Source organism: Euphorbia lathyris, chromosome 3 (genome assembly GCF_963576675.1).
Source record: "Euphorbia lathyris chromosome 3, ddEupLath1.1, whole genome shotgun sequence".
In the NCBI taxonomy this organism is placed as follows: domain Eukaryota; kingdom Viridiplantae; phylum Streptophyta; class Magnoliopsida; order Malpighiales; family Euphorbiaceae; genus Euphorbia; species Euphorbia lathyris.
The window spans coordinates 93189120-93333298 of record NC_088912.1 but is presented as its reverse complement, the minus strand read 5'-3'; the positions used below and the strand labels follow the sequence as shown (position 1 = coordinate 93333298).

At 37.1% G+C, this 144179-nt stretch overlaps 9 protein-coding genes and 1 pseudogene across 22 annotated transcripts in view; all 10 read right to left on the bottom strand.

Annotated features, from left to right (window-relative positions):
- The window catches only part of LOC136222786 (galactoside 2-alpha-L-fucosyltransferase-like), a 4419-nt gene extending 1061 nt beyond the window's left edge, over positions 1-3358 (bottom strand). Inside the window, exons 1-2 of the mRNA XM_066010509.1 lie at positions 3208-3358; positions 1-1324 (exon numbers count right to left, since the gene is read on the bottom strand). The exon at positions 1-1324 is cut by the window's left edge and continues 167 nt beyond it. Coding sequence (XP_065866581.1) covers positions 1-1324; positions 3208-3358 — 1475 coding nt within the window. The remainder of the gene's footprint in view (positions 1325-3207) is intronic.
- A 7797-nt stretch (positions 3359-11155) lies between these two features.
- On the bottom strand, positions 11156-13125 carry LOC136222785 (galactoside 2-alpha-L-fucosyltransferase-like). The gene is made up of 2 exons (XM_066010508.1): positions 12921-13125; positions 11156-12657 (listed from the first exon to the last, which is right to left on the bottom strand). Exons 1-2 carry the CDS (start codon positions 13123-13125, stop codon positions 11156-11158), a joined length of 1707 nt encoding a protein of 568 aa, XP_065866580.1.
- A 26695-nt stretch (positions 13126-39820) lies between these two features.
- On the bottom strand, positions 39821-43938 carry LOC136224003 (galactoside 2-alpha-L-fucosyltransferase-like). Its single transcript, XM_066012204.1, has 5 exons — positions 43846-43938; positions 43389-43605; positions 42225-42317; positions 42028-42117; positions 39821-41916 (listed from the first exon to the last, which is right to left on the bottom strand). The coding sequence occupies exons 2-5, from the start codon at positions 43585-43587 to the stop codon at positions 40406-40408; spliced, it is 1893 nt and encodes a 630-aa protein (XP_065868276.1). The 5' UTR covers positions 43588-43605; positions 43846-43938; the 3' UTR covers positions 39821-40405.
- Positions 43939-60151: 16213 nt separating this feature from the next.
- Positions 60152-80147, bottom strand: LOC136223371 (serine/threonine-protein kinase AtPK1/AtPK6-like). 12 transcript variants are annotated; one of them, XR_010685927.1, is made up of 9 exons: positions 79925-80147; positions 72260-73076; positions 66360-67788; positions 65220-65799; positions 62735-62817; positions 62574-62645; positions 62353-62490; positions 60576-60865; positions 60152-60485 (listed from the first exon to the last, which is right to left on the bottom strand). XR_010685927.1 is itself a non-coding variant. In XM_066011322.1 (9 exons), the coding sequence occupies exon 3, from the start codon at positions 66854-66856 to the stop codon at positions 65249-65251; it is 1608 nt and encodes a 535-aa protein (XP_065867394.1). In that variant the 5' UTR covers positions 66857-67788; positions 72260-73076; positions 79925-80147; the 3' UTR covers positions 60152-60305; positions 60413-60485; positions 60576-60865; positions 62353-62490; positions 62574-62645; positions 62735-62817; positions 65220-65248. The 12 variants fall into 12 exon arrangements, 7 of the variants coding, with proteins under 7 accessions (XP_065867394.1, XP_065867395.1, XP_065867390.1 ...); XR_010685928.1 differs by having other exon boundaries at positions 66401-67788; XM_066011322.1 differs by having other exon boundaries at positions 60152-60305; positions 60413-60485; positions 65220-67788.
- Positions 80148-81899: 1752 nt separating this feature from the next.
- Positions 81900-86484, bottom strand: LOC136223367 (galactoside 2-alpha-L-fucosyltransferase-like). Of its 3 annotated transcripts, XR_010685925.1 has the most exons (6): positions 86202-86484; positions 85355-85558; positions 84796-84852; positions 83075-84650; positions 82428-82502; positions 81900-82243 (listed from the first exon to the last, which is right to left on the bottom strand). XR_010685925.1 is itself a non-coding variant. In XM_066011316.1 (4 exons), exons 2-4 carry the CDS (start codon positions 85542-85544, stop codon positions 83125-83127), a joined length of 1773 nt encoding a protein of 590 aa, XP_065867388.1. In that variant the 5' UTR covers positions 85545-85558; positions 86202-86484; the 3' UTR covers positions 82254-83124. The 3 variants fall into 3 exon arrangements, 1 of the variants encoding a protein (XP_065867388.1); XR_010685924.1 differs by lacking the exon at positions 81900-82243 and having other exon boundaries at positions 82252-82502; XM_066011316.1 differs by lacking the exon at positions 81900-82243 and having other exon boundaries at positions 82254-84650.
- Positions 86485-95923: 9439 nt separating this feature from the next.
- Positions 95924-97488, bottom strand: LOC136221829 (galactoside 2-alpha-L-fucosyltransferase-like; annotated as a pseudogene).
- Positions 97489-102175: 4687 nt separating this feature from the next.
- Positions 102176-106431, bottom strand: LOC136224367 (galactoside 2-alpha-L-fucosyltransferase-like). The gene is made up of 3 exons (XM_066012691.1): positions 106345-106431; positions 103843-104074; positions 102176-103764 (listed from the first exon to the last, which is right to left on the bottom strand). Exons 2-3 carry the CDS (start codon positions 103997-103999, stop codon positions 102278-102280), a joined length of 1644 nt encoding a protein of 547 aa, XP_065868763.1. The 5' UTR covers positions 104000-104074; positions 106345-106431; the 3' UTR covers positions 102176-102277.
- A 1250-nt stretch (positions 106432-107681) lies between these two features.
- LOC136222784 (galactoside 2-alpha-L-fucosyltransferase-like) lies at positions 107682-109542 on the bottom strand. The gene is made up of 3 exons (XM_066010507.1): positions 109395-109542; positions 108267-109314; positions 107682-108093 (listed from the first exon to the last, which is right to left on the bottom strand). The coding sequence occupies exons 1-3, from the start codon at positions 109540-109542 to the stop codon at positions 107682-107684; spliced, it is 1608 nt and encodes a 535-aa protein (XP_065866579.1).
- Positions 109543-110420: 878 nt separating this feature from the next.
- Positions 110421-112146, bottom strand: LOC136222783 (galactoside 2-alpha-L-fucosyltransferase-like). The gene is made up of 2 exons (XM_066010506.1): positions 111945-112146; positions 110421-111877 (listed from the first exon to the last, which is right to left on the bottom strand). The coding sequence occupies exons 1-2, from the start codon at positions 112144-112146 to the stop codon at positions 110421-110423; spliced, it is 1659 nt and encodes a 552-aa protein (XP_065866578.1).
- Positions 112147-112628: 482 nt separating this feature from the next.
- LOC136222782 (galactoside 2-alpha-L-fucosyltransferase-like) lies at positions 112629-114321 on the bottom strand. Its single transcript, XM_066010505.1, has 2 exons — positions 114150-114321; positions 112629-114064 (listed from the first exon to the last, which is right to left on the bottom strand). Exons 1-2 carry the CDS (start codon positions 114319-114321, stop codon positions 112629-112631), a joined length of 1608 nt encoding a protein of 535 aa, XP_065866577.1.
- Between the last annotated feature and the right edge of the window lie 29858 nt (positions 114322-144179).

Below are 144179 nucleotides of genomic sequence, written 5' to 3'. Positions count from 1 at the left end.
CGGATATTCTTCCCATTCGTCTTCATCAAAATCCACGGCTTCAAACCTCCTAAACCTTGAGCAACATACCCAAAAGTAGACCTAGAACTAGTCACCAAAACATCTGTCAAACTTAGCAGATAGATTTCAGACCAAGCCTTCATATTATGCACATTGTTCCCAAATTGTTGGAACTCCTCATGACTTGGCTGATACACTCCAACTACTTCACTTCTTGTCCAATTCATATTACTCAATTTCTCATAGACCTCATATTGAAGTGATGTTACTAGAATTGCCTTTGATGTCTTGTTTTCGGATTGGTTGGATTCGCGTCTCCCGGGTTCCGGGAGGAGTTTTTCGATGAAGGTACAATTTAGTAACTGATCTAGTACTGTCTGAAAGGGGTTTTTTACAGGGTTAAAGATTCTAACCTGAAGACCAACTCTTTGATCTGCTTTTGCCAGGTATGCATCATAGAATCTTGTGATCATATTCCATACCCGATTCGTCGGATTGAAAAGATATGAACTCAATTGGTGAAAAATAGAATCTTTGTCAGGAAACATTTTGGTTACCTCGTCCCCGTAAAATCGGGTCACGAAGAAATAGGGCGCAAAGTATTGATCAGACAGGAACATTAGCCAAGTTACATTTTGAAGCAAAGTTTCGGTTTTTTCGCAGTAAAATAGATTCTTGTCGAGATCATACTTGCTATGATCGAGATTTGCGTATAAATACGATGGCGATGATGAGGTTGATGTGTTTATGATGCCATGTTTTACAATTGTTCCGAAACTTTGTGCATACCGCGCTTTCAGGTGATTCTTAAGGGGGAAATCGCGGGGCAATAACCATGATGTATCAGGAAATGGCTCACAGAATAGATCAGACATGTCTGTTCCGTGATCGACTAGAAGCACCCGGTTTGTGAGGAGAGCGTAGAGGAATGTTGAAGCCATGCTTATCATTCTGTTCCCTAACCCGTTCGCAGGTAACCAGACTACGTATTTACATGTCGCGGAGCTGGTTTTGTGCCTGGTTTTGAGTCTTCTTATGCTTTGGTTGTATGATCTTGTATTCGGGGCGCAACGTTTGTGATGATGCTCGTATTTTCGCAGTTTCGAGAGGAAATAAGGAGAGGGTTTATGAGGTGAAGTTTTTCTGTATAGGATAGATTCATACCTGCTTAAGCAGGATCTTTGATTGGAAATATTTTCTGAACCTGATGTTTTGTCAATCCTGGAATGTACATCTTCGTTTCTTGAATCCAGTCCGGGATCAATCCTGGAATCCTGAGCTCCATTAGGAGAGATTACAAGTCCTGAGAAGTTGTTGCTTAAACCTGTTCATTTCGATTTTCGTTAGGAAATAACAAATCAGCTCGAATTAGGGGTGTTAAAAAACCGAACTGGACCAAAATAACTGACAGAACCGATGGATTTTGTTTTTTTTGGTTCGGTTTATGGTCTAATAGGTTCAGTTTCGGTTTGTAATATTGAAACATATTGGTAATATTGGTCGTTCGGGTTTTTTTTTTTTGACAAAATAACCAAACCGAAATAGGGATTAATTAAATTTATTATGGGATAATTACTAATCTGACCCAATCAAGGACCCCATAGCCCACCTTGCCTCAAAGTTACCAAATTAGACATTTTCACCCATTTTGGACAAAACTAACCTTAGTTCTATTCGATCAATCGATCGATCTTCTTCTTCTTCTTGTTGTTGTTCTTCTTCTTCTTCTTCTTCTTCTTCTTCTTCTCCATTTCAACTTCTTCTTCGGTTCATCTTCTTCAATTTTTGATACCAATCGTTAGCGATTTTTGAGATTTTTGACATATTATGTTCAATTTCCCGTACAAATGGTATATTTTTAGCTTATACGCTTGTTTTTCTCGTTGGTTTTGCCTCTTTCTTCATCTGTAATGGTATCGTTTCAATTTCCTCAATTTTCCATAATTTTTTTTCCATTTTTCTCCATTATTATCGCATTTGTGACGAAATTGTCGCATTTCGTCACAAATGCGACAAGAGTTGTCGCATTTCGTAGCAAATGCGACAACTCTTATCGCATTCGTCGCAAATGCGACAAGAGTTGTCGCATTTGCGACGAAATGCGACAATTCTTGTCGCATTTGTGACGAAATGCGATAATTTCGTCACAAATGCGACAACAATGGAGGAAAATGGAAAAAAATTATGGAAAATTGAGGAAATTGAAACGATACCATTGCAGATGAAGAAAGAGGCAAAACCAACGAGAAAAGCAAGCGTATAAACTAAAAATATACCATTTGTACGGGAAATTGAACATAATATGTCAAAAATCTCAAAAATCGCTATCGATTGGTATCAGAAAATGAAAAAGATGAACCGAAGAAGAAGTTGAAACGGAGAAGAAGAAGCGTATGAAGCGGAAGAAGAAGAAGAAGAAGAAAAGAAGGAGTAGATCGATCGATTGATCGAATAGAACTAAGGTTAGTTTTGTCCAAAATGGGTGAAAGTGTCTAATTTGGTAACTTTGAGGCAAGGTGGGTTAGATATGTAAATTGGGGTCCTTGATTGAGTCAGATTAGTAATTATCCCATTTATTATATATTGGTTCTCTCTTAAAATTAAAACCATAACTATTATTATTAGGATAAAAAACTTATTTTTAATTTGATATACATATTTTGGGTAAATTAGACCTATGGCCACTGAATTTTACCCATTTTAACATTGTAGCCACTGAACTTTACACTTTTTAACATCAGTGGCCACTCAACTTTAACTAACTCCTCAAAATGACTGTTAACGACCTCAAAATAAAAATATTCAAGAATTAAAGTTGTTCAAAACAACATTTACCATGAAACCACATTTTTTATTTTCCAAAATCACATTTTTTGGAGCGCTCTCTCTAAAAATTCACACTCCCTCCTAACCAAACAACACCTAAATGACCTCAAAACGAAAATTTTCAAGAATTAAAGTTTCTTAGAATATCATTAACTCTTCAAATTTTTCATTTTGAGACCGCCAACGGTCGTTTTGAGGCGTTTTGTAATATTATTCAGTTAGGTTCGGTTTTAATTTTAGGTCTTATCCGGTATTTCGGTTATTTCGGTTCGGTTCAGTTTTTAGTTATATCGTTCCGATTGATAAAAACCCTCTAGTTCGAATTCTGCAAGTGTTTATTACAAAGAAAAAGATGAACATTAGCTGACAGGATTTGCATACCTGAAGATGTAAAAGCTGAAGCATTTTGAGCATTCCGGGTTAGATCAAACGTCGAATTTCGATATAGAACCGAAACTGTGATTGAGACAGGCAGAAATATGAAACACAAAACCAATCCTGTTGTGAATCTGTTGTCCTGAAAGATTCTCATTGTCTGAATCTGAGTTTCTGTAAAAAAAAAAGTCTTTGTTAACATTTGAATTCTTCAGACATTTATCAATTTGTAAAAACATGATGAATGGTGGTAGGTTTTATTAGGCATATATGGTAATAACATCTATACTTTTAATTAATTTCTATAACTTAATGTAGCAAAAATATCTTCATGTTGGGGCAATTTAAGCTTTTTCCATTTTGGCTTAATACCATCTTTAGCTACTTGTTAAAAAAAATTCAGTTGCTCCCTATATTTTTAAAATGTTCAAATTTACCTCTGAATTTGTTTAAAGTGACCTATTAACCTCTTAAAGTTTACATGATGGAGTAAGGAGAAATTTTAAAAAAGTTGAAAATATGTTCACTTTAAGTAAGTTCATGGTTAATAGATCACCTTAAGAAAGTATAGTTACTTTTCAGAGAGTCAATTTATCACTTTAAACAAGTTTAGGGGTTAAATTGTACAAGTATAAAAGTCTAAAAATATCTTAAAAGAGGAAGTGAATCATATTCATATGATATCAAAATAGCTAAATGTTGTTGTTATCATTGTAGAAAATTTAAGGCTTAAGTTGTTATCGAGTCCTTGACCTTTTTAAAATTTTGTCATTTGATTTTTATTTATTATTTAGTCACATTTGACTCATGAACTATCCCAATTGGTGAAATTTCAACCAATTTAGATGGAGACTTGATAAAATCGTTATCCCCCTCATATGTAATAATATTTTGACATATGAGTTTGACGTGAAGTTTATTTGTCAAATAAACTCTTTTATGTCAAAATAATTAATTAGAAAAATAAAAAAATATCTACACTAACTTTTATCAAATTTAAGTGTTAAAATATAGTCACGTGTTAATAGAATAACAATTATATCAAATTTCCATTTAAATTGGATGAAATTGTACTAATTGAATAGATCAAGCGTCAAATATGACCAAATAATAGGTCCGACGTAAAATAACAAAATCATGGATCAAGCCAAAATTTAATTCAATTTACCGTTTCTAGAAGAATTTTAAGTAATTGAATTTTTTTGGTTATTTCAGATTAACCAAAAAAGTTCGATTGAACACATCTGTACTGGACTTTTATTATTTTGTTTAAAATAATATTGTAAGAAACGTTATTAGTCGGGTACAGAGATTAATGGGATTTATATTTTTGTTACATTAATGTTTTAAAAATAAAAATGTGTTAAAAATAACATATAGTAGTTCAGGTTATCTAATATTTTATTTAAAATTGAAAAAATTGATATAAAGGGCCAATTTGTTTAAAAAGTTCGATGTTCAAAAATCGGTAAATTAATTTACACTGTCAATTTGAGGAAATCAGGACGATGTAAAAATTCCTACCTAGGCAACCGCCTGGACTGCTTTTTAGAACATTGATTGAAAGTATAATAAAGGCTTTCGGATCCAGGATTCATTAACAAACTTGTTTGTGTTGTTGGAAATAAAGAACAAAATAGTAAAAACTTATCGAAAAATTGTTGCGTTGTAGATGGACTATTGCCTTAAAAACGTTTTTATTCGGTAGATATAGGTGCGATCTCAACAACGGTCGCTCTCTAAGGTTAATACAATGAGCCCTACTCAAGGTTAGGATCCTGGACTAACAATTTGAAAATGGCCCAGAGTTTTTAGGAAGAAATCAATCGAAAAGAAAAGTTTTTCTTCTCTCACGAAAATGAAAAATTAGAAAACTTATTTATAGGTAGGAAATTAAATGTATCCTTTAAACCTGATATAAATACAAAACTGTTACTCCATCCATTCCATTATATAAGTCATTCTAGGATATTTCACACAAATTAAGAAATATATTGGTTAATTAAAAAAATTCTCTCTCATGTCATTATTGGGCAATAAGCGTTGAAATATTAAAAAACACATGTACCAATACAAAAAATAATTCTCTCTCATGTCAATGTTGAACAATAAGCATTGGAATCCTAGAATGACTTATATTTAGGGAAAAACCTAATTTGCTAGAATGACCTATATAATGGAATGGAGGGAGTACTATAATAGCTAATCGGTTACACAATTTAAAAATTTGAATGTTTAGTTACCGAAATTAATATATTCAATACTCATTTAAAAATATCCGATGTATGGTAGAATAAAAGGCTTCCAACAAGCCATTAATCCAACAAACCCCCCATAAATGCTTTGTTATGAAAATTGAGTAAAACAAAAAACTTAATGGGAAACATAAAAGAAAGATTTAAACATTTAAATGTCAATATGTTTTGATTTGAATTGATACTTTAATTTAATGAAATGAGACAACAAATTCAGTTAAGAAAGGAATTACTTTTGAACTTCTATAACTTAATTTTGAGATCCTCGTAACATATAAAACCTTTTAAAAAAAGTCAAATTGTTGTTTCACAATCTAATTTTATTTTTTGCGCTACTAAAGTTCTGCGCACACCTTAAGTCTCATGAGTGTTCTAGAAAGAAAATCTAAAGTCTTTCATAGAAAGTGACCAACATATAGAAATTAATAAACCACAAGCAGTATAACGATTATAAAATATAATTATCTATTTAGAGAATTAAACTGGATATGGAAAACACAACAACAAAATAAATAAAGGAAATAGAAATGAAACCAAACCGTAAAGCGAAGGTTAACCCGAGGCTTGAACTACCAATTCCCTTAAGACAGATGACACCGATTTGGTCACCGTCTCCCAGGGTACAACGGATTACTGAGGCGAACTCTGACCGCGTGCGAAGGTATCACCGGAAGCAAAAGAACATCAACAACAAAAATGGATTGCTTAGAAGTAAATTTTCAGAGAAGTCTATTTGTCCGGTGTTATGGACAAAAGAACACAAGGTCATTATATATAGGGTTGTTGGATTCCACAAATTGAATGCAATTCAATTTGAATTCGTAACCACTGCATTAATTATATTAATTCTAATTTGAATGCAATTCAATTTCAATTCGTAACCACTGAATTAATTATATTAATTCTAATTTGAATACAATTCAATTTGAATTCGTAACCACTGAATTAATTATATTAATTCCAATTCAATATAGAATTAATTTGGTAATTAATTTATATTTGACTGTTGCAATTCAATTAGATGTACAAATTATATGAATAAAAATAACGGGCCAAATTAAAAAAAAATGGGGCAACCCAAATGTACATCTCAAGTGGTCACATTTGAACATGAATATCTCATTCAATACTCAATCGTTTTGAGCGTGTAATATACAGTTAAAAAGCTCGCATGTAATAGAATATGTTTATGGAAAAACATCATTCAAATTACCATTTTAACCTTATATATATATAAGCCTCAAAAGTGATAAAGATTAACATGTAAAATGTTATTTTCCCTTAAAATTTCGAACATTTACACCCAAGTAGGTGATTTCTATATGAAATCATTAAAGTTTCTCTTAAAAACCCAACCTCCGAGAAAAATATATTATCCATCAAGTTTATTATAAATGAACCACCAATATTATGAATAAACACACACAATCATAATTCATAGGACTAAAAAATATAATGCTTAAAGAGGAGAATATGACTTCGTTTGACCAAATAATGATATCCACCATATTACCTAAATCGATTGTTTTAATCTTATTCCTCTTGATGTTTTAAACAAATTTTCTTCCTAATCATTTAGGTAGAGAATCTCTTAGATTCTTCTCGTATCCAAGATAATTTAAGGCAATTACTTATTTCTTAGGAATTTATTTTATCTCATTATTTCTACGAATACGTGTCTTTTCTTATAGACATTGGAATAAATTTGTAAATTCAATTGCTAATTTATGAGTCACAGAAGATCTGCCCCACAATAGAAGAACTTATAACAACCTCTCATAAAATTTGAAATATAATTATTACAAACTGTTGGCCCAAAATAAATAAATTTTATTTTATATATATATAATGCTTGTTTGTCAATTTTAGGATATAGTTTTCATTGTATCTAGAAAATAATAATGATAAAATAAAAATAATAAATACATTCGTAAATTCATCCCAAATACGCGAGGCGTACATCTTCATACGCGGGGCGTACTCCACACATCCAAAGGCATTTCAGGATCAGGAGCACGTTTACGCGGGGCGTGCATTTCCATACGCAGGGCGTATACCGCACATCCGAAGACGTTCCACTTCAGAGACTCGTTTACGCGGGACGTACCCTTCCATACGCCACGCGTAAACGTCATCGACAGAACGCGCAAGCTTTAGAAGCCCTGATACGCAGGGCGTAACCGACATTACGCGGGGCGTATCCTCTCTTCCGACAGCAGTTGGAAGCAGTCAACAGCAGTTAGTGGGAGTTGAAGAAGTTAAGTTAGTTGGTGATGTGGCAAATTAGTGGGAGATAATTTCAAGGGGTAGTTGGTGAATAATTACCAAAATGCCACTAAATAATTACCAAAATGCCACTCCAAAATACTATAAATAGACCCCCTCCCCTTCATAAAAAATCACTCAATCCAACACAACAAAACCCCTTCCTAAGGCCCCTTCCAATGCTCTCTAGTTCTTAGTTCTTAAATCCCTTTGTTCTTAGTTCTTCAAGTTCTTTCTTTCGTTCTTCGTTTTTTCGTAGCTTCGATTCCTCTTTTAGCTCTTCTTTAGCTCCAATTAAAGTTCCAATAGCCTCTTTCCAAGTTTTTCTAATTCAATTTAGTATTCCAAGTCTTTAATTTGCTCAATTCCTAGCTAGAGCTCTGTTTTCAAATCGATTTTCCAGATTCATCCAATTACTTTCAAAGCCCGATTGAGTCTATTTAAAGTCATTTTTTGCTTTCAATCCCTTCGACAAAGTTGTTCCTGACGTCTTGAAGTTCAATCTAGTATATTTATTTGCCCAATTCCGTGCCCAAAAACTCTATTTACAAGCCGATCTGTCCAGCCCAAATCCTTTTAGACATTCTGTTTCCAGAATTTTCCAGATTCGTCTAGTTATTTTCAACTCCCAATTTCGTCTACTTAGCATCTGTTTTAGCCTTCGATCCCTTATAGAAGTTTGTTCCTGACCTCCTGAAGTTAAATTTAGCCTATTTACTCGTCCAATTTCGTATTCTTAAGCATCCAAACGAGCCTCCCGAAGTTGAGGGTTAAATCTGCCCCATTTGCCTACCAACGTTTTGCCATTGCCAAGATCACATACCGTACGGACCCGACCGGTTGCAGCTCTCCAAGGACCTCGCACCGACACCAAAATTCAACATCAATCCGAGATAGCTATTGTGGCTCCAAGTTTGTTGAATTCCAATTTATTTTAATTGCATTTCAATTCCTTGTATTTGATTTGTTCTTCCAGTTCAATTGAATTAGCTATATGTTTAGTATAGAAGTTCTTCAATTGTAATTCATTTTCAATTTCATGCTTACCTCAAACACATGTATTCAAACCTTGATTTACATCAATAAAATACCGATTTTTCACCAAATCTCGTGTTAATTTCGCACCTTCAATTTCTTTACTTTTCCCGTCTTCAATCTATACGCTTAGCTTAAATAAAAATAATTTATCTCGCAAAGTTTCTATAACGGCGCGAGAGACCCAAGAGGGACTTTTTCAAGCGTCCCTCGCCAATCGTTTCGTTTAGAATTCAAGTTTTGGCGTGCAAATTCCATAAACTTAACCATTTTAATTGAAAGGTAATCTTCTCTGGCACGCCCGCACCCTAACCACACGTGACAAGGTTGAAAATTAGCATATTCGCAAAATATCGCTAACACAAACATATATAATCATATACCCCACGATAATATGATTTGTTAATATAATACTTTTAAATTATTGACGTCTTATGTATGCCAATTTAGGTATAGAATGATTGATCATTCGCCCTAGTTGATATCTCACAATCATATTAGTTCAAAATTATTAAATAAATTATTCACGTCTTATATATGCCAATTTAGGTATAAATGCACAGATATTAATTTTGTTCAGCTAAAATCGTTTTTAAATTGTTGGAAATAAAGAACAAAATAATAAAACTTATCAAAAAAAATATTGCGTCATGGACGGGCCACTGCCTTAAAACCGAATTTTCCGAATCTCAACGACCGACCGCTTCGTAAGGTTAACACAACACGAGCCCGAAACTCGTGCATTTAAGGTTAAGACCCTGGAACAACAACTTGAAAATGCCCAGTAAAAATACATAGAGTTTTTAGGAAGAAAGGAATCAGAAAGAAAGGTTTTTCCTCTCTTCACGAAAATGAAAACTTAGAAAACTTATTTATAGGCAGGAAATTAAATGCATCATTTAAACCTGCTATAAATACAAAACTGTTAATATAATAAACAGTCAGTTACACAATTTAAAATTTGTTTTGAATATAAAATTGTTAACATAATAAATGGTCGGTTACCAAAATTAATATATTTAATACTCATTTAAAAATAGCATGATAAAAATAAAAAACTTACAAGCCATTATTCCAACAGTTTGGAGTGCTCTTTGTTGATAAATTGGTGCTCAATTGATATTTTTTGGTATTTTATTTTTGAAGCAAAAATTAAAGCTCCGTAATACAACTTCATAGAGTTTTTCAACGACTCAAACCCCTCTGGTTCCCCTTAGACTTGTCCATGAGTCGGACCAACCAACTTTCACTTAAAAATGCTTAGTCCAATCGCCTAGCCTATTGTCAATTTAGGTGGACTCAATCTGAGGTAGGTTCGGGCTTAAAAATAAGGGTAAAGTGCAAAAAAAATACCCATGGTGTATCCTATTTGCAAACACAATCATGTGTTTAAAAACTTACAAATAGGGTATGTTGTTTGTGAAGTTTGCAGTTAAATGATATTTGAGTCAATTTTTCCATCAAATAATACTTGTGGTTTAGTTAATTTACAAAGTCAGACTATATATATATATATATATATATATATATATATATATGAAGTAATTTGCAAAATCATTCTTTTTAATTACTTCAAATTACTACTTTTTGGAAAAATAGTCACGACAACGATTTTTGACGGAATGTATAAAACCTTGTTTACAAACATTTAAACCACATATTATCTTTAAAAATCGGTCAAATCACATGATTTATTTTATACTTTTCTCTAAAAATAAATTCCAAACCCAACCAAAAAAACCTCATCTAAAAAACATATATATATATATTTTAATAAAAAAACTAAAATGTATACTTAAAATTAATTATTTAATATGTAAAAAATATAAATATAATAATTAATATTTAGGGCTGCCTATTCTATTTCTATATGTCCGAAGTCCACCCTATAAATAGTCGGGTTTTAGCAGATTTGGGCATGATAATAATTTTCCTTATCCAAGACCAATCTATTGGACACGAGCCTAGACAAGCTGTAAGGGTATCCGAACCCGTGAACAAGTCAAGACTTTCCATTAGATCCGTCCTTGAAGGCTTAATACATGAAGACACCTGTACTTGGCCAAAGAATCTTATTAGTCCCTGAACTTTGAAGAAGTCGCATTAGCTTCTAACTTGCTTAAAATGTTACGGGTTTCAACTTGTCGAAATCTCCTCATTACTATTGCTATATACAATTTAAAAGACTAATTATATCACTTTAAAAAAATCACGAGGCTAATAAAGCATCTCCAAAATATGCATTTTAGAGTAAAACGACTAAACAACTTCAACTCCTGATTACCGGTACTTACATTTCCTCACTCTCTAGAATAATTAACTTTGCATAGAGTTACAATTACAAATAAACATTTGGTTGTATGATTCATAACAACCGAAACCCGTATCTGTTGCCATCCCTAATCATCACGAACCAACTTCACTCCCCAATTAAGATCCACACAATGTCTCAAATAAGGAAGAACATCACCAACATCAATCTTACCTTCTCCATCACAATCATAAGTAGGAGGAAAATGAAAACAAGGTTCGGTAGACAAGTCCCGTGTACAAGGCGGATTCGGGACGTTCTCGTTATCCGTCTTGAACAGTATCCACGGCTTTAAACCTCCTAAACCTTGACCAACATACCCAAAAGTCGACCAAGCACTCGTCACCAACACATCTGTCAAGCTCAGGAGGTACATTTCCGCCCACGCCTTCATGTTATGCGTATTAGTCCCCCCGAATTGTTGAAACCCTTCGTGACTTGGTTGATAAACCCCGATAACTTCGCCTGTCGCGGTCGGTCCTGTCCAATACATGTTGCTCAAGTTCACATAGAACTCATTGTACAATGATGTTACAAGAATCGCTTTCGATGTCTTGGTTTTCAATTGGGGAGCTTCAGGTTTTCGTTGTCCTGTTTCGGGAAGGATATTTTCGTTGAGTGTACAATTCAGTAACTGATTTAGTACTGTCTGAAATGGAGTTGTTGCAGGATTGAATACTCTAACTTGGAGGCCAACTCGTTGATCCGCCTTTGACAGGTACGCGTCGTAGAATCTTGTGATCAAACCCCACACCTGATTCGTCGGATTGAAAAGATATGAACTCAAGAGATTGAAAACACAATCCTTGTCAGGAAACATTTTGGTTACCTCTTGCTTGTAAGTTCGGCTCAGGAAGAAATACGGGGCGAAATATTGATCCGACAGGATCATTATCCACGGGACATTTCGAAGAAAAGGTTCACTTTTACCGCAGTAAAACAACTTCTTGTCAAGTAAATAATCACTATGATCAAGGTTAAGATATAAATGTGACGGCGAAACGGTACTAGTTTTTACTATGCTTGCAAAACTTTGTGTATACCTGTTTTTCCAGTGATTCCTGACAGGAAAAATGTTTGGCAATCTCCATGATGTATCAGGAAACGGCTCGCAGAATAGATCATCCATGTCTTTTCCGTGATCGAGGAGTAATACGCGGTTCGTGAGGAGAGCGTAAAGGAATGTTGAAGCAATGCTTATGATCCTATTCCCCAATCCATTTGCAGGTATCCAGATTACGTATTTACATGAGGCGGAAATGTTCCTGGTGCCGGATTTGATTCCTGATAAGCTTCTGTTGTAAGATTCTGAATTCGGACCGCAATTTTTATGAAGGTCTTCGTATTTTCGGAGCTTCGAAAGGAGATAAGGAGAGGGCTTGTGTGGTGAATGTCTTCTGTATTGGATAGATTCATACCTGCTTAAGCAGGATTTTTCGTCTAATCCTGGAGAAAAAATCCTGTCAAGTAAAATGTTATCAGAAGAAACAACTCCGGAATCTGATGCTTCAACGATCCTGGAATCGGATGTTCGATTAAGTACTTTTACATCAGGAGAGATTGCAGGTTCACAGGAATTGGTTCTTGAATCTGTTCAATGCAAAAAGGTGAAATTAGGTGAAACTCAGGTTTCGTATCAGAATCCGAGCTATAAAATGCAGGCAACAAGATTGCTTTCCGTATCTTTCTTTTTATATAAAAATTCTATATATCATTCCATTAGATTAAACAGTACAAATACAGCACGAAAATTAACAGGAATAAAACCTCTAATGGGTACAGGCTACAACCTGTACAAGATCCACGAAAAGATACTACAGAGAGCAATAAAACGATTACAAAGGATAGCTTACCGTATCTTAAAGCTGAAGCATTTTGAGCATTTCCACGGAAGACTCCGATTTGATCGAAATTCGAGTTTTGATAGAGTGCAAGAACTAAGACTGATGCAGGCAAGAGTAGCAAGCAGAATACCAAGGCTGTTTTGAATCTGTTGGAATCGGAATCGGAACCGGAACCGGAACCGGACTTTTGTTTGCTAAGCTGAAAGGTTTCCATTGAATATCTGTGTTTCTGGTCTCTATGCAAGCATTTAGAAGCTCAGAAATTACCATCAAAAGCTTCAACTAACTTGTAAAATATGTATCTGAAGCATTCTGCATAGAATGTTAAATTTTAGTATATTTCTATCATTTATAATTCGTATGAAATATAATGGAATAAAATAAAATTTAAATGTTATTGATCGATATTCTTAGGATCTGTTTGGTTCATTTGTTACTGTTTGCTATTTGCTGTTTGTTACAGAGATTACTCAACGATTCTCTTATATAAATCATTCTAGCAAATTAGTTTTTTTCCTAAATATAAGTCATTATTATAGTTTTACAAGAATTTTTAGTTTAGTTTTTCGGCCAAACATTCAATTTTTTTATCTTGGTTCATGTAAATTCATTAAGTAACTCTATACCAATTGTATTTCTTAATTTATGCGAAATATCCTAGAATAACTTATATAAGAAAATTGAGGGAGTAATTGATTTTTCTGCTAAAAGCAACTATTTTTTTTATCTCCTGTTTAGAATTAAAAGCGAAACGTAGTCCTGAAAAAAATGAAAAATATGGATCTGTCTTGAACTTAACCAATAATATTTAGGAGTGGACACGATTTTATCTCTGACAGTATTGTTTGTTTTTTTTTTTTTTTGTATAAAAAAAACGAAAGAAATCTTAAGAAGAAGAAATGGATTTTAATTCCCTAATTTGCTAAAATATTAACTGAGAAATTATAATTCATCAAATATATGAGATATTATGTGATATATATATGGATTCTAAGACTTAACACATTTATTCCATGCAAATAATTAATTCAGGAAAATATTTCGTAGAAAAATAGAATATTTTTCATTATTGATCAACCCACAAAATATATATATATATACATTCTTCAAAACCAGGGCACTGGACTGTTTAGACGTTTGAAATCGAAAATCCGTTTCGATTTATCTAGGCGTTTTTTGGGTCCCTGATCGATTTTTTGCCGCATCGGCGCCGCCTAAGCGAAGATGAACAAACACATTTCTTTATTGTGAATTTATTTTTTGCTTTATTATAATTCAATTTTAAGCTGTTTTAATGATATTGTTGTTGAAATGTTGATGTTTGCGCTTTTTTAAAGATATATGTTACAAAGATATGTGTTTTTCTATACTCCTTCCATTTAGGGGTGTGCATCGGTTCGGTTTAAACCACATACCGAACCGAACCGAGTGAATTCGGTTTTTCGGTTCGGTGTTTTTAACAATTCGGTTCGGCATCGGTTTTCATTTTTAGTGTAGTTCGGTTCGGTTCGGTTTGACAGAAAATGTAAAAAAACCGAACCGCACCGAATTACACATATTTTACATTTTTATATATACATACATACATATATTTGATTATACAAGTTTAATTTTTTTTATTATTGTTGAGATATTGGCAGGGGAAGGTTTGCCCCAGTACACCCTTGTGGTGGGACCCCTCCCCGGACCCTCGCTTAAGCGGGGACGCGTAATGCATCGGGCCGCCCTTTTATTGTTGAGATAATAACCCAATATAGATATATTTTGAAAATATTTCAATTTTTGTTCTTGTTAAGGTAAATTTAATGAGAGAATATAGTGATTTTTATTTGTTATTTGTTATTTTTAACTTAACTCGGTTTGTTCGGTTTAAACTGAACCGAACTGCATATTTCGGTTCGGTTTTAATTCGGTTTTACCTATTATTCGGTTCGGTGTTGGTGTGAATTATTTTGATCATTTCGGTATTCGATTTTTTCGGTTCGGTTTTGTACCGATGCACACCCCTACTTCCATTTCCTTATATAGATTATTCTAACAAATTAATTTTTTTCCCAAATATAAGTCATTCTAGGATTCCAATAACTTTTAGTTTAGTTTTTGGTCAAAATATTGAATTTTTTGTAGGGAAAATTACAAAACTAGGTCAAATGGAAGACCCATTTACATATTAAACCCATTTACTCAACCTACTACATATCTAGACTGATTTTGTGTGACTTTCCCATAATACCCCTAACCTTCCCACTTCCTCCCTTACGCGAACGTTCTCTCCCCTCTTCTCCTTGGTTGCGCGAAACGGCGGCAGCTCCTCCATTAATGATTCCAAGGCTTTTGATCTTCCTATCTTCCTTTAAATTCCACGAAATCTGGTTCATTTCTCCAAATCACAATGAATTTCTCTTCTTCCTCTCTTCATCTCTTGATTCTGCAACTTCCTAATCCTAGAAAACGAAGTCATGGTTCTTCATCTTCCATTTCCTGCTCGTTCGAAAAAATGGTGAATCTACGTTATTTTCATCGTTTTTCCCAGTTTATCATATTGGGTTCATAAAAAAATGTAAGTATATGCTGTTTTTTCTGCGTTTTCCCCCATAAATCCACTTAGCATATGCGGTTATCGCGAGGTCTTCGGGGAGAAATTTATCGATTTCACTTCGCGAAACGCTGATTACGCGAAGTTTGCGAGGTAATTCGATAAATTTCTCTCGCAGACTCCGCGAATTCAGCGTTTTGCGAAGCCAGAACGTCACATTTCTCCTCGCAGACTCCGCAAAATCATTGTTTCGCGAAGTCAGAGCGTCACATTCCTTGCACATTTATGTTCGCATACTTAGCGAATCGTCGTTTCGCGAAGCCAAATCTTCCTTTTTTTCTGACTAACACGATTAAATTTTTCTGAAGGTGGTTGAATACGTAATATTCATTCCTGGAAGCCGGTGTGTTAGGGTGCCATGAGAGACATCCATTCGAAAACGCCTGGACTTCCAACCGTCAGTTGTGAATAAGAGTCTACACCGTGGGACATGTCCATCCCTCTGTGGTTAATAATAACCTATGTATAATGAAGTGATTTGTTAGGAGTTTATTATGGCAATCTTAGTGAATAGTAGCCTATGTATTATGAGATGATTTGTTAAGAGTTTATTGTGGCAATCTTATTGTAAATTTTGATAATGTTATGATTTTAATGTTAGAATCCTTTGTTGTTTGCAATTTTTTGTTATATACCACTTCGCGAATTAGCTACAAAACATATACAGGCTTCGCATATGCGAATTAAATTCATCAAATAAATCAAACTCTAGCTTCGCAGACTTTGCATATGCGAACTAAATTCATCAATTATTATGAACATTAGCTTCGCAGGCTTCGCATAATATGGAATTTGCGAAGTCAGACTGGAGGGGACGAGACGCGCGTAAATCATAAGGGTATTATGGGAAAGTCACACAAAATCAGTCTAGATATGTAGTAGGTTGAGTAAATGGGTTTAATATGTAAATGGGTCTTCCATTTGACCTAGTTTTGTAATTTTCCCTTTTTTGTATTGGAATATGTGTTTTTTAATATTCCAATGCTTGATATGAGAGATAATTTATTTTATAGTTAACCAATATTAATTCATTAATTTACCTCTATATTAATTGATTTCTTAATTTGTGTGAAATACCCTAAAATGACTTATATAATGGAATGAAAAGAGTATTAAATATTTTATTATTATTATTTTTAGATAGTATAACAAATATTTTAATTGAATTTATATAATAATTTGTTTATTACACCGTCCAATTAGCACCTGTCGTTTTTTACAAACTTTTATATATGTATATATAAAATGAGAAATAAAAATGTTAAGTCTTTCTAAAATTGGTTCTTTTTCTAAAAATGAAAAAAAATAATATTGTGAATTAATTCTGATAGTGAAAATTTCTGCAATGGGTCGGGACTAATACTAGTCATGTCCAGGCAAATGTCACGTCATTTCAATTGCTGATACGATATTATTTGGATGGAGGGACCAGTACCGGTCTCGGTCCATAGTAAAACTTCTCTATATGAATTGTAACTTATCATAATATTAACATTAACATTGCTAACTTGTTAAAATAAGAAAATGGCAAGTAAAATGCATGTTCATATATAAACCTCGACTCGATAGATAAACAGTAAGAGTCGGCTTAGTTGTAGCTGTTATTTTGTTAACTATTTGTAGTTGCTCGTAACCGATAGATGCTAATCAATAGCTATAATAATTGTTTTTTAATTATAACTAAACGCTTTTATTCTACTTTTTAAAGTAAAAATAATTACGAAAAGAAAAACTAAACGGACTAAAGAAAAAATTAGAGAAAGGAAGAGTTGAAGAAGGAAAGACATTACCTGGAATATCTATGAGAGCAAGAACCATTGATAGACCTTAGTTTCTTTCTTGAACAAAAGTGGAATATTGATCTGGAAACCTTAATTTATAAAATGAGTATTGAAGTTGTGAATTTTTATTTATTTTCAGATTATTATATGAATTTATATTCATTAATTAAATTCTAATATCCATAAATATAGTCAAAACGTAACAACTGCGTGCATGGGGTTACCGAATTTCTCAAATCCCCATATATTTATTTAGTTATTTTTAATTAATGGCAATGAATCATATAACTTCAAGAGGAAGATATTGCAGGAGTAAAGTCAAAATGGTTGCCCCAATTTCAATTATTTGGGTTAAGGTGTAAAAATACCCCTAACGTTTTTTGTCAGGAGCAATTTTACTCCTAACGTCTAAAATGGTGCAATTTTACCCCCTAACGTTTGTAGCCAAGAGCAATTTCACCCCTAACGTTGATAATTTGGGTCAATTTTACCCCTATTATAAAACACATATATTTTTGTTTCTTATTTTGCACTAATTGCATATCAATTCGTTCTAAAACAAATGATTTCATGTTTTTTTTGTAATTTAATAATAGAATTGGAGATTAATATTTATAAATTTGATGAATTTTTTGATTTTTTTTTGTCTAATTCGTACAAAAGACATATAACTTTTTTTATTTTATTTGTTATATTTTTTCACATCCCTATATGTTTGTGATTTGTTACTGATAAAATGACGCACTTGTAAAGTGTAGATACAAGATTCATGATCGAGAAGACAGTTTGATGAATTATTTTTCAAATTAATCCAATTTATCAACGTTAGGGGTAAAATTGTTCTTGGCTTCTAACGTTAAGGGTAAAATTGCACCATTTTAGACGTTAGGGGTAAAATTGCTCCTGAACCAAAACGTTAGGGGTATTTTTGCACCTTAACCCCAATTATTTTGAAGGAAAAAAAATATTTTTCATCCGAAAAAGTTTTTTTAAATTTTTTTTATATACGTGTTATACAACCTTTGTCCGTACAACTTTCAATTTTGCATATAAAATATATATAAACTTTTAGTGATTTCTCACTAAAATGTACATCGGTAATTGTGATCAGTCAATGCAAAATCAATGTACCATATTAGCAAATTGACCAATTTAAAAGTCAAAAGTTGACTAGTCAACCCACACTCAACACACTACATCAAGAATTTTGACTTTTATGAATGTCAAATTGCTGACGTGGCACGTTAACTGGTCATAATTACTAGCTATAAATTTTAGTGGGAGATCACCAAAATGTTGTAAAAGTGTATAAAATTGAAGGTTATATATCATAGTACGAAAAAGGAGAAAGGTTATACACCATACATATAATTTACCTTTTTTCATAATTGATTAATATCATTAAATTATTATTATTATATTCTAGTTTTATCTAATCTCACCATTAAGTGAAAGTTATTTACATTAATCAGAATAGTACATACAAATTAGTACCTTTGTTTTCATGACATCCTAAAAATTTAGAGAAAAGTAAAAAAAATAAATATTATGGTTTGACCTTCGTGGTTTAAAGTTAAAAAAAATTATCTCATGTTCGGTATCAGATTAAAGACACAGTATATATAAGAGATTTTTTTTAAATTTTTTTTTCATGTGTTGATCCGTAGGAAATAAAGATTGACACGTGGAGTGATGAGAGCCTTCGGATCAGTAGACTATGTGGAACATTACGGGCCTTCGGATTCATCAAACTTCTAGAAACCATTTTCCATAAAAAAAAAAGCCCTCTTGTTAACTAGTTGAGGTAATCCACGAGACGTCTTCTAGTAAAAGATGTTGAAACACCTTTCCACAAGATTTTGATTTGACAAAATCATCCATGATTAAGAGACAATTAAATTTAAGTGCTTTATTTTAATTGTACTAATCCGTTTGTTCAATGTTGAGTATGAATATAAATAAAGATAAATATAAAAAGTAAGACAGGAAGAAGTCAGCATAAAATGAACAAAACAAGCTAAGGTCAGCATAGAAGCCTAAAGTATCAAGCTGAGTGGAATTAAACCTAGCATCAAAAGACTAAGGCATAAAAGTCCAACAAAGAGAAGCAATGCAACTCAGCATAAGAAACAGCAACAACAACTGTCTTACGAAGCTGAGCTGACCAAAAATATACTTAGCCTAGAAACTGCCAAAGACAATGATTTACGTAGTAGAAGCTGAGTGATCCTTCAGGACAGTATGAAAAAGTCGTTTGCTAAAAGACAATGATTACCGCCCCTCTGAACCAATAATTGAATCCTTGGAAATACGCAGAAGACACATTCCGAGATGTATGGGTCAATGGATTATTGGTAAAGGACAACTCGCACAAAAAGACAAGCCAGACGCAAGAAGACAAGCCTGACGTCTGAAGGAAAACAGAGGAAGGGAATGGCCGGAACAGTCTGAAGCTGACCAGAAACTGTCCCCTAAAAGAGCCGTTTTAACATTAACGGCTAAATCATTTCAAAATGATCCAACATAGATTTTTCCTATATAAGGACAATCAAACTTCTTGGATCATTGCAGAATTACAAAAAGAAAAATACAAGAGAGAAAAGATACAAAAGCACTTAGATACAAAAAGAGATCTTACACCCATCTTCTATTCCTTGTGTAAATGCTAGAGTGATTACTTGTAATCTTCTAAAGTGTTCTTTATTTGAAAAGGAACAAGTGTTTATCAATTGTAACATTGAGAGTGTTGTGCTGAGTGTTTGGTTGTAAACATTCAGTGGTAGAGAAATCTAGGTGCTGGGTTGTAGCACTTAGTAGGAGTTGAGTAGACGAATAGAGAAAGGTACTCTTGCATATTCAACTGCCTTGTAATTGGTTTGTTCTCTACCTTTAAAGAGCTCAGTATTGGATTCTAAAAGCCCAGAGGACTCTGGGGACTGGACGTAGGCGGAGAGGCCGAACCAGGATAAGTGATACTGAGTAATCTCTAAACTCTCTCTCAATATATATATTTGCATGTGTTGTGTGTAAAGGTTACTCAGCATATAAAATTGTTTAAAGTTGACTCTGAGTAATTTCAAGTGCTGAGTTAGAAGCTGACCTCCGAGAGTGTCAATATCTAACTTACAAATAGTACAACCTTAGTCAATATCCGGCCAAAGCTGTCTTGTAACACATCTGGCCAAGTTGACTAAAAGCTGAGCTGACAAACTCACCAAATAACTAGTCAGTATATTAATTAAACAACGAAAAAGTTATATTAGTTCTTAACCCCCCCCCTTGGAACTAATCACACGGGACCAACAAGTGGTATCAGAGCCTAAACTTACTACTCAAAGATATAACTATCTTGAGCGGATCCCATAAATGGGTGAGAACAGCACTCGTTTCCTTCCAGGGAACCAAACAACCCAGATACTCCCTGAGGGATTATCAATCACTAGACCTCCCCTATTCTTTGGATCTAATTATACATTCTGGAAGAATAGGATGAAAAACTTTATTCAAGCCACAAACATGAGTGCATGGCTTGCAATTGTTCAAGGTCCACATGTGCCCTATAAAACTGTTAACAATGAGAAAATTGTTAAAAGCGAAGCTGAGTGGACAGAGGATGACCTCAGAAAATTACAAAATAATGCTTCGGCTATAAATATGCTTCACTGTGCTTTAGATGCTGCAGAATACAATAAGATTTCAGGTTGTGAGTCAGCACAGGAGATTTGGAAAAAGCTTGAAGTAACCTATGAAGGCACTAGTAAAGTTAAAGAGTCAAAAGTCAATCAGCATATGAGACTCTTCGAGCTGTTCGAGATGAACGAGAACGAAGACATCTCTGAAATGAACTCAAGGTTCACAGATATTATAAATGAGCTTAAAAGGCTTGGAAAGAACTTCACTGAAGAAGAACAAGTGAAAAAGATCTTGAGAAGTTTACCTAAGCATTGGCAAGCAAAGAAAACAGCTGTAGAAGAAGCTCAGGACTTGACTACTTACAAACATGATGAGCTAATCGGATCCCTGCTGACCCACGAGATCTCTATGAAAAACTTTGAGGCAAAAGAAAAATCTGAAGATAAGAAACAAAAATCTCTAGTGATGAAAGCTGACTCCACAGAAGCTGAGTCAACCGATGATGAGGAAATAGCCATGTTCACTAGAAAGATGAAGAAGCTGTTCAGAAGAAATGACAGGAACAGCAAAAGGCCATACAAAAGAGGTGATAGGTATAAAGCTGAGCCAAGTGACAACAGATATAAGAAAGATAGCTCCAAGTCTGTCACTTGCTTCGAGTGTCACCAAACTGGGCATATCAAGTCAAGCTGTCCTAATTTAAATAAAGAAAAGAAAGGAAGCAAAAAGGCAATGATGGCAACATGGAGTGATAGTGATGAGTCAACCTCATCAGAGGCTGAGCAAAATGAAACTGCCAATATATGTTTCATGGCAGATGATGGAGCTGACCAATCTCAATCTGAGCAAGCTGACCTCTCTGATGAAACTGACCAGGAGGAACACAACAATGAGGTAACATCCCTACTTTTGCTTAGAAATGAAATGGTAAATGCTTTGAGTGATTTATATGCACTAACTAAAAGGTGCAACAAGAAAATCAAATCACTCAGCAGGCGGTGTGACGAGATTGAAGAGGTCAAGCTAAGTGACCTCCGATATCTTCTCCAGGACAACTCAGATTTACATACCAACATACAAATAATGCATAAGCTTGTCACGGAGGTTCAATCTGAGTCAAAGAAACTTAGAAAGGATGTTACAATCTTACAGAGTCAAACAAAATGCTCAAAAAGAAATAAACCCCATGCTGAGTACGCTAGTACTAGTCAGCATATGCAGTTCACCCAGTGTGAATGTTGTGGAAAAAGGGGGCACACAAAAGAGGTGTGTTGGTTCAACAAGCGGATTGTCCAATGTGACTTCTGCGGAAGAAAAGGACATTCCACAAAGGTATGCTGGCATGCCCATCACAACAATGCTGACCGCACTCAATACAACCCCCAAAGGGTAATATTTTATGACTTTTGTGGTAAGCCAGGCCACACTATAAAAGTATGTCGTCACAAATTAAAGTATGATTTTGCACCTGTCTACACTAACAAGAAAGGACCCAAAAAGAATTGGGTACCTAAAAATGAATAGTTTAAAATGCAGGTTAGCTTGACATGCGTAGAGAAGTCAAAGCTGTGGTATATAGACAGCGCATGCTCAAGGCACATGACAGGTGATGAAACACAATTCATCACACTAGAGCTTAAACGAGGTGGAAGTGTAAGCTTCGGAGACAATAAGAAGGGTAAGATAGTCGGCTCAGGTACTATCGGAGGTAACCCAACTATTGAGTCAGTCTCCTTAGTTAAAGGTCTCAAATACAATATGCTAAGTGTAGCTCAACTTTGCAAGAGCGGCAGAAAGGTTGTATTCGATGATACTAAGTGTCAAATACTCGAGGGGAACACAAATGAATTGATTTTAACTGCCCCTCGCGTAGATAATGTATACATGCTAAATTTAGAAAAACAGTTTTCCAAAAATATATGCTTAGTGTCTAAAGAGGATAACTCCTGGCTATGACATAGAAGACTTGGACATGTCAGCATGGACCTTCTTGCCAAATTAGCTAGAAAGCAATTAGTTGAGGGATTACCCAAATTGAAATTTGAGAAAGATCAATTATGTAAAGCTTGTCAGCAAGGGAAACAAAACAAAAGGTCATTTCAAAGTAAAAATATTGTCTCAACCAAGAGACCATTGGAATTACTACACTTGGATCTTTTCGGACCTATCCAGCCACTCAGCTTGGGAGGTAAGAAATTTTCCTTGGTCATTGTAGATGATTTCTCTCGGTACACTTGGATCATCTTGCTGAGTAGCAAGGATGAAACTTTTGAGATGTTCACTACACTTATTAGAAAGCTTGAAATTGACAAAGACCTAAAAGTAGCTCATATTAGAAGCGACAACGGTGGAGAATTAAAAAACCAACAGTTTGATGAATTCTGTGAAACCAGTGGTATTGACCACAATTTCTCTGCTCCTAGAACACCTCAACAGAATGGGGTTGTTGAAAGGAAGAACAGAACAATTGTCGAAATTGCTAGAACCATGCTGAGTGAAAATAGGCTTCCAAAGTACTTCTGGGGTGAAGCTGTCCACACAGCATGCTATATACTGAATAGGACTCTAGTAAGACCTATACTTAAGAAAACCCCATATGAACTTTGGAAAGGACGAAAGCCCAACATTGGTTACTTTCGTGCTTTTGGGTGTAAATGTTTCATACTCAATACAAAGGACAATCTTACAAAATTTGATGCTAAAGCTGACGAAGCGATCTTCTTAGGGTACTCAACAAACAGTAAAACATATAGAGTCTATAATAAACGAACTCAGATTGTAGAAGAGTCTGTTCATGTTGAGTTCGATGAAGCTGACCCTGCAGGAAAGACAACTCAGCTCACTAAAGATGAACCAAGCTCAGCTTCCGCTGATCAAAATGGAGCCTCTGAATCATCAATACAAGGGCTGACCAAAGGTAAGCAAGAAGTTGAAATTATATTTGCTGACCAGTCCATTCCTGTAGAGATTGTAGAAACACCTCCTTCAAACAACTCAACATTGCCCAAAGAAATAAAAATCCCAAGAGGACATTCAGAAAAGTCCATTCTTGATACTGCTGACAACAAGCTGATGACCAGAGATCAGCTTAGGAAATACCTCAGCAATGTTGCATTCGTCTCAATACATGAACCAAAGAACTTTGCTGATGCTGAGCACGATGAATATTGGATCAATGCCATGCAAGAAGAGCTTGACCAATTCACCAGAAATGAGGTATGGGATTTAGTGCCTAAACCTAGGAATCAAAAGCCTATAGGAACTAAGTGGGTTTTTAGAAACAAACTGGATGAGCATGGAAATGTAATAAGAAACAAAGCTCGACTTGTAGCCCAAGGGTATAGTCAGTAAGAGGGTATTGACTATGGGGAAACATGTGCACCTGTTGCTAGGTTAGAAGCAATACGTATATTATGTGCCTATGCCAGTTTCATGAACTTTAAGTTATACCAAATGGATGTCAAAAGTGCATTTCTTAATGGTTTCATAAACGAAGAGGTATATGTTAATCAACCTCCTGGGTTTGAAGATCCAAAATTTCCAAACCACGTTTATAAACTTAAAAAGGCCCTGTACGGCCTAAAATAAGCTCCAAGAGCTTGGTATGAGAGGTTGACCAACTTCCTGCTAACCAGGAACTATGTCAGGGGAAAAGCTGACACAACCTTGTTCATTAAGAAAAAGGGAAAACATACCCTACTTGCAAAAATATATGTAGATTATATAATATTTGGTGCTACTGACGAATCTTTGTGCAAAGAATTTAGCAAACAGATGCAAACTGAGTTCGAGATGTCCATGATGGGGGAACTCAACTTCTTCCTTGGACTACAAATCAAGCAAGGTAAGAATGGCATCTTCATAAGTCAGTCCAAGTACACCAAGGAAATGTTAAAGAAATTCAATATGATAGATTGCAAACCCATATCAACCCATATGGGTACTGATACTGTCCTATGCAAAGATGAGAAAAGTAAGTCAATAGACACTAAACTTTATCGAGGTATGATAGGTTCGTTACTTTATCTCACAGCTAGTAGACCGGATATACAGTACTCAGTATGTTATTGTGCGAGATATCAAGCTGACCCCAGAGAATCTCATCTAACGGTTGTAAAAAGAATTTTTAGATATTTGCAGAGTTCAGTTGATGCAGGTCTATGGTATCCAACTTCAAATGACTTCACACTCATTGGATAAACTGATGCTGACTATGGACGAGATAAGCTAGAACGTAAGAGCACTTCAGGAGGATGTCATTTCCTTGGAAGCTGTCTAGTATCTTGGTTCGGCAAGAAGCAATCATCTGTGGCCCTGTCTACAACTGAAGCTGAGTACGTGGCTGATGGAAGCTGTGTTGCTCAAGTCCTCTGGATAAAGCAATAGCTTGAGGATTATGGAGTGAAGACCAAAACAATAGAGATCAAATGTGACAACAAAAGTGCCATTGATCTATCTAAGAATCCAATTCAACACAGCAGGATGAAGCATGTCAGCATAAGGCACCACTTCATTAGAGATCACGTACTAAAAGATGAGATCAAGCTGACCTACGTGCCAACAAATGAACAGCTTGCAGATATCTTCACCAAGCCCTTGGCACGTGAACAATTCAACATACTAAGGGAAGCTATCGGTATGTCTAATCCCTTCAATAATTCTCTAGTGAATGTTGAGTGATTGCCATGTTGAGTAAAAATGAGAACGCTGTGCAAATGCCATGTTGAGTAAAATAAACTACTACTGAGCTCAAAATGTAGAAAAATCACCCCATACTGAGTTGACATACATGTTGTGTGATTATCCTGAGTAGGTACATATACTGAGCAACTATCATATACTGAGTTAGGAATTCACCTCGATAAGAACTAGGCTCTCAGTATCACAAACGGTTCATTTTCTAGGAAAACTGCGCTAAAACCCACTTGCACCATTAAATGCCAACACGTGTAATAAATAACACCTGGAAAAGGCAAACAATTATAAAGACAACCCATGCGCTGAAAATGTCATTAAATGACAGAATCTCTGTCGGTTGAACGCCCCAAGGAAAAACGGCTAGTTCAATAAATAGGACCGCTTTAGGTATATATAAATAATGGATGAATTACTCCTCAAAACCTCTTCACACCTAAATCCTTTGGTATTCAGAATCTCTCTCTCTCAAATCTTCCACAAAAATCTCTGAAAATGACCAACACTCAGAAAATCTCCGGTGAAAATTCTGGTAAATTGATCACCGATGAAAGCCCCAAATCTACTCCTCAGTCTAACCTAACTCCGAGCAAACGCCATCAAACGGACCCAACAAGCTCCTCAAAACAGAAGAAACCCAAGGCTAGAACCATGGTAAAGGTCCACATGAAAGTCCACAACCTGGAAGTCCTAAAATACCGCCGGTTCTCTCCCAGCTTCGTTACCGCCGAAAAGCCATTCTGTGAATGGATTGAGAAGAACGAGTGGACATGCCTCTTCTCTCTCCCCGGAACCACCTATCCTCGGTTGGTTAGGGAATTCTACTCCGGTCTCCATGTTGATAAGGACGATGCTGACTATCTGGAGACGCACGTTAAGAGTCACAAGATTGTAATCACTCCGTCCTATTTGGCAACCTTACTCAACTTGCCTAACAAAGGAATCGAGTTTAGAACAACAAAAGAAAAGGTATCAACGGAAAAGCTTGACCAGATGAAGGGATTTTGCAAACCCAAAAATCACAAAGGTGAAATACCTAGCACCAGTATAGGGCAAAACCAGAAGATGGCGCAACTACATATTCACCAACTTCATCTTCCCTAAACTCAACTCAGCCTCGTCTGCCTCCAACTTTGAGCAGTGCTTTATATGGCACATGCTAACCTATTACCCACTCAATATGCCTGTGTTTTTGGTGGGAGCACTTCAACGAGGGGGTAAGAAACTTCGACTAGGTTCTCTAATCACCAAGATCCTTGAAGATCACAAGATTGAGACCATCACTGAGACTAAAAGCTTGGGAACAGAAATAACCGCGGCTCTGCTATTTGGGTTATTGTTCAACCAACCTCTTAAGGGAGGTGCAGATGTAGAGGAAGATGAGGAAGAAAACGATGCTGAACAAGAAATTGAAACTGAGCTAGCAGCAGATGATGCTGAGCCAGAAGTTGAACCAGAGGAAGTTACTGCCGAGTCCCCTAAGGCAAAGAAGAAGAGAAAAACACTTGCCACTTGTGCAAAAGATATTGAAACTGTGCCCAGGAAGAAGAGGGCTATGACCAGAGGAAAGAATGTTGATGCTGACCTACCTCAGATTACACCTAAGTCAGCAGAGAAAAGGAAAGGGCAAGCTGAGCCCGAAGAAGAAAATGAAGAATCCCCAGAACAACCTCTAAAGAAGAAAAGTAGAAATTCTGGGTTGAAAATAGTTGAAGCTGATCCCATTGATTGGGTTGTGACACCCAAATCTCATTGCACTCAAAACATTGGGATTGATCTTGAGAAAACTCCAGTTGAGCAAGCTGATGAAGGAGAAGAACAAAGACAGGTTGATACTCAGCTTAATGCTGAAGAAAAAGATCATGCTGAGCCGGATAATGTTGAGCAACATCAGGAGGCACATGTTGAACAAGAAGAAGAAGATCATCAAAGAGAGGATCTGAATGTTGAAGCCGAGGTTGAGGATGTAAATGTTCAAACTGACCCTTCACCTCTAAAAACTAAGTCCCTCAAAAGACTGAAAAAGAAAGCTGTCAAGACTCCTCTTATTGATCTCTTGGCTGAGTCTCCATCTTTGGAGCAAATTACGGATCCCTCCAATATCCAGTTCGAGTATTTTTCCCACCATGTTGAGTCTCCTCCTAAGGAACCTGAGCAAAATCAAGCCTTTGTTACTCGCACTGAGGAACATGCCAAGACTCCACCAAATCCAAATCCTGCCGAGCAAGAGCTCTAAGATCAAGCCACTCAACATGGGGAGAAAACTATGGATCCACCTGTTCAAACTCATGAAGAACCAAATACTCAAGCAACTAAGAAGCAAACTCCACCACCATCCAGCTCCACCTCCATTCCTGCGTCTGAGCCAACTTCCACTGAGCAACATGCATATCTTAGTGCAACTTAGTCTGGCCGACGAATCATAGAAACGGCTCAATCTATTCTCCAGGAGTTCACCACTTCTGATGCTGCTAGGTCTGCTCATCCTGAGTCAACAAATATCTCTGCCCTCACTCAACTTCTTACTAAAATTAAGGGACTCAAGGATCTTATCAGTGTTGTAACCACCGTCCAATCACAGCAACCTAAGCAAGATCATATTGCCAAACTGACTGAGCTATTCCTTCTGATGATAAATCACATGAAATCCCTTGAAGGTAAAATCAACAATCTCTCTGCACCTACTCCAGGATATGCAACTTCGGCTGAGTTAGATCACCACTTTGCCAAGCTGAGAACAGAACTGCCCAACCTTGGGACAACGGCCAATCCTGAGTATGTCACATCTGCTGAGTTGCAGGGATGCTTTGCCAAGCTGACTGCTGATCTCACTTGTACACGTGAGCTCGTTTCCTCCACTTCTCAATGTACAATTGATCAACTCAGTGAAGCCGTGAGTCTTCTCAATGTCAACAAAGCTCAGATGGACGTTGATCCTAGCACCAATGATAAACGTTCACAAGGTATTCTGTAGGCCATTCGCTATGACAATGCTCAACGCATCTTCTATGACTCTGCCCTATTGAAGATGTATCATCAATCCTTTGCTCAGATTACCAGCTCCCTTACTTGGCTTAGCAAGTCCCATGAGTGTATTATCAACCTGATCACTGGGTCCATCCCAGTTCCTCGAAATGTTCGGGATGATTGTGTTCCTGTGATAGATGGCTTGAGTGAAAGCACAAAAAGATTACAACGCTATTCCAATGTTCTATCCTCTGCCGCGAGAAATGACACCTTTGTCTATAAACCCGATGCTGGGAAAACGGGGGAGAGAACTCAAGCTGGAACTCAACAAAAGACAGGTGCATCAGGAAGCAAAGTGAAAGGAAAGGGTAAGGCTGTAGAGTGAGAAAGGAAAGGGTAAGGCTTAAGAAGAGAGACTACTGAAACTTTTTTATGATTCTATTTTGTGTGGGCACAAGTATTTTGAATTTGTATGTTTTATTCTGAGCTCCAATGAACTGTGTTTTTTATTCTGTCCAAATGCCATGCTTATCAATGCACATTAACATAAGCAAATTGAACAAACAAATACTCAGTATATATAATAACGAGTAAATCAAACTGAGTATTCAAGTATTTCTGAAAGCTGACCTAGACTCAAAATAAATTAGAACTGAATCTAGTCAGTACACACATTCTTAGTTTGTCTCAAAATAAATCTTGGAAGGTTTAAGAGGTAAATTAACAGATGCAACCCTTACGGGGGAGAAATTTCAGAAATATGAAAAATAAATCAATCATGGGGAATTTCAAAACTGAGTTTCATAATTATGCATTTTGCCAACATCAAAATGAGGGAGTTTGTTGAAACACCTTTCCACAAGATTTTGATTTGACAAAATCATCCATGATTAAGAGACAATTAAATTTAAGTGCTTTATTTTAATTGTACTAATCCGTTTGTTCAATGTTGAGTATGAATATAAATAAAGATAAATATAAAAAGTAAGACATGAAGAAGTCAGCATGAAATGAACAAAACAAGCTAAGGTCAGCATAGAAGCCTAAAGTATCAAGCTGAGTGGAATTAAACCTAGCATCAAAAGACTAAGGCATAAAAGTCCAACAAAGAGAAGCAATGCAACTCAGCATAAGAAACAGCAACAACAACTGTCTTACGAAGCTGAGCTGACCAAAAATATACTTAGCCTAGAAACTGCCAAAGACAATGATTTACGCAGTAGAAGCTGAGTGATCCTTCAGGACAGCATGAAAAAGTCGTTTGCTAAAAGACAATGATTACCGCCCCTCTGAACCAATAATTGAATCCTTGGAAATACGCAGAAGACACATTCCGAGATGTATGGGTCAATGGATTATTGGTAAAGGACAACTCGCACAAAAAGACAAGCCAGACGCAAGAAGACAAGCCTGACGTCTGAAGGAAAACAGAGAAAGGGAATGGCCGGAACGGTCTGAAGCTGACCAGAAACTGTCCCCTAAAAGAGCCGTTTTAACATTAACGACTAAATCATTTCAAAATGATCCAACACAGATTTTCCCTATATAAGGACAATCAAACTTCTTGGATCATTGCCGAATTACAAAAAGAAAAATACAAGAGAGAAAAGATACAAAAGCACTTAGATACAAAAAGAGATCTTACACCCATCTTCTATTCCTTGTGTAAATGCTAGAGTGATTACTTGTAATCTTCTAAAGTGTTCTTTATTTGAAAAGGAACAAGTGTTTATCAATTGTAACATTGAGAGTGTTGTGCTGAGTGTTTGGTTGTAAACATTCAGTGGTAGAGAAATCTAGGTGCTGGGTTGTAGCACTTAGTAGGAGTTGAGTAGACGAATAGAGGAAGGTACTCTTGCATATTCAACTGCCTTGTAATTGGTTTGTGCTCTACCTTTAAAGAGCTCAGTATTGGATTCTAAAAGCCCGGAGGACTCTGGGGACTGGACGTAGGCGGAGAGGCCGAACCAGGATAAGTGATACTGAGTAATCTCTAAACTCTCTCTCAATATATATATTTGCATGTGTTGTGTGTAAAGGTTACTTAGCATATAAAATTGTTTAAAGTTGACTCTGAGTAATTTCAAGTGCTGAGTTAGAAGCTGACCTCCGAGAGTGTCAATATCTAACTTACAAATAGTACAGCCTTAGTCAATATCCGGCCAAAGCTGTCTTGTAACACATCTGGCCAAGTTGACTAAAAGCTGAGCTGACAAACTCACCAAATAACTAAGTCAGTATATTAATTAAACAACGAAAAAGTTATATTAGTTTCTAACACCCCCTTGGAACTAATCACATGGGACCAACAAAAGACTCCTCCTAAAGGAGGACTTCTCTTAATAGGTATGTTAGTGGAAGTGCACATTCAGCCCTAATAATCGAAATGGTGCAAATTTAATCATAACATTTTTTTTTAGTAGTATCAATTTTAGTCCAACGTTATTGAAAATTTAAAAAGGCTGGTTTGGCGGTTATATAAATGTCACTTCAAACCTTCCAAACATCAATTATATTAGTGTGTTCATAACACAATTACAAAAATCTGATAAAATCCTGAAAACTAAGACCGCCAGATATAAGTTAATTACAATTTTTTTTTATCAAAAGTGTCTAAAATATTAAATGCATTACTAAATATGATTATAAATAAATACCAATAAAAGATATACAAAACTATTTCAATTTATCGACAAACTTATTTGCAAGGTCTAATGTGACCGTTAAATACAGTAAAAATTTGAAACCAGGTTTTCAAATGTTCAATAACGTAGGACTAAAATTGATATTGTTTGGAAACATTAAAGTTGTACCATTTCATATGTTGGTATCTGCAATTCTCGGGTAAATTACATATGTGGTATACAACCTGTATTTTTCACACTTTAGTGTATATCTTTCAATTTTGCATACAAAACTGTATAACCTTTTGGTGACCTCCCAATAAAGTGTATAGCTGGTATTTATGACCGGTCAATATGAAGTCAACGTACCACATCAGCAATTTGACCTCCATAAAAGTCAAAATTACCGACGTGGCGTGTTAACCGGTCAACTTTTGAAATTTAAAAAGTCAAATTGTTACTGTTCGAAACGAAGGCCGTCCGCACCGCCTAGACGCTCAAAATTGTGAATCCGCCGTGATTTTCTCCAATTAGTCCCTCTAGGCGTTTTATTGACTCCTAGGTGATTTTTAGCCGTCTTGCCTCCGCCTAGACCGCCTCGACGCCGCCTCGACTGCATAGGTACCACCTAAGCGACAATGAACAAAAGCATTTTTTATTATAAATTTATTTTTTTTGGTTTATTATAATTTAATTTTAAGTTGTTTCAATGATATTGTTGTTGAAATGTTGATGTTTGCACATTTTTAAAGATATATGTTACAAATATACATATTTTTCTATATTAAATAATTTTATATTATTATTTTTAGATAGTATAATATGGTGCAGGCTACTATTACTTTGTCCCAAAACAAAGTAAGCTTACTTCGTATGTCACACCGTTAATTTAAAAAATTTAAAATCTCAACCATTTATGGATTTCACGAAATTTAAACCGGCTACTTACTTAATCTACCTATTAGATGGTTTTCTAATTAACAATTACAATATTATTTTTTTTTTGAAAAAGCTGCAATACTTTTCTTCTTTCTATTTGGAATTCTTTCCACGTTCCTCTGCTCCAATTTTTTTTTTCTAATTGCCAATATTATTTTTTTTTTCTTAATCTGCTAACATTTTACATAAAATTTAATTTTATTTACATAAAGACTTTTGCAAACAAAAAATCAGTAATTTCGTGAAAAATCGAATTTCACGTAAAACATTTAAACTTTACGTAAATCATCTATTTCTAGACATAATCAACGTAAAAATTGACTTAATTTACATAAAATTATTAATTTTTCTAAAACATTACCTTTGCAGTAAAATCGAGTTTTACGTAAAACTTTTGATTTTTACGTAAATCCTTTATTTTTAGATATAATTTACGTAAATTTTAAATTAATTTACGTAAAGTTTTATTTTATACAAAAACCATTAGCTTTGCAAAAGTTTTAAGTAAAACCTTTTAAATTTATGTAAATCTTCTTTTTTTTAGACATAATTTACGTAAAATTTGACTTAATTTACGTAAAGTTGTATATTACGAAAAAAATTATTAACTTTGGAAAAAATAGAGTTTTGCATAAAACCTTTAAACTTTACGTAAATCATTTAATTTTAGACATAATTTATGTGAAATTGGACTAAATTTACGTAAATTTTTATTTTTTTAAAAAAATCAACAACTTTGCAAAACAAAAAAACGAGTTTTACGTTAAACATTTGAACTTTACATAAACTCTTTAGAGATAATTTACGTAAAGTTGGACTAAGTTTATGTAAAGTTAGATTAAATTTACATAAAGTTAGATTAAATTTATATAAAGTTTGACTAAATTTTCGTAAAGTTATATTTTTACAATAAAAAAATCAATAACTTCAAAAAAAAATTAGTGTTACGTAAAACCTATTAACTTTACGTAAATATTTTTTTAGATATAGTTTTTGCAAAGTTTGACTAAATTTATATAAACTTTTTATTTTATAAGAATCAATCCACAATCTTTGTGAAAAATGGAGTTTTACGTAAAACCTATGAAGTTTACGTGAATCTTTTTAGACATAATTTACGTAAAGTTAGACTAAATTTGTATAAACTTATTATTTTATAAGAAAAAATTCACAAACTTTGTGAAAAAATAAATTTTACGTAAAACCTTTAAACTTTATGTAAATCTTTTATTTTTGGGATAAGAGACAAAAATACTCATAACATTTACAACTAGGAGCAATTTTACCCCTAACGTCTAAAATGGTGCAGTTTCACCCATAACGTTGGCAGTCAAGAGTAATTTTACCCTTAACATTCTCAAGTTGGGTCAATCCCAGACATTATTATAAAACACATATAAGTTTGTTCTAGAAAAACATTTTTCATATTTTTTGTGATTTAATAATAGCATTAGATATTAATATTTATAAATTTTGTGAAATTTCTTTGTTCAACTCGTACAAAAGATAGTTGATGACTGGTGGTGAATTCTTGATCGGTGTCCTTCCCTGCGGGGGGCGCCGTTTGGATCGGCGGGGGAAGCTCCGATGCCAAAGTCAGTATAAAGTAGTAAAATAAACTGTAAGCACAAAGTAGGGTTAAGGAGAGCGTGAATGTGTACCTCAATAGTTTGGGATGCAAGCTATTTATAGTTATGTAGTTGTAACTCTTGGTAACTAGAAAGTCTCTATTAATACCTCATTAATAGCGGTTACTGATCTCATTTAAGTATAACCGTTAGCTCATTAATAGGTTATTAGTTGCCTTTATCGGGAATCGGCTCAGCCGTTCAACGGGCGGATCGAGGTGTAATGGCGGGTCTCCCGTAGGTTTGACTACAGATAACGTATGGAGGAATCTATGTGATCCCCCATCCAGGTGACTTGCTTGATACGCCATAGCTTTCCCGATCGTCGTGATACGCGGTCGTTTGGTCAATTTCCCTTTAAGTCCCGTAAATAATATCTGGATGTTATCAGAAGCCCCCCTAAGTGACGCTAAAGTCCTTTAGGGCTTTTGATCTTCCTGGCGTGCTGTCAATTGGCGTCACATTGATGGCTGTTCTGTCCCAGGCCATCCACCGAGTGACAGGTGTCAAGGACACTCCGCTCGAGGTAAGTGGCGTCTATCTTCTAAAACTCCTTCTTTCGCTCTCTTCCGTTTTACTTTGTCATTTGCTACAGCTTTTGATTCTTTCTTACATTTTTCCAGAGCTCTCCCTGTGTCAAGACCTTCGAGTACCTGAAGCTTTCGACTTTTCATGTAAGTTGATCTTTCCATTCCGTTCGTTTTTGCTGTCATCTTGATTTTATGAGTTCTTCCTCCGGCTCTACTACCGAACTCTTCAATTTAACTACTTCCTTTGAGTATTCGCTCAGTTTAACTTCTTCTGAGAGTACAAACTCTTCCGAGAGTACTCCGAGTTGCGATTTATTGGAATTACGTAATACTGTGAGGGAGCGTAGGAATCGTTGTTTTGGATTTACATAAACCCAGAACTCTTCCGCCACGGTAGCCCCTGTTGCTCCGGTGATAAACCTAAGAACTGTTTCTGGGATGGAGGATTCTTCTTCAACCCCAACTAGGAAAAAGGGGCCTCGTGCGGAGATCACTTCATCTCGCATGAGTCCCACGGATCTTGCTAACTTGGCGGATCGTTATCCGTGGATGAAAAACTACGAGATCGTATTGGCGGATGCCCATTAGCGACCCGCCTGTCCCCCTAGAGGATTTCTTTCTGTGTATAGGAGCCATGTCGAAAGGGGCTTATGTCTTCCTTTTCCCCGAGTGATAGGAGATATCCTCGATTTCTTTGGGATCACGGTTAGCCAGCTGCATCCGAACAGTTGGTTAGACGTGGCGTTAGATTGTTTCTTAGCTTCCAACCTTTGGGCAACCCTTGCTCCCCGAGTCTTCCGATCTCTCCATAAGCCCTCAAAACGTAAAACCGAATCTTTCATAACCTTTGTTAAATTTAGAGGCTATTCGCCGTTTAGTGATAAGATGTCAAATGTCCATCTCTGGGACGAAAAGTTCTTCTTCATCAAAGTGAAGGAGGGCTCATCTCTAGGATTCCCAATGAACAGGAACCACAAGCCTCAACATATGGCTGGGGATTTGATTCTATTGACTGATATGGAGGAAAAAGTGACGAATCTTATGAGGAGCATCAAGACAGATGAACTTGGATCCCAACAAATAGTGGCGCCATACTCGCAGATAATGCACGACTGTTAGTAGCTATTTCTCATGTGTGGAATATCGTCGTTCTGCATTTTTGAGCTTCCTGCTTTCAAAAGCTATCGCTCGACCCTCTTGCATTATGACTCCTTCTAAGGCAAAATCTGATGCGTCAGTGTGAACTTCGAATGGCTTGCTCATATCCAGGATGGCTAACACAGGGTCTGCAGTGACATCTTGTTCTAAATTTTCGAAGGATTTTTGACATTGGTCCGTCCACTCCCACTTGTTGTCTTTCTTCAGTAGATCAGTAAGGTCGACAACTGTCTCTGAGTAACTTTTAATGAACTTCCGATAATAGTTAGCCAGTCCCAAGAAGGATCTCAATTATGTTGTACTCATAGGGGTTTTTCAGTCAACTATAGCCCGTACTTTGCCCTTGTCCATGCTTATCCGCCCTTCCTCAATAACGTGGCCAAGGAATTTGATGCTCGTCTGATCAAATGCACATTTGGATAACTTGATGAAAAGTTGATTCTCCCGTAGTTTCTGAAAAACTAGTTGCAAGTGCTCCTGATGCTCATTGAGGGTGGAATTGTATATGACGATGTCATCTAGGTAGACCACCACAAATTTGTCAAGATAGTCCCTGAATACCTGGTTCATTAAAGTACAAAAAGTTGCCGGAGCGTTTGTTAGTCCAAAAGGCATAACAAGATATTCGAAGGACCCATACCGAGTTACACAAGCAGTTTTTGTTACATCCTCATCCTTTACTCTGACTTGGTAATACCCAAAGCATAGATCCAGCTTAGTGAAGTATTTGGCTCCACTGAGCTGATCGAACAAGTCCGATATTACAGGAATTGGATATTTTTTGCGCACAGTAATCTTATTGAGTGCTCGATAATCAACATACAACCGCAGACTTCCATCTGCTTTCTTCTGGAACAGTACTGGGGCGCCATATGGGGCCTTCGATGGCTGGATGAAACCTGCCTCCAATAATTCATCTAATTGTTTCCTCAATTTTGCTAATTCAGGGGGAGCCATTCGATATGGTGCTTTTGCTGGAGCCTTCGTACCTGGCAGTAGGTCTATAACATGATCAACATCTCGTTGTGGAGGTAATGTTTGTGGCAACGTCTCTGGCATGACGTCTCAGAACTCCCTTATCACTCCTTCCAGTATTCGAGGGACGATGACACTACCTTCTGAGTCGTCACCTTTAGGGAAAACTATAGACGATTGTTCCCCCCTCTTTATACCCTTCTTGAACTGTATTGCTGAAATGCACTTCTTCTCTCGGATTGTGCTCATCGTTATCGGTATGACGCACGGATCCTGGTTCCTGAACAAAAGGCAACTTGCTGACGCCCTGGGTACTGCGAAACTTTGTTTCAGAAACTCCAACCCCAATACGACATCAAAGTCATCCATGGGTGCTATTGTGAACCCTATCGTGCCTGTCTAGGGTCCCAATTTGCAAGGTATATGTTGGGCCGTTCTGCTAATCGACTAAGCAAGTGAGTTCACAGCCTTAATCATTCCTATCTCCCTTATATGAGGTTTACGTAAAACCTTTGAACTTTACGTAAATCTTTTATTTTTAGATATAATTTACGTAAAACCTATGAATTTTACGTAAATATTTTATTTTTAGACATAATTTACGTAAGGTTTGACTAAATTTACGTAACCTTGTCATTTTAGGAGAAAAAATCCACAAACATTGTGAAAATTAGAGTTTTATGTAAAACATTTAAACTTTACGTAAATATTTTATTTTTAGATATAATTTATGTATAGTTTGACTAAATTTACGTAACTTTTTATTTTAGGAGAAAAAAATTCACAAACCTTGTGAAAATAGAGTTTTACGTAAAACCTATGAATTTTACGTAAATCTCTTATTTTTAGACATAATTTACGTAAGATTTGACTAAATTTACGTAACCCTTTTACTTTAGAAGAAAAAATCCACAAACATTGTGAAAATTAGAGTTATACGTAACACCTTTGGACTTTACGTAAATATTTTATTTTTAGATATAATTTATGTATAGTTTGACTAAATTTACGTAACCTTTTTTATTTTAGGAGAAAAAAATTCACAAACCTTGTGAAAATAGAGTTTTACGTAAAACCTATGAAGTTTACGCAAATCTTTTATTTTTAGACATAATTTACGTAACCTTGTTATTTTAGGAGAAAAAATCCACAAACATTGTGAAAATTAGAGTTTTACGTAAAACCTTTGAACTTTACGTAAATAATTTATTTTTAGATATAATTTACGTATAGTTTGACTAAATTTACGTAACATTTTTATTTTAGGATAAAAAAATTCACAAACCTTGTGAAAATAGAGTTTTACGTAAAACCTATGAATTTTACGTAAATCTTTTATTTTTAGACATAATTTACGTAAGGTTTGACTAAATTTACGTAACCCTTTTACTTTAGGAGAAAAAATCCACAAACATTGTGAAAATTAGAGTTTTACGTAAAACATTTGAACTTTACGTAAATATTTTATTTTTAGATATAATTTACGTATAGTGTGACTAAATTTACGTAACTTTTTATTTTAGGAGAAAAAAATTCACAAACCTTGTGAAAATAGAGTTTTACATAAAACCTATGAATTTTACGTAAATCTCTTATTTTTAGACATAATTTACGTAAGATTTGACTAAATTTACGTAACCCTTTTACTTTAGAAGAAAAAATCCACAAACATTGTGAAAATTAGAGTTTTAGGTAAAACCTTTGAACTTTACGTAAATATTTTATTTTTAGATATAATTTACGTATAGTTTGACTAAATTTATGTAACCTTTTTTATTTTAGGAGAAAAAAATTCACAAACCTTGTGAAAATAGAGTTTTACGTAAAACCTACGAAGTTTACGCAAATCTTTTATTTTTAGACATAATTTACGCAAGGTTTGACTAAATTTACGTAACCTTGTTATTTTAGGAGAAAAAATCCACAAACATTGTGAAAATTAGAGTTTTATGTAAAACCTTTGAACTTTACGTAAATAATTTATTTTTAGATATAATTTACGTATAGTTTGACTAAATTTACGTAACCTTTTTATTTTAGGATAAAAAAATTCACAAACCTTGTGAAAATAGAGTTTTACGTAAAACCTATGAATTTTACGTAAATCATTTATTTTTAGACATAATTTACGTAATGTTTGACTAAATTTACGTAACCTTGTCATTTTAGGAGAAAAAATCCACAAACATTGTGAAAATTAGAGTTTTACGTAAAACCTTTGAACTTTACGTAAATATTTTATTTTTAGATATAATTTACGTATAGTTTGACTAAATTTACGTAACCTTTTTATTTTAGGAGAAAAAAATTCACAAACCTTGTGAAAATAGAGTTTTACGTAAAACCTATGAATTTTACGTAAATCTTTTATTTTTAGACATAATTTACGTAAGGTTTGACTAAATTTACGTAACCTTGTTATTTTATGAGAAAAAAATCCACAAACCTTGTGAAAATTAGAGTTTTACGTAAAACCTTTGCGTAAATATATTTTTTAGATATAATTTACGTATAGTTTTGCTAAATTTAGGTAACTTTTTTATTTTAGGAGAAACAAATTTACAAACCTTGTGAAAATAGAGTTTTACGTAAATTTTTTATTTTATAAGTCCATATGTTAAATATCTAACATATTGTTGAGTTCTCGTATTTTAATAATATATTGTTTACTTCTTATTTTTTATTTTGATCAACAGTTTTGTCACTTAAATTTTTAAATTATTGAACGGATTAATCCCTCTATAAGGGACTAAACTGTTGAATTGAGTCTTAGGAGCGGCCTCTTGCCAATTGGCAAGGGAAGGCTTGCCCCCAATACACCCTTGTGGTGGGACCCCTCCCCGGACCCTCGCTCAGCGGGGACGCGTAATGCGATCGGGCCGCCCTTTTTTTTTTTAAGGGACTAAACTGTTGAATTGAGCTAAAATTAAGGATTGAATAGTGTATTATTAACATATAATGATTAAATAGTGATTAGATTAAAATATAGGGACTCATATATTATTTACCTTGTAATTAATAATCTTTAAAATTTCCATAATTAAATATTACCTGCTATAGCAGGTTACCTTTTTTATTAATTTTAATTAACCTTATTTTTATTAACACATGTCCAATTACTATTGGATACTAAAACAAAGTATGATTACTTTTTTTTTCAACATAGTAACCATAGAATTTACCGTATAATATATATTTTAATTGAATTTATATAATAAATTGTTGATTAACAAATACAAAAATACAAAAATACAAATCTGATTAATCCCCGATTAATTCCGACTAATCCCGATTAATCCTTGAGGCCCCTGTCTGCCCGACTAGCGCCTAGTGTTTTTTACAACCTTGCCTTGCAATTACTAGATGTACACTTTAATGAGAGATCACCAAAATGTTGTATATTTTTATGTACAAAATTTGAAATGGGACAAAGGTAAACCATGAAGCAGAATCATGCTCAATATACAAGTAATAAAAATCAAATCTTGATATAATACAAACTATAACTTAAATGCAGACTTCAATTTCCTGTTCTTCAATTGGAGAACTTCACTATCTCGGAATTGTTTAAAGCTCGTTAAGAGAGAACTCCACGATCTTCGAATCATTTAGAGCTCGTTAAGAGAGAACTCCACGATCTCAAGGACTCAAACACCAACCTTCTGATCTTGTTATTGAAACAAGGCTCAATGTAGGTCGCTTACAGTATCTGCATCAGCTTAAAATTTGACAACCAACCCGACCCCGACCCCGTAAAATCCATAGTTCCTTCCCATCCTTAAGGACCTCGAGCCACGTGGCGGAAGCTAGGTAGTTCAAGCACTAAACACTCCGTTTATGTTCTCTTTTCAGCTTCAGTTCAGCTAGAGAACCACTTGAATTGTGAAGACTTCAATACTTTTCGGGGCCTAAAGAACGAAAAACATGTACTTTTCGGGGCCTAAAGAACGAAAAACATGTAATGCTTCTCAATGTCGATCAAACAACTTCACTCCGGATTCTCTATCCTCGCATTTCCTTATATACGGAACAACAGCACCAGCATTAATTTTGTTCTCTGACTTGCAATCATAACTGGAAGGATAATGGAAACAAGGCTCCATTGACATGGCTCGTTTACAAGGCTGGTACGTTCCCTTCCCATGCCGATGCAAAATCCATGGTTTCAAACCTCCAAGACCTTGAGCTACATAGCCGAAAGTAGACCAGGAACTAGTCACCAACACATCACACAAACTCAGGAGATACATTTCAGCCCATGCCTTCATATTGTGCACGTTATCTCCCCGGTGTTGATAGCCTTCATGACTCGGTTGGTATACCGAAATGACTTCCCCTGCCGCAGTCAATTTACCCGAATATGTATCACTTAAGTTCTTGTAGAACTCCGAATACAAAGATGTAACTAAAATTGCTTTCGATGATTTTCGAGTCTTCGAAGATGAAGATGTTTTTGTGTCTATTTCTGGTATAAGTTTTGCCTTTGAATTACATGCTAATATCTGATCCATAGTGATGTTGAACATTTTAGCATTAGCATGAAATACTCTTATTTGGAGACCAATCTTTACATCCGCCTTGGCTAAGTATGCATCGTAGAACTTCGTGATTAGCTGCTGCCAAACGTGATTCGAAGGACTGAAAAGATATCTACCCAAGTGATGGAAGACAGTTTCTTTGTTAGGGAACATTCTGCTTACTTCTTTCTCGAAAGACGGCATCACGAAAAAAGAAGGGGCGAAATATTGTTCTGATAAGAGAGCTACCCAAGGGACTTTTCGGATAAGAGCTTGCCCTTGATCACAGAAGAAGTATCTCTTATCTAGAGAATCATGTTTTTGAAGAGTAAGATGTACAAAAGATCGTTTTGACTCCGCGGATTTGCTTATGCTATACTTTTCTGATCTATGGACTTGGTTCTTAAGGGGAAAGTCCATAGGCAGTAACCAGGATGTATTCGGGAATGGTTCGCAGAACAGATTAGCCATGTCCGTCCCCTCGTAAACGAGAAAGACCCGATTTGTGAGGAGTGCATAAAGGAATGATGAAATCATGCTAATCATTCTGTTTCCCAAGCCATTCACAGGCCTCCATATGACATATTTACACACAGAGGGGCTGCTTATATGGTTCTCTACAAGTCCCTTTACGGTTTTCGCATACAATTTGGTATGCGGTCCGCAACGTGCATGAAGCTTTTCATACTTACGTAGTTTCTCAAGGAGAAAGGGGGATGGTTTATGGGGTGAGATTCTGCGGTAACGGACAGATTCATACCTGCTTAAGCAAGATCCTTCATCAAATCCAGAAGTGATTAGTCCATCAAGCAATGTATCATCAGCAATGCTAGTAGATTGAAAGGAGTTATCTCCTGAACCCGATTTTTCACCATTCGAGAGAGGCGGAGGCGGAGGCGGAGCTTCAGTAAGCAGGTCCTCGTTCTGCATGCTCGTTGGCTCAAAGAACTCGTCTTTCGAAGCTGTGAATTCGGGGGAAAACATAAATTAGCTATAAATATAAAGAACAGTATGAATGCCACTTTAGCATCTAACTGAAATGAAAATTCAAAAACATGTTTCAGTTCTTAAACCTGATAGTTTGTCAATTCTAGGAGCTAAAGTTCGGTCAAGCAGTTCCCCGTCTGGCACGCCGGTTGGTTGAGAAGGCTCATATTTTGAATCTGACAATTTGGATAAAAACATGAAGCTCAAGTAAATAAACAAAAGAAGAACAGATTGCCATAACGAATTTCTTCAATATTCGAACAGACGAATTCATTTCTCGAACCTGACGTGTTGCCAAATCTTTCAGGTACAGAGTCATTAAGGACTTGTACATCTGGTAGTATGCTACTAGGCTGGGATGACTCATAACTTGAATCTGACTTTGCAATAGGAAACAAAAAGAAGGACTACATATTAGCAAATGAAGAACAAAACAGCCCTTATAAGTGTCAGACGGAACAAGAAATTAGACGTGCAATTACAAGAACAAGAGATTTACGTGCTTCAGCTAATTTGCCTTCATTAGTGATCACAAGTTGGTGCAACAGTAAGGAAATCATGTCCTTTACCCAAGTCTCTAACTCTCAAATCCATGAGACCCGATTACACCCAAAATGTCGTACAGATGCATATCTCAATAGCATGAACTCCAAAAACTCTCAGCCGAACTAAATAAGTAAACAACTCTACCTTAAGTAGACCTAAAAGTATAATCCTTTTCCTAGTAGAACATACTAAAATTAGTTTGTTCTCCACAATTCTCCACCTCGTTCATAATTTGAAAAAACTCAAAGTTTGGACGAACAAATTGGGTCATCTGAATCGGCTGCACCATAAGGACATGACTGCCTACGTACCTTGTAATCGGGATCAAGCCAACCATAGTTCTATTATCCTTTCACATGGAGACACGTGGACTAATGAGAAGGCTGGACTCCAAAGACACGCTCCCCAACCTCACATGTATTTCGGAACAGAATAATAGGGTCCGAAGCCAATAAGGAGCTGACACGTGTATATAACACAAGCCCACTTGCAAGTAACGTTTCCTATAAAAAGCTCGGAAGTTAGAGACACACGTATGTGACTAAATATTCACTTCTTCTCTCCTACTAAATTACTTTCAAGTTGGTATTCTTTCTAGATACCTCACTGACTTAAGCATCATAGAGGGTTTACCGGACTCCAGCTCCTGTCCGACCGTGTGCTGTGTTCTCAGATCACCAGAAGCAGTTTACAAAGAAGATTCCGATATTCTGATATCACTAAGCAATCAAAGTTGATGGCTATTCATACTTGCATAATGATGAAAAACCAACAAATTTCATGAACTACAACATAATGTTAACCATTTCATCAACTAAAATGCGTAAATTGCAATGAAATTAGACAATGTGAAAACATAATTGGAAATCAATCAAGCTATATGATTAAGCAATAGTCTCACCCAAACCTAATCCAGTAGTAGTAGCATTCTGAAGTTGTTGTAGGCCAAGGATTGCAGTTAGATCAAAATTTGAGGTTCTAGGCATCATTGAGAAAATAAGTAAAACTGGCAAAGCTATGAAAAATGCAACCATGATTGATGTGAATCCTTTGGATGTGAATCTCAATCTTTCTTTGTTCACTTCTTCAATCACTTCCATGGTTCTATAAGTACCTACCTGTAATCACTAAAAGCTCAATAAGTATATGTTTATATACACATTTTCAAAATCATAAGCTACAGATTCAACTAAGAAGCATTTAACATTTAAAACCTGAACAAAAATTCATCGGTTTTCCACTCACAGAACGATTTTGAATTCAATTTCTAAGTTGAAGAATCAAGAGAGATTATGCAAATTGGAAGATGAGAATTAAGTGATTGAAATGGGTTTTTAGAGGATCAAGTGAGAATTTACCTTCCTCGAATCGAAATCGAAGATGGAGCTGCAGAAGAGAAGAGCAACAGTTAGTCAAGTTGCTAAGTTTTGATTCGCCGTCTAAGTTCAGACAAGAATTAGAAATAGTTATGAAAAAAGTCTACCATCATTTCATTGTCTGTCTTTGGAAGTGATTACCTGCGGTCGTGCTTCCTGAGCACAATCTTACAGTCGTCGCTTGAGTGAATCTGCGCCGTCGATTCCTATATGGCCAACGTATGTTTGGGTAAATTACACTCATGGCCACTGAATGTTACTTATTTTCACGTTATCGCTACTAAACTTTAAAATATAACATAAAAATTACTATATTTTATATTTTTTTAACATTATAGCCATTAAATTTTAACTAATGCCTCAGAATGACCAGTAATGATCTCGAATGCAAATGTTCAAGAATTAAAGTTGTTTAGAATAACATTTACCATGAAACCACATTTTTTTTTATTTTTCAAAATCAGTATTTTTGGAGCTTAAATTTTGAAAAATTAAAGTTGCTTAGAATATCATAAATTATTGGAATTTTCATTTTGAGATCGTTAATAATCATTTTGAAGCATTAATCGAAGTGTAGTAGCTATAATATTAAAAAGTGTAAAGTTGATTGTCTTTCATGTTACGTTTTGAAATTTACCATGAAACCACATTTTTTTTATTTTTCAAAATCAGTATTTTTGGAGTTTTCTCTAAGAAAATTTTGAAAAATTAAAGTTGCTTAGAATATCATAAATTATTGGAATTTTCATTTTGAGATCGTTAATAATCATTTTGAAGCATTAATTGAAGTGTAGTAGCTACAATATTAGAAAGTGTAAAGTTGATTGTCTTTCATGTTACGTTTTGAAATTTAGTAGTTATATCGTGAAAATAAGTACAATTTGTCATAGATGTAATTTACACCCACATATATTTTTGTACATTAAAAAAAAACTTAATACATCGGGAGCCCTCGTAAACTTGGCCTAGAAAAGTTGATTGACATCCTGAATTAAATTTATTTTAAGTAACATATTACTATTAGCCACCTTAATTTGTTTAAAGTGGTATATTGGTCCATAAACTTGTTTACAATGGTTTATTGTCCCTCTGAATTTGTTTTAAGTGATATGATTAACTCACTAAATCCACATGATAGAACATGATTGGATTTTTTAATTTACATAATATCTTGTTAGCTGATAAACTTGCTTAAAGTAACTTATATTAACCACTTTAATTTGTTTAAAGTAATTTATTGGTCTATGAATTTGTTTACAAACTATTGACTCTCCTGAACTTGTTTACAAACCATTGGCTCTCCTGAAATTTCCTTAAAATAATATATATTTTAATTTGATAAAATCTAGTCACGTTCTTAGAGAGTTAATCGTGTTACTTTAAACAAATTTAAGAGATTAACAAAATGCATAAGTAAATTAACTTTTTAACTTTTTAGACTAAAGTATGGTTTGCTTGATTTGCAAACCATTATAGTTGAGGATATTATCGGTAAAAATAAAATAAAAATATCACTGCTACTGTTGAATGAATGATTTGATAAAGGGAGAATTATGGAGATAGAGAGATAAATAATGACACAATGAATGGTTTGAATCAACTTGCTGATTCTGGCTCAGAGGCCTTGTATTTATAGTGAGCCAATAATAGTTTGTATAGGAATACAATACATAAGTATAGTCGTATTGAAACTCTACCTAGCTAGGAATATAGACAGATTGAAACTCTAACTAGATAGGAATCTATTTACAGAGATAATTAGAATATTATCTCTAACACCCCCCCTCAAGCCGATGGCGGGCACGAACAAAGAGGCGAGAGCGTAGCATCGTGAAGCGAGCCGTAGCTAGCGGCTTGGTGAGTATGTCTGCAACCTGATCATCGGTTGGAATAAATCTGACACTGAGAAATCCTCTGTGAACTTGTTCACGAACAAAATAATAGTCTAGCTCAATGTGTTTCGTGCGAGCATGAAACACTGGATTTGAGGTGAGATAAATTGCTCCAACATTATCACACCATAACTGAACCTGAGTGGGTAATGGAAATCCAAGATCCGAGAGAAGAGATTTGAGCCATAGTAGTTCTGCAGTGGCATTTGCTACTGCTTTGTATTCACTTTCCGTTGAGGATCTGGCTATTGTGGGTTGCTTGCGGGTCTGCCACGATACAATACTGGATCCAAGATAAACACAGAATGCACTTGTGGATCGTCGATCATCAGGACACCCTCCCCAATCACTATCTGAGTAACAATGGATTTGCTGTATTGGTTTGACGGACATGACGATGCCAAAATCTGATGTACCCTGAATATAGCGTAAAACCCTCTTGACTCCTTTCCAGTGCTCATCAGTTGGACAGTGCAGAAACTGACATAATTTGTTAACTGCAAATGCAATTTCAGGACGAGTGAATGTTAAGTATTGAAGTGCCCCCACAATGCTTCGATATTCATCTCCAGAGGTTAAGCTGGTGCCTAGCTCCTTTGAAAGTGTTGGTGTGGTGGCCATGGGCGTTAGTGTGGGCTTGGAGTCAATCATCTTCACTCTGTCGAGGATGTCAGCCACATACTTGGCTTGACACATGTGAATGCCATCCTTCTCATATCGGATCTCAATTCCAAGAAAGTATTCTGCCTTGCCAAGATTGCGAATGGGAAACTCATGTTCGATGGCTGCAATAGTGTTGGTGATGTGTGCAGGGTGGTTTCCTGTTATGAGTATATCATCAACATAGCACAGAATGTAAGTCTTTTTAGTATCGGTACGTCTAATGAACAAAGAGTTGTCAGCCTGTGACATTTTGTACCCAAGGGAGAGGAGGAATGTTCGAAGGCGAGTGAACCATTCTCGCGGTGCTTGCTTCAATCCATAGAGACTCTTTTTGAGAAGGCAGACATGATCTGGTCGGTCACTGTCCCGAAAGCCCTGCGGTTGTTCCATATATATGGTTTCTGATAAGTTTCCATGAAGAAATGCATTGGAGACATCTAGCTGATTGATGAACCAGTTGTTTGTTGCTGCGATGGCAAATACAGACCTGATGGTTGTAGCTTTGATTACTGGACTGAATGTTTCTTTGTAGTCAATCCCAGCTTTTTGAGTGAATCCCCTTGCTACCAAGCGAGCTTTGTGACGATCAATGGTTCCATCAGACTTCTTCTTTGTACGAAAGAGCCACCTAGAGGTGATGACATGCTGATCATGTGGTCTCGGTACAAGTTTCCATGTGCCATTGTCCAGAAGAGCTTGAATCTCTTCAGACATTGCAGTACGCCATTCTGATTGTTTGTTGGCTTTACTAAAGCATGTAGGATCCACTGTGCCATTTGGATGTGTAGCTAAAAGTCCCTCAAACCTCCCTCTTGACTGAAGAGATGACTGTCGAAGTTGCATATAATGTTGTCGTGGACCAATTAGCGGTGCATTGCGAGGTCTGGGCCTTTCAGTTGGAATAGGAGCAGGTGGTGCAGTTTCAGGAGGAGGATAATCTGTTTGTGGCATGATGTTCTCCTCATGAGGTACTACATTCTGTATTTCTGGTGTGATGACAGCATCAACTGGTGTGTTAGGATCATTTTGAGGAACAGGTTTTGATGCAGCAGTGACCACTGGTGACAGATACTGAGGTGGTGCTAAAGGAGCACTGTTTGTGGCTTCAGAGTCGGGAGGAGTAATTGGGGTTCCAGGATGAGGTCTAGAGTGGACAGGTGTGATAGGTTGAGAGTATGGAACCAAGTTAGAAGAAGATACTATAGGGTTGGGATTAGAGAAAGTACCTGGATACGGGCCGAGTAGAGATGGTAGTTGACACGATGTGCTTACCCCTGAGTTGCTAGATGAAGGTGATGATGCAGTGATTGCTGATGCAGGAAAAACTTCTTCATTGTGCTGCACAAACTTGCAGATGTATATGCGTCCGGTGGTATATTCAAGACAGATATCACCAGAATGATTTTCTGATGGACCAAGGTAGACACATAGCTTGGAGCGAAAGTCAAATTTGTGCTGATTGTATGGGCGAAGAAGGGGATAGATACCACTGCCAAAAATGCGTAAGGCCTTATAGGCAGGCTGTTTCTTGTAGAACAAGAAATAGGGTGACTTGTTGTTTAGGATTTTGGTGGGTAAGTAGTTAATTAGCCTAATGCTGTGTATCATGGCATAGTTCCAAAATTTTAAAGGTAAAGATGCATTGGCTAGCAAAGTGAGGCAAGTATCAACGACATGTCTAATTTTTCTCTCAGCTATACCGTTTTGTGCATGAGTGTGAGGGCATGCAATCTTGTGTATAATGCCATGTCGTTTGAAAAAAGGTTGTAGTTTTTGAAACTCCCCCCCGAGATCAGAGTAAATGTTCTTAACCCTTGCACTATACTGATTAGAGATCATGGCATAAAAATCACAGAAGGTTGAAAAAACATCACTCTTATTCTTTAAACAAAAAACCCATCCAAATCTAGTGAATTCATCAATGATTATTAAAAAGTAACGGTGGCCAAGACAAGAAATAACTGGAGCTGGCCCCCAAACATCCAGATGTAAGTTTTCAAAAGTAAATGTGCTAGAGCGACTAATAGATGGCAAAGAGCTCCTAGCAAGCTTGCCTAATGGACAAAAAGAGCAATTTCTAACTGGTTTTGAAGAGGATAGATTGTTTCCTTTGAGAACTGAGCTGACTGTCTGATTCTGACAATGTCCAAGCCGTGCATGCCATCTTTCAAAAGACACCTTCTCTCCAACTAGCGCCTCCTTCAGGGTGGGTGTAAGCACATAAAGCCCATCTTTACTCGGGCCCCGTAACAGGATTTCCCCAGTTGTTTGGTCCTTCACAAGAAAATGGTTAGGCCAAAATTCAAAGAAACATGAATTGTCACGGGTAAATTTTTGAACAGATAATAAAGATTTGGTAAGCTTGGGAACAAGTAGGGCATCATTAATTTTCAAATTATTGATATTTGAATTTCCAAAGTGAGAAATTTGCAAACCTTGACCATTGCCAAACTGAACAGTATAATATCCTGGATACAGCTGCAATTGATGAAGTTGAGTTGGATTTACCGTCATGTGATTGGTTGCTCCTGTGTCTGGATACCACGGCTGATTAGGACCCATGAATGGATTCGGTGGTTGTTGCCATGCCATGTGCGCTTGTGGTCCAGGATTGTATTGTGCTCTTGAATTGTTCTTTGGTCTTTTGCACTTGTCAGCCCAGTGGCTTGGATCACCACAATTGTAGCACTTGCCACTTCTTCTCTTCTTTGGATTCTGCTTCTTTGCTTGAATTATTTCCATGGTGGATACATTGGCCTCCCGATGTGCTGATACACCTTCGGGTTGAAGCAGAGTTGTCTTTCTGGTCGATTGAATCATTCCCTCAACTATCTTCAAGTTGTGCAAAATTTCTTGATAGTTGATGTTTGTACCGCGCTGAGTTACAAGATTCTGAATAGTGGAGCGATACTCTTTTGCCAAACCTTTGTAAAGAACCGACGGCAGTAGATGTCGAGGATAAGGATTCCCTGAGGCAGCCAGATCATCAAGGATGGATTTCACTTTTTGCATATATGCCGTAACAGACATTCCTCCTTGCTCAAGTTCATGCAGTTCAACTCCCATCTGAAACTGCTTGCTGCCTGTAATGAGCCCGTAGGCATCCTCTAATGCTAGCCAAATATCATGTGAAAATTTGAGATATGCAATCTCAGAAAACACTTCTTCGGTGATTGAATTTAGGAGCAAAGTCCTAACCACATTTTCTACATCATCCCATTGAATAAAAGATGGATTTATGATTAAATCCGCAGCTGATGTCACAAAACCTGTTCTAGGAATGAATTTGGGTGGGGGTGGTGTTGAACTAAGAATGTGAGGAAGAAGATGATAGGTTTGAAGGGTGGATTCCATGGACATTCTCCATGCTTTGTAATTATTCGGGGTTAATTTGATGTTAATATTGATGTTTGTGGGTAGTTGTCTTGGTTGTTCAACATGAGTGGGTATAGGTTCTGGATGGACATGATTGTTTGTATTATGAGGGATGGATGAGGAAATAAAGTTGTGTCTAACATTGGTTGACGGTGCATCAACAGTGTTGTGAAAAGAATTTGAGAAGAAAGATGGTGAGGGATCATGGGATAATTGAGTATTGTAACAAAATGGTGAAGTCTGAGATTCAGAGATAACCTGATTTCTTTTACTGGCTTCAGCGGCCTGATACGCTGCTAGGGCAGTAAGAACTGATGGAGAAAAAAGAGTTGGAGGTGTCACAGATTGTTGCACTTGAATAGATGGTTGCTGAGCCGAAACTTGTTGATTCCGTGTCTGTGGAATAGCCGCCTGATATGCTGCAAGTGCGGCTAGGATTGCCGTGTCGTTGACAGAGGGCGTTGGTGTCACGGTTTGCCCTAAATGTTTTTCAAACGCTGGAGGAGGCGCGGGTTGCGCAAAGGACGCCGGCGGAGGACGCGTCTGGACAGCGGCAGCCGCGGTTAATGGTGCAACTAACGCTGCGGGCGGCGACTGTGCGTTAGGGTTCGGAGGTTGCACCGATATGGTTACCGCGACGGTGGGTGGAGGACGCGACTGGGCTTGTGTCGCCCTTGCGTTAGCCGCCTGATACGCTTCAAGGGCCGCGCGAACCTCCGGTGGGAAGGTGTCGCCGACGGTCTGCAATTGAGGTGCGGCTGTCGCGGGTGTTGGCGCGGCGAAGAACACAGACTCGCCGGTGATAAAAGGCGAGGTAAATCTCCATCCCTCAGTCGCAAACGACCCTCCGTAGGCGTCGCTTGTGTTTCCGGCAGCGGCGGAGTTAGATGCGTCGGCGGGTTCGAGTTGGACTGCGGCGACACCGACAGTAGCGGCGGCGGCAGCGGCGGAGGCGGATGCTAGGGCAGCGGCTTTGAATTGTGAATAAGTGGGTGATTGAGGATGATCAGAGGATTCGGAGGATGCGGAAGTGGATACTACTGATACCATGTTGAATGAATGATTTGATAAAGGGAGAATTATGGAGATAGAGAGATAAATAATGACACAATGAATGGTTTGAATCAACTTGCTGATTCTGGCTCAGAGGCCTTGTATTTATAGTGAGCCAATAATAGTTTGTATAGGAATACAATACATAAGTATAGTCGTATTGAAACTCTACCTGCTAGGAATATAGACAGATTGAAACTCTAACTAGATAGGAATCTATTTACAGAGATAATTAGAATATTATCTCTAACAGCTACTTCACTTGCTTTTTTTTTTCTCTCCCAAACATTCACAAGACTTAAAACAAAAAATAGCACGAACTGTTGGGAATAATGCGGAAAAATTATTCCGTAAAAATATTGACGAGCAAAATAATCATTAAAAATGAGACCGATAATTTTAACAGACTACGTCCACGAACAAGTTTGAGAGTAAATTCTTCCACTATAAAATAGCAAGCGTACAAAGAGGGTGTTCTCTAGAAACTTTCTAGAGTTACAATGAGATAAAACCAAAATAGTAGCACTCAGGTGTTTCCCGAAAATACCCCAAAATAATTAACTTACTATTTTGTCTCTCCCCCGAAATGATTAGACTACCCTCAAATTACTAACTCTCAAAATAAAGCTCTCATCTCAACTTTGGCAAACTTAAATTGAGAAATCTCACCTCACTTCTTCTTGCACTCCCTCACAAATTCTAATATTTTTTCTCCCTCATATCCAAATTATATATATATACTATTATCTTCCCTCTTTGGCATGCCAAAGAGGGGACATTGCCAGCAACTTGCCGGCAATGAATTCAACACTTGTGGGTGGCACCGAATTCGGTGCCACCCTAATTTAATATTTTTGACTTTTCCTTTTTTTTAATATATTTACAAATTACATAAAAGAGTCCCTAATTAATACAAATTATACAAATGATCCCTCATTTAATTGGGACTTTAAACTAACAATTCTTCCCCTCCCGATTACATGAGGGTATCGTAATTCCTGCAGCCATTCAACAGTATTCGAACTTCTCCCTTAGTAAGATCTTCGTTAACATATCTGATCCATTTTCATCTGTATGGATCTTCTCAAGCTGTAATAATTGTATCTCTAAGACATCCCTGATCCAATGATATCTGACATCAATATGCTTTGATCTGGAATGGAAAGAGGAATTCTTTCCAAGGTGAATAGCACTCTGACTGTCACAAAATAACTGATATTTTTCCTAACGGAAGCCAAGTTCGTTAAAGAACTTCTTCATCCATAACAACTCTTTACACGCTTCTGTTGCTGCAATGAATTCTGCTTCAGTTGTGGAAAGTGCAACATACTTCTGTAGTCTTGACTGCCATGACACAGCTCCCCCTGCAAATGTAATCAGGTAACATGATGTAGACTTCCTTGTGTCAGTATCACCAGCCATATCCGCATCTGTGTAGCTAACTAGCACGAGTTCGGTATCTCCAAAACATAAACACATTTTTGAAGTACCGCGAAGATACCTGAATATCCATTTAACAGCTTCCCAATGTTCCTTTCCTGGATTTGAAAGGAATCTAGTCACGACACCAACTGCATGTGCAATATCCGGTCGTGTGCATACCATGGCGTACATTAGACTTCCGACTGCTGAAGCATATGGAACTTTGCTCATTTCTTCCTTCTCTTTCTCAGCAGAAGGGCTCTGCTTGGAACTGAGTTTAAAATGATTAGCAAGAGGACAACTAACCATTTTAGATTTATCCATATTAAACCTTTGAAGTACTTTCTCAATGTACTTCTCCTGCGACAACCATATCTTCTTGGCGCTTCTGTCTCGAATAATTCTCATGCCAAGAATTTGTTTTGCTGGCCCCAAGTCTTTCATAGCAAAAGACTTGCTCAACTGTTTCTTCAGATTGTTAATTCTGGAGATGTTCCTGCCAACAATCAACATATCATCCACATAGAGCAATAAAATAATGAAATCATCATCAGAGAATTTTTGAACGAAGACGCAGTGATCTGAAGTAGTCTTCTTGTAGCCTTGCTCCCTCATAACTGACTCGAACTTCTTGTACCACTGCCTTGGTGCCTGCTTTAAGCCGTAGAGACTCTTCTTTAGCTTGCAAACATAATCCTCTTTTCCTTTCTTCTTAAAACCCTCTGGCTGCTCCATGTATATTTCTTCTTCCAAATCGCCATGTAGGAAGGCAGTCTTCACATCCATTTGCTCAACCTCCAGGTTCTGACTTACTGCTAACCCCAGCACAGTACGAATGGATGTCATCTTCACCACCGGTGAGAAAATCTCGTCAAAGTCGATGCCTTTTCTTTGACTGTATCCCTTCACAACCAGTCTGGCTTTGAATCTTGGCTGTGAGCTAGCTTCTTCGTTCTTGATTCGGAACACCCATCTGTTCTTCAAAGCCTTCTTGCCTTTAGGTAACTTCATCAGCTCAAAAGTTTTATTCTCATGCAAGGATTTCATCTCATCTTGTATGGCCTCGGTCCACTTTTGCTTATGTTCATCATCCATGGCTTCTTCAAAGCTTTCTGGTTCTCCCCCGTCAGTCACTAGGACATAATCATTCAGAGAATATCTGGTAGAACGTTGAACGGCTCTACCGGATCTTGTTCGAACTGGGGAACGTTCTGCAACTGGTGGTTGATGGTGAACTTCTTCATCAGCATCAACTGGTTCATTCTGAATGGGAGCGTCTTAAGCAACTATCTCTGGTTGATCAATTTGAATTTCTTCTCCAACCTGTCTTGGCACGGTTGTTGGAGGCACTAACTGAAGGCTTGGTGAGCTAGTTTCAGGTCCGAAAGCATCTTTTCCAGACTTCTCAATGTCTTCAATTGTCTGGTCTTCCATAAAAACCGCATCACGGCTTCTGATTAACTTCTTCTGGACTGGATCAAAGAACTTATAGCCAAATTCATCTTGGCCATAACCAATAAATATGCACTCTTTGGTTTTGACATCAAGCTTTGATCTTTCATCCATGGGAATGTGGACAAAAGCTTTACAACCGAACACTCGTAGATGTTTGTAGGAACAGTCTTTTCCAGACCACACCTTTTTTGGAACATCATAATCTAGCGGGACACATGGTGAACGATTCAGAATATAAGCTGTTGTGACTAGAGCTTCACCCCAGAACTCCTTTGGCAACTTTGAATGTGAAAGTAAGCATCTGACTCTCTCCATTAAAGTTCTGTTCATCCTTTCAGCCAACCCATTCAACTGCGGTGTTTTTTGAGGGATTTGTTGATGTCGAATACCATGCTCCTTACAGTACACATTAAATGGACCAGTGTACTCTCCATCATTGTCTGTCCGAATGCACTTCAGCTTCTTGCCAGTTTGTCTCTCAACCTGGGCTACAAAATGCTTGAAAACATACAAGACTTGATCTTTTGATTTTAGAGTGTATACCCATGTTTTTCTAGAGTGGTCATCTATGAAAGTCACAAAATAATGAGCACCACCAAGTGACTTTGGAAATGGACCACATAGATCTGAGTGTACCAGATCTAATATATTTTCCACTCTAGAAGGAGAGGAACTCTTGAAAGCAACTCTGTTTTGTTTTCCGGCCAGACAGTTACCACATTTATTTAAATTAACATGATCCAATCCAGTCAGAATATTTTTCTTGGCCAATTTTTTCATGCCTTTCTCGGGCATGTGTACGAGGCGTCTATGCCACAATTCAATTGCGTTTTCATTCTCCACTGCGTTGATCGCTTCTTGGGAGAGCTTTGTCTGTATAAGATACAACCTTGAATATTTTCTGCCTCTTGCAACCACCATCGAACCTTTGGTGAGCTTCCATTGGCCATTGCGGAAGGTATTACAGAAGCCTTCTTCATCAAGCTTGTCTACGGAGATCAGATTCAAGCGCTTCAAGCGCATATCTGGAACATGCCTGACATCTTTCAATACTAACTTCATGCCATTCTCAGCTTCTAGGTGAACGTCACCTTTTCCCACAACTTTGGAGAAGTTGTCATTTCCCATCCTTACAACACCAAAATCTCCTGGTGTGTAAGATGAGAAAAATTCCCTTCGAGGCGTGGCATGAATAGTAGCACCACTATCAATCACCCAACTAGTCTCCTGGGTCACAAGATTGACAATATCAACATCGTAGACAATATTAAACTCGGCAACAACATTTGTTTGTTCATCGTCGGTACTGTCATCTCTCTTCTCTTCCTTGCCTTTGCTTTTCTCTTGCTTGAGCTTCCTGCAGAATCTTCTGATGTGGCCTTTTTTCTTGCAGTGATGGCATTCAACATTGGCATACTTGTTGGATTTTCCCCTGCTCTTGCCTCTATCTTTGGATCCTCTAGCTTCGCTCCTTCCTCTAGAATTTACAACCAGAACATCTGATTGTGGTGTAGAGGCTCCTTGCATCCTGCGCCGCATCTCTTCATTTAAAATTCCACTTTTGACAAACTCCATGGAAATTTTGCCATCTGGTGCTGAATTTGAAAGTGAATTCTTAGAGTCTCCCATGACTCCGGTAAGGAAGCCAGTGTAAGTAAAGCAGTGAGCTCATTTTCAATTTTAAGCCCCATACTGGAAAGTTGATCCACGATCCCTTGGAACTCGTTCAAGTGGTCTGCGAGAGAAGTACCGTCTCGATATTTCAATTGAATCAACTTGGTCAAATAAAATAATTTGTTGTTGCCGGTCTTTGAGGCGTACAAATCTTCGAGCTTATTCCACAACGTTCGTGCATGAGTTTCGCCAGCAATGTGATTATACACATTATCGTCAACAAACTGTCGGATAAATCCGCAGACTTGCTCATGCTCGAAACCCCAGTCTCCATCCGACGTGCTGTCGGGCTTGTCTGTCCCGAACACCGGAAGATGCATCTTCGTCACATATAGGAGATCCTTCATTTTTCTTATCCATATGTGGTAGTTTGAGCCATTTAGACTGACCATTTTGCTTGTCAATTTTGCCTCCATGTTGACTAGGCTCTGATACCAGTTGTTGGGAATAACGCGGAAAAATTATTCCGTAAAAATATTGACGAGCAAAATAATCATTAAAAATGAGACCGATAATTTTAACAGACTACGTCCATGAACAAGTTTGAGAGTAAATTCTTCCACTATAAAATAGTAGGCGTACAAAGAGGGTGTTCTCTAGAAATTTTCTAGAGTTACAATGAGATAAAACCAAAATAGTAGCACTCAGGTGTTTCCTGAAAATACCCCAAAATAATTAGCTTACTATTTTGTCTCTCCCCCGAAATGATTAGACTACCCTCAAATTACTAACTCTCAAAATAAAGCTCTCATCTCAACTTTGGCAAACTTAAATTGAGAAATCTCACCTCACTTCTTCTTGCACTCCCTCACAAATTCTAATATTTTTTCTCCCTCATATCCAAATTATATATATATACTATTATCTTCCCTCTTTGGCATGCCAAAGAGGGGACATTGCCAGCAACTTACTGGCAATGAATTCAACACTTGTGGGTGGCACCGAATTCGATGCCACCCTAATTTAATATTTTTGACTTTTCCTTTTTTTATTTAATATATTTACAAATTACATAAAAGAGTCCCTAATTAATACAAATTACACAAATGATCCCTCATTTAATTGGGACTTTAAACTAACACGAACCGATCTAGCTCGATCCGTCTGTTAATATTGATTATTAATTTATGTATTTATATATGAAACATTTTTTTGGTAGAATATATATATATATGAAACATTTAATTTTAAGTATAAATTTTATTTTTTATAATTAAAAATTATGTATATATTTTTGGATGGGTTTATATAGGTTGGACTTGTGATTTGATTTTTAAACCCGAGCCTAACCCGGCTAACTTAATAGAAAGCTGGATTGGGTTTGGACTGGACATTTTTACATAAAAGTCCGGTAGACTCTGCCCGAGCCCGGTTCAGTCCGGCCCATGGACAGGTCTACTCCTCACTCATATTCTCATTATCTAAAGGGTTAATACACATATTTACCATTGTATTTGTCCGTTTTGACACATTTACCCCTATATCAAATAAACATACAAATATATCCTTATATTTTTCAAATTACAGCAAAAATGCCCTAATCTAAAAGACTGATGATATAGCACTAACGGTGCAACATGTCATCCTCCACATCACCTGCCACGTCAACAAAAAATGTCACATTAGATCTTTAACGACAAAATTTCACGCGGCAAAAGTTTTGCGATAAACATTTACATGACGAAATTTACACATCAAACTCTAAATCTGTCGCCAAATAAGATCATACTTACAAATTAGCGACGAAATTCATCCTCTATAGTAATTCTAAATTTGACGCGTTAGCTGTAGGGACGATTTTAAGTGCTCCTATTAATAATTTATTTATTTTTATATATTTTATAGATAAATTTTATACCTAATAATAATAATTGACCAATTACTCAAATTTAAATCAACAAAACTTTCAAATCATTTTAAAAAGAGCCTATAATATCAAAATTTTCAAATTTTCATAAATTTCGGATCCAAAAAAGGATATATTACAAGTGCTATTTCTAAAATTGTAAAAGTGATAAAATTACAAGATCAATGCATTGTTTGGAATCATTGCTGAACACACTGAACCCTTTGTGCGCCATTAGGCATGTCATCATCATCGTCATATGCCTCCTGATGAGCTTGCTGCTTCCTTCTCATCTCTTCCTCCTTATTAACATCATGGAGAGTAGTTTCCTCACACTCATCCAGCTCCATGTCTGTCAACTGACTCGACGGCCTAGCAGGTAAAATTGCCTCGAGTGCCTTGGTGAGTGCCGAATCCACAAAAAATAATCCCAACTTTTCCTAAACGAATAAATTGTAATAGAGCAAGTAGAGGTCGAACACAAGGGAATAATATTGACTCAAACTCTTACGACCTAACAAAATAATTAAATGGGGGTTTAGAATTGTGAAGCTTAGTAAATTTAAAGGTAACAGGCAAAAGATCATAACAAAACAAAACAAGAATTAATGACGATTTGTGAATAATATTTTGATGAATTCAGTTAAGGGGAATCGCGGGATAATTTATACGTTAACGATCATTGACAGATAAAATTATATTCTCATGTATTGCCGGGTCAGTTTGACGTGTTCTTCCTTAATAGTGAACTAGTTAAGCACGACAAATAACTTGTTCCTAATCAATAAACAACCCTATCTCAGCGCCTAAGGTTTAATTTATTGACAGCTTAAGAAATAGAAGAACCTGATCTTAGTTGATCGTCTCTCAGCGTCGATGATTATAAACTAACTTATCTGTTCATTTGACTCAGATAAACCCATCTTGATTCGTGTTAATGTCACGCGGAATACAAACTCAGGTTTGTCAAACTTGAGTCCGTTCTTCCAAACACGAAACTAGCTTGGTTCAAATAGTCAATAGCTACTTTGTTTGGTTGTCTTAGGTGAAACTCTAATAAACCAAATCAGCCTTATGATTATTCGATTCGACAAACAACCTGCAGTTATCATTCATAGAACAAATAATCAATTGCGAATAATTCTCTAAACACGATGAACAAATAAACGGCTTAATAAGTTGAGAAAAAGGAAATACAATAGTCTCACGATAACGGGGAAAATCTCCCTTGAATTAACCCTTAACTGAAATGAAGAAGTTAGCTCCGAACAGCCATGAAACGTATATGTTTTTCTACTTGAAAAATAAAATGTAAAAACTGATGTTCAAACTTGGAACTCTGGTGTTCTTAAGTCTATCACGATTCCTAAATGTAAGGAACTAAATCCCTTCAAATTAGCTCTAGAATCCTCCTTCCATTTTGAAATTAATTGCATCCTCATTAGTCTCCTACAAATTTGGGCTTTAGTTGAAAATCTTGTTCTCAAATCGTCCAATCCGGATCAGGAAAGTAATCCTATTCGGAGTAGGAAACTGCCAGCCCGTAACTGCCTTAGTCTTGTGCAAGACTAACTCCGACTCAGACCACTTTTTGCCCAATCAGCTCCGGATCACGAACCGACATCAGCTCGACCCAAATTAGGCCCAATTTATCTCCCTTTAGTCACCATTGGCCTGTAGAGACGAAGATACCAAAAACAAGCAATAAAGCCCGCAAAAATGACAAAACATGATAATTATAAAGCAAAAAAGTGGGATTATTTATTGTTGAAGTATGCACTCATCAAACACCTCACACTTGCTCAATGCTTGCCCTCAAGCATACCAGATCATGGTATTAGCTCCGCATACTCTTAGGTTGTCTTATCATTCGTTCCTAACCCCCCCAAGCGTTATAAAGACATTGACTACCAATCATCCAAATGAAGAATCTTTCGAATTTTAGAATACTTCTAACTCCCAAAAAACGTCTCAACAACATCACACGTAATGTGTAAAACAAGAACTAGAAGCAACAACACCCTCACGTGATCACTCTATGCACTCTTGTGTTTAGGCTTATAATTCATTTTATAGGATTCACTCAAGTCACAATCATAGAATGTAGTTACCATAGGCTTGCCAATCAATCGAACCTCCACCACATAGTATGAATTCGAGCAGAAAATCAAAGGGACTTAACAAGGGTGTAACGTAGGTTCGGCTCGTGGGTTGGAAAAGAAAGGGGGAAAAATTTTTAGGGGATCCGAGAGTAGTAAAATAGTACAAACTAGGCCAAAACAAAAGTAAAACTGCATATTTACAAGTACGAGGTTAACACACAAGACGACAAACTCATAATCTCACATGAATATCTAGAAAACAATTCGAGATAATCATGAAAACTAATGAGAACATAAACAAAAGAAACTAAAACAGTAAACGAACAAGGACATGCAAATGTCTGTAACTTATTTATTCTTTTCTCCTTTTTTTTCCTTTTTTTTCTTTTCTCTGCCTCTTTTTTTTTTTGCATAACCACAATTAGTAATTATAGAGCACAACAGTTTGTTCATTAGTACAGAAATGCTTACTTGTGTCGCACTTTTTCAGGTTGTTGTGTCGCACTTTTATGCGACACAAAAACTTTGCATCGCTCTTGAGAGCGACACAAGCTACTCATCTGTTGTGTCGCACTTGTCAAGCGCGCGATACAATAGAGCGATAACTCTTGTGACGCGCTTCTAGAGTGCGCGACACAAGCTCCCCGATTAATCTGGTACACTTTGTATCGCTCCTTCCTCACGCGCGACACAAAATATTGATATTTTAAAAAAAAAATTACAAAATTTTCAAGCATCTAGCATAAAAATTTTTAATCAAAATTGAAAATAATAAAATAAATAAAAATTTGGATTGAAGAGAGCTATGATAGAATAAAAATTCTACACGAGGAAAATTTAAACAAAAATATAAGGAAAAGTTTAAACAGAGGCAATACAAAAAATGACTTGTTAAGTTACCAAGTCCTTTATCATCAATTACACATGAATTCATGTTCAAGCTCTCAAAATTGGTAAAACCTGCTCAAAATAAATAATAAAAACAAGAAAGCACTCTTAGAAATATCTATTGTCAAAAGTCTACACAAACCTACACAAACCATCAAACGCTTGAATTATAAGTATACCAAATGAAGATACATGATATCTGAGAAGAAATGGCCATCTCTTGTCATCAGGTAGCACTAATTCCTCTAATGCCTGTGAATATAGCAACACAAGTTTCATTCTTGTTTCTTCACTAATTTAGATTGACATTAAAGGATATTTATAATAGATATGAGGAATTACCTTAAGGTTCTCCTACTCAGGACCTTCCAAAGCATCGAAGTAGCGGTCTACAGGTAAAGATTCCTTCTGCATTTTATTCTCAACAGAATTCTCCGGTGAAGATTCTTCTTCGTGTGGCTTTCCATGTAGATATGATAGCTGCCTCTCAACTTTTCCAGACATTGTTTTGAAAGAATCAAATCTTTTATCTCTGAACTTAATGAGATGTATCTGATGAGTGATGGAAGAGATTCATGTTGCCTTGGTGATGATTCCATGGTTTCCATTATCAAACAGGTTCTACTAAGAGACTGTCATATGAAGTTTCATAGTTAGCAACAATATCTTTGATCAGGTAAATGAAAAGTTAAAATTAGGTAAATGAAAAGTTAAAATTTGCTTGAAGATTTGATTATTCTATGCCAGAAAGTAGAAAAAGAACTTCTTAATCATCTTTTATTACTGATCACATATACATAATATATGTAACCATCCAGTCCTGAGGAATCAACTTATACATGTTATTGGACCAGACTGATACAGTCTAACTATGCATTCTAGCTATCGAGACTTATCATCCATGGTTAACAAGTTAAAAATTAACCAAAAACAGCTCAAGCTTCAGATTCTTTTTCTTAAATATATAATCTAGCCTCAGATTCATCAAAGCTTTGTTCTGCATATACCTTAACTTATTTACAACTATAATTAAATGGGATAAAGTACCAAAATAGGCTTAAGGTTTTTGGGGAAGTATCAATTTAGGCTCAACGTTCAAAATAACACCAATATAGGCTTAACGTTTACAACATAATATCAATTTAGGCTTAACGTTTACAATATAGCATCAATTTCGGCCTCACGTACAAAATAGCACCAATATAGGTTTAACGTTTACAAAATAATATGAATTTAAGTTTAACTTTTGTAAACGTTAAGCCTGTATTGGTGCTATTTTGTACGTGAGGCTTAAATTGATGCTATATTGTAAACATTAAGCCTAAATTGATATTATATTGTAAACGTTAAGCCTATATTGGTGTTATTTTGAACGTTGAGCCTAAATTGGTACTTCTCCAAAAACCTTAGGCATATTTTGGTACCTTATCCCTAATTAAATCAAATTCCTCATGAACAAGTTGGAATCTTAGGAAAAGATAAAAGAAGAGAACAATATCAGATTGCTGGAATTTCTACCAATTTTCAGATGCAATAAGTGAATCAATCAAGTAACAAAGAGCATCACATTTGAATCACGCAACTCAAACTAAATCAGAAATCAATAAAAAGCCGAAATGCTAATAAAACTTCCAGTGCGAAGCATACTTGCCTCTCTCACACCCACAATACATTAGATAACATTATCTTTTCCAGTTATAAGTGCTCAATCTCACTGGACAAAATAATCATGAAACTACTGATACATACAGAACAACAAAATGCAAAAGAGTGACCAAGTTAACAAATTAAGGATTTTGTCAACAAGTTGAGAAATAGACATGAAATTCCGCTTATCATCTATTCCATTCGAGGGAATGGAAATAACTAAAGAAACAATAAGCACAATTTTGGTGTACAAAAACCAGAGCATTTTGAAGATTCTCAACTGGTGAAATTACCCTAAGAAAATCCTATTCCTCCCAACAACACATTTTTTCAAACACCAGTATCCCAATTTATTATATTTTGCCCAACTCTTGCGAACCCCTGCTACTGGAAATAAATTAAATTAATCAACAAATGTACTTGCAATCCATCAAGCATAGAATGGTAAACAAAATGAAGTGATGAGAAGCACCTCTCCCGCAGCATCAGCATTATCCAGAGCAAAACCCATAGCATCTTTTATCTGACTTCTTTCTAATGTTAATGCACGCAGTATATCCTCAAACTCATCCCTCTGTGCGTCAGTCAAGGTTCGCTCTGGGTCGATATGCTGAAAAAGCTCAATCCAGTAAAAAAAGTTCACTCAATATTGTAAAATAATATTACCACTAGAAATCACAATGGTTAACATACCCTGCTTTTTCTTGCCGTATATGTGAAACAGCAGATACTATCTCAACAGTATAAACCCTTGCCTGATCCTCACTACTCAAGACATGTCAAGAGGCAAAATTAAAACATGTATTATATATCTTCATAAGAAGTCCAAAAAGGTCATATATTATATTGTATACCTGAAGATCCCCTGCCGATAGAGATGAAAGAACAAATGACCTCCGTTTACAAAATCCAGGATCAAATAAAGCTTAGACTTGGTCTGAGAAGAATTCAAGAAGAAAACGATAAATGTTTTTCATAGAAGCACAAAAATACTAATCAAAACACTTATCAGAAACACATTCACGGTGAAAATACATTCATTCCATATGCAAATAAACAAATCAGTAAGAACATATGCTTTGAGCGAGACAATCAAATTGAATTGATGAGACATTGAGAGCATGAAGTACCTGAAAAGAGTAACGAAGCTGAACAATAAAAGGATGAATGACTTTAGAGAGAATATCCCTTTCAGCCTTCATGTAATCATCTCCCAACCTAAATTATGTGTCTAAAAAAATATCAGACAGACACATAAAAGGATCTCAAAATCGCTAGGGCTAATCTAACTCCCAACATGCTCACTCTTCCCTTTGCCATCATCTTCAACAAATTCGCTTTTTCGCTATCGAGATCCTCAACCTGGATTTGGACAGGGAGGGAAGAGGAAAGGGTATAGCGAGGAGAAGGGCCTAAGAAGGAGTGGGACTGATTCTGGATAACAAGCGGTTCTGCGATAAAAGCAGAGGAAGAAGAGGAGGAAGGGGTTGAAGTTGAAGGCGATTGTGATTATGATGGGTTAGGGTGTGGGGTTAATGGGCCAAATACATCAGAGAAATCGAATTCAGGGGGGCGGTGGTGGAGTTTGGTGGTGTGATTGTGAGCTTCTTGAGATGAGCGGATAATACAGAGTGAATGTTTTTCTTTTGCGAATTGGAAACCATTTTAGGATTTGAGCTTCATGATGTGGAAGGATGAAGAGGAAGAAAAGAGTCTATAATGAAAGAGAGGACTGACGGCTGCCAAATGATCCCTAACCTAATTCACAATATATAATAGGCTTTTTATTCTTTTAACCCCTCTTATTTTGTTTATTCAGGTTTAAGTCCCTGCTAATCCAATTTTTGTTCAAATCAACCCCTTCCTGTTTTATAATTTAGTCCCCCATTGATTTATATACTTAGGAATCTGAACCTGTTTACTTTGTCTCCTGTCAATTAGACCCCTCCATGTTTTAATCATGTACCTAATTTTTTGAATTAAGCTTAATTAGGTCGTTCCAAATAGTAGTTTGTATTAGTTGTGTCACACTTTTAAAAATGAGCGACACAAAGATAACATACTTTTTGTGTCGCTTTTATAAAAGCGTGTCACAAAGATAACACACTTCTTGTGTCGCTTTGGTAAAGGCGCGTCACAAGCTTGTTCTTGTGTCACACTGTAAGACAAGCGACACAAGAAGTAACTTGTTTGTGACGCACACACTTCAAGCATGACACAAGTGATAACACAGAATACTTAGTTGTGTCGCATTTACAGAACGCGTGACACTAGTTACTCTGTTGTGTCGCTTTATCTTCAAGCGCGACACAAGAGGTGTGACACAAGTGAGCATTTCTGTACTAGTGGTTGTCTCTTCTTTAAAGAGCTTGTGGTTCAAAATATGACACGAAACACAAAATCAAATGACCCAACACTTTGTACAAACTTCAACTGGACTCTGAAGGCTTAAAACTTATCTTTGGCCAAAGGAATAAACAATGTATCAAGAATGAGGAAAAGGCTCAAATTGGCAGTCTAAATGCTGGTTAAATTTTGGTAATTTTTTCTTTTTCAGGGTTCAAAAGCGTGGAAAGGTTAATAGCAAAAGAAACCTAATGCCCTTATCATTTTAACAGTTCGAATTCATCAATCGGGTCTTGAAACGTATATCATGGCAAGTTCTAGAACTAACATACTATGCGGACGCACTCAGAAAAGAAAATAGAGCAAATGCGTAATGTGTTTGCTCTTTCCATTAGGCTCAAATGCTTATCAGAAATGGGGTGTAAAGTGGTGTTGCTGCTTCTAAGTCAACTGATTAAAACGGGTTTTCATGCAATGTTGGAAACAATTCAGTTTGTCAGCGTGTAGGCAAAACATTTACTTGACTCTAACTGTTCAGAAAGGTACTCGCAAGACTCGATAACACTTAGGGGATTTAGTACTAAAATAACAAGTAACTTTATCAACTATTTGGAAGATAATGAGCTAGCAATGGTAAAATCTCAATGAAACAAAGCAAAGGGCAGCCACCTCACACTAGTTCAAACATATTCCCTTTTTTTTCGAGGCGATTACCTCACACTATTCTAGACTTATACCAATAGTTGCACAGATTTCCAGCCTAAAGAATGTGTGTTAGACATGTACAAAACTACTAACAGAATGGACAGCAAAACATCTATAGAATGCAACAACCATATTCACATGAAAGCACTTCTAATACATCATCCCTCCCCCTCTTTTCTCCTCGCACCGTCCTCGGTGCGGAATTTAATCAATTAGGGGCAAGGGCAGCAACCTCAACAACCAATTAAATGAGAAGACAAAATATAAACAAGTGATTGAGAAGCTTACTGCCCTTTTAAGGGAGGGGACCCCGAGCCTCAATCTTTCCGAGGGAAAGGTGGGTCAAAATTGACCGACTTGAAATATGCTTCTTGGTTAGCACGCATCTCTCGAATTTCTTGTAATATGCGCTCTTGGGTGCATTGAGAGGCTTCCACGGTGGTAGTAGTGTCTTGGACGAGTTCTCCCAAGGTTTGTAGTTGACCTTGTATAATCCGAAGATCCGAAAGGGGCGACTCAGTCGGGGCTTTTCTTGCCGCTGCTGCCTTGGTGAAACAGGGACGTTGGCTTGCTGTTTCAGTTCCATCAGTACCATCATTGGGCAGCAACTCCTTAGGTGTTGCCAATTTCCCTGCATCCACAAAAACAAAATTTTGCCCTTCTCGGCGTAACAACTGCATATTCTGTAAAACTTTCAAACTAAGAGGCGGCGTAGGGCATGAAATGTGTTTATCCGTGTGTGCTACATCAAAATCACATAGGTGCAATGCCAATGACGTTATCAAGTGTCCTAGATAGATGTACTTGGGCTTTTGGACTAGCTTTTGGAACTTGTCGGGTAGCCAATAACTCAGGTTCACTTTTTGACCTGTAACCATACACCACAAGAAAAATATTTCAGCTTTTGAAGTTTTCGTTGAATCTCTATTCCTAGCTGAGTAATTGACTGCTAAATACCTATGCATCACTCTGACAACAGGGTTGCGAAAATAGTGGGCTGGTGTTTTAGAGGGGATAAACTCAGGTGGAGACTCAATTGTGTACTCCTTAAAAATGTGTGCATCATCAAAGTTCGAAAGATAATCACATAGCATGTCAAGATAATCATCAGAGGCAGCAAAAGTAGCATTCATAAGTCCCAATGCAACATTGAACTCAATTATAGACAAGTGATGCTCTTTATCTAGCAACCTAAAGTGAATACATTTAGAGTGTATATCCAGGTTTTTTGTATCACAATGAAACATATAGGTGCTATAGAATTCGTGAACCAAGTCATCAAACACAGGGAATTTCGTGGCAAACAAATCTCTCCAACCAATTCCATCCACTAATCCATAGAAATCAGCATGCATTTTTAAATGTGTTAGAGCATCCTCATCAACACTATAAGCAGGGATAATTTTTCGGGGTTTCAAAGAATTATACCTCGCTGCTTGTTCGGAGTTGGAGAATGTCAGGGCACTTACATATGGAGTGGTGAGTGACCCGTATTTGCTTTTCCCATGTCTGAGCCGAGCACGTTTCTTCGATGGAACTTTCAGTTCTGGACTCGAGCTATGTGAACTTGCCGAGCTAGCTGAACCAATTGAAACTTCAGTGGCTTCGGTGTCTGAACTGGAAGCGGGAGTTGGAGTTTTTGCCCTTGGGGGTTTTAGCTTGTTTGTTGTCGTTTGCTTGCTGGATTGAGACCTAGTGGACCTCCTAGTGGTTGTGGGAGGGATGGGGTTCGGCTTCCGCTTCCGAGACTTTGTTGCAACTCGCGTAGGGGGTGTTCTTTGCTCTCTCGCCATCTCTATTTCAGTTACTAGAGTGGCTGGTGTTGGAGAATCGCCAATGGCCGGAGCAGATTTGCCGGCGACCACTAAACTCAGATTCGCCAGTGACAGGTGTTCCGTCGTTTGAGGTGATGGTGGTTCCGTCATTTGGGGCGACGGCGGTTGTGAGTGAAGGAAGTGAAAAGAAGGTGGCGGTGGTTCTTTGGTGGTGGGAGAGACGAAAATAAGATGGCGGAAGCTTAGGGTAGTGAAAGAGATGGACGATGATGGCGTAAGTGGGAGATGAAGGAAATCAAAGGATTGGAGAGTGGAGGCGGTGATGTTAGACTTTGTAGGATATTAAAGTGGAAAATTAAAGAAATGAAGAGTGGAGGCGGTGATGTTGCTTGAAGATGGTGAGTGGTTAGAGTGAAGAATCAAAAGAAAATAAATTGAAGGGAGTGAGTGATGGTGGTCGAATGGAAGTAGTGAAGGAGATGAAAAGAAATGGAATAAATGGAAGAGGAATTGGAAGTGGCGGTGGTGGGTTCAAAACCCTTGGTTTTATTTTGGTTTTTTTTTCACTTTTTACCCCTCACTTTTTACCGGTGACGGGTGTTCCGTCGTTTGAGGCGACGGTGGTTCCGTCATTTGAGGGAAATGAAAAGAAGGTGGCGGTGGTGCTTTGGTAATAGGAGAGACGAAAGGGAGATGAAAAGGAAGTGGCGGTGAAAGAAGGTAGTGCGAGATCAAAAGGAAGTGGCGGAAGCTTAGGTAGTGGATGTGGGAGATGAAAAAAAAATCAAAGGATTGGTGAGGGTGTTGTTGCTTTGTAGGATATTAAAGTGGAAATTAAAGAAATGGAGAGTGGAGTCGGTGATGTTGGTAGTGAAGGAGAGGAAAAGAAATGGAATAAATGGGAGAGGAATTGGAAGTGGCGATGGTGGGTTCAAAACCCTTGTTTCTAATTTTTTTTTTTTTTTTTACTTTTTACCCCTCATTTCTCTTTTTTTTTCTTCTAAACACTCTTGGGCTTTTATTAACTCCCCAACTCATTCTCTTGGGCCTTTATTCCTCCATTCTTTTCTTTTTCTTCAAACCTGTAAATCAAAACTCAGAACTTCTAACCCTTTGGAGAAGATGATGTTAGTTAAATCAGTTAACCTACATGGAATAAACAAAATAAAAAAAACAAGACTGAATATAAATGATAGATGTTAGTCTTGTGCAAGACTAACTCTAGGCTGCCTCCCAGTAGCGTCTTTAGTTAACGTCTTCGGCTAGACACATCCGAGTACTAAGGCTCATCTCCTGGGTCAAGGTACTGCACTGCTTCAGGGACTCCAACGGCGATGTTCTCATAGAATAATTTGAGTCGTTGACCATTCACCTTCTGCACTTTCCCATTCTCCAAACTCTGAATTTCCACAGCTCCATGTGAATAAACTTGGACGACTATGAAAGACCCTATCCATTTTGATTTTAATTTTTCGGGAAACAGTCTCATTCGAGAATGGTATAGTAATACCTTCTGTCCTACCTGAAATTGTTTTCGGACAATCATGTCATCATGGAACTTTTTAGTTTTCGTCTTGTATATCCTTGAGCTTTCATAAGCATCGTTCCTCAACTCTTCGAGCTCCTGGACCTGAAGTTTCCGGGCCTCCCCCGCTTCATCAAGGTTCATATTACATCGTTTTATCGCCCAGAACGCCCTGTGTTCGAGCTCGACTGGGAGGTGACAAGCACTCCCATATACTAATCGAAATGGAGTGGTTCCGATAGGCGTTTTGTACGCCGTCCGGTAGGCCCATAAAGCTTCTTCTAGCCTGGTGCTCCAATCCTTCCTTGTGAAATTCACTGTCTTTTCCAGGATGGACTTCAATTCTCTGTTTGACACTTCCGCTTGGCCATTTGTTTAGGGATGGTAAGCTGTTGACGTCCTGTGTTGTACGCCATATTTCTTCAAGAGGGCTCTCATAATCCGGTTACAGAAATGAGTTCCTCTATCGCTTATGAGTACTCGAGGCGTACCAAAGCTGCAAAAAATGTTAGCTTGAACAAATTGAATCACCGTTTGAGCATCATCGGCTCTGGTGGCCTTGGCCTTAACCCACTTAGACACGTAGTCTACATCAAGCAATATGTAAAGATTTCCAAATGAAATGGGGAATGGACCCATGAAGTCTATTCCCCAAACGTCAAAAATTTCATAAGAGTAAACCGGTGTAAGTGGCATTTGATCCCGCCGTCCTATATTTCCTGTTTTTTGACAACGAAAACAAGATTTGCAAAATATGTAAGCATCGCGGAATAAATTAGGCCAAAACAAACCACTGTTTAGTACTTTGCGAGTTGTTCTCTTTGGGCCAAAATGTCCTCCGCAAGCCTCTGTATGGCAAAACTTCAACACTGATTCCACCTCGCTTTCAGGTATGCACCGCCTTAACAACTGATCTGAGCAGTGTTTCCATAGGTATGAGTCATCCCAAATGTAATACTTGGCATCAGCTCTAAGTTTATCCTTTGTGTGCCTACTGAGATCGTCCGGAACAACACCTGTGGCCAAATAATTCACTAAATCAGCATACCATGGGGTTATTTCACTTACGCTAAATAAGTTTTCATCCGGAAATTCTTCATTCAACGGTGGTGCTTCTGCATTGTTGGGTAAACGACTTAGGTGGTCTGCCACAAGGTTTTTCGGACCCTTTTTTGTCTCTAATCTCGACGTCGAATTCCTGGAGGAGTAAAATCCACCGTATCAGCCGAGGTTTGGACTCTTTTTTCTGCATTAGGTACACTCTTGTCGATTCGCTGCCCTAGCACGGCTCCTACAGCGTGATTACTTGCGTCGCACATGATCTCAAAAGGACGATTCCAGTCGGGTGGTTGGATAATCGGTGCTGAAACCAACTTGTCTTTCAACAAATCAAAAGAATCCTTACATTCCTGGTTGAAATCGAATGGCACGTCGTTTTGAAGCAACTTACACACCGGCTGAGTAATCTTCGAGAAGTCTTTTATAAATCGCCGGTAAAAACCTGCATGGCCAAGAAAACAACGAACTTCTCGAACACTAACGGGGTAAGGTAAAGTTTGGATAACATCTATCTTTGCTTTATCTACCTCGATTCCTCTTGATGAAACAATATGGCCTAAAATTATTCCCTGATCAACCATAAAATGACATTTCTCATAGTTCAAAACTAGATTAGACTCTAGGCATCTTTTTAAAATTTTAACGAGGTTAAACAAACAGTGATTGAATGAGTCTCCATATACCGTGAAATCATCCATGAACACTTCAATTATTTGTTCAACATACTCAGAGAAAATACTTACCATGCATCGCTGGAACATCCCTGGTGCATTGCAAAGTCCGAACGGCATCCTCCGATATGCGAAAGTGCCAACGGGTCAGGTAAAAGTGGTTTTTTCCTGATCTTCCGGTGCCACTGGAATCTGGTAAAAACTCGAATAACCGTCAAGACAACAATAAAAACATTTTCCAACTAAACGTTCTAACGTCTGATCAATAAATGGAAGAGGAAAATGGTCTTTTCTAGTTGAAGTATTCAACTTCCTGTAATCGATACAAACCCTCCACCCATTCTGAACTCGGGTGGGAACCAATTCTCCTTTTTCATTAGCAACCACAGTGATTCTGGTCTTCCTTGGCACGACATGTATCGGGCTTACCCACTTACTGTCGGATATTGGAAAAATTACACCGGCGTCGTACATCTTCTAAACTTCCTTCTTAACAACTTCCATCATAGGCGGATTCAATCTACTCTGTGCTTCCCGTTTAGGCTTTGCATCGTCTTCGATGTGAATCTTGTGCATACACGTAGCGGGGCTTATTCCTTTAATATCCGCTATGGTCCATCCTATAGCCTCCTTGTACTCTTTCAAAACTTCAATCAGCTGTTCCTCTTAGTCTGACTCTAGTTTGTTGGAGATGATGATGGGAAGAGTGTTCTCGCTGCCCAAGAATGCATATTTGAGATGGCTGGGCATCAACTTTAATTCCAACTTCGGCACCTGCAAAACAAAGGGTAAAGGTTTCTTGTTAAAGGCTGTTAATGTATTAACTTTAGAAATCTTATCATCTTGTTTCAAGGCTGCCAATTCATGCATAACATCGCGTATATCTTCTCCCATCTCAAAGTTGATTTCACCCTCGACTCCGATGCTTTCTTCGACGATCACCTGCAACTCATCTTTACTAAAAAGCTCGAAAGCTCGCTGAGTTATCGGTTCGAGGATATCTATGCCACAAACTGAAGATACTTCATTAGGAAATCTCATGGCATCATAAACATTAAATTGAACAATTTTACCGTCAAATTCCATAGTCAGCGTCCCTTTCTTAACATCAATCTTCGTGTTAGATGTTTGCAGGAATGGTCTTCCCAATAGGATCTCCGACGACTCCGATGAACAGTTGTCGTCTTCCATATCGAGAACAAAGAAGTCCGCTGGAAAAATCAATCTGTTAACCTGCACCAAAACATCTTCCAACAGCCCCTCGGAGTAAACAATAGATCTGTTAGCAAGTTGAATAACGACGCCAGTTTCTTCAAGAGGACCAGCATTTAAAGAGGAATAAACAGACTTAGGCATGACATTTATAGACGCTCCTAAGTCACACATTGCCCATTTAATACTAGTATTCCCAATCTGACATGGAACATCGAACATACCTCCATCCTTACTTTTTTGGGGCATTTTTCTTTGAAGTACAGCCGACACATTGGCACCCATGGTGATCTTTTCATACCCAACTCTCTTAGTTTTATTAATGCACAAATCTTTAAGGAACTTAGCATATCGAGGAACTTGTTTAACAATATCAATTAATGGAATATTTACCTCGACCTTGCGAAATACCTCAAAGATGTCCTTCTCTTCCTTTTCCTTCTTCGATTTGTCGAACCGATTCGGGTAAGATGCTGGAGTAACTAAAGGAGGGAGTTTATCTCGCTTTTGCACTTCTTCTTCAAGAATTTTATCTTCCTCGACTACGTTCTTCTTGCTGGCTGGCTTGCTTAAAACGGGCTGCTCTATTTCTCTTCCGTTACGAAGGGTGATTGCGCTCACGTTTGGCTTTGGATTGTCCACCGGTTGACAGGGCATTTTACCTTGAGATTGAATCTCACTCAAAGCTATAGCTATTTGAGTCACCTGTTTCTGGAGTTCCTGCACATTAGTTGCAAGATTGTGGACAACATCAGTTAAAGGCATACCTGAGTTTTGGGTGGATTAGTGAGGCCGTGATTGATAATTTTGCTGTCTTGGTCCGTAGCTGAGGTTTGGATTATCACGCCACCCTGGGTTGTATGTATTAGAGTATGGATCGTACTTTCTTTGATTTTGCCCTTGGTACCCATTAAGTGCATTGGCTTGTTCAGAATTTTCTTCATACAAAATAGGGCATTCATCAGTGGCGTGTTCAGCGGCAGTACAAATCCCACACTTCTTCACCTGAGCCGCCTTTCCCAGAGCTAAGTTCTGCACAAGACTAGTCAGTTTATTCAATTTCTCTTCAATGTTAGAACTGCTTACCTCATATGCCTTCTTGGGACCTTCCTGAACTTTCCCAAACTGTTGAGAAGTTGCTGCAATTACCCTGATCAACTCCTTAGCCGTGGTTGGTGTTTTGTCAAGGAAACATCCTCCGCTTGCCGCGTCCACCATTTTTCTTTCCATGCTAAGCATCCCATCATAGAAATATTGGATTAGAGAATTTTCAGCTATCCCGTGTTGAGGGCAATTTTCACATAACTTCTTGAACCTCTCCCAATACTCATGAAGCGACTCCACATCTTTTTGCTTGATTCCACTGATTTCTCTCCAAATTAATGCCGCTCGGGAGGCTGGAAAATATTTATCCAGGAATGATTGTACCATCTGGTTCCATGTAGTGATGGTTCCTGATGGCAAATTTACCTTGGCTGCATCTTCTAGTGAGAATGGGAACGCTATCAACTTCACTTGTTCTTCCGTTACTCCTTGTGGTCTCATGCTGGAGCACACCACATGGAATTACTTAAGATGCTTATGAGGACTTTCACTTTCCATGCCCTGAAACTTGGGCAACAAATGAATCAACCCAGATTTCAGCTCAAACGACACATCCAAGTTGGGATACGTGATGCATAGGGGATGATTATTGACCTCTTGCGCTTGAAGTTGTCTTAGAGTTCTGTCTGCCATTGTTTCCTCTTCAGATTGTTCACTTTCTTCACTGGAAATTTCTTCTTCTTCACTAGAACTCGAAGTTTCAGCACCTTGTAATTTCTGTAACCTTACTTCCTTGCGAAGCCTCCGAGCCAGTAATTCTATTTCGGATTCAAAGAGAAGTTGTTCTAAATTAGTGGACCTGTTCATAAAAAAAATTAAATCAAATGAGATTATTCCCTGACAACGGCGCCAAAATTTGATGATGCACACATTTTTAAGGAGTACACAATTGAGTCCGCACCTGAGTTTATCCCCTCTAAAACACCAGCCTACTATTTTCACAACCCCGTTGTTAGAGTGATGCATAGGTTTTTAGCAGTCAATTACTCGACTAGGAATAGAGATTCAACAAAAACTTCAAAAGCTGAGATGTTTTTCTTGTGGTGTATGGTTACAGGTCAAAAAAGTGAACCTGGGTTATTGGCTAGCCGACAAGTTCCAAAAGCTAGTCCAAAAACCCAAGTATATCTATCAAGGACACTTAATAACGTCATTAGCAGTGCACCTATATGATTTTGATGTAGCACACACTGATAAACACATTTCATGCCCTACGCCGCCTCTTAGCTTGAAAGTTTTACAGAATATGCAGTTGTTACGCCGAGAAGGGCAAAATTTTGTTTTTGTGGATGCAGGGAAATTGGCAACACCTAAGGAATTGCAGCCCAATGATGGTACTGATGGAACCGAAATAGCAAGCCAACGTCCCCGTTTCACCGAGGCAGCAACGGCAAGAAAAGCCCTAACTGAGTCGCCCCTTTCGGATCTTCGGACTGTACAAGGTCAATGGTAAATTTCATCAATGGTGTACAACCTTTACCACATTTCACACTTTGGTGTACAACCTTCAATTTGTCTCACTAATATGTACGAACTTATAGGTGACCTCTCACTTTGGTGTACAGCAGGTAAAAATGACCAATCAACGCGAAGTCAACGCGCCATGTCAGCTTTGACCGGTCAAAAAGTAAAAAATTGATTCATCACATATGTTTTTACTAAAATACCCTTATTTATTTGAGTCTTCCTCCTAAAACCAAGCACCCTATCTTTTTCTCTCTTGTTATTACAACTCCATTAATTTAATTAAAATAATAATAACAATAAGCAAATACTACAAATAAATAAATAATAAAAACAAAAACATTCTAATTCAAAAATAGAAATATCAATTTTATTTTAACCAGTTGAGGGAGGATATTGACTAAAATCTGACCACGACGCCATCGGAAAATTAGAACCTGTGGGCTGGTTCTGGTTCTCATTTTGAGGTGGCCGGAAATAACCCGACTGATGATCTCCCAAAACCAGAGGTAATGAAGAAGATGCAGCAACTAAAGGATTTTCCGTGTTTAATAAAGAAGTAGAAAACGGCAAATTAGATTGTAGAGAAGCCAATTGCTGCTGATTATAAAACATCTGCTCAAGCAAATTCGATGACTGAAATCCGCCATCAACATCTCCGGTGCTCTGTAAAAGCTGCGAGTAATTCCAATAATCCCTCATCGTATCGGACTGAGGCTGAAATAATGGATGCGTCGGCGCCGGAGATGGAATTGAATGCAACTGAAGACGATTGATCGGGAATTGAGATACGGTAGCGTTTTGCATTGGCGGTGGTAATATCCGAACGTTTTCAGGGAAATTTAATTTAGCTTTGACCAAGTACCCTAGCTTTGACCAGAGACATTGGTGATGTTTAAGAGAGAGAAAAGCAAGAGAGAAAGATAAGGTACTTTAATGGTGGTTTTAGGAAGAAGACTCAAATAAATAAGGGTATTTTAGTAAAAACATATGTGATGAATCAATTTTTTACTTTTTGACCGGTCAAAGATGATGTGGCGCGTTGACTTCACATGGACCGGTCATTTTTACCTGCTGTACACCAAAGTAGGAGGTCACCTATAAGTTCGTACATATTAGTGAGACAAATTGAAGATTGTACACCAAAGTGTGAAATGTGGTAAAGGTTGTACACCATTGATGAAATTTACCCACAAGGTCAACTACAAACCTTGGGAGAACTCGTCCAAGACACTACTACCACCGTGGAAGCCTCTCAATGCACCCAAGAGCGCATATTACAAGAAATCTAAGAGATGCGTGCTAACCAAGAAGCATATTTCAAGTCGGTCAATTTTGACCCACCTTTCCCTCGGAAAGATTGAGGCTCGGGGTCCCCTCCCCTAAAAGGGCAGTAAGCTTCTCAATCACTTGTTTATATTTTGTCTTTTTATTTAATTGGTTGTTGAGGTTGCTGCCCTTGCCCCTAATTGATTAAATTCCGCACCGAGGACGGTACGAGTAGAAAAGAGGGGGAGGGATGATGTATTAGAAGTGCTTTCATGTGAATATGGTTGTTGCATTCTATAGATGTTTTGTTGTCCATTCTGTTAGTAGTTTTGTACATGTCTAACACATTCTTTAGGCTGAAAATCTGTGCAACTATTGGTATAAGTCTAGAATAGTGTGAGGTAATCGCCTCGAAAAAAAAGGGAATATGTTTGAACTAGTGTGAGGTGGCTGCCCTTTGCTTTGTTTCATTGAGATTTTACCATTGCTAGCTCATTATCTTCCAAATAGTTGATAAAGTTACTTGTTGTTTTAGTACTGAATCCCCTAAGTGTTATCGAGTCTTGCGAGTACCTTTCTGAACAGTCAGAGTCAAGTAAATGCTTTGCCTACACGCTGACAAACTGAATTCTTTCCAACATTGCATGAAAACCTGTTTTAATAAGTTGACTTAGAAGCAGCAGCACCACTTTACACCCCATTTCTGATAAGCATTTGAGCCTAATGGAAAGAGCAAACACATTACGCATTTGCTCTATTTTCTTTTCTGAGTGCATCCGCATAGTATGTTAGTTCTAGAACTTGCCATGATATACGTTTCAAGACCCGATTGATGAATTCAAACTGTTAAAATGATAAGGGCATTAGGTTTCTTTTGCTATTAACCTTTCCATGCTTTTGAACCCTGAAAAAGAAAAAATTACCAAAATTTAACCAGCCTTTAGACTGCCAATTTGAGCATTTTCCCCATTCTTGATACCTTGTTTATTCCTTTGGCCAAAGATAAGTTTTAAGCCTTCAGAGTCCAGTTGAAGTTTGTACAAAGTGTTGGGTCATTTGATTTTGTGTTTCGTGTCATATTTTGAACCACAAGCTCTTTAAAGAAGAGACAACAAACTGTTGTGCTCTATAATTACTAATTGTGGTTATGCAAAAAATAAAAAAGAGGCAGAGAAAAGAAAAAAAAAGAAAAAAAAGGAGAAAAGAATAAATAAGTTATAGACATTTGCATGTCCTAGTTCGTTTACTGTTTTAGTTTCTTTTGTTTATGTTCTCATGATTATCTCGAATTGTTTTCTAGATATTCATGTGAGATTATGAGTTTGTCGTCTTGTGTGTTAACCTCGTACTTGTAAATATGCAGTTTTACTTTTGTTTTGGCCTAGTTTGTACTATTTTACTACTCTCGGATCCCCTAAAATTTTTTCCCCCTTTCTTTTCCAACCCACGAGCCGAACCTACGTTACACCCTTGTTAAGTCCCTTTGATTTTCTGCTCGAATTCATACTATGTGGTGGAGGTTCGATTGATTGGCAAGCCTATGGTAACTACATTCTATGATTGTGACTTGAGTGAATCCTATAAAATGAATTATAAGCCTAAACACAAGAGTGCATAGAGTGATCACGTGAGGGTGTTGTTGCTTCTAGTTCTTGTTTTACACATTACGTGCGATGTTGTTGAGACGTTTTTTGGGAGTTAGAAGTATTCTAAAATTCGAAAGATTCTTCATTTGGATGATTGGTAGTCAATGTCTTTATAACGCTTGGGGGGATTAGGAACGAATGATAAGACAACCTAAGAGTATGCGGAGCTAATGTCATGATCTGGTATGCTTGAGGGCAAGCGTGAGGTGTTTGATGAGTGCATACTTCAACAATAAATAATCCCACTTTTTTGCTTTATAATTATCATGTTTTGTCATTTTTGCGGGCTTTATTGCTTATTTTTGGTATCTTCGTCTCTACAAGCCAATGGTGACTAAAGGGAGATAAATTGGGCCTAATTTGGGTTGAGCTGATGTCGGTTCGTAATCCGGAGCTGATTGGGCAAAAAGTGGTTTGAGTCGGAGTTAGTCTTGCACAAGACTAAGGCAGTTACGGGCTGGCAGTTTCCTGCTCCGAATAGGATTACTTTCCTGATCCGGATTGGACGATTTGAGAACAAGATTTTCAACTAAAGCCCGAATTTGTAGGAGACTAATGAGGATGCAATTAATTTCAAAATGGAAGGAGGATTCTAGAGCTAATTTGAAGGGATTTAGTTCCTTACATTTAGGAATCGTGATAGACTTAAGAACACCAGAGTTCCAAGATCAGTTTTTACATTTTATTTTTCCAGCAGAAAAACATATACGTTCCATGGCTATTCGGAGCTAACTTCTTTATTTCGGTTAAGGGTTAATTCAAGGGAGATTTTTCCCGTTATCGTGAGACTGTTGTATTTCCTTTTTCTCAACTTATTAAGCCGTTTATTTGTTAATCGTGTTTAGAGAATTATTCTCAATTGATTATTTGTTCTATGAATGATAACTGCAGGTTGTTTGTCAAATCGAATAATCATAAGGCTGATTTGGTTTATTAGAGTTTCACCTAAGACAACCAAACAAAGTAGCTATTGACTATTTGAACCAAGCTAGTTTCGTGTTTGGAAGAACGGACTCAAGTTTGACAAACCTGAGTTTGTATTCCGCGTGACATTAATACGAATCAAGCTGGGTTTATCTGAGTCAAATGAACAGATAAGTTAGTTTATAATCGCCGACGCTGAGAGACGATCAACTAAGATCAGGTTCTTCTATTTCTTAAGCTGTCAGCAAATTAAACCTTAGGCGTTGAGATAGGGTTGTTTATTGATTAGGAACAAGTTATTTGCCGTGCTTAAGGTTTAATTTAAATAACTTGTTCCTAATCAATAAACAACCCTATCTCAGCTCCTTAGGTTTAATTTGCTGACGGCTTAAGAAATAGAAGAACCTGATCTTAGTTGATCGTCTCTCAGCGGCGGCGATTATAAACTAACTTATCTGTTCATTTGACTCAGATAAACCCAACTTGATTCGTATTAATGTCACGCGGAATAGAAAGTGGGGTTTGTCAAACTTGAGTCCATTCTTCTAAACACAAAACTAGCTTGGTTCAAATAGTCAATAGCTACTTTGTTTACAACCTGCAGTTATCATTCATAGAACAAATAATCAATTGAGAATAATTCTCTAAACACGATGAACAAATAAACAGCTTAATAAGTTGAGAAAAACGAAATACAACAGTCTCACGATAACGGGGAAAATCTCCCTTGAATTAACCTTTAACTGAAATGAAGAAGTTAGTTCCGAACAGCCATGGAACGTATATGTTTTTCTGCTGGAAAAATAAAATGTAAAAACTGATGTTCAAACTTGGAACTCTGGTGTTCCTAAGTCTATCACGATTCCTAAATGTAAGGAACTAAATCCCTTCCAATTAGCTTTAGAATCCTTCTTCAAATTTGAAATTAATTGCCTCCTCATTAGTCTCCTACAAATTCGTGTTTTAGCTGAAAATCTTGTTCTCAAATCGTCCAATCTGGATCAGGAAAGCAATCCTATTCGAAGCAGGAAACTGCCAGCCCGTAACTGCCTTAGTCTTGTGCAAGACTAACTCCGACTCAGACCAATTTTTGCCCAAGCAGCTCCGGATCACGAACCGACATCAGCTCGACCCAAATTAGGCCCAATTTACCTTACTTTAGTCACCATTGGCCTGTAGAGATGAAGATACCAAAAACAAGCAATAAAACCCGCAAAAATGACAAAACATGATAATTATAAAACAAAAAAGTGGGATTATTTATTGTTGAAGTATGCACTTATCATGCCTTAACCTGGACGGGACTCAAAGAGGCGTGTTAATGATTGATTAGAAAACCCTCATATAAAAAACACAAATATGGTAGTCAATGCAAAACTGAACCAGGGATATATCATTTGCAAATCCACCCATAGTTTTTCTAAGTTCCATGACTTTGTCAAGCAACTTATTGAAAAAAAATTCAATATGAAAATCAAGCTCTTATCAACAGAAGGCCCATCTAGTTTGTATAATACCAAAATTGACATACCCATTGCACAAAAGAAAATCATATGCAACAGATATAAAAAAAAATCAATTTCAACATAAACCAAGAAATCAAGCAATTACGACCTAAAAATCTAATTCTACAGAATCATAGTAAAACTCTGCTAGGCCTTTGGTACAATGGCATTCCCTCATCAGTTATTCTCTTGAACGAAACTAACAACAAAATCAATTCTAGTTTCTTGTCTAGCAATATAACATGAATTAAAACATGAGAGGCATGGAAATAGCAACTGGAAAAGCATTAGTGACTCTACAGTCATAATACTCAAAACCATTTTTTTCCCTTCAAAGAACAGGAAAAACATTCTCAGATCTTCAGACCTCGAATCACATGCTCCCAAGGATCCGCATATTAATTCATTTGATCCATTAAGCAAATTCAGAAACATACTAAGAAAAAGAATTCATAAACTGAACCTGAAATCAAGTTTAAGGAAGAAGAATTCATGAACTCAACCTGAAATCAAGTTTAATAACATACGGGTACTAGAGTACATCTGGGTGCCCAGTCCTTACAATGCTCCGATTATCATAGCACTCAAAGCCATTCTAACCCAACTTGCTCTAATCAAGAAATTAGTTGCTCAAAATTTTAAGAAGAAAACAAATTTTTTTCCATTTATGAACAGCATAAATCAAATGATATGAACCAAAATTGGTAATATCCCAACAGAAGCTCCAAATCTATCTCATTTTATCTTGATAATCTACATTATACATTATATTCAGAAATTTAAGTAATGAGATAAGTGTATTCTAACAGTTTCAGAAAAGAGAGAGACAGAGAACTTACCAATGGAGTGTGGAACGACCGGCAATCGGAAAAGAAAAACGAAACTCAGTTACGTCGCCGATGACACCTACTTTCTTCGTTCTACGCCATTCCAGAGAAGAAATCACCGTCTCTTCGTTGTTCCCCACCTATCTCAGTCATTGATCGTCCATGGTTGCTCAAACAGATCCCTAGCGATTTCAATGAGAAAAGGAGAAAGGAGTCGGCTGAATCCCATATGTGTTCTAATTTTTAGGGTTTTTATTTATTTATTTTATATCTCTATGCCATCTGTTATAATTTTTATTTGGGTTGAAAATTAATTTTAATGACGTGTAATTTATTAATTGTTTTTAAGTAATGGTGTGATGAGTGGACTAACGGTGATATGCCAAATATACATACTGTTTAGATTAGGGTATTTTTGTTGTAATTTGAAAAATATAAGGATATATTTATATATTTATTTGATATAGGGGTATATACGTTAATCCGAACAAATACAATGACAAATATGTGTATTAACCGTTATCTAAACTATGACTGACCATGAACTACAATGAAAAATTGGACATTTTCTTCTCACCTAGATAACAATGGAGTGGTGAAAAAATAGTTATACATAGTACACTACCCAATATTGTTGATCAGGAAAACAGTAAGTTTATCCATTTTTTTTACACATTTTTCTTATTTTTGGTTTTCTCTCCCATTAATTTCTATTTTATTTCTCACACATTTTTTTTTTATTTTTTGTTTTCTTCTCCAATTAATTTCTATTATTTCTATACACCTAAAACTTGCTTACCACATGCTAGAGTAAAAACTTTTGAGTCAAAGGCTAGCTCAAAGTTTGGAAGACTTAGGATTTTGATGAATATCTACATTTGTAACACATTGTAGATGTATGTGTTGAAGCCAATATTAACTCAATTAAGATGTTTATAATAGAACCAAAAGTCACAATGGCCGTGTGAGGTAATTTTTAGTCTTTCTCTATTATCTTCTCTTTTTAGTTTGGCCTAATACATCACCAGTTCTCTGAATTTGTCCATAATAATAGATTGGTTCCCTCAACTTTATAAATGTCTCACCAGCTCCCTAAACTTGCTTATTTCGTATCACCGGCTCCCTAAACTTGTCAATAAAAATTAATTAGCTCCCTGAACTTTGCAAGTGTCTCGCCAACTCCCTAAACTTGCTTATTCTGTAACAACTAAATACAAAAACCATAATATTAACTCGGATTAAGGTGCAAAAATTACCCCTAACGTTTTGGGTCGGGAGTAATTTTACCCTAACATCTAAACTAGTGTAATTTTACCCCTAACGTCAGAAGCCAAAAACAATTTTACCCCTAACATTGATAAATTGCGTTAATTTGAGAAATAATGCATCAAACTGTATTCTCAGTCATGAATTTTATCATCTACACTATACATGTGCATCATTTTATCAATAACAAATCACAAACATATGTTGGGACGTGAAAAAAACTATACTTTCTTTTGTACGAATTGGACAAAAAAAAATTCAAAAATTTCACCAAATTTATAAATTTGCTATTGGCTACTAACGCTAGGGGTAAAATTACACCATTTTAGGCATTACAGGTAAAATTACTCCTGACCAAAATATTAGCGGTATTTTTTCACATTAACACCATTTTAGTTTTCTTTCTTCTTTCTGCTCATGCCTGAATTCAATTACTTTCTTGTTGAAAGAGTATGCATTTCTTAGAGTAGACAATGCTTATCCTGTTTTGAACAACTATAAAAACGTGCAAAGTTCAGTGGCCAGGTGTAAATTACCCCATGAGATCTGTTGCAGTCCAGTCACCAAAATCCATCCCACTGTCAGAATCTATCCCTAGGGGTGGTTTCAGACGGCCCTCCGCTCACTACGGTCATGACATGATATAAAGCAGAATTTCGCTCAATATATTAATAAAAGTAAAATCTTATTACCAAAAAAAATCTTGATATATACATAAACTTAGATCAAACACAGAGTTGGAACTTCTCTTTTTGAAGCAAGAGGAAAATATCAATGAACAAGATAGAAATATTCAGAATAGTGCTTCTAACACGAAATTATAATTTACAAAGACAATCTGCTTAACACGATTTTCATTTTTGTTGCATTTATATTATATATAATCATGTAGATCACATGTTATTTTGACCGAACAACCTGTTTTGATACTCCTAAATCATAATAGAGTTAGTTATACACACAAGAAGCGAAGATCAAAGAAGTAGAATTCATTTATTTCATCGTATGCATCATCCAGCATCCTCAATTGGTAAAGGTACCAAAGAACCACATCAACCTTCTGATCTTCTCATTGCAGCAAAAAAAAAAAAAAAAAAAAAGGATTTACATGGAAACAGAGCTCCTTAATCCTTATATATATGGGATGATTTTAAGAATTTTATGAGCCTGAAGAATTCAAATGAAAAGGAACAGATAACAGGTTAAAGAGAGAGCATATATGTTTTGAGGTAAGAATTAAGATATGTACCTCACATTCTCTGTGATTCCAGTCAAGTGGTTTTCAATGCCAAATCTCCTTTTTCCTCAGTTTGTAGTAAAATAACTGCAGTATAAAAAGTAAAACAAGGAAAAACAATAATCTAGAAACAGAAATTAGTCCAGAGTTCATGGAATCAATTGCATCCATGGTCTTCCAACTATCGAAAATGAAATAAAAATGCCATAAATACTGGGATAAAAGGGTGCCAGCGCACCCCTGCCTATCACGAACCACCCTTGTCCATCTTTCCATCTTCATCTGCAGGATGGACAAGAAACTCATCTCTGTTAAATTTTGGTTTCACCTATGGTTCTTATGTTCGGAAACCAGCAAATACAGCAGAAGATGTCATGTGGAATTTTTATTTTGTATTTTCACATGGCACTATTTTGATGGTAAAAAATATTTTTGTTTTCCATGTGGTGAGATTTTGATGACATGTCATTCACATGGTATCTCCAGCCAGCCAACGTGTTTGTTGGTTGTTAAACAAAAGGACCATGGTGAAACTAAAGTTAAACGGCCATGACTTTCAAGTAAAAGATTTAAGATTTGTGGCATTTCTATTGTATGTCACAGTTGGAGGACCATGGATGTAATTAACCCGAGTTTCAATTTCAGAAAAAAACTTTTACCATTGTTCTGAATCAGGCAGGCATAGGTCAATAAAGGGAAATTATACTTCTCAATGATCATTAAACAACTTGACTCCTGATTCCCTATCCTCACATTTCCTTATATAAGGAACAAGAGAACCAACATCTATTTTGTTCTCCGACTTGCAATCATATCTGGATGGATAATGAAAACAAGGCTCCATTGACATGGCTTGTTTACAAGCTTGGTACATTCCATTCTCCGGCTGCTGCAAAATCCAGGGTTTCAACCCTCCAAGACCTTGAGCAACATAGCCAAAAGTCGACCAAGGACTAGTCACCAACACATCGCACAAACTTAGGAGATATATTTCAGCCCATGCCTTCATATTGTGCATGTTATCTCCCCGGTGCTGATAACCTTCATGACTCGGTTGGTAAACCGAAACGACTTCCCCTGTCACAGTTGGTTTATCCAAATACATATTGCTTAAATTGTTGTAGAACTCAGAACGTAAAGATGTAACTACAATAGCTTTTGATGATTTTCGACTCTTAGAATTTGAAGCCGCAGTGTCTACTTCTGGTATAAGTTTTGCCTTCAAAGTACATGCTAATACTTTATCCATAGTAATTTGTAACATTTTGGCATTAGCACGAAATACTCTTATTTGGAGGCCAATCTTTTCATCAGCCTTGACTAAGTATGCATCGTAGAACTTCGTGATTAACTGTTCCCATACCTGATTCGAAGGACTGAAAAGATATCTACCTAAGTGATGGAAAACAGTTTCTTTGTTAAGGAACATTCTGCTTACTTCTTTCTGGAAAGATGGCATCAAGAAGAACGACGGAGCAAAATATTGTTCCGATGAGAGAACTAACCAAGGGACTTTTCGGAGAAAAGCTTGTCCCTGATCACAGAAAAAGAATTTCTTATCGAGGTAATCACGTTTTTTAAGAGCAAGATGTAGAAACAATGGTGTTGGTGCTGACTCAATCAATTTGTTTATCCTATCTTTATCTTGTATGCCTTCAGAAGTATGACTATACTTCATTTCAGATTTATGGAGTTGGTTCCGAAGGGGAAAGTCCCTAGGCAGTAACCAAGATGTACTTGGAAACGGTTCACAAAACAGATTAGCCATGTCTGTCCCATTGTAAACGAGCAAGACACGATTCGTGAGGATTGCATAAAGGAATGATGAAACTATGCTAATCATTCTGTTTCCCAAACCATTCACAGGCCTCCATATGACATATTTACATACGGTTGGGATGCTTGTGTGGCTCTCTGTGAGTCCCTTTAAGGTTTTGTTATAGGATTCGGTATTGGGTCCACAACGTGCATGAAGCTTTTCATAATTGCGTAGTTTCGCAAGGAGAAAGGGAGATGGCTTATGGGGTGAAATTCTACGATAGCGGACAGAATGATACCTGCTTAAGCAGGAACTTTCATCAAATCCAAAAGGGATTAGTCCATCAAGCAATAAATTATCAGCAGTTCTGGTAGATTGAAAGGAACCTGATTTTTCACCATTTGAATGAGACGAAGTTGCATTAAGCAGATCGTCATTGCGCATGAGGGTGGGCTCAAAGAACTCATCTTTTGAAACTGCGAATTTGGGGAAAAACAAGAATTAGCTATAAAGAAATGAAAATTCAAATATGCTTGCACTTCTGATCTGATAAATCCAATATATTTTCATAAACTCAACATTGATTTATTATAAGTTAAAATGAAAATGCATTTCCAGCACCATGTCCTCCAATGAATAAGGGAGCTATAGTTCTTTTAAAGCTGGCAGGCTTATATTCTGTACCAAAAAGATAGATTAATACCTGAAAAGTGGGTAAATTGTAATGGGAATAGACAATGTGAGTGATTGTGCATTTAACATAAATAAAACATAATTAAGAGTCGAGCTATAATTAACCGGGAAACTGACACATTTGTGGTTAATTACCAAAGAATTTCTTCATTTAGGGTGGATTTCAAACTATTTCAGTGTATGTATTAGTTTTGGCTCGCCCAGCTGGTCAAGAAGGCAAACAAGGGAGTTGTGGGGATTTTCCACACAAGCGGACTGATATCGGTCCAGGTGTCACACAAGCAGATTGAAACCGGTCCGCCTGTGTGACAAGCAAACTGATAGGAAATTTCTTCCCTTGTCCTCCTTCCTAACCAGCAGAGGCGAGCCAAAATCACTACATATACAGAAATAGTTTGAAATCCACCCTAAATCAAGAAATTGTTCCATAATTAACCACAAATGTGTCAATTTCCCTAATTAAGCAATGGTATCATCTCACCCACACCTAATGCTGCAGTAGCATTTTGAGCTTCGTCTACCCCAAGGAAAAATAAACTTGGATCGAACTTTGAGTTTCCAGACATCATTGAGAAAATAAGTAACACTGGCAAAGCTATGAAAAATGTGACCATGATTGATGTGAATCCTTTGGATGCAAATCTCAATCTTTCTTTGGTCACTTCAACGACTTCCATGATTTTATCAGCACCTACCTGTAATCCTGAAAAGCTTGAGTATGTATATGTAGGTGGGGGCTAACGATTTCTGACACGACGCAATTATCATTTTTCTTGCATTTATATCATATATATCACATGGAATATAAATAATATAACACGATTTTGACACGTTTACCCGAATTGTCACCTCCAGCTATATGCATTTATGTGTATTGGCCTATTGAGGTATACTGTTGCGAGGTAAGCTCAAAACCAAACAAAGAAAAGAAGAGAAGAGTAAAATTGCCCATAATATATTATCAGAAGCAACTAGCCAGCATTTAACACAGAGTACAGAGACTTAACCTTTCCCCATGGAGAACCAAGGCTTTACTTGGATGGAATCAAGACTTAAACCTTTAATTAACACTTTAATCAGAAGCATAAGCTACATAATCAACTATTCCTAAGCGAAATATGATCAGTTTCCAGTTCCAGTATGATCCGAATTCAATTTCTAAGTTCAAGGAATGAAGAGAGAACATACCCAAACAGTGAAAATCCATAAAAAATGATGAGAACTTTAACTGATTATGATGCAACAAATTAACAACGCAATCGGATTCATTACTGTCATAAAACAATAATAATTAAAAGAAAAGTAATTAACAGTTCAAAATAGAACAAACTCACATGCCTTGAAAGAATGTCTGAATCGCCTAGCTTCTCTTTGCGATTATGGATCCTACCATATTCGGCCTCTTCCGAAATACCATTTCCACGATGGTAAAGTCCGATCCGCAGGTCTACTTTTGAATAATTTCACAAACAGGTCTCGCTGATGGCGAGAAGTTAACGAATTAATACCTGCAATTTCACAGCAGAGCCATAGACGAGCTTCTGAGTAGTCATAAATGACTAGATAATTGGCCCCAAGGCTCAGAGTTTACTTCCCGGATCCTAACCCAATTAAAGGTCAAATGGTTCGTAAATAGTAGGCGTTCAAAAAGATTCTAGAAATACAAAAAAAAAATCAAATCTGACTTGAACTGAAAATAAAATTAACCCAAATCTATCTATACTGTATATAATTACGGAAGCAGATAAAAATGAGAAGAAGTGTTTTAGAGGCATTTTTGATGAGTTGTCAACGTAGTAAAAAATCAGATTAAAAATATTTAATTATTAATTAAAAATAAATATTTAATTAATTAAAAATAACAAATTTATATTTATAATATATTAAATAATTACCAGCCTATTAATTAAAATAATAAAATAAAGCAAGAGTTACGGGAAGATGAAAAAACACAAAGCAAAGGAAATCCAAAAGTCACAAATAAACTTCTATATAAAGCATGATAGATAGTATTCCACCATTATATTCATTGATCACGATAGATAGTATTATATTTCTGAAGGTAAATATTCGATTTTTTTCATATGTTGTAGTTATTTTGTTTCTCAATTATGTTGTTGTTTTATTTTTATTAAACAATAGTTGTTATAGTTTCATCTTTCAGATTCATTTCTGTTGTTACTCAGGTTCTATACCTCTCGCTATCTTATCCATGTTTTCTTTTTTATTTGTCTTTTTTTTCCAAACTGATAGCTTCAATTGAAGAAATCCGACAGAAATAGAAGATGCATGAACAACTAAAACCGGAAAACACAAAAGTGTCAAAAATTACAAGAAATTATTATGTTTCTCAAGGTAATTATTCGATCTTTTTTCATATGTTGTAGTTATTTTTGTTCTCAATTGTGTTATTGTTTTCTTTTTATTAAACAATAGTTATTATAGTTTCATTTTTCAGAGATGAAATTTCATTTCTGTCGTTACCCAGGTTCCATACCTCTTGCTACCTTATCCATGTTTTCTTTTTTATTTGTCTTTTTTTCTCAAAATGACTAAAATAAAGATTTTGTAAATTTGTATTCTTTTTTAGTATATGTTGCTAGGTGTTATCGTTTCGATTGCTAACTCTTAACTAAAATTTAGATTTTCGGCTTTATATGAACTCAATTTTTGTCTTTCTTAATTGTGCTGTTGTTTTATTTTTATTAAACAATTGTTGTTATAGTTTCATCTTTCAGAGATGAAATTCCATTTCTGTCGTTATCCAGATTCCATACCTCTCGCTACCTTATCCATGTTTTCTTTTTTATTTATTTATTTTTCAAAATGACTAAAATAAAGATTTTATATATTTGCATTCTTTTTTAGTATATGTTCCTAGGTGTTATCGTTTTGATTGTTAACTCTAACTAAAATTTAGACTTTCGGCTTTTTATGAACTCGATTTTTAGTTTTAATTGAAGTTAGATTAATTTTTCTAATTCGGAACATGTTGAAATTCACTCAATTTTTTAGTTTGAGTTTAGCTAATTGATATGGATTGTATTTTTTATTTTTATGCATTTTAGTACAAATAGATATAAAGTTTCACACGATAGATGTTCATTGAAGTTTGAGACATATTAAATAAAATATTAAAGAGATATTGGAATATTATACTTACAATGAAGTTTATTTCAATATAAATTATGTTATATTATTATTATTATTATCAAGAAGTTATTTTTTCCCAATTTTCTAGACAATGAGATTGTAAGCGTCTAATACGCTTGATAAGATGTTTATTCTTGAAGAATGTGGATTATGCTAGATACGAATTCAAAATCAAGGTAAATAAAAATAAATTTTGATGCTCAAAATCCTAAAAATGTACATTAATTATGGATATTGAGATAATTGCTTTTGCAACATTGGCTTATATAATTTTTAACTATTATATTATGGTTCGTACAAAATTGTTAGTATTTCAAGAGTTTTTAACAGATGAAAATGAAATATGATCATAGGACAAATTATTGAAAAATATTAATTAAGAAAATATTATTATTTAAATCTCTTCAAATTCTCAAATGTTGAGCATAATGATTCTAATTAATATAATTAATTTCACATATTAATTATAAAACTTTTTTTTTTGTACTGAGTGGTTACAATTGCGATTTAATTCTATTTAACTAAAATTAATTTATGGACTTAATACTTCATTAAGAAAAAATAAAATATTTAATTAATGGGCAAAAAATATTTTCACTCTCCTCTTTATACGCTTATGTCTCGATATTCTCTCTTATTTAAAAAAAAAAACCCGAGAGGAAGATGGTTCTCTCCTAATTATCTTTTTCGTCCCTTCATTTTTTTTTTCAATTCTTTTCTTACTTACAAAATTCAATAATATATAATTATTAGAAAATATTAATGAAGTCAAATAAGTGATATCTGCGAGTATGGCTGATACTCTATATAGTGAAAGAATGAAGAACAAATTGATCGAATGTCTTGATGAGATATTACGAGATGAAAATAAGAGAAATCGTCATCTTAAACTGATTCAATTAGATATATTGGGTTATTGTAGCAGAATGAATAATTGAATTCGAATACTTGGTGATCATGAAATTCCATCAACCAAAATAATTATCATCAAGATGAATTTGTGACTAATTCTTACGATTTTTTTTTTATATGTAACATATTGAATTGATAAAGTTTCTTAATATGCAACATTAGAAAAATATTGATTGTAATAGTTTATAGAATAATATATTGATGTTGCTTCCATTTTAACATAGATTGTAATTTTTTTGTATCGTAGATATAATATTTAATTTTAATTGTAGTTTAATTCAATTTTTATTTAACCTATATTGTAATTCTTTTGTATCGTAAGTATAATATTTAATTTTAATTATAGTTTAATTCAATTTTTGGTTTTTTTATTATATTCTAATATATTTCTTAATTAATCTGCTATTTTATTATTATTGTTTCACAGAATATTTGGAATATGAAAATGTATTAAAATTCATAAAAAGTACAAATCATTGAATTTTGTAAAAATAAATAAATCATTCATCTTTAGTTAAAATTCTAAAAAAAAAGTAGTCAATTATTATATTCTAATATATTTCTTAATTAATCTCCTATTTTATTATTATTGTTTTATAGAATTCCAATTATAAGAAAATATGAAAATATATTAAAATTACTAAAAAGTATAAATCATTGAATTTTGTAAAAATAAATAAATCATTCACCTTTAGTTAAAATTCTATAAAAAACATTAATCAATTATTTTCATAATTAATTTGAATTATCAATAAAAAATATATATTAATTTCAAATATACATAATATACAAATTTCTCATAGCATGATATAAAATTACTTAAAATAAACATGTCAATTTATTTATTTATCTAAATTATATAAAAGTTTTGTATCCCATGCACGGGTTTTCGACTAGTTGATTTCTAATTTTAAAAATAATAGTTAATAGTTACGATTTTAGTATTTTAAATATTGCGGTTGACCGAGTGTCAATTAAATATTAAAATATATAAATACATTTTTATATATATATAATTATATATTATCTAATTAAAGTTTTATGTTAAAACTAAAAATCTAATTTAATCAATTTGAAATCCTTAACCACTTAACTAACCTCAATTGATAATATTATTTTAGTCTTACTAAGCCAAACCAGCCATATTTTATCAATCTATTTGCTCAATTTCTGAATAAATAATTAACTTATCACCTTTAACTTCGCTTATAATAATAAAATAAATTTTAAATAGGACTATTATTGTTTTTTTTCTCTAAAAGATGGGACGCGAAGGCAGTCCGGACATCCCAACTAGGTTGGCACCTCCGGCATAACCAATAACCCGGATATTATTAAATAAAAGAAAAAGAATAAAGAATACAAAAGTGCAAAGAGTCAAACAAAAGGAAAGAAACAAAAGAGAAAACCAAAAATAAAGTTACATAAGGCGGATATGTGCAACATTGCACAGATCATTAAAAGTAAATGCATGGCAAAAGTCAGGGGCAGTATCCCACCAGTGAAAATCATCCGCCAGTTGCCCATATCCTGCAAGCCTGTCAGCCACTTGATTACCCTCTCTGTAGATGTGAGTAACCGTCCATTCCATGTCATTAAGCCTGGATAGGCATTTCAGCCAGCCTCTTCTAATTTTCCATGGGACTTCTGGTACCTTTTTTCTAAGCATGTTCACTGCATAACTGGAGTCTGACTCAATCCAAAGACGCCTCCAGTTCCTGTCCGACACCTCCTTCACAGCATGGATGATTGCCTGCAATTCCGCCTCATGAGCTTGAGAGTTCTGTATAGGAAATGCATAGCATCCATGGACGAAACCTCTGTAATTTCGAAACACACCTCCTGCCCCGGCCTTACCATCACTACCTGCTGCGCCGTCCGTGTTTACCTTGGCCCATCCACGTGGAGGAGCAACCCATCTCACCTCAATGAAATCCGGTTCAGGTGGTGGTCGAATCCGAGCAGTGTTCAACTGACCGAACTCATCCATGAAGTGCAGCAGACGTGTTTTCAAAATTTGGATTGAGGGGAGCTCGGCTTCAAAAATAGCCCGGTTACGAGTCGTCCAGATGAACCAGCAGCAGGTGACTATTGAGAACCACCATCTCCTTCTCCTACTTCGCCTAACACGGATTTCACATAAGTCATTAAAGAAGCCAGCAAAATCGATTGAGTCGCTGCCACAAACTTCATTTAGATCAAACACTATTTTCCACAACTCCTTTGAAACCTTACAGGTAATGAACAGGTGGCCAATACTCTCACCCTCTGATTTGCATAGCTCACACCTTTGAGCAAGGTTAATGCCTTGTGTCTGAATCAATGTCTGAACTGCAATCCTTCCATGAATAATCCTCCAGCAAACCGCCGCCCTACTAGAAGGGATGAAGGCGTTCCATATCAGTTTGTGCCATCGCACTGCAGTTCCGTGCCATCTCTCAGCATAAAAGTCTTTCACTGTCAGCTTCCCTGAAGGAGCAGGCGTCCAGATACAGCAATCGCGATCCTCCAAAGGCTCGGCGCCGCGGACTGCTTCCTGAACTGTACTCGGAAAAAATCCAGGTTATCCCAACTCCCATTAACTCTCAGCTCGTGCAGGGGTCTGAACATGGTCGCTTGATCCTTCCGAGGAATGCTAATTTGATCTGCGATCACAGGGACTATCCACCTGTCAGTCCAAAAGTTTAGATTTGATCCCTCTCCGAACCACCAAACCGTCTCTGCTCTGATACTGTCATAAAGGCCCTTCATCGAGGTCCAAATAGAGGAACTAGAGATAAACCGTTTCGGCAAGCCAGAAGGATCAAGGAAGCGCTTGCATAACAGGGAAGCAATAAAACTCCTACCTTGAAGGATTTCCCAGCATATTTTTGCGATCAACGCCAGATTAAAAGTTCTGAATTCTTTGATTCCCAGACCTCCATACTCAAGCTTCTGACAGCAGATTTTCCATGGCATAGTAATTAGTTTTCTGCTGTCCCTATCCCCAGACCAAAGGAAGTTCTGAACCGCCTTGTTAATTTTTGCAATGAGGGTCGCAGGCCATTTATACACTAGGAACGAGTGCACCAAAGCTCCGGTGAGAGAAGCTTTAATTAGTGTAAGTCGACCAGCAAATGAGAGAGATTTACCACGCCAATTACTGAACTTACTGATGAACTTATCAACGAGCGGCTGTAAGAGGCGAGTTCTAGGCATTCCCTGAAAAAGCGGGACCCCGAGATAGACCAAAGGCAGCGAAGCTAGTTTAATCCCAAGGATGTCAGAAAGCCTAATTTTCCGAGCTGGTGTAATGAGATTTCCAAAGATGACTTGAGATTTATCCCAATTCATAGCCTGACCGGAATTCTCAGCATAAAAGCTGAATAACTCTTTGATGCAGATCATGTTTTTCACAGAGGCACGACACAATATCATTAAATCATCAGCAAATAATAGATGAGAAGGGAAAGCAGAACTTACCGTGTACCGCATAGGATCAAGTTTTCCTTCATTAGCCAATTTGGATATCCATCTTCCAAGGAAGTCTTCAGCGATTCCGAATAGGGTTGAAGAGAGAGGATCCCCTTGTCGAACCCCACAAGAGCATCTAAAAAAGCCTTTAATGCCTCCCTTTAATGCAATAGAGATTCTGGCTGATCTCAGAATTTCAAGGATCCAATTTCTGAATTTTAAGGAGAAGCCAAATGCTTCAAGGACAGCTAGAAGGAAGTTCCAATCTAGAGTGTCAAAGGCCTTCCTGATATCAATCTTCAGGGCCATATTCCCTCCGAAACATTTCTTCTTTAACATGTTTACCCCTTCCGAGGCTGCAGCTATGCAGTGATGGATATTTCTGCCAGCCAAGAAGCCAAATTGGTTGTCAGATATGATTCTGGATTTTTCCGAGGACTATTATTGTTTGATTAAACTGAAAATTAAGTACTTAAAATTAAATATTAAATTTTGAATATTATAAGTTTGGGTTTTTTTTTTTAAGAATTGTTTGGCAATTATTAAGACTAAAACTAAATGTTGAATAAAAAAAATTAGGCATTATTTGATAATTATCTAATCATTTAATTTAATAGTTTAATTACTTGTATATATTAAAAGTGTTTGATAACTTCAACTCTTCAACCACTTAAAGCTCAATTAATTTAAAAATAAATAATTTAATTTAATAGATGAAAATATTTAATTTAAAGTTTTAAGTTCAACATTATCAACTAATAGTTTTATATTCAGCACTTATTTTTAGTATTTATCAAATAGTTGCATCATTTAATACAACACTTATAATATTTAACATTTAAAGTTCAATATTTATTTTTTCGACACTTAACTTTTAGTTTTATCAAATAACACATTAAAATTTTATAGTCAAATTAGTCCAAAATAGACATGTCCACGAGCTAGGGTATCCGTCTGTTCCCCCAGATCCGCGTCCATTTGGTCAGGTTTGGACAATGAAAATTGATTATAGGTCCAGCCCGGTCCAAGCCCGCTAAAGCCCGTCTATTTTTTAGGCGGGCTTGGGATTTATAAAAATAACACGGACCGAACCAACCTGGCCCGTCTATTAATGTTAATTATTAATTTATATATTCATATATTAAATATTTAAAATAAGTATAAATTTAATTTTTTATAATTAAAAATTATGTATATATTTTTAAGTGGATTTATATGGTTTGGGTTTGAGATTTGATTTTAAATCCGAACCCAGCTTAGACCCGAACCTGCCTAAATTAATAGTGAGTTGGCTGGGCTTGGTTTGGACTGAGCATTTTACATAAAAGCTCGATAGACTCGGCCCGAACCCTGTTGGTCCCGTGTAATGTGAGAATTAGTTCCAAGGGGGGCCTAAGGAACTATTTAAAATTTTTCTCCTTTACGGTTGACTTTCTTTTATACTTAAGATTTTTCACTTAGTCGTTTAGCACAGTGATGCTGAGTACAGTCAGAGGCAGCTTTAGTTAATCTGAGACTAAGGCTGCTTCTAACGTTGAGTTAGGAAATAGCTCTGGAGTCAATTCCTGAACTCAGTACTCAAAACACACAACTCAATATATATCAGTTTTAGCGTTTTACTAGCACAGTACAAAGCAAGCAAATAAGGAGTTAAGAGTTAGAAAATGTTATCCTGGTTCGGCCTCCTACCTACGTCCAGTCCCCGGAATCCTTCCGAGTTTTAATCCACTACTGAGCTCTTTCAGGTAGAGCAAAAACCTCTTACAATAGTCAGTGAGTATACAGAGTACTTTCCTCTATATCATATACCCAATACTATTGTACCACTGAGTGCTATAACCGAACAACTCAGTATCTAAATAAATAGAACACTTTAGATGAATTACAATCTAGTTTTTTACACAAAATAAGAGTGAGTGTAAGATTTTTTTGCTTTGCTTTGACACAGAACTTCAGATAGCAATTTGGTCAACGTTTCGACTTGATGAAGATCTGCATCGAATGAAGCAAATGAGAGGCCTATTTATAGTGACATCTAAGGCTCCAGTTATTTCGAAATTCAAAATAACTATTGGAGGAAAACGGCTTGCTGTCGCTTTCACTCGTCTCAGTGTCATCGGCCAATGAGAACGTTGCTTTTTCTTTCTGAATCAGAGGTCAGATGCTTTTGATCAGTAGGCGTCAGATTGTCTCTCTACGCATGGTAAAGTTTTCTAGACAGCTTTCTGCGGCGTCTGAACATTTCCCAAAATGGATTAGCTTTGTCTCCAAGTTGTTCAAGTCAACTACTGACTTGTCTTCTATCCGTTCGACTCAGTAACTTCATCGTGAAGCAGTTAGGAAGGCTTCTGGATCCTTCTTCTTGCTGGACCGAGTTTATCTAGTAGCTTGGATCTATTGACTTGGACTTTGACATTCTCTTGTGGGCTTTTGGGCTTTTGGGTCTTGGTCTTAATGTCTTTTAATACTTGTGAATTAAACACTCAACATTTGAAAAAAACACATTAGTAACAAATAAATCAAAGCATTTAAATTTAATGTGTTGGAATATTTTATCATAGGGATTTAATTCTAATTTGAATAATTTTGTCAAATCAAAATCACTGTGGAAATGTGTTTTAACAAACCCGGCCCAGCCCGACCCATAGACATGCCTAGTCCAAAATCACAATGTGAAATAACTACTAACCATATGCTAACATTGTTATTTTGACCAATTTAATCATAAATACCAAATTGAAAGATTAAATAAAACTAAATACATGCCCCATGATGTCATTAACTTTAGATTTATCTCATTAACCAAACTTATCTAATGTGACCTATTGACTCGTAAACTTATTTAAATTGATCTATTAACCTCGGAATTTCTAAAAATAACCTATTGGTCTCTTGAACATTATTAAAGTGATATATCCTTCAACGTAACCAAATATCCTCCTACGCTACTACAAAGCAATAAAAGATTAATTATGTTATATTAAGCAATTTCAAGAAGCTAACGAGACACATTCAAAATTTAAAAAGCCAATCGGTTTTTTTAGAGCAAATTTAGAGGATATTATGTATATAAACCACTAAACAATACACAAAGTTGATTTTAAAGAAGTCAACAAAAAAATTTACCCTTTGTTCCTCAATTTTCTCATCAAACATAAACTTAAAATTTCATTATATATATAGGATCAATCAAGTAATTAAACTATGGTAGTTCCTCTTAATTTTTTATTTATTTATTAAAGGCCGGTTAACGAGAAAGCACAAAAAAACAGACATCCCAGCTATGCTGGCACCTCTGAAAATCAAGCTAACCCGAACCAATATTATTAAATGAGCAAAAAAAAGTTACAAAGAACTAAATACAAAAGCTCAAACAAAACCATGTCAAGAGAAGCGATAAAAACCACGTCCCTCAAGGTCATGCAAAAAAGTCGAGCAATAAAAATCTGGAATTAAATCCCACCAATATAAACTATCAACCCTACGACCAAAAGAAACAAGAGAATCAGCAACCGCATTTCCTTATAATCGCTATTAATTATACATAATCATTATTAACTAGTTTTAATCCCCAACTCACATCCTCACAATGCCTAACATAGGGACCAAAATCAACATCATCAAGTGTAACATTGTTCTTCATATCATAGCTTGGAGGAATATGGAAGCAAGGCTCCATCGAAATCGCTCTCTGGCAAGGCGGATCCGGCCGAGTATTATCCTTATCAGGAATGAACAGAATCCATGGCTTCAAACCACCAAGTCCTTGAGCCACATACCCAAAAGTAGACCAAGAACTAGTCACAAGAACATCCATCATACTCAAAACATTCATTTCAGCCCATGCTTTTAAATTGTGCATTTTATCCCCAAAATGTTGAATTTCTTCATGACTTGCTTGGAAAACCCCAATTATCTCTCCATTCAATGTTGCTTTCATCCAATACATATGTCTTAAGTTCTCGTAGTAGATCGAATGTAACGAAGCTACGAGAATGGCTTTCGTTGTCCGGTTTTTGGACACGGAATAATAAGCTTCAGGTTTTTGATTGTCTAGTTTCGGTATCAGGTTTTCTTTGTCTGTACATGACAAGATTTGTTGCATTACTAGGTTACTTGGACTTGATTCGGGGTCGAATACACGTATCTGCAGCCCGATTCTCTCATCCGCTCTTGCTAAATACGCGTCGTAGAATCTTGTGATTAGTCCCCATGCTTGATTCGAAGGGTGGAAAAGATACCGGCTGACCTGATGAAAAACGGTGTCTTTGTCAGGAAATAACCTGTCAAGCTTTTTCCTGAAAGATGACATAGTGAAAAGATACGGGACGAAATACTGATCCGATTTCAGGACTAACCAACGGACTTTTCGGAGAAATTCCTGATTCTGATCCAGGTAAAAAAGCTTGTCATGATCATCATATCTGGAAACTAGATAGAGAAACAAAAACGCTCGCGACGGAACATTAGTACTAACATTCCTGTTGTATTTCTTCAACAGGTTTCCGAAACTATGAACATCTCTCATTTCCGAGCTGTTAAACTGATTCCTGAGGGGGAAATGTAGCGGTAGTAACCACGACGAATTCGGGAACGGTTCACAGAAAAGATCAGCCATATCGATTCCATGTTCGACAAGCAGGATCCTGTCGGTAAGTAAGGCGTATAAAAATCCTGAAGCCATGCTCACAATCCTGTTTCCAAGGCCATTAAAAGGTAACCAGACAATGTAATTACAGCTGCTGCCTGTAGAATTATCCGAAATTCGGCTAGAATTGAGTTCCTTCACAGCTTTATTGTAGGATTCGAGTCAGGACCGCAATGTTTATGGCGTTTTTCGTACTTTCGGAGCTTGGAAAGAAGATACGGAGAAGGATTTCGGGGTGAAGTTTTGTGATAAGAATTGTACCTGCTTATGCAAGATTCTTCATCGAATCGTGGAGATAGAAGTCCGCCGAGGAATCTATCTGTCTCGGGTTCAGAAGAACTGTTTTCGGAATCTTGGTGTATGATTGGGATACTGATGGAAATGGTTAAGGCTATGAAACAAAGAATCATTGAAATTGTTGTAATCTTGTTTGAATAAAATCTTGATTTTTCCATTTTCTTTGGAGAAATTTTTTTGGATTAAAATGATAATTATGAATGGTTAATCTTCAATTCCAGTGAGTAATTAGCCTGTAAAGAGAAAATTAATGAGATTGAAGAATTAAACACAATAGTAATTAGAAAAAAATAATAATTAATGAGTTTCCTTCTAAGTTCATATTTTTTCTATCAAATATTTGAAAGGAAAATAACATTTTGAGCCCCTGATTATTCCGATTTTGGTGGATTGAGCTTCTGATTTTTTTTTTTCAATGTATCAAACCCTTGTTATTTATTCCATGTACAAAATAGCATCAATATAGGCTTAACGTTTAAAAAATGTACCAATTTAGGCCTCGATAACGGAACGAGACACGCTATTGATATTACTCTGTTAAGTTCTGTGGAGGGAGAAATCAAAACTTAACGGAGTAATACCAATGAGGTGTCCAATCCGTTATCGAGACCTAAATTGGTACAATTTTTTAAACGTTAGACATATATTTGTGTTATTTTGTACGTGGAGCGTAAATTGATACTTCTCCAAAAACCATAAACCTATTTTAGTACCTTATCCGTTTATTTATTTTTATCACATTAAGCATGTGTTTGCCAAATTAGTTAGTTTGTGATGAACATTTAAGGAAGTTAAAAAGAGCATTACCCATTTCATCTGTTATAAAATTATATTTTTTTTACGGTGCTGAGATAAGAGTTTTACAGTTTTTCTATAGCGATATTACATATATAATAAAATTGTTTCTGATAAACGTAGATAAAATGAGTAACCCTGTGTTTACCGAATTTTAGGTTGAAAATTGACTTTTCTTATCATCATCAGAGGGTTTAATATGAGCAAAATTAAAAAATTAGGTACTATGTTGAAATGAAAAATCAAAAGTTCAATTTAATAAAATTATAATAATGAAGGCCCTATTTGAAATAAACATTTTTAATATATATTGTGCATCAAATTTTCCATATTCTAAAAATTTGGTTTTAATAATAATAATAATAATAATAATAATAATAATAATAATAATAATGTATCCTTCCTTAGCTGGCCCTACCTAAATAAATAAAATATAAATAATTTTTTTCTTCGCACCTAAATGATCTCAAAACGAAAAGTTTGAAAAAGTTAAATTTTTGAAATTTTTTATTTTGCTATCGTTAATGGTCATTTTGAGATGTCAATTCAAATTTAGTGTTCATACTGTAAAAATGATTAAAGTTATGTGGCAATGAGTGTAATTTTCCCAAATAAAAAACAATTTCTATTTCAATTAATTGTCTCTAAGAAAATGTCAATAAACCATATATGGTAGTAATTTTTGAAGGGATAATTGTGACATTTAATCCTAACATTTTCAATGAAATACAGATTTAGCCTTAAGTATAAAATGGTTTAAATTTATCCTTAACATTTTAAAAAAGGATCAATTTTACCCTTACATTTTTTTAAATTTAAAAAAACCGGTTTGACTGTTATTTAATTGTCGTATCAGACCTTTTAAACATAAATTACGTTTGAGATATTTAATGTGCCACCAATACATTTATAAAAAAAAAATTTTTTTAACAAAATAAGTTTGTCACATACAAGTTAATCACATTTTTTTTCAATGTGTCTAAAATATTTACTGTATTACTAATATAGTTACAAACAACCAATAACCATTGTACGAAACTGCTTCACTTTATCAATAAATTTGTTTGCGATGTATGATATTACAGTAAAACCAATTTTTTTCAAATTTTCGGTATTATGTAACTAAAATTGATCCTATTTAGAAACGTCAAAGTTAACTTTGGATTATTTCATACATTAAAATAAATCTACACTTCTAAAAAAAACTTAGGCTCATCCTTAGCCCAATTTTGAAATTACAGCTAAAAATGGTCAAACAAATAAAAAGGAAAATTCTGCTAAATTTCTGAACAAAAAAATCCAATTTCAGATCAAACTGGTAAATTACATGAATATTAGTTAGATATTTATGTAATATTATACTTTAGCTCATTTACTATAATATATACTAATTTATCATAATATATGCTAATCCTAAAATACAAAATTACATAAATATTCTAATTAATATTTACGTAATCTATCACAAACTAAAAGAAAAAGAAATGAATAACAAAAAAAAAAAAACAGAAATTGAAAGAAAAAACTGGTTTTCATGGCTACATAGATAAATTTTATGACTCCTATCCTATATCCAGGCGGAAGGCGCCTAGAACCATCCCTCTCGGGGTGGATTCCGGCAACGGCAAATGCAACAAACTTTCCGTGCACCGGCTATGATTTATTCTCTCAGTTCAAGAAAATATTAAATAAATAAAGAAAAACATGGAAAATTGAAAGAAGGTTACCTGCAAATTAATTTGAGTAGAGAAGAAGAAGATGAGGAATTCATAATTTCTGATCTTACTGGAAGTTTCTTAATGTGTAACATCCCATAATTTTAAAGGTATCTTATAAAATAAAATTTCTCATAATAATAAATGGAACTTATTAAATTATTATTTTTATTAACATTTTATTTTAATATTAATATTATTATATTATTATATTATTATTTTTTTTTTTGGTAAGAAGGGAAGAAAAAAAAACAAACAAACAAAAACCTAACTCGGGATCAGTCTAGGAAGACTGACCCCAATCCTATCCTCAAGAAGAGAAGGTAACAGAAAAGAATGAGGAACAGAAAGGGTAGAAACACCTAACATAATTTATTATATTATTATTAATAAGTGGACTCCTTTTTTTATTATATTATTATTAGAATTCAACCTAACTTCCATGATTTTATCAGCACCTACCTGTAATCATGAAAAGCTTGAGTATGTATATGCACGGATGACAATTTCTAACACAATAACACAATTTATAGAAACAACTCGATTGACACGACACAAATATTACTTTATAACATGATTTTTACACGATAACCCGAATTGACACCCCAAATGTATATAAATTGACACGGTTTTGAACGAAAAATCATCAGTCTTCCGGTTCCAGTAAGATTCGAATTCAATTTCTAAGTTCAAGAATGAAGAAAGTACATACCCAAACAGTGAAAATCCATAGACGAGCTTCTTCTGAGTAAGAATTGTCTAGTGAAGAGGAATTATATTTTTAGAATTCCATTTACTAAAATGTGCAAATAAAACCATATGATACCAAGTAATTATATTTATATTACAATTTTAGTTTCTTTATTTTGATTAATTATAGTTAGACCTGTCCACGGGGCGAATACCCGTCCGGTCCAGGCTTGGACATTAAAAATTGATCATAAGCCCAGCCCGGATTAGGCCCGCTAAAGCCCGTTTAATTTTTGGGTGGGCTTAGGCTAGATAAAAATGGAACACCCCGCCTATTAATTCATTCTTCATCTATTGTTGGAGTAATATCAGGAGTTACTTTTATATAAATATGTGTATTGCTCCTAAATAAAATATATCAATGTAGTCTTTTAATCTATATGGTAGTTCATGTAATCTAGATGGTCTATTACAATTATCAACTAATATTTTTAAATCGTACTTATTTTTTAGTATTTATTAAATAGTTACATCATTTAATACATTTGACGTTTATACATTTAAAATTTATTAAATACAATTTTAAGTTTATTAAACAACACCTTAGTATTTTTATAGTCAGATTAGTTCAAAATCACAATGTCAACAAAATACCAAATTGAAGATTAAATAAGCTAAATCAGGGTCCATAATGTCACGAACTTTGGATATATCTTATTAATCTAATGATCTTATCTAATTTGATCAATTGACTCATAGATTTATTTAAAGTGATCTATTAATCGCTAAATTTCTAAAAATCACGTAGTAGTCTCCTGAAATTGGAGAAAGTAATACATGTTTCAACTTAACTAATATCCTCTTATGCTGTCGGAGCAAGAGGATGTTAATTATGTAACATTAAGCAATTCGAGGAAGCTAACGAGTCACATCCAAGATTTACGGGACTAATCAGGTTTTTGAGTCAAATTCAGAGTTACTGATGTATTCAACCACTAAACAATACAAAAGATTCATTTAAAGCAAATGAAGAGTAAATTTTATTAATGGTGTACAATTTTTGCCCCATTTCATAATTTGGTGTACAACCTTCAATTTGTCTTACTAATATGTACAAACTTATAAGTGATCTCTCATTTTGGTGTACAACATGTAAAAATGATCGGGCAACGCATCACGTCAGCAGTTTGACCGGTAAAACTCAAAACTTGATCCGCCCAATGTAAAATTACTTTTATACCCTCTTCTTCCTCCTTTTATCTTTCCCTTTCTCTCTCTAGCTCTTCTCTCTTTACCTTATTTTTCTTCATTAAGAATATCACTGTAACAATGAGAGAGAGAAGAGTTAGGAGAGAAAGGGAAAGGAGGAAGGAGAAAGAAGATGTTATAAAATTAATCTTACATTAGGTGGATCAAATTTTGACTTTTTGACCGGTCAAACTACTAACGTGGCGCGTTGACTAATTATTTTTACTTGATGTACATTAAAGTAGGAGGTCACCTATAAATTCATACATATTAGTAAGGTAAATTGAAAATTATACAGCAAAGTGTGAAATAAGACAAAAATTGTACACAATTGATGAAGTTTACCAAGCAAATGAACCATCCAAGCCAATGAGCAAATTTACCCTTTTCCCTCAATTTTCTCATCAAACATACACATAAAATTTCTTTATAATAAATTAAATCTAATCAAAAGATTATATATAGGATCAAATAATTAAACTATGATAATCCCTATTAATTATACATAATCATTATTAACTAACTTTAATCCCCAACTCACATCCTCACAATGCCTAACATAGGGACCAAAATCAACATCATCCTCAAGCCTAACATTGTTCTTCCTATCATAGCTTGGAGGAAAATGGAAGCAAGGCTCCATCGAAATCGCTCTCCGACAAGGCGGATCCGGAGCCAGATCCGGATTCGCCCGAGTATTATCGTTATCAGGAATGAACAGAATCCATGGGTTCAAACCACCAAGTCCTTGAGCCACATACCCAAAAGTAGACCAAGAACTAGTCACAAGAACATCCATCATACTCAAAACATTCATTTCAGCCCATGCTTTTAAATTGTGCATTTTATCCCCAAAATGTTGAAACTCTTCGTGACTTGCTTGGAAAACCCCAATTATCTCTCCATTTAATGTTGCTTTCATCCAATACATATGCCTTAAGTTTTCGTAGTAGATCGAATGTAACGAAGCTACGAGAATAGCTTTTGTTGTCTGGTTTTTAGACAGGGAATAAGCTTCAGGTTTTCGCCTGTCTAATTTCGGTATCAGGTTTTCTTTGTCTGTACATGACAAGATTTGTTGCATTACTAGGTTACTTGGGCTTGCTTCGGGGTTGAATACACGTATCTGCAGTCCGATTCTCTCATCCGCTTTCGCCAGATACGCGTCGTAGAATCTTGTGATTAGTCCCCATGCTTGATTTGAAGGGTGGAAAAGGTACCGGCTGACCTGATGAAAAACGGTGTCTTTGTCAGGAAATAACCTGTCAAGCTTTTTCCTGAAAGTTGACATAGTGAAAAGATACGGGACAAAATACTGGTCCGATTTCAGGACTAACCAACGGACTTTTCGGAGAAATTCCTGATTCTGATCCGAGTAAAAAAGCTTGTCATGATCATCATAGTTGTAAGCTAGATAGAGAAGCAAAAACGCTCGCGACGGAACACTACTAGTACTAACATTCCTGTTGTATTGCCTTAGCAGGTTTCCGAAACTATGAACATCTCTCATTTCCGAGCTGTCAAACAGATTCCTGAGGGGGAAATTTAGCGGTAGTAACCACGACGAATTCGGGAACGGTTCGCAGAAAAGATCAGCCATATCGGTTCCATGTTTGACAAGCAGGATCCTGTCTGTAAGTAAGGCGTATAAAAATCCTGAAGCCATGCTCACAATCCTGTTTCCAAGGCCATTAGAAGGTAACCAGACAATGTAATTACAACTGCTTGTAGAATTATCCAAAATTCGGCTAGAATTGAGTTCTGTCACAGCTTTATTGTAGGATTTCGAGTCAGGACCGCAACGTTTATGGCGTTTTTCGTACTTTCGGAGCTTGGAAAGAAGATACGGAGAAGGATTTCGGGGTGAAGTTTTGTGATACAGATAAGAATTGTACCTGCTTATGCAAGATTCTTCATCGAATTGTGGAGATAGAAGTCCGCCGAGGAATCTATCTGTCTCGGGTTCAGAAGCACTGTTTTCGGAATCTGAAACAGAAAAAAGATGTGGAAGAACAGAATCTGAAGTGTGAATTTAATCAAATGGAGAGTAAAATATTATCTTACCTGCAGGGAATCTTGTGAAAACTTTAGAATCTTGGTGTTCTGATACTATGGAATCTTGGTATATGATTGGGATACTGATGAAAATGATTAAGGCTATGAAACAAAGAATCATTGAAATTGTTGTGATCTTGTTTGAATAAAATCTTGAATTTTCCATTTTGTTTGGAGAATTTTTTTTGGATTAAAATGATAATTAAAGAATGGTTAATCTTCAATGCCAGGAGAAATTAGCCTGTAAAGAGAAAAATTCTGATTTGTTTAGATAAGATTGAAGAATTAAATAAAATAGTAATTAGAAAAAAATAATAAATAATGAGTTTCCTTATGAGTCCATCTTTTTTCTACCAAATATTTGAAAGGAAAATAACATCTATCGCCTCTGATTATTCCGACCTTTTGATCTTTTATTTCAACATATTAAATTCTTATTATTTATATTTTTTTATCACATTAAACATGTGATTGCCATATTAGGTAGTTGTAATGAATATTTAATAAAGTTAAAAGAGCGTTATTCATTTCATCTGTTATAAATTGTATTTTTTTTACAGTGCGAGATAAAAGTTTTATAGTTCTTTGTAGTCATATCACACATATAATAAAATTATTTTCGAACTGTTATAAATTGCAAATTTCAAACGTAGATAAAGTGAATAATGTTGTGTTTACCGAGTTTTATGTTTACAATTGACTTTTCTTATCATAAAAAAAAAATTAAAAAAAAAATTACTTATAATATGTTGAAATGAAAAATCAGAAGCTGAATTTATTAAAATTATAATAATGAAGGGCTCTATTTGAAATAAACATTTTTAAATATTCTGCATCAAATTTTCCATATTCTAAAATAAAAAAAAATAAGAAAAATAATAATATATCCTTCCTTTTGTTGGCCTTACCTAAATAAATAAAATATAATAATGTGTTTCCAAATCAATGAAATTTACCTATTCTATCTCTTTTTCTTTAAAATTTAGAAGGAAATATGAGATTGGGGCTAAATACAGCCATGGCCCTTAAGCATTAGTGTTTTTAACACCATGGCCATAAACTTTACTTCTTCGTATAAATTTTTAATAGTGCGAACTAAATGACCATTGATCTACAAAAATTACCTTACCTTTAACTATATCTATTTATGGGCCGAGTAGGACCGCACCGGGCTTTTGCTTAAGACTTTTCGGTCCAAGCCAAACCCAGCTTGCTGTTAATTAGGAGGGTTCGGATTGAGTTGGATTGGATTCGAATTTAATATTCAAATCTTAAATCCAATCCTCACTAAAAAAATATATTTTTTAATAATACAAATTAAAATTTATTTTTTTTAAAGGCTAATGAGACGCTGTCTAAATTCTAAATTCTAAAGGCGAATCAGATTTTTTTTTTTTTTGCCAAGTTAAGAATGTTATGTTATATTAAACCTTAATTATATCAATTAAACACATTATTTTCATGAACAGAGAAAAAAGCATTTGACTTTGTTGGAGTTTAATTGGGTCAATAACACTCATGCTCATTGAACTTTACTCATTTTTTATGAGATGGCACTAAATTTTCAAAACATGACATAAAAATCATTCTATTTTACGCTTTGTAATATTATGACTATTAAAAACTTTAATATAATTGTGGATGATCTCAAAATGGAAACATGCAAGAATTAAAATTGTTTAGAATCAAATTTATTATGGAACCACGTTTTGTATTTTTCAAAACCACAATTTTTGGAGCGCTCTCTAAATAATCATTTTTTTCTCTCCTAAACAAACAAAACTTAAATAAAGTCAAAACGAAAAAGCTAGAGAATTAAAGTTGCTTAGAATATTATAAATTGTTGAAATTTTCTACTTGGAGGTCAAAAACGCTCATTTTACGATGTTAATTAAAGCTTAGTGGTCATAGCATTAAAAAACGTAAAATTAAGTGACTTTTATATTACATTTTGAAGTTTAGTGGTCATAATGTTAATTATTTCAGTAGCCATAAGTGTAACTTATCCGAGTTTAATTAAGTATGATTTCTTTTTACCATATGGAAAGTTAAAATTGATCATTTATTATTTAATTATCACAAACAACCCCTAAAACAAAAATATAAGAAATTAAATTATAAAATAAATAAATATAAAAACGAAAATAACTCTTTGTCCTTTGATTTTTTTTATATCATTAATCAGTTTGGATTGTGTTTGCTAACGAAATCAACATCAATGTAACTATTTATCAATTTTCAAAAACATCGTTTATATTTGAACTTAATGACTCACAGCGGAACCAAAATCAAAATTGGGGAGGTTCAATCGCAGTACTCCCAAACCCTTTTCAGGCGGAAGGAGCCTAGAACCACCCCGCTCGGGGTGGATTCCGGCAACCGGAAATGCAACAAACTTTCCGTGCACCCGTCCCTCCACCTCTATCTATGACTACGTGATTCTATTCTAGCTGTTCAAAAATATAATAAATAAATAAATAAAAAAAGCATAGAAAATTGAAAGAAGGTTACCTGCAAATTAATTTGAGTAGAGAAGAAGAAGATGAGGAATTCTTCATTTTTGATCTCACTGGAAGTTTCTTAATGTCTACCCCATCATATGTTAATCATACGAACTTTGACTTGTTATTTTAAAATACTACTATAAGATTTAATTAATTCAACTTATAATCCCAAGTGGAATTAATTGTAATAGTTTAAGTTTGTTTTTGCAATTTCATCATTTTTTTTTCTCCAATTATTTTATTAGAAGTTGCGTTGTAGCCACGACGTACATAAATATACGTCATCTGAGGCAGCCTCTGTACAATATACCTGAAATTAGTTAAGGATGCATTGATGCCTGTTTAGTAAGTTGAGAGGCCGGTTTTACACGTGCATGCGTAAAAAAAAAAAATATCTTGAAATTTTTTCCGTATATATATGTGTTATAATCTGAATGGTTAAGAACCATTTTTTTAATATAAATGTAAAACTTTTCAAAATTAAGCTAGATTATGTTTAAAAATTTTAAACCGTAAAAGAATTGTCTAATAAAAAAATTGGATTTAGAGAGGGAGAGCCTGACAGGCCAAAACATTTAAAAATTTGGATTTATGGAGAACCTAACAAAAAAAAAAAATAGAAATTTGGATTTAAGGATAGCCCAAGAGGAATGACTTAACTTTCGGCCCTTCATAGGCCAATTTTGGGGACCTAATTTAGCGCCCCCGTCAATATTTATTGGAGAAAGGGGCCGAAATAACCCCATGTCTCTGCCACTGACCCTATTACTTTTTGAACCAATTGATATGCAATTTGTACAGACATGTTCATGAATTGGGCTAGGTTGGGCCGGGCTTCAGTCGAGTCCAACGAGCTTTTATGCAAAAATGCTCATTGGGTTTGAAACTAAAAATCAAATATCAAATTCTACCCATATAAATCTATCTAAATATATATTTTTAACAATAAAATTCTTCAAAAAAAACAATAAAAAATAAAATTTATACTTAAAATAAATATTTAATAAATAAACATATAAATTTACTAACTAATATTAATAGGTGGGCCGAGCTGGACCAGTCATACATGCCCAAAAAAATAAACGAGCTTAGGCTAGACCTAAAGTCAATTTTCTTTATCCAAGTCCAACCAAAGATACAAGCTTGGGCAGGCCGGATGGGTATCCGGACTCGTGAACAAAATATTTGAGTTTTTTTAACGATATTTGCAATTGAAATCACTTATCAAGTTACCAGCATCAAACCCTCAACTATATCATTTACAACGATAGAGATAAAATTGCTCTTAAGTGACAACCGCTCGAGTATATATATATCTCATCTTTAATAAAATAAATATAAAACTTAACTAGAGCTAGTAAAATTACTAATTAGCTTGAGTCCAGAAGTGACATCCTCACAATGTCTCACATAAGAAACAACATTACCCATATCAACCCATGCCCTTTTTTTGCAGTCATAATTTGGTGGAATATGGAGACATGGTTCCATTGACATGGCTTGATGACAAGCTGGTTCGCTCTTATTCCAAGTCTCGGGCCTGTAAAGCAGCCACGGTTTCAACCCTCCAAGCCCTTGAGCCACGTACCCGAAAGTCGAAGCCGAACTAGTCACCAAAACATTGCTCAAACTCAACAAATAAATCTCAACCCATGCCTTCACATTGTGCATACTATTCCCAAATACTTGATGCTCTTCGTGGCTCGCCTGATACACCGCGATCACATCTTCCGTTGTAGTTGGAAATGTCAAGTACCTGCAGTGGCGGAGCCAGAAACAAATACCCGGATGGTCAATAGTCGAAAATATGTTCAAAATTACAGTTTTTTTTTTTATTTTGACTAAGTGCAGACAGAAAAATCCATCGCAGATTTTGAATAGTGAAACTACCGACGGAATTTATACTTTGCCGACGAAATTCCCGAGTACCTGTCTGTGATGTTTGCATAGAATTCTGAGTATAGAGATGTTATGATTACAGCCTTTGAGGTCCGGTTTTTCGATGGCGAAGCTACGATGTTGAGGTTGAGGTTTCGTGTGTCTACTTTCGGCAATAGGTTTTCCTGAGTAGTACAAGCTAGAATTTGATCCATTAGGCTAGGAAATGAAGTGTTTTTCGGGTTGAATACTCGAATTTGAAGCCCGATTATTTCTTTCGCGTTCGTTAAGTAAGACTCGTAGAATCGAGTAATGAGTCCCCATGCTTTGTTTGAAGGATGGAAAAGGTATCTACCTAAGTGATGGAAAACAGATTCTTTGTCAGGAAACATCCTGTCGAGCTCTTCGCGGAAAGATGGCATCAGGAATAACGACGGAACGAAGTATTCGTCCGATCTCAAGATCAACCACTGCACTCTTTGGAGAAGATCCTGATACTCTTCACAGTAAACAAGCTTGTCGAGAAATGTAGCGCCCGAAGCTAGAAAAAGATACATGTACGAAGGAGTAGGCGCGGTAGATGCATTAAACATCTTGTTCCTGAGCTTGTTGCCTAAAGTGTTCGGGTTCCACCTATTGAATCCGATTTCTTTCTTCATAGGAAACCCTGGAGGCAACAACCATGACGTGTCTGGAAATGGCTCGCAAAAGAGATCAGACATGTCCGAATTATGTTCGACAAGCAATACTTTACGGGTAAGAAGAGCATAGAGAAATGCTGAAGCCATTGTCAACATCCGGTTCCCTAATCCGGCATGAGCTATCCAGACAATGTAATTACACTCCGTAGCACTAGAAACATTCCTGGAATCAAGAACCCGAACTGTTCTGTTGTAGGATTCCGTGTCAGGACCGCACTTTTTGTGAAGATTTTCGTAGTCTCGAAGCTTCGAGACAAGGTATGCAGAAGGCTTTTTCGATGAAGGGCTGCAGTAGTGGACAGATTGTGATCTGCTTAAGCAGGATTCCGGATCAAATCCTGAAGCTAATAGTCCTCCAAGCGAAAAATCCTCAGGTTGAGACGAATCAAAACCTGAAGCTGTGAAACAAATATATTTTCTGTCACTTTCTCAGGAAAATATCAGTTCCTAAGCTATAAAAATTGGATAAAATTCTTACCGATGCCAATCTTGAGTTTAGCGAGTTCGATTAGATCGAACATACGATCTTGGCGATTTTCCGACAACATGATTATAGAAGGAAAAGCTACTAAACAAGCTATTAATGTTATGATCTTCATTGTACAGAATCCATGTTTTGTCTCCATGAAATTACTAAAAGTTCTCAGAAATTGCTTCAATCTGCTAATTATAACTCCAAAAATTAAATTATAAAATATTAAAAGAAATTAATTAATGTTTAAGAGTTGAATTTATTGGTGTTCTTGTATTTCTTACTCAAAGGCAAATATAATATTTATAATATATTATATATATATATCCACTTTGAGTAAAAAACACATCCTAATTAATAAAAAGAGAACACCCTAATTTAATGTAATTGCATGTGATTTTTTATGGAGTTCTTCAGTTTTAATTTCTTTTTCCATTAAATTACTATTTTTTTTTATGATTTTCATTAATCTCTTGTATTATTATTATTAATTATGTTAATTATATTTTAATTAAGATCCAATTTTTCTATATTTTAATTAAGATCCAATTTTTATGTTTAGGATTCCAAATTTCTATTCTGGCTAGTGATTTCTTGAATTAGTAATTCATGTTTTTTATTATAATTAAGAAGGGCGACCCGGTGCACTACGCGTCCCCGCTAAGCGAGGGTCCGAGGAGGGGTCCCACCACAAGGGTGTATTGGGGCCTGCCAATTTTTTTGGCAAGAGGCCACTCCTAAGACTCGAAAAACTATGACTTCTCAGTCACACGACAACAATATTTACCGTTGCGCCAAGGCTCGCCCTCAGTTCATGTTTTTATTTATAATCATAAAAAATTCACCATATAATAAAATGATGGTAAGCGGAACGACATGTCGTTTTGCTACTACACTGAAAAACTAGAAATTTGTTGTCAAAATGTAAGATTACAAATTCAGATTCTCTTATAAACAAAAACAAATGAAGAAAATCTGTTTTTGTTTCTGTTTCTGTTTCGTTGGATTGGAACGAATAAAAGAATTACAAAATCAAAATGTATAATCATTCACAAGCTTTAATCCTGAAGGTGAATCTTCACAATGCTTGACATAAGGAACAACTTTTCCCATATCAGAATTCACCTTCTTGTTGCAGTCATAGCTAGGTGGAATATGCAAACAACCTTCAATCGAAATCCCGAGATGACACGATGCTTTTCTCGAGTTCATCCAATTCTCCGGCCTGTGAAGAATCCATGGTCTTAAATCTCCAAGTCCTTGAGCCACATAGCCAAAGGTTGACCCTGCACTTGTCACTAATTCATCACTCAAACTCAGTAGGTACATTTCCACCCATGCTTTCACATTGTGCGAATTGTCCCCGAAATGCTGATACTCTTCATGACTCGGCTGGTATACCTCGATTACCTCTCCCGTTCTTGTTGGGAATTTCCAGTATCTGTTTGTTATGTTTTCGTAGAATTCGGAGTACAATGATGCTATTAGTATAGCCTTCGTTGTCTTGTTTTTCGATGGCGAAGCTACGAGTTCTTGCTTGTCTACTTGGGGTAGCAAGTTTTCCTGAAGAGTGCAAGATAGGATTTGATCTGTTAGTGTTTGAAATGGATTCGCCTTCGGGTTGAATACTCGAATTTGCATACCGATTCTTTCGTCTGCATCGGCTAAATATGAGTTGTAGAATCTTGTTACGAGTCCCCACGCCTTGTTTGAAGGGTGGAAAAGGTACCGTCCCAAGTGATGGAACACGGATTCTTTGTCAGGAAACATCCTGTCAAGCTCTTCCTGGAAAGATGGCATCAGGAATAATGCTGGAACGAAGTACTCGTCCGATCTCAAGATCAACCAAGGCACTTTTCGAAGCAATATGTGGCTCTCGTCGCAGTAAAACAGCTTGTCGGAATCTGTAAGGCCATAAGATAGAAATACATTTACATGTGAAGGTGGCAACGAAGTCGATGAATCGAAAATGTTGCTCTTCAGCAAGTTTCCAAGAGTTTGTGAATTCCACTGATTGAATCTTCTGCACTCTTTAGGAAAGTTTCGGGGCAATAACCACGACGTATTCTGAAATGGCTCGCAGAATAGATCGCCCATGTCAGCATTAAATTCGACAAGCAAAACTCTATTAGTAAGAAGAGCATAGAGAAAAGCCGAAGCCATGGTTAATATCCGGTTTCCCAATCCTGCTTGAGCTGTCCAGACAATGTAATTACACTCCGTAGGACTCGAAACGTTCCTGGAATAGATTACTCTAAGTGTTGCCTTGTAGGCTTCTGTGCTAGGTCCACATTTCTTATGAAGATTTTCGTAATTTCGCAGCTTCGAGACAAGATAAGCTGAAGGCTGTTTCGGGGAAGGTTTTCGGTATAGGACAGACTGATATCTGCTTAAGCAAGATTCTTGATCAAATCCTGAAGCTAGTAGTCCGCCAAGCAACAAATCATCAACAGAAACTCCGGCAGGTTGATATAAATTTGGTTCTGTATCTGTAAAACCGAAATGGAATAAAAGACTATTCATTTTATGATGCATTGATTGAAGATTAGTTCTCACCTGTACTGAATACTGCTGCAACATTCTGCGATTTTCCCCCGGGAACCTTTACTTCAGCCAATCCGCCAATTAGATCGAACATTCGATCATGATAACTCGCAGACATCATAACAATAAGCGGAAAAACTAGCAAACAAGCAACTAAGGCAACAGTCCTCATTGAACCCCATCGAAGTAGCTTCGTTGCAGACTCGGGTTCCATTATCAGATCTTTGAACTTTCTGAAAATTGTTAATTATTAATGAACAAATAAGAAAGAAAGAAAGAAAGAAAAGTTAACAGGAATATAATGTAACTTAAAATAGAAAAAGGTCAGAAATTATTTCTGAAAGAAGTAACATTCCCATGTGCCCATATGTTCTCATTTCAACTATATTAGATTTCAATTCTATAACTTTCAATGCCCGAATAATAATTCGAACTCGTAAACCGCATAATTTCGGTGTCATCCTAATTTGTACTTTGTTTTATATGTAACTTTACAAGTTTGTTTGTGAAAGAAGGAAACTTCAAGTGCTTTACCAATTTTATAAGCAAACATTTTTATATTTCAAATGATTAATTAATTACAAATTCGTTAAACATTCAAACTATTTTCGATTAATTCGTTTTTATTAATCAAAATATTCTGATAACTACAAGGGGAAAATTACAAATTTGTTGATTATAAACTTTCAAACAGAACTAATCATGATTGTTAACAAGCTTGAGTCCAGAAGTTGCATCTTCACAATGCTTGACATACGGAACAATGTTTCCGGTATCGATGTTCGCCTTCGTTTTGCAGTCATAATAGGGTGATCTGTGGAGACAAGGTTCCATTGACATGGCTCTTTTGCAAGCCGGGGAAGTTGTGTTCCAATCCTCAGGTTTCGGAAGGATCCAGGGTTTGAGTCCTCCAAGTCCCTGAGACACGTACCCGAAAGTCGACCACGAGCTAGTCACCAACACATTGCTCAAACTTAATAGATTCATTTCAACCCATGCCTTCATATTGTGCTTGTTATCCCCAAAATGCTGACGATTCTCGTGACTCGGCTGATAAACTGCTATGACATCTCCTGAAGTAGTTGGAAATGTTAAGTACGTGTTTGTTAAGTTGTCGTAAAAATGCGAGTACAATGATGCTATTAGTACGGCTTTCGATGTCTTGTTCGTCGACGGAGAAGCTATTAGTTTTTGTTTATCTAATGTTGGCATCAGGTTTTGCTCAAGTGTACAAGCTAAAATCTGATCCATTAGTCTTCCAAATGAAACAGATTCGGGATCGAAAACACGAACTTGCATCCCGATTCTTTCATCTGCATCAGCTAAATAAGATTGATAGAACCTAGTGATAAGTCCCCACGGCTTATTTGCCGGGTGGATAAGATACCGAACCAAATTGTGGAAAACGGATTCTTTGTCAGGAAACATTCTGTCTAGTTCTTCCTGGAAAGATGGCATCAGGAATAAAGACGGAACGAAGTACTTATCCGATCTCAAGATCAACCAAGGGACTTTCGGAAGAATACTTGTATGATACTCGTCACAGTAAAAGAACGTGTCGAATAAATCGAGACGAGCAGCTATAAAGATATATAGAAAAGATGGTGGAAACTTCATTGAAGCATCAATAATGTTGCTCTTCAGCAAGTTTCCGAAAGTAGGTCTCGGGCTGTTCCATCTGAACTCATCAGGAAAGTCCGGAGGCAACAACCACGTCGTATTCGGAAAAGGCTCGCAGAAAAGATCAAACATGTCAGAATTGTGCTCAACAAGCAAAACTCTATTAGTCAGAAGAGCATAAAGAAATGCTGAAGTCATCGATAGTATCCGGTTCCCCAATCCCTCTTGAGCTTTCCAGACTATGTAATTACACTCCGCAGGACCCGAAACGTTCCTGGAATCAAGTAGTCTGACTGTTCTGTTGTAGAATTCTGAATGAGGCTCACATTTCTTATGAAGATTTTTGTAATCTCGAAGCTTGGAGATGAGATATGCAGATGGATTTGGAGGCGAATGCTTTCGGTACTTGACAGATTGGTATCTACTAAAACATGATTCCTGATCAAATCCTGAAGCCAGAAGTCCACCAAGAAGTACATCATCAGGAATTTCATCAGAATCATGTTCTGAAACTGTAAGTCCACCAAGAAAATCAAGTTATTTTCCATCACTTTCTCAAGAAAAATTTGTCAAAACATAATAAAAATTCGATCTTACCGACACCAATTTGCGTGAACTTTTCCGCTTTTCCACCAAGAACATTGACTTTAGCAACTTCAACCAGATTGAAAATTTGATCTTGGTTATTCACTGAAACCATGACTAGAAGAGGGAAAATCAATAAACATGTTACAATAATGGAAACGTTGCAATTTGTACTGATTTCCATAATTTGATCTCCCAATCCAATGCAACGAACGAGGTTTCGAGCTGTAGGAAAGCCTCCTAGCTCGGTCCTAACAAATGGTATCAGAGCTGATGGTTTCGAGGGGTAGTTTGAAGATTATTGGTGTGAATCAAACAAGGTTGTAATGGATAGAATGAAGTGCTAATTAGTATCTAATCATCAGAATAATAAATATCTATGAGATTATGACAGGATTAAGTGATTAATTGTCAACAAATTGCATACTAATTACCTTATTATGAAGCAACTTTCCACTTTCTTAGACTAATAAGTCAACACAAAATCTATTACTCAAAAAAGAAGAAAGGTCAGATTTTTTTTTTTGATGTCAAACAAAAAGTTCTCAAACCCAAGAAATGGGTTGACTTTTTTTTTGTTGTTGTTGTTGATCTATCTTTTGTTAAGATAAAGGAAATAATAGGTTGAGTAGTAGAGAAATCTGGAAAAGCTTGTTAGCTAGTTAACTCATAAAAGTAAATGTCATGTGCTCATATGTGTTGTTTAATGACCCGGTCCTGATGGATGGCAGCCGGTGGAGCTATCTGTAAGAATGACGATATGGGAAAATAAATTGAATCTCATATTGGAAATGGAGAAAGTTACTGAGCATGAGATGTATTCTAATATTTTCAAGTCAAGTAATCCAATTGGAGCTGCAATTTCGGTGGAATCAATATCGTATGGCAATTGAGACTTTTGCTTTCAAGTGCAACAATAAAAAAATCTATTGGGCCCACGAGTTCACCAACAACTCCACCATTAGTATGATATTGTCCGCTTTGGGCCAAGCCCACACGGATTTGTTTTTGGGCTCCTTCCCAAAAGGCCTCATACTAATGTAGTTGGTGAACTTCTTTATAAATTATGCAACTCTCTTGTATCTTTCCGATGTGGGACTTGGGATGTATACCCAACATCTTCTTCTATAACCTCAAAGACCCAACAAATCCCGACTTTAGAAGCAAGATTCTGATACAGACAGAATTGCAGAGCTGAAATCCGAAGATATGACCAGCAATCAAAGTAAATATCACAATAATAATATCAGGATAGCACCAATTTAGGCTTTTAGGCCTTGATAACAAAATATGACAAGTCATTTATATTACTCCATTTTGTTTTGATTTCTCTATCCACGTACAATTGACAGAATTTAACAAATAATATGGATGACGTTTCAAGTTCTGTTCTCGAGTTCTCTTTTTTAAACGTTAAGCCTATATTGCTGTCATTTTATACGTGGAGCCTAAATTGAAAATTCTCCAAAAACCATAAGTCTATTTTGATACCTTATCCCTAATATGAGAGCCTTCAAAATTTGTACTTTAATTTAACGGTTTGAAAAATAATTATTTATATATGCGATGTGGCTATTACAAATTTTATTCCGAATTTTTGAAAAATAATTTTTAAAATATATTTGGAATATAATTTTTGGGATAAATTCTGATTAACAACAGCAAACTGTACAGGTGATTAACTATAAATCCTTGTTGACAATATGAATTAAATTAAAAATTACATTTTCCGTGAGGGACCACAATAGATTTCAAAAAGCACATTGTGAATTTTATTAGTGAAAATAAGGTTTATTAATGAAACTAGGAATTTATTGAAGCACAACAGTTAGGGCTCTAAATCAACCGGGCGGTGATCAGTTCAATAAAAGTTCAGCTTGGTTCGATTCGATTTATAAACGAGTCGTTCATGAGCATGATTTAGAGTCTCGATTCATAAATAAGTCGAGTTTGACCATGCAAAAACTCGGCTCGATAGCAAGCTCGATTATAGGTTCATGAAGTTCATGAACAAACTCGATAGAAACTTGTAAAGAAGCTCGATAAAAACTCATGAATAATATTGAATAAAAATTATTTGATATTATTTATATATATTCTCATATTTTTTTTGATACCAGGGAAGGGTTAACAAACAACCCCAAAACAGGAAAGAAAAACTAACAATTAACTTCTTGTGCACCGGGGGATGCCAATTCCGCTCTTGTCAGAGATGAGGATGTCAAGGAGGCCTGCAGGGGGATCTTTACACTCGTGATGCCTAAAGGATAATGATCCTGCGATATTCGCCAACCAAGCGGCTACTCTGTTTCCCTCGCGAAGGGTATGAACAACCGTGACTTCCCACTTTTGCTTTAACATAACACGACATTCCTCGATCAGCCAGAGATATTTATGATTCATTTGACCAGGCTGATTAATAAGCTTCATTACTGATAAAGAATCAACTTCAAACACTACTTTCTGCCTTCCTTTTCTCCAAGCTAGAACAATTCCATAATTCGGGCAGAGTTGCCGTGCATACTCCCAAGTTGCAACCAAAATCTCCTATCCACTCTCCATTTTCATCCCGAATCAGTCCTCCACACGCAGCGAAGCCGGGGTTTTCTTTACTCGCACCATCGCAATTGACTTTAGCCCAGCCATCCGGCGGCTTATTCCAGAAGACAATCCGAACCTGCTGGTCGTCCGTCGCCTCCCTGTCCAGGCCAGTTTTCTTACTGCTCGCAAACATTTCTTTTGCTAGTCGGTTTATAATCTCTATTTTACTGGTATTGTCAACCACCGAATCCTCAAACACCTATTCGTTTCTCCACTTCCAGATCCACCAGCACCCAACAGCAAAAATCATCGGCCAAGGTGTCCCTCCCCAGCTCGACCGAATTCTCAAATTCTGCCTTATCCACGTCTTTAGCTCTGCCAGGTCTGCGGGACAAAATGGTTCCAGACGGCTTTGGCATTATCGCAGTCTCTGAGCAGGTGCGCCGTCGTTTCTGATTTACCACATGTTGAGCACCTGTCGTCTGTGTCGATGTTTCTTCGAACTCTATTGGCATTTGACAGGATCACGTTGTGACTTACAGTCCAAAGGAAAAAGCGGATCCGTTCCATTGCAATTACCTTCCAAACGATGCTCCAATCTGCATCCTCTTCCTCCAATTCTCCGCTCCCCAAACTCTTTACCAATAGCTGGTAAGCCGTGCTGACCGAGAAAGTTCCTGAATCTGCTAGTCGCCAAGTCCATCCATTTGGTCTTCCATACTGCAGAACCAACACCATCGAAGCAATTTTAAATAGTGTTTCATTTGGTAATGAGCCTTGAAGATGCTCCCAGTCCCATCCATTCGCAGCGCACCAGTAATCAGCCACCCTGAGATCTTTCTCTGTCTCCGTCAAAGGAATTAAGACTTTGTCTAAGAGTCGTGTGTCTTTCAGCCAGAAATCGCTCCAAAACAAAGTGGATTTTCCGTCGACAACCAGTTTATTGATTCCAAGTTCAAGAAGCTTAGCACCCATGATGATACTTCGTCAGGTGTTGCTCTTTACTTTCCTGTTCCGGAATATATCCATACCCTGCCTTTTACCCGAATAAATACCTTTCAACGCACAAACCCAAAGGTTACTTGGTTCCGTTAGCATTCTCCATCCTAGTTTCGCTATACTGGCGAGATTGACCTGTCTGGTGTTTCTGATTCCCAAGCCCCCCTGCTTACGCGGCTTACAAACTGCAGACCAGCGAACTAGATGAATTCGTTTACCCCTGTCAGTGCTGCCCCAAAGGAAATTCCTACTAATGGCGTCTAATTTCCGACATGTAGATACAGGGAGCAATGTCGTTTGCATAGTGAACACAGGTAAGGCTGCGAGCACCGATCACACAACGGTTGCGCGTCCAGCAAACAAGAGGCTTTTTTCCTTCCAACCTGCAAGACGACAGTTAACCCGATCCACAACATAGCCATAAGTTTGTTTATCAACCTTCTCATGAATCAATTGAACTCCAAGGTATCTGCCTAAATTTTCCGTTTTTCTAATCCCCAGCTCACGGACAATTTCCATTTGAGTTCTTGCTTGGGTATTGTTCGAAAAGAGTACACAGGATTTATCCAGATTGACTTTCTGCCCTGAACAATCACAGAAATAGCCTAAAATGTCCTTTATTACAACCGCTTGCTCATGAGAGGCTTCTGCCATCAGAATGATGTCATCTGCAAAGAAACAGTGAGACAGACTTGGCCCCTCTTTTGATAATACAACCGGTTTCCACGAGCCATTAGCCACTGCATCCAGAATTAGATGGCTCAATCGCTCAATACACAAGACAAATAGGTACGGTGAGAGGGGATCACTCTGGCGGAGCCCCCTAGACGGAGAGAAGCTGACTCCCTTGTTCCCATTCTAAAGTACATTCATGGAAGCAGAAGTAGCACATTGCATTATGATTGTAATCATACTTGACGGTAATCCCAGCACTGACAACGTATCCTGCAGGAAGCTCCAGTTGATTCTGTCATAAGCCTTTTCCAAGTCTAATTTAAGAAGCATAAATTTTTTCCTCCCTTTCTTCCGCTTGAAAGAGAAGATGGTCTCCTGCACCAAGATAACATTATCAGTGATCTACTTCCCCGGCACAAAGCTGCATTGCATAGGTCCCACTATTTCCGTCAGAATTGGCTTCAGGCGTTGAACAACACATTTAGTGATCATCTTGTAGCTGACGTTGCAAAGGCTTATAGGTTTGTATTGTGTCAGGCTCTCCGGATTCTTGACCTTCGGTATAAGGGTGATAAGAGTGTCGTTCAAACCTTCATCCAATACTCCTTCATTCAGGGCTCTGGGCACACACTTACACGTTTCGGGTCCCACTGTTTCCCAGAATTTCTGGTAGAAACCTGCCTGAAAACCATCCGGCCCTGGAGCTTTCCACGACGCCATTGACTCAATTGCCATTTGAATCTCCTTGGCTTGATACGGCTTACCAAGTTGCTCAAACTCGAAATTCTCAATCCGGGGGAAAGAATGCTGCGTGGTAAGCTGAACACAGCTCAGGACATCCTCATGGTAAAGCTTGCTAAAATAAGTGCCAGCCATTTCCTTCAACTTTCCCTCCTCCCAAATCCATGAACCATCATCACCGCGGAGCCCTGCAACAGTGTTATGTCCCTATCGGATTACTATAGAGGTATGGAAAAATGCGGTATTACAGTCACCATCCCTGAGCCAATTAATTCGAGATTTTTGAAGCCAGTACAGCTCCTCCTGGCGAAGGATTGAGTCCAGTTCTGCTCCCAACCGCCTTTCCAGCCGTAACATACCCCTCATACAGCGTTCCGCCAACTTCCGTTGGACTCCTCCCAGCCTCGCATAAGTGCTTTTTTCCTCCAAAAAATATTCCCGAACCCATGGCGGTTCCAAACCGTAAGCTCCTTAGATAAACCTTTTAGAGCAGCCCCTAGCGAAATGTCAGGATTCCAGTTGTTTTTTATACAAGGAGAAATGGACTCATCCTCAAGCCAAGCTTGCATGAACCGAAAAGGCACCTCATTTGTCTTTCCTGGTGTTTGAAAGTCAATTAAAATGGGCACATGGTCCGACTGTATGCGCTGGAGGTGACGCACGATAGCTCCCGGGAACTGAGTCCTCCAGCTCATATTCGATAACGCCCTGTCCAGCCTATAAGCGACTCTAGTCCTCGGGGACGAGCCTCTGAACCAAGTGAATTGGGGTCCTACAAATCTAAGGTACACAAACTCCATTTGGTTTATCCAATCAGCAAAAGGCACACAGCGGTCAAGAACCCGAGCAGACCCGCCTTGCTTCTCATCTGTAGTTCTGATACAGTTGAAGTCCCCACAAACTAGCCATGGGATATCCACTTCCTCTTTTAGACTCTTCATGTCTTGAAAGAACATCCGTTTGAATTGCATCTGCGGGCAAACATAGACAGCAGATAAAAGGAACGAGCTGTTGTGCCATATACCCCCTTGAATAGTCACTTTGCAATGTAGGAATTGGAAGTTCCTACTAATAACCTCAACCTTTGTAGCAAACTCATCCCAAAACATCCAAATCCCACCACTGAACCCTTCAGCCTCAATCATTTCAACCCTAGGAAGTCCAATTTGTTGCTGATAGCCAGCGCCCTAGAACCGGGAATCCGAGTTTCCAGCAAATAGAGGATTATCGGGCGATGAATACGGATCATGTGTCTTAAAGCTCTTTGAAACGCAGTACCTCCTGCACCAAAACAATTCCATGCTATGACTTTCATTATAAAATATAAAGACAGAGAGGGCAGCTAACCAGCCAAAATCAAACGCGCGGGGAAAGCTCCCCCTCACTCGGGTCTTTTGATAAAATTTGCACTATGGAGCGGTCACGCAGCTTCTGATTTAAACGCACGTTCCCCTTACCCCCTTGTGTTGTCATACTTGTTCTGTTCATATCTATCTCAAGGAGTGGATTTCGGTGATCCGAGTCGACCCGGATCCTTTTTCCCCTTCCGGGTTCTTTCTCTGAGGAAACTGCCCCTGAACTTCCTCCAAATTCAACTTCCATGTCCCCCTCCAAGAGGCTAGCAAACCTGTTTGAACTTTCGTGTGTTGCTTTCCCTAAATTTTCCTTAGCCCTTGCACTGGTATTTCTGATAGATTTCCCCTTGACTTGCTTCAGATCACTGCCGGCTGATTGTAACTGATTGGAGGCTTCAATGTTCTTTCCAAAACCCCGAAAAGCAGCTGTGTTCTGATTCATAATTTTAGTCCCCTCAACCTCTGCAAACGGATTAGTGCTCATCTATTCCCATTCCTTCTCATACTTCTTGTTATTCACCTTTTGCCCTACCGCACGAGGATTGTACCTCCTTCGAGGCACAATCATCCAGGGTCCATAAACTTCCGGATCGATATTTTCCATGTTCAAATCCTCTGTTTTTGGTGCTTGTTGTGCCTCTGTAATCGGGTCTCCTGGGTTGGCGTTGCCAGGTTCACCAATAATCATAACACTAGTAGTTGGGGGTTCCTTCGGAGGAATGGCACTTGGCCAGCTACAATTTGTCCTAATATGTCCATAGCGTCCACAATGTGTGCAAGCAATGTGCAGGCTTTCATATTCCACTTTCTGAATCTCCCCATCAAGATCAAACTGCGCAATTAAAGGTTTTAGTAGGTCAATTTCGACACATACCCGTGCAAAGCGGCCTCTTATCTTCATGGCTGTATTCTCATCTACCCGGATTGGTTTACCTGCAGTCGCTGCAAGTCCAATCAACACATCTTCATCGTAATAGAGCAGGGGAAGTTGCAGGAACCTAATCCATACCATCGACTTCTCAACACACGCATCTGAGGGATTAAAAGAAGCAGACCAGGTGCGAACCATTAAGTAATGTCCTTGCACAAGCCAGGGTCTGTCATTGATAACATGATTTATGTCCATGTCATCATCGAATTGGACAAGGTGAAAGCCCTCCCCTAGGTCCATCATGTTAAAACCGGCAATTGGTTTCCATAGCTCAATAGTCGTTTCTGCAGGGCAACATAGCCCAAGTTCCTGCCCAGTAGTTTAACAATCAGTGCCTTCTCCCATGGCTTCTCAAGTTTCTTCTTCAGTTTAGGATCGATCATCACTTTCGGTTACAACCTTAGTCAACATGTCTGTAGGATTCTCTGTGCCTGGAATCTTCATCAACTGCAATATCTTCCTGTCCAAGAGATGCCGTATGTAGTGATACTTCAACTCTATGTGCTTTGTCCTTGAGTGAAAGGCGGGATTCTTCGCCAAATGGATGGCACTCTGACTGTCGCTGTACAGAATAGGGTCCTTCTGCTCCTTTCCCAACTCACGCAAGAAATTCTGCAACCATACCATCTCCTTACTAGCCTCAGTCACTGCAACGTACTCAGCTTTTGCAGTAGACAAAGCCACCACCTTCTGCAGCTTTGAAGCCCAAGAGACTACAGTACCACCCAATATGAAGACATATCCGGTTGTACTTCTTCTCTTGTCAAGGTCACTGGATGCCAAATCTGCATCCACATATCCTGTCAACTTAACTTCCTTGCCCTCAAAATATAAGGCTTATGCAGTGGTTCCCTTTAGGTATCTCAGAATCCACTTTACTGCTTCCCAATGCTTCTTACCAGGGTCTCCCATAAAACGACTAACAACTCCCACAGCATGTGCAATATCCGGCCTCGTACACACCATTGCATACATCAAGCTGCTAATTGCTGAGGCATATGGAGTTCTCTCCATCTGGGTCTTCTCTGCTCTTGGGTGAGTCCTATTTAGATATCTTGAAATGGCTACCCAAAGGAACCGTAGCTGGCTTGGCATCTTGCATGCCAAATCTAATCAAGACCTTCTTGATATACTCAGCTTGTGAGAGATATAACTTTCCAGCCTTCCTATCTCTTTCAATCCTCATGCCCAGAATCTGCTTAGCTTCCCCGAGATCTTTCATAGGAAACCGCTCAGATAACTGCTTCTTTAGTTTTCTCACTTCTCGAGTACTCGACCCTGCAATCAGCATATCATCAACATATAACAGTAAAATTATGTAGCCTTCATCCAATTTCCTGAAGTAACAACAGTGATCAGCTTCACTCCTCACGAACTCAATTTCATGCATGAATCTGTCAAATTTCTTGTACCACTGTCTTGGAGCTTGTTTCAGACCATACAAGCTCTTGTTCAACTTGCACATCAGCTCAGCGTTATCAGACTCATAGCCCTGAGGCTTCATATAGATGTCTTCATCTAAGTCCCCATGAAGAAATGTCGTTTTTACATCCATTTGCTGCAGCTACCATACTCAACACTAAACAAATAGTAGTCAGCTTTACCACTGGAGTGAAAACGTCAGTGTAATCTATGTCGTACCTCTGCTGAAAACCTTTCACGACTAGCCTTGCCTTGTAGCGCTTGCTACCATCAGCCTCTTCTTTGATTCTGAAAATCCACCTGTTTTGTAGAGCCTTCTTACCCTTTGGAAGCTCAACAAGTTCCCAAGTGCCATTGGTCATCAAGGAATCCATCTCATCATCTATTGTAAGCCTCCACTTGCTCGCATCCTCTCCATGAGATGCCTCCAAGTAGCTTTCTGGTTCACCACTATCTATCAGCAGCATGTAGTTGCTTGTAGGCGTGTACCTGTCAGGTGCTCTACGCTCTCTAGTGGATCTGCGTAGTGTAACTGCTGGAGTTTGGGGTTCTTCTTCTTCCTCCTCAACAACTACCTCCTTGCTCCCACTAGAATTCGTGATGTTTAGCTCCACGACCTCTGGTTCTGAATCAACAGTATTAGATGCTCCCAGAATGTCCTTGTACATCATCTGCTCGTTGAAGACAACGTCCCGACTGCGAATAATCTTCCTATTCTGACTATCCCAAAACCGATATCTGAAATCATCCCCACCATATCCAATAAAAGTGCACTTAACAGACTTCATATCTAACTTACTTCTCTCAAGGGGAGCAATATGAACATATGAATCACATCCAAATACTCGTAAAAAGGATAAATTTACCTGCTTTCCACTCCAAGCCTCTTCAAGAATGCCATTCTGCAAGGGAGTCGATGGCCCTCTGTTGATCAAGAATGCTGCAGTGTTAACTGCTTCTGCCCAGAATGTCTTCAGAAGTCCGCACTTCAGCCTCATACTTCTAGCACGCTCACACAGAGTTCTGTTCATTCATTTTGCAACTTCATTCTCCTGAGGAGTTCCTTTCAGAGTCTTCTTCATGAAGATTCCATTCTCAGCACAAAATTCCTTGAATTCCCTAAGCTCATACTCCCCACCATTGTCAGACCTTAAGCACTTTACCTTCAAACCCGTCTCATTCTCAACCAGGGCCTTCCATTTTCGAAAGGAATCAAAAGCATCAGATTTCTTTCTCAGAAAATAGATCCACACTTTCCTAGTGGAGTCGTCAATGAGGGTCATGTAGCACAAAGCTCCACCAAGAGATTTCACATATGCAGGACCCCATAGATCGCTGTGAACTAACTCCAACTTCTCTTTCTTCAAAGTTCTGCCACCCTCAGAGAAACTGACCTTTTTCTGCTTCCCGAAGATGCAATCCTCACACAGCCCAAGATCAGCAGATTTCAGACCCGGCAACAGACCCTTTGAACACAGCACTTTCATCCCCTTTTCACTCATGTGACCAAGACGACAGTGCCACCTATCTGCATTGACATTCTCCCTCACAACATCAATGCTATTGAAAACATTGTCTGTTAAGTACAACGATCCAACCTTCTCACCACGGGCAACCACCATGGCTCCTTTGGTCATTTTCCAAGCACCACCTGCAAAGATTACACAATAACCTTCATCATCCATTTGCCCAATTGACAACAGATTTTTCTTTAGGCTAGGAACATGCTTTACTCCAGACAGCTTTATTATAGATCCATTCGGGGATATGGTTTTCCATCAAATCTAAAGGCTCATCATCAACAAGATAAACCTTTCCAAATTTCCCAGGGGTATGGTTTTCCATCAAATCTGCATTGCTATATGAGTGAAACGAAGCTCCTGAGTCTAACACCCAAGACTCCAGAGGACTTCTTACGCTCAATACCAAGGCTTCTGCTACTGTTTCTATAGTTGAATTACTCGGAATCAGCGCATCACCAAAATCCTCGCTTGTTGAGTCACTGACTTCTCCTTCTGCGGTGCCTTACATTCACTCTTGTAATGACCATTCTCATTACAATTCCAGCACTTAATGTGGCTCTTGTCCTTGGCAGGTTTCCCTCTCCCTTTGGACTTAGACCTGCCATGATTCTGTTTTGACATGCGATCTGACCTGCCCCGATTTTCTGCATTCAAGGCTGATCCAGATGTGGAACCTGACTCTTTCCTGCGAATCTCCTCGCTTATAATCAAGTCTCTGACATCATCAAACCTAAGTTTTTCTTTCCCTGCTGAAGCACTTAGGGCAGTAACCATGCCACTCTAACTCTCTGGTAAAGAAGATAACAGAATTAGGGTTAATACCTCTTCATCAAAATCAATATCTACATAACTTAATTGAGTGATCGTCATATTAAAATCCTTCAGATTCGTCGTCACTGCTATATTCTCCATCATCTGTAGATTAAACAGTCGTCGCATCAGATGAAATTTATTGGCCGCAGAAGGCTTCTTGTTTAACGAACTCAAAATCTCCAACATCTCCTTCGTGGTTTTTGCCTTCACTGTGTGGTGCGCCACGTTCCTGGACAGCGACAGGCGAATCACGCTCATCGCTTTTCTGTCCAACAGCTTCCACTCTTCATCATAACTATCCTCCGGCTGGTCACCCAGAGGTTGGTACAGATCTTTACCGTACAGGTAATCCTCGATCTGCATCTTCTAGAAACCGAAATCCGAACCATCGAATTTCTCCACAGGGGTTTTTCCGTCTCCCATCGTAATTACCCTCGCTCTGATACCAATTGTTAGGAATAAAATACGATTACGATAAATGAAAAACAAAAGCAATCACACAAGAATTGTTTGCCCAGTTCGTCACTCAATATGAATGACTACGTCTGGGGGGCACTATGAAGCTAGGATATTTCACTATAATGAAAGAGGTGCGGATTATAGAGAAAGAGGTTACATTTATACTGCTCAAGAAACCCTAACCGTCTGAAACCCTAATCGCCCAAAATTTTTTTGTCGATATCTATCGATATCGGTATTGGTCGATATTGGTCGATATTAGTCGATATTTATCGATATCGGTATTGGTCGATATTGGTCGACTAATATCGATATCGGTATTGGTCGATATTTGTCGATATTGGTCGATATTTGTCGATATTGGTCGACCAATATCGATACAATGATATATCGTCATATCTGTCGATTTTGATTAGAAATCGACAAATATCGACACTGTCGGGGGAAAATCTGAAACTGATATTCTAACCAAAATGCATTTTTAGACAACAATGCCACTGTTTTTTGGGTTCGCACGACCAAGAAAAACATGAAAAAGGAAGAGAAACAATATACATTGGGTTGTAGAGAAACAACCTGCTAGATTTGTTTAAGAAGAAGACGAGGGCAAAGTTGGAAGTTGTCTATTGAAATAGGTTAGTTTTGTAAAAAAAATTGAAAGAGCCTAGAAATGTAAACTAACCCCCTAAAAGTGGCTAGTTAAGCAATTGTCCCTAAAAATAACTTAGTTGTATTTTTTATCTTTTTTAGTTGTATTTTCAATTAGTAAAAAAAACTAAAAATACAAATAATAAATAGAGGTTAGGGTTAAATTAGATTCACTTCACACATTCTTTCTCTCACAAAAGTTAGAGCAGCAGCCGCCCTCCCGCCAAATCTCCAACCATCTCTTCGTCCTCTTCTCTTCTTCCAAATCGCCCTCTGCTGCGTCTGTCGCCCCTCCGTCCTCTGTTTTTGTCGGACCATCTCTCCACTTCTCTGTCCTCCGTATCCTCCATTTTCATCGGACCGCGCCTTGCCAGTTCTCTGATTAACTCTTCTGTTTCCATTTACGCTGGACCGTGCCCTGCCAGTGCTCTATCTCCATGTCAAACAGTGAGTTTTTCTCTACTTGTTTTTCTTTTTAAATGATTCTTTTTATATCCAATTGACTATTTTTTTTTCTGTTTCCATCTTCTTGCTCTAACTGGAAAACTATCAATAGCATATCCGATTTACAGTTGAATAGTTGAATTTCTTAATGTTTATATTGTTTTAAGGTTTTAAGGACTTGAGATGTTCACGTTTTAGGAAAAGTTTATCAAAATGATAGTTGAATGTTTTAATATTTGAGTTTATTTCAAGCTTGTATTGTTTTAAGGTTCTTAGATTCTTTTAAAGTTTGTATTGTTTAAAGGTTTATTATAACTTTGAATGTTGTTTGTAGCACTGTATTGATGTTTAATTCAATTTTTTTTTGCTTAATTCTTGCTGTCTTTTTTATAACATTGATAACATTGTGGTGGTTGTTTTCTTTATATAGGTTTATTTCAAAGAAACATATCCATTTAATGATTGGTGGAAATCATGATCGGAGGAACTAATTAGGATTTGTTGATCATTCCAACGTGTTTTTTAGTTTGCTAATTGAGGAATTTGCTGATTATTACGTAAAATTATATTATTTCATATTATTTTGTTTGTGAGCAAAACAAATGAGCCACTCACGAGCTAAGCTCGTGAATAACATAAATGAGCTGGCTCGTGCTCAGCTCGTGAGTAAATGAGCCCCTGTTCGAGCCGAGCTTGAACAAATTTTGAGTTCGAATTGAGCTCGAAGTTCAGCTCGGCTCGTTTACTGCCCTAAGAGAGACAAATTTCCTTATTGGTTAGTTTCCAAGAATCTTGCTCTTCAATTGATTTTTGTCTCATTTTTACTTTCATGCAATTACTTTGATAGATCTGATTTACTGTTTCTATAAACTTAAACAAAATATTGTTTGGTTTTGCAGTGAAAGAAATAATAGGAAACCTACCACCGAGGTTTCTTTTTGCTCCGACCAATCAAGAAATTATTACGTTTTTTCTATGCAAGAAGTTAAATGGGGAAAATTTGCCTCATGAATATATTCAAGAATGTGATGTTTACGGAAACAAAGACCCGTGGCTTCTTTTCAACAAAGATTTCAAACAAATACATTACATTTTTGCCAAATTGAAGAAGAAAAGCAATAGTGGGAAGATGATACAAAGGACTGCTGGTTCCGGAACATGGAGTGGTCAAAACATTCAAGATGTTCATGACAGTGAAGGACAACATATTGGGTTCAACATATTGTTATGTTTTAAAACTGCCCCCGAATATAGGGAAAATGGTTGTTGGGTAATGCACCAGTACTCGAGTGTGATCGAGGGTGATTATGTTTTTTGTGCGATCAGAAATAAGGATCTTGATCATTTAGAAGCAAGCACGATGAGCAAATGTTCAAGAAAGTGCCCCTTAGAATATCAAGAAAATAATCCAAGGAAAAGGGTTAACAAGTGTTCTGATATAATTCAACAGAAGACGCTGCCAGTGATAGTCGGAGTGGAATTGGCTCAATGTATGGTAAATTTCTCTTGTTTTTTGAATGTTTGGTTTCATTTCCTATCCTAAATGTGACTGTTGCTTTTGAATTTGTAGCAACAACGAGTGGAATTGAAAGACGATTTGAATACCAACAATCTGTTGGCCAACCAATTGTAGAAGCAGGCACGATGAGCAAATGTTCAAGAAAGTGCTTAATCTATCAAGAAAATAATACAAGGAAAAGGGTTAACAAGTCTTTAGATATAATTCAACAAAAGACGCTACCTGTGATAGTCGGAGTGGAATTGGCTCAAGGTATGGTAAATTTCTCTTGTTTTTTAATGTTTGGTTTCATTTCCTACCCTTAATGTGAATGTTGCCTTTAAATTTGTAGCAGCAACTGGTGGAGTTGAAAGACGATTTGAATACCAACAATCTGTTGGCCAACTAATTGAATCAGCTCCACAATACCAAGAATATGTGAGTTCTTCTTATACATTTATGGGATAAGTACGAAAAAAATGCTTGTGGTTTACCTATTTTGCAAACGCAAACCTGTGGTTTTTTTTTTACAAAAAGATGTATGTGCTAAACACCGTTATCAGAGAACGGATTTTTTCACTTACACCGTTATTTTTGATGATGTGGCAGTTTGACCGAAAAGTTGACCAGGGGAAAATAGGTATTAAATTAAAATACTTTAAATTTAAAAGCAGAAAACACAGGCCCCAAAAATCGCAACTTCTCCCTTTCCAACCTTTGAACTCCAACATTACCAGACACCATAAACCACTGAAAAACCTCATAATCAAGGTGGAATTAGGAGGGGAAAAGTCAAAATTTGACATCTTCTGCATTATATGGTTTGTATCCAACCTCTTTTTCCAGAAAACGGAAAACCCTAAGGAAGTATGAAGGAGCAGAAGGGTGAGGACCACTTTTTCAGGGTGTAAAAGCTTGGAAAGCAAGGTACATAAACAGTTTGCACACCTCTCTAATGTCGATTTCATTACGTTCTGTTTCTTTTAGTTAGGGTTTTTGCAATAGAAATTAGTATATATGAATTTGTGGTTATTGTGATACGAATTTGTGGTTGTTGTGATAGGAATTTGTGGTCGTTGTTGTTAAGGTTGCATGTTAGTGTTAATGAAGTTTGTTGATTTGGGTTGTCTTTAGTTTGATGTCCATTAAGTTCAGAGTTGTGGTTTTAACGATGTTCATATGCTATTTCTTGTTTGATGTACAGTAATCATGGTACAAATGAGTGTTTATACACTGTTGTTGTTAAGGTTGAATGTTAGTGTTAATAATGTTTGTTGATTTGGTTCGTCTTTAGTTTGATGTCCATTAAGTTCAGAGTTGTGGTTTTAACTATCTTCATGTGCTATTTCTTGTTTGATGTACAGTAATCATGGTTGAAATGCATACGATGGTTATTCACTATGGTGGGGAATGGGTAGACATGGAGCAACAACTTTATGTTGGAGGAAAAATGAAAATTGTGAAAATGGATATTGATTACATGAGCTACTTTGAATTAGCGGATATTGGTAAAGATGTAGGGTATAAACACTCATGCCAAATGTGGTATAAGATTGTTGGGTTATCTGGATCAGAAGGAATTGAGGAGATTGTTAATGATTAGAGTGTTAGAGACTTCATTGAACATAATACATGGTATTCGCATACAGATATTTACTACATGAAGATAAGGCCATTACAAGTTATTGATGACAATAGGCAGGACATGAACGAGATCCCAAGCACAAATGCAACTGGCTCTGATGACGTTGGTGCCAATGATGAGAATGATGACAATGCTTACAATGATGAGAATGTTGTCACTGATGATAATGGTGAGAATGCTGACAATGCTTACAATGATGAGAATGTTGAGAATGTTGACACTGATGATAATGGTGAGAATACTGACAATGCTTATAATGATGAGAATGTTGAGAATGCTTACAATGGTGATAATGGTGAGAATGCTGACAATGCTAACAATGATGAGAATGTTGACACTAATGACATGAGGTCTGATTCTGATGACAGTGATGATAGTGATGACACTGATGAGAATGATGAGAATGTTGACACTGATAAGGGCGAGGAGAATGTTGTACTTGTGTTCAAAGTATTGACAGCAATGAGGAGGAAAGTGAGTCAGAATCTCTAGATGAAGAAGTAGAACCAGATAAAGAGATCCCAAGAACAAATGCAGCTGCCTCTGTTGATGTTGGTGACAAGGATTTGGATGATCACGATATGGCAGAATTTAATGAGAGAGGATATGATAGTGAAGAGCTGCATAGTTTGAAGGGCTCTGATGATGAAGGTCAACAGTATATGTGTTGGTCCCGTGTAATGTAATAGGATTAGTTCCAAGGGGGGGTTAGGAACTAATGTAACTTTTTCGCTTAATTATGCTGACTTAATTTAATTCTTTAAATAACTTCACTCAGTTTTGGTCAGCAAGGCTGAGCGTGATGTAAGACAGCTTTAGTCAGAGGCTGACTAGAACTGTTTCACTTGTGAGTTGGGAAATAACACTTAAGGTCAGCTTCCAACTCAACACTCTGATTACTCAGTGTCGGCTTATACAAATTATATACTGAGTAATTTAAGCAAGCAACATATACATATATATATAAAGAGAAGGGTTAGAGATTACTCAGCAGTCTTATCCTGGTTCGGCCTCACCACCTACGTCCAGTCCCCAGAATCCTTCCAGGCTTTTTCAATCCACTACTGAGCTCTTTAAAGGTAGAGCACAAACCGTTTACAAAGCAATTGAGTATGCAAGAGTACCGTCCTCTATTCGTCTACTCAATCCTACTGAGCACTATAACCGAACACTCAGATTTTCTCTATCGCTGAGTACTAAAACCGAGTACTCAGCTTCACTCTCACAACCTTTACAATTGATACAAGATTTGTTCTTTCTAAATGAAGACCACTTTAGATGAATACAAATTCACTCTAGACTTTTACACAGAGATTGGATTTGGGTGTAAGAACTTGCTTTTTCTAATCAGACAACTTCTCTTTTGGATTTTCACTCTTGTGAAGATTTTGCTTATCTTTTTCTTTTTGTAATTCGGCAAAGGATCCAAGTGATGAACTTGTCCTTTTATAGCAAACTCTGAAGCTTCAATGATTTGAATTTGGACATATCCGTTTAATTCAAACGGTCTTCTTTCATCATGCATTGGTCAGCATTCGGATTTTGCAGGCCAATCCTGTCGTCTGAATTTAGCAGGCGTCAGGATTGCCAGTTTCGTCTTTTAGCGTCAGGATTCGTATTCTAGCGCCAGGTTTGTCTTCTTGCCAAACGCCATTTGATCCATGCGTCTCGAAAAGGTCTCTGGGCATAATTTCGAGGCTTCTAAATTGATGCAGACCTTTGTCGGGCCTTGTCTTTTAGTCAACGGATCATTGGTGCTGTCCTGACGATCACTCAGCTTGACTTAATTGACGTTGCCTTCGATCTTTATCTTTATCAGAGACTGAGTAACATTCTACTCGACGTCTTCAGTCATCTTCATCTTCAAGCATTGGTTCTGTAGAAGACTTTTCTTTTATGATGCTGAGTTGTGTTCTACTCAGCTTGTGCCGTGTACTTCTTTTACGCTAACTTCGTTCTGTCTTTCTTTTTATTGAACACTTAGTTCCTGTTCTCGTTAGTCATATACTCAACATTGAACAGACACATTAGTACAATTAAATCAAAGCACTTAAATTTAATTGTCTTAATCGTGGGATTAACTTAAATAATTTTGTCAAATCAAAATCATGTGGAAAGGTGTTTCAACAAACTCCCCCATTTTGATGTTGGCAAACGTATTTAATTATGGAACTCAGTGTTGAGCATCCCCATGACTATTTACCTTTCTTATTCTTCTGAAGTTACTCCCACGTAAGGGTTGCATCTATTGACTTAATTCAACTCTAAACCTTCTAAGATCTAATCGAGTAAAATTAAGACATGCCTTTACTGACTTAGTTCAATTCTAGACCTTCCAAGATCTAATTCAGATGAGCCCAAGGTCAGTTTTCAGAAGAAGGTCAATGCTTGGAACATTTGGTCATTACTCAGTGTTGAATATAAGTATCAGTGTTGGTGCTGAGTATGATTTACTTGTATATTCAATATGTTCACAAGATAATTTGTTGTTCAATGATTAGTTAAGTATGACAGATCAGCATATAAGCACAATAAGTAAGCATCGCATATATAAAGTCAGTTTGAATAAAAGATGCTTATAAATAATGTTACTCAGCTTAACAAGGACATGCCATAAAATATAAGTTACAAGCACTATAGACTATTGCTAGCACTACTTCTTAATATTGGCTTGAACTTGATTTGACTTGGGCTTGGTTTGGGCAGTTCGTTGTTGGTTAGTGTGGGTGCTCGGGCCAGCAGAAGTTGAACTAGGCTTCTGCTGAGTTCCGACAGCTGGCTTAGATATCTCCCCCGTTTTATGCTGAGTTCCAGCAGCTTGCTTTGTTTGTTCTTTCTCCCCCATTTTGCCTGCATCATGAGATGGAGGAGAAGGAGCATAAAAAATCCCTTGTTGAGCAGCGCGAGTCAGTTTCGATGAATACTGTTGGAGTTGACTCGTGTTTTCCCTTAGACCAGAAAAGACCTGCATGCCATCGGTCATACTTGAGGCGGGGATTTTGATGTTGGCGCTGAGCATACTTAGCAGATACTCTTGAGATTTCCCGATCCAAGTTATGGATTCAGTCAGCCTTACATAGGATTGATAATACATCCTGAGTAGCGCAGTATCATCCGCTTGACGTTGAACATTGTTGTGCCGGACATGCATAAGTGTAGACTGAGTGATCTGCAGAATCTCATTGGTCTTGACCTGGTCAGTGTCCATCTCCTATTTGCTTAAGTTGAGTAGGCGAATGGCTTCACCAATCTATTCTATTGAGCACTGAGAAGAGGAGGAGATAAGGTCACGAGCTCCAGTAAGCTCAGAGGTCAGCTGGGAGAAGTGTTGATTGACCTCAGCAGAGGTTGCATATGTTGAGTTCACAGCTGATAAGGCATTGAGTTGACCTTGGATGGAGTTCATATGATTTACCATCATCAGCTGGAGTTCAGCCAGCTTCACTATGGACTCTTGCTTGGGCTGTTGAGAGACGAAAGATGTCATGACACTCATAAGGTCTTTAAGACCCTTAAGTTCAGTCAGAAGCTGAGTGATAGAGGATATTTGGGTTTGCTCAACAGGAACAGACCCAGCAGCATCGGTGTGAGTTTGATGAATATCCTGAAGTAGAGCTTGAGCTGAGTCAATGATTTTTCTTCCAGACTCAGAAGCATGCAAGTAAGCATAGGAGTCATCTATGTTATGCTCAGGGGCCGGAATGTTGTCAGCACTAGATGGAGGAGGTGTTTGGTGCTGCGCAGAAGTAGAGGTGCCAGCTTGGTCAGCAGCTGCACAGTTATTCAGGTCAGCAGCTGGTACTGACTGGTTTTCTTTCTGCTTTGAAGGAGTAGGAAGTGGTTGCTCAGTAGAGATATTGACCTGTCAGTGTCAGTCTGAGGTTGAGGCAACTCAGAACTATCTTGAGCATGAGTTTCCTTTGCTAGCTCGTTGGGTTGAGCAGCAGGGACTTCGAGCACTTGCTCAGTGGAAGGTTGAGCAGAAGTGTTGGCAGAAATTGGACCCTTATGAGTTGTGGGATCGGCTTGTTCCTCAGCTCGAGAAATAGAGGCTTGTTTTTCCTTTATTTGTTCCGGGGTTAGCTTAGTGACGTTGGAGAAGAATTAGAACTGAAGCTTAGTGAGGTCAGTGATTGGGTCCCTCAGCGGAGATTCATCCAATAGGTCTATGACCCTGGGTTTCAGAGCTTTGCGTTTAAACTGCTTTTCTACACTGTCCTTTGGGGTTTTGGTTGGTGGAGAAGGGTCAGCGGCAATAAAGTCGTGGGACTCAGAGGAGGAGTTAAGGTCAGTATCAAGTGTTGAAACACCTTTCCACATAATTTTGATTTGACAAAATTGTTTAAGTATAAATTAGAATACATATTCTAAACACACTAAGTTTAAATGCGTTGATTTATTCTACTAATGTGTTTGTTCAATGTTGAGTATAAATGTTATAAGTCATAAGGATTGGAAGGCCCAAGCCCAATACGGAAGCCAAGGCCCAAGTCAAACAACTCAGTACACTCGGCCCGCGTATGTCAAGACGTTGTCGTTTTGGACAAAAACGCAACTCAGCAAACGGAAGGATCTAGAAGACCTTCAGGAACAACTTCACAATGAAGCTGCTGAGTAAGTCTCGACAAAGCGTACAAGACAGCAGACCGGCAGAGGAAAACTTCCAGACAAAGTGTTTCTTCTTTTAGCAAAGTTCAGACGACACAGTATGTTGTCCAGTTGACTTTACCTTAAAAAGAGAGACCATCTGCTGTGCTGACCGAGGACAGAAGATACACGATTGTGATTGGCCAAGAGCTCTGTGCAAGTCAGGATGACAACGACACATAGCCGTTTCCCTCCAACGGTTATTTCGAAATTCGAAATGACCGAATGACCAGACGTCTCTATAAATAGTGCCATCACAAGCTTCACAAGATACAGAACTTGATCAAGCCATTACGCTGTCCAAATCTCTACAAGTTCTGCAAGCAAGAAGCAAAGCAAAGTTCTTACACTACAAAGTCTATTCATTTGTGTAAAAGTCTAGAGTGATTGTTTTTCAATCATCTAAGGTGTTCTAGCAATTGTTGTTTAGGACAAAATCTTTATCATTTCTAGAAGTAGAAAGGAGAGGCTGGGTACTCGGTTTTAAGTACTCAACGGAGAGATTAGGATTGAGTAGAAGTATAGAGGAAGGTACTCTTGTCATACTCAATTGCTGATATTGTAAAAGGTTTGAGGCTCTACCTTTAAAGAGCTCAGTAGAGGATTTGAAATCTCGGAGGTGTTCCGGGGACAGGACGTAGGCTTAGAAGAAGCCGAACCTGGATAAATCTGCTGAGTGAAGTATTTCTAAACCTTAACTCCTTATTCATATTGCTTGCTTAAAACAAACTAAAACTGACCAAGTAAAAGAGGTCAAGCTGAGTTGTGCGGTACAAACGAGCAGGTTCAGGAATAGACTCTAAGTGCTATTTCCTGACCTAAGCAACGAAGCTGTCCTAGTCACTAGTTGACTAAGCCAGTGTCTTGCTGAGTGTTAAGTGCCACTGTTTTATAAACCTTTCTTAAAGAAAAGAAATCTGCCCAAATTATTTTTAAAAAGGTAAAATAGTTCCTAACCCCCCCCCCCCCCCCCTTGGAACTATATTTGCAACCTTACAAGGGACCAACAAGTGGTATCAGAGCCTAAAAGCTCATTACTAAAGGTCTAACAACCTTGAGTTGATCCATACCATGGGCGAAAACAGCACTCGGTTTCTCCCTGGAAACCAGACAACTCAGATATTACCTGAGGGGATGTCCATTACCAGGCCGCCCCTATTCTTCGGGTCAAACTATACCTTTTGGAAGAATAGGATGAAAAACTTCATTCAAGCTACAAACATGAGTGCCTGGCTATCTATAGTCCAAGGCCCGTTTGTACCTGTGAAAGTTGTTGATGACCAGTCAGTTGTTAAAGCTGAGGTTGAATGGACAAAGGATGATCTTAAGAAGCTTCAAAACCATGCTTCGGCTATCAATATGCTTCACTGTGCGCTCGATGCTGCAGAATATAACAAAATCTCAGGTTGTGAGTCAGCACAAGAGATCTGGAAAAAGCTGGAAGTCACCTACGAGGGAACGAACAAAGTAAAAGAATCCAAGGTGAATCAGCAGATGAGACTGTACGAGCTGTTCGAGATGAACGATGATGAGGGCATTTCAGACATGAACGCAAGGTTCACCAACATCATTAATGAGCTCAAGAGACTTGGGAAAATCTTTACTGAGGAAGAACAAGTCAAAAAGATACTCAGGAGTCTTCCAAAAGACTGGCAAGCAAAGAAGACAGCAGTTGAGGAAGCTCAGGATTTAACCACCTACAAATATGACGAACTCATCGGTTCATTGCTGACCCATGAGATATCAATGAAGAACTTTGAGGTGAAGGAAAAATCTGATGACAAGAAGCAGAAGTCACTTGTCATGAAGGCTGACTCCACTGACGGGAGTTCAACTGATGATGAGGAGATGGCTATGTTCACAAGAAAGATGAAGAGGCTGTTCAGGAAGAACGAAAAATATTCCAAAAAGCCTTACAAAATTTTTGATAAGTATAAGGCTGACTCAAGCGACAGCAAATACAGAAAGGACAGCTCAAAGCCCATTACATGCTTTGAGTGCCACCAAGATGGCCATATTAAGTCAAACTGCCCCACGCTGAGGAAAGATAAGAAAAGTGGGAAGAAGGCAATGGTGGCTACTTGGAGTGACAGTGATGAATCTTCGTCAACAGAAACTGAGGCCACCGAGTCAGGGAAGATATTCTTTATGGCTGACGAACTTGCTGAGCCATGCATTTCTGAGCATGCTGACCAATCTGATGAGTCAAATAATGAAGAGCAATCTAATGAGGTAATCTCACTCTCTCAACTCAGAAATGAAATGGGTAACGCCCTGAGTGATCTCTATACACTTGTTAAAAAGTGTAATAGGAAGATTAAAGCACTCAACCGGCGCTGTGATGAAGTAGAAGAGGTCAAACTGAGTGACCTCAGATACCTTCTTCAAGACAACTCAGTTTTGCATGAAAATATGAAAATCATTCATGAGTCTGTCTCTGAAGTCCAGTCAGTTGCTAAGAAACTGAGGAAGGATGTCACAACCATTCAGAACCAATTAAAGGTTCCAAACAAAAACAATTTTCCGCTGAGAACTCAGTATCAAGGTACACAGTACCAAGGTACTCAGCAGAGAAGAAATCCCCAGCGAAAAGTCCAATGTGATTTTTGTGGGAAGTTAGGACACACTACTAAAGTGTGCTGGCACGCTCAGCACTGGGGTGCTGACAAGTCAGTAAAAAATCCTAAACAGAAAGTCAGTTGTGACTTCTGTGGAAAAAGTGGCCACACTATTAATGTATGTTGCCACAAAATAAAATATGATGCTTTACATGTTGAACCTAACAAGTCAGGACCCAAAAAGAATTGGGTACCTAAAGGAAACTGATTACAATGCAGGTAAGCCTGAGATGTGCCGAGAAGTCAAAAATGTGGTATATTGACAGCGCATGCTCAAGGCATATGACGGGTGATGAAACTCAATTCATCACGTTCGAACGTAAACGAGGAGGAAGTGTAAGTTTTGGAGACAACAAGAAGGGTAAGATAGTAGGCTCAGGAACCGTCGGAGGTAACCCTACTATTGAATCTGTCTCCCTAGTCAGCGGACTCAAATATAACTTACTCAGCGTAGCTCAGCTATGTGATAATGGAAGAAAAGTTATATTTGATGCTACTGGATGTAAAATATACGAGGGTAAAACTAATGAGTTAATTTTAACTGCCCCTCGGATAGATAATGTCTTTATGCTAGACTTAGAGAAAAAGTTTTCAAAAACTGTGTGCTTAGTAACGAAGGAAGAAAATTCCTGGCTATGGAACAGGAGACTTGGTCATGTAAGCATGGACCTCCTGGCCAAACTAGCAAGAAAGCAATTGGTTGAGGGACTGCTTGAACTTAAATTCCAAAAAGATCAATTATGCCACGCTTGCCAAGCTGGAAAACAAACCAAACAATCTTTTCACAGTAAAAACATTGTCTCAACTAAACGTCTGTTAGAATTACTACACTTGGATCTCTTTGGTCCAGTCCAGCCGCTGAGTCTGAGTGGAAGAAGATTTTCCTTGGTCATTGTAGATGATTTCTCTCGGTATACGTGGGTTATCTTGCTGACCAGCAAGGATGAGACCTTTGAGACATTTTTAAATTTGGTTAGAAAAATTGAAAATGAAAAAGACCTAAAATTAGCTCATATCCGTAGTGATAACGGTGGAGAATTCAAAAACCAAAAGTTTGTTGAATTCTGTGAAGCCAGCGGCATTGACCACAATTTTTCTGCTCCTAGAACACCTCAGCAAAATGGGGTTATAGAAAGGAAGAACAGAACTCTGGTTGAAATAGCCAGGACAATGCTGGATGAGCATAGGCTTCCAAAGTATTTTTGGGGTGAGGCTGTTAACACAGCATGCTACATTCTTAATAGGGCTCTAGTTAGACCTATACTCAAGAAAACCCCCTATGAACTTTGGAAAGGACGAAAGCCCAATATTGGATACTTTCGTGCCTTTGGCTGTAGATGTTTTATTTTAAATACCAAAGATAGCTTAGCAAAGTTTGATTCAAAAGCTGATGAAGCTATCTTTCTGGGCTACTCAACAAACAGCAAAGCATACAGAGTTTTTAATAAGCGAACTCAAGTTTTAGAAGAGTCAATACATGTAGAGTTCGATGAAACTGACCCTGCAGGTAGATACCAGCCGCTGATCGAAGATGATCCAAACTCAGTAACCATCGCTGACTCAGAACCAGCTACTGAGTCATTCACGAAAAGGCTAACCAAGAGTAAGAGTGAACCTAAGATTACTTTTACTGACCCATCTACTTCTGCAGAGATTGTTGAAACAGGAACAGCACAAGACATGAATCTACCCAAAGAAATAAGGATTCCTAAAGGGCACTCCGAAAGTGCAATCCTTGATTCTGCTGGGAATACCCTGATGACGAGGAATCAACTCAGGAAATACCTCAGCAATGTTGCTTTCATCTCAGTACAAGAACCGAAGAATTTCGCTGAAGCTGAGTACGATGAATTCTGGATGAACGCAATGCAAGAGGAGCTCGATCAATTTCGAAGAAATGATGTATGGGAGTTAGTGCCTCGTCCAAAGAGTCAAAAGACCATCGGAACAAGATGGGTCTTCAGGAACAAGATGGACGAACAAGGAAACGTAGTCAGAAACAAAGCAAGGCTTGTAGCTCAGGGCTACAGTCAGCAAGAAGCTGGCGGATATCTTCACGAAGCCACTGGCTCGTGAGCAGTTCAGCATACTGAGAGAAGCAATTGGTATGTTTAATCCTCTTCAGTAAATTCCTATGCTAAATGAATATTGAATGCTGAGTGAATTACATGCTGAATGATTTATTGTTTGCTGAGTATCTTTTGAAACTGACTGAATATACAATACTGAGTAAACTTGCACATTGAGTAAATTAGTTTAGAACTTGAACTTAAAATCATCCTTAAATAATGCACTGACCTCTCAGAATATCAAACGCTTGACATTCTAAATACTGAGTGATTAATCCGTTAGCATAAATGCAATAGCACGCGTATAGCCCTAGGATGACGTATTCGCCGTATGTGTCATAAATGCCAAGATCTTTGTCGATACATAATCCCGAGGCAAAACTGACACATGGATTTGATTAAATCCACACCGCTCATTTCTTCTATAAATAATGGGTAATTCCCCATTTTTTTATTCTTTACGCTTAATCAAATTCTAAGGCAAAGAAACTCTTTCTCTCTCAAAATCCTTCTAAACCTTCCCCATCCTTGAAAATGACTAAGATTTCCTACAACGTCTCCGGTGCCGGCCACCAAAGGACTAGCTCCGATGAACCTACTGGAAATCCTCCTACGCCGAGCAAAGGACAAGCTGGCCAAACCTCTAGTCAGGGAAAACCCGTAAAGGTCAGGACCTACTCCAAGGTCTTTGACAATGTCCGCGAATGGAAAGTTGAGCCCTCAAGATGGGTCTCTGAAAACTTCGTGCAAAATGAACAACCGTTCTGCGAGTGGATTTCACAGAATGGATGGACTGGGCTGTTTTCGGTTAGGGATGAAACCTATCCTGACCTGGTGAGGGAGTTTTACCACAACCTCAAAGTTGCAAATGACAACACTGACTACCTGTGCACTGAGGTGAAAAACAAAACCATCTTCATCAACCCTCTCTACATAGGAAATCTTCTCAAGCTAAAAACTGAAGGAGCAAGGCTGAGAAGATTGGGAGATCAGGATAAAACTGACTATAAACACAACTTTTGCAAACCTGAGGGTCACTCAGGAGAAGTCTCAGCTTCATCAATGGGTCAGCACCAGAAGATGGCTCATTACTTGCTGACCTATTTCATCTACCCGAAGATCAACTGCACTACATCAGCAACCAATTTCGAGCAATGCTTTATCTGGCATATGCTGACATACACCCCCATCAACATGCCAGTCTTTCTTATTGCTGGTTTCCTTCGAAGCACTGGCACGATGCGGCTTGGATCACTCATCACTAGAATCCTCATTGACCATAAGGTTGATCTCGAAGGTGAGGAGAAGACTCGAGGAACTGAGATCACAGCTTCCTCGCTGAGAGCCTTAAAGTTTGGACAGCCCTTGAAGAAAGGTAAAGCTGCTGCTGCTGGCCAAGCTGAGGAAACTGCTGAGCCAAAGAAAGGGTGAAGGACTAAGGCCCCAGCTTCCCGCAAGAGGAAAACTGCTGAGACTCCTTCCAAAAACGTTGAGTCTCCAGCAAAGAGGCAGAAGTCAGCTGGTAAGTCAGCTAAGAAAAGAAGCAGGCAAAGTGAGCCTGGAACTGAGGAAGCTATGGAGCAACCTCAGAAGAAGCAGAAGTCTTCAACACTGACTCCACTGAACGCCATACCTACAGACTTCGTTGTACCGGGTGACTCTCACTTCACCCAGTGTCAAAGTACAGAAGCTGAGCATGATGAACATGAGGTACAACTAGATGATCACTTCATCTCTCAAGTTGAGGAAGAACTTGACGGTGATAGTACCGAAGAAGAAGAAGAAGAAGCCAGCGGTCAGGATGATGCTGAGGACTCTGAGGAAACGACCAGTGAGATTGAGGTTGAGCATGCCGATACTGAGTTGGCCGCTGGAGTTGAGCAAGTACTCGACCAACACACTGTTGATCCAGCTGAAGAGCAAGCTGACCAGCCTCATACTGAGCAACAAGAATCTTCCCCTTCTCACTCAGGAGAACCTGATCATACTGTCACTCCACCTCGTAGAAGGCGAAAGTTGGTCAAGGCCAGTGAGAAGCTAGTCAGTGAACCTCCTGTGCACCTACCAACTCTTCCTGACTTTGTCGTCTCAAAGACAACTAAGGACCCTTCTACCGTCAAACTTAAGTTTTTCAAACGCCAATCCACTTCCACTACATCGGCGCCATTAGAAAAACAAGCCTCTGTTTCTTCTCAACAGGAACATGCCGACCCCAATGCTTCTGCAACATCAACCAGTCAGGTTGAGCCATCTACTGTTCATGCTATTTCCTCAAGCATGGTGCTGACTCCACACACCTCTACCGTCAGCACAGACAGTATTCGCATTACAACTTCTCCAACTCAACTCTCTGCCGATCAATCAACTATTCCTACAACTCAAGTGCAGATTAAGCATACTATTCCAGTCACTGACCAGGTTACTCCTTTCACTCCTCCTCCTTCCGGTCATACTGATGTCCCTGAAGGTTCACAAAGCCATCTGAATGCCACTGAGTCCGGCAAAAAGATCATTGACTCAGTGCAAGCATTAATCAGAGACCTTCAACATTCCACTTCTCCTGCTGCTGGATCTTCAATTCTTGAGACCACCCAGCTCTCCCAAGTCACTCAACTTCTCACTGAAGTTAAGGGACTCAAGGATCTGCTGAATGTCGTCATATCCTTCTAAGCACAGCAAGCTAAGCAGGATTCAATTGCCAAGTTGGCTGATATCCAGCTGACAACCGTGCAACACCTGAACTCTCTCCATCAACAAGTCCAGAAATTGTCAGCTGTGAACACTGACTATGCCACTTCATCTGAAATCAAAATGCTCTTTGCTCAGCTTCATACTGAGCAACTTAACACCAACAAGAAAATGGTGTCGTACAGTCAGTGCTCAGTAGAGCAAATTGGTGAGGCTATAAGGTTGCTTAATCTGAATAAGCAAGAGATGGATACTGACGCAATGAAGCAGAACGAGATGATGACTCTCGCACAACAAACTTTCAACCACATTCGTCATAACAACATTCAACGTCAGTATTACGACATAGCTCTCTTAAAAACCTTCCACCAAATCTTTGCTGGCCTTACTGAAGCTCTTATCTGGCAAGGCAAAGCTCAAGCGTTCAGTGTAAATATGCTCAGTGCTGCTGATCTCAAAGTACCTGATGAGGTATCAGTTGATGGAGTTGCCATTTTTGATGGCGTAAATGAAAGCGCTGAGAAGCTTAAGGAGCTATCCCAAGAACTGACTCGCGCTGTATTAACTGATGCTTTCAGACTCCCTGAAGTTGACAAAACGGGGGAGAAAGAATATGCAGCTAGAGCTCAGCATGAGCGAAGTCAGTCATCGCAACACAAGAAAAAGAAATAGATAGGCTAGCCCAGTTTTAGACTGAGTCACTTGCAATCTAATTCTATTTGCCTTATCTATAAAAATTTTGCTGTGTAATTACTGACTTCTATTTATATATCATATTTGCATCTCTTATTCAAATCCTGAGTTATGATATATGTTATTAAGTACTGAGTCATTATGTATCTTCAATTAAATCAGCTATACTTAACACTTATAATATTTATTGACTAAATGATAGGCTGGTAACATGTTTGACATCATACTATGATCTTATGAAACATTCTGATAAAGAACTCATTGAACAATAATTTGCTCAGCGCGCTCTGTATATCTAAAACTTCCGCTTAACACTGAGTAAATAGAATATGTAACATAGCTGACCTACACCTAAAAACTGACCTTAGACTCACTCATTTAAATTCTTAAATGATGCAATTAAAACTAAGTCAGTAGTGCAACCCTTACGGGGGAGTTTGCTGAATAATTAAAAAGGTCAACTATCATGGGGGAGCTCATACTGAGTTCCTTGCTGAACAGTTTTGCCAACATCAAAATGGGGGAGTTTGTTGAAACACCTTTCCACATAATTTTGATTTGACAAAATTGTTTAAGTATAAATTAGAATACATATTCTAAACACACTAAGTTTAAATGCGTTGATTTATTCTACTAATGTGTTTGTTCAATGTTGAGTATAAATGTTATAAGTCATAAGGATTGGAAGGCCCAAGCCCAATACGGAAGCCAATGCCCAAGTCAAACAACTCAGTACACTCGGCCCGCGTATGTCAAGACGTTGTCGTTTTGGACAAAAACGCAACTCAGCAAACGGAAGGATCTAGAAGACCTTCAGGAACAACTTCACAATGAAGCTGCTGAGTAAGTCTCGACAAAGCGTACAAGACAGCAGACCGGCAGAGGAAAACTTCCAGACAAAGTGTTTCTTCTTTTAGCAAAGTTCAGACGACACAGTATGTTGTCCAGTTGACTTTACCTTAAAAGGAGAGACCATCTGCTGTGCTGACCGAGGACAGAAGATACACGATTGTGATTGGCCAAGAGCTCTGTGCAAGTCAGGATGACAACGACACATAGCCGTTTCCCTCCAACGGTTATTTCGAAATTCGAAATGACCGAATGACCAGACGTCTCTATAAATAGTGCCATCACAAGCTTCACAAGATACAGAACTTGATCAAGCCATTACGCTGTCCAAATCTCTACAAGTTCTGCAAGCAAGAAGCAAAGCAAAGTTCTTACACTACAAAGTCTATTCATTTGTGTAAAAGTCTAGAGTGATTGTTTTTCAATCATCTAAGGTGTTCTAGCAATTGTTGTTTAGGACAAAATCTTTATCATTTCTAGAAGTAGAAAGGAGAGGCTGGGTACTCGGTTTTAAGTACTCAGCGGAGAGATTAGGATTGAGTAGAAGTATATAGGAAGGTACTCTTGTCATACTCAATTGCTGATATTGTAAAAGGTTTGAGGCTCTACCTTTAAAGAGCTCAGTAGAGGATTTGAAATCTCGGAGGTGTTCCGGGGACAGGACGTAGGCTTAGAAGAAGCCGAACCTGGATAAATCTGCTGAGTGAAGTATTTCTAAACCTTAACTCCTTATTCATATTGCTTGCTTAAAACAAACTAAAACTGACCAAGTAAAAGAGGTCAA

What these genes read in the sequence shown, in the direction of transcription:
- LOC136222782 (XM_066010505.1), bottom strand. Translation starts at nt 114,321, where the DNA reads ATGGAAATCAGTACAAATTGCAACGTTTCCATTATTGTAACATGTTTA. An exon ending in GTTCACGCAAATTGGTGTCG is followed by an intron (nt 114,065 to 114,149) that starts GTAAGATCGAAT and finishes GTGGACTTACAG; the next exon opens with TTTCAGAACATGATTCTGAT.
- LOC136224367 (XM_066012691.1), bottom strand. Translation starts at nt 103,999, where the DNA reads ATGGAAAATTCAAGATTTTATTCAAACAAGATCACAACAATTTCAATG. An exon ending in TTTCACAAGATTCCCTGCAG is followed by an intron (nt 103,765 to 103,842) that starts GTAAGATAATAT and finishes TTTCTGTTTCAG; the next exon opens with ATTCCGAAAACAGTGCTTCT.
- LOC136222785 (XM_066010508.1), bottom strand. Translation starts at nt 13,125, where the DNA reads ATGGAAACCTTTCAGCTTAGCAAACAAAAGTCCGGTTCCGGTTCCGGT. An exon ending in TGCTTCAGCTTTAAGATACG is followed by an intron (nt 12,658 to 12,920) that starts GTAAGCTATCCT and finishes TGCATTGAACAG; the next exon opens with ATTCAAGAACCAATTCCTGT.
- LOC136223367 (XM_066011316.1), bottom strand. Translation starts at nt 85,544, where the DNA reads ATGGAAGTCGTTGAAGTGACCAAAGAAAGATTGAGATTTGCATCCAAA. An exon ending in AAATGCTACTGCAGCATTAG is followed by an intron (nt 84,853 to 85,354) that starts GTGTGGGTGAGA and finishes TTTTTGGTACAG; the next exon opens with AATATAAGCCTGCCAGCTTT. An exon ending in CTTATTCATTGGAGGACATG is followed by an intron (nt 84,651 to 84,795) that starts GTGCTGGAAATG and finishes CCAAATTCGCAG; the next exon opens with TTTCAAAAGATGAGTTCTTT.
- LOC136223371 (XM_066011318.1), bottom strand. Translation starts at nt 66,856, where the DNA reads ATGACGGAACCACCATCACCTCAAACGACGGAACACCTGTCACTGGCG.
- LOC136222783 (XM_066010506.1), bottom strand. Translation starts at nt 112,146, where the DNA reads ATGGAACCCGAGTCTGCAACGAAGCTACTTCGATGGGGTTCAATGAGG. An exon ending in TGCAGCAGTATTCAGTACAG is followed by an intron (nt 111,878 to 111,944) that starts GTGAGAACTAAT and finishes TCGGTTTTACAG; the next exon opens with ATACAGAACCAAATTTATAT.
- LOC136224003 (XM_066012204.1), bottom strand. Translation starts at nt 43,587, where the DNA reads ATGGAAGTGATTGAAGAAGTGAACAAAGAAAGATTGAGATTCACATCC. An exon ending in AAGATTTGGCAACACGTCAG is followed by an intron (nt 42,118 to 42,224) that starts GTTCGAGAAATG and finishes CCAAATTGTCAG; the next exon opens with ATTCAAAATATGAGCCTTCT. An exon ending in TAGAATTGACAAACTATCAG is followed by an intron (nt 41,917 to 42,027) that starts GTTTAAGAACTG and finishes CCGAATTCACAG; the next exon opens with CTTCGAAAGACGAGTTCTTT.
- LOC136222784 (XM_066010507.1), bottom strand. Translation starts at nt 109,542, where the DNA reads ATGGAGACAAAACATGGATTCTGTACAATGAAGATCATAACATTAATA. An exon ending in TAAACTCAAGATTGGCATCG is followed by an intron (nt 109,315 to 109,394) that starts GTAAGAATTTTA and finishes TTTGTTTCACAG; the next exon opens with CTTCAGGTTTTGATTCGTCT. An exon ending in TATGCAAACATCACAGACAG is followed by an intron (nt 108,094 to 108,266) that starts GTACTCGGGAAT and finishes CCGCCACTGCAG; the next exon opens with GTACTTGACATTTCCAACTA.